The 144,179-nt window shown below is 37.1% G+C and overlaps 9 protein-coding genes across 10 annotated transcripts; 4 read left to right on the top strand and 5 right to left on the bottom strand.

The window, feature by feature from the left end:
• Window positions 1–32,540: 32,540 nt before the first annotated feature.
• On the top strand, window positions 32,541–37,785 carry LOC754197. Its single transcript, XM_001177482.4, has 6 exons — window positions 32,541–33,197; window positions 34,076–34,199; window positions 35,167–35,247; window positions 35,768–36,004; window positions 36,733–36,841; window positions 37,442–37,785. Exons 1-6 carry the CDS (start codon window positions 33,061–33,063, stop codon window positions 37,702–37,704), a joined length of 951 nt encoding a protein of 316 aa, XP_001177482.2. The 5' UTR covers window positions 32,541–33,060; the 3' UTR covers window positions 37,705–37,785.
• Window positions 37,786–39,386: 1,601 nt separating this feature from the next.
• On the bottom strand, window positions 39,387–54,088 carry LOC581218 (DNA repair protein complementing XP-C cells homolog). Of its 2 annotated transcripts, none has more exons than XM_030972013.1 (17): window positions 53,789–54,088; window positions 50,670–53,209; window positions 49,968–50,094; window positions 49,323–49,404; window positions 48,683–48,840; window positions 48,109–48,229; window positions 47,391–47,483; window positions 46,079–47,144; window positions 45,316–45,459; window positions 44,493–44,645; window positions 43,895–43,952; window positions 42,929–43,040; window positions 42,257–42,346; window positions 41,503–41,680; window positions 40,796–40,889; window positions 40,094–40,187; window positions 39,387–39,663 (listed from the first exon to the last, which is right to left on the bottom strand). In XM_030972013.1, exons 2-17 carry the CDS (start codon window positions 53,176–53,178, stop codon window positions 39,403–39,405), a joined length of 5,340 nt encoding a protein of 1,779 aa, XP_030827873.1. In that variant the 5' UTR covers window positions 53,179–53,209; window positions 53,789–54,088; the 3' UTR covers window positions 39,387–39,402. The 2 variants fall into 2 exon arrangements, with proteins under 2 accessions (XP_030827873.1, XP_786323.4); XM_781230.5 differs by lacking the exon at window positions 40,796–40,889 and adding an exon at window positions 40,636–40,729.
• Window positions 54,089–54,153: 65 nt separating this feature from the next.
• LOC581166 (U6 snRNA-associated Sm-like protein LSm3) lies at window positions 54,154–57,557 on the top strand. The gene is made up of 4 exons (XM_781179.5): window positions 54,154–54,255; window positions 55,616–55,729; window positions 56,065–56,160; window positions 56,864–57,557. The coding sequence occupies exons 1-4, from the start codon at window positions 54,235–54,237 to the stop codon at window positions 56,948–56,950; spliced, it is 318 nt and encodes a 105-aa protein (XP_786272.1). The 5' UTR covers window positions 54,154–54,234; the 3' UTR covers window positions 56,951–57,557.
• Window positions 57,558–59,869: 2,312 nt separating this feature from the next.
• LOC581098 (tRNA-dihydrouridine(20a/20b) synthase [NAD(P)+]-like) lies at window positions 59,870–67,776 on the bottom strand. The gene is made up of 9 exons (XM_781117.4): window positions 67,371–67,776; window positions 65,890–65,916; window positions 65,234–65,328; window positions 64,809–64,884; window positions 64,216–64,257; window positions 63,508–63,648; window positions 62,282–62,490; window positions 60,862–60,947; window positions 59,870–60,360 (listed from the first exon to the last, which is right to left on the bottom strand). Exons 1-9 carry the CDS (start codon window positions 67,457–67,459, stop codon window positions 60,070–60,072), a joined length of 1,056 nt encoding a protein of 351 aa, XP_786210.2. The 5' UTR covers window positions 67,460–67,776; the 3' UTR covers window positions 59,870–60,069.
• Window positions 67,777–67,824: 48 nt separating this feature from the next.
• LOC581040 (pre-mRNA-splicing factor 18) lies at window positions 67,825–78,505 on the top strand. Its single transcript, XM_030972205.1, has 10 exons — window positions 67,825–67,920; window positions 69,427–69,501; window positions 70,042–70,149; window positions 70,572–70,685; window positions 71,277–71,492; window positions 72,281–72,421; window positions 74,349–74,420; window positions 75,150–75,267; window positions 75,884–75,921; window positions 76,267–78,505. Exons 1-10 carry the CDS (start codon window positions 67,852–67,854, stop codon window positions 76,354–76,356), a joined length of 1,041 nt encoding a protein of 346 aa, XP_030828065.1. The 5' UTR covers window positions 67,825–67,851; the 3' UTR covers window positions 76,357–78,505.
• Window positions 78,185–89,991, bottom strand: LOC579478 (E3 ubiquitin-protein ligase RAD18). The gene is made up of 13 exons (XM_011675524.2): window positions 89,904–89,991; window positions 88,105–88,186; window positions 87,697–87,829; window positions 86,967–87,228; window positions 86,219–86,558; window positions 85,402–85,501; window positions 84,732–84,840; window positions 83,880–84,026; window positions 83,280–83,340; window positions 82,092–82,820; window positions 81,577–81,707; window positions 80,899–80,966; window positions 78,185–80,500 (listed from the first exon to the last, which is right to left on the bottom strand). The coding sequence occupies exons 1-13, from the start codon at window positions 89,961–89,963 to the stop codon at window positions 80,353–80,355; spliced, it is 2,370 nt and encodes a 789-aa protein (XP_011673826.2). The 5' UTR covers window positions 89,964–89,991; the 3' UTR covers window positions 78,185–80,352.
• A 2,081-nt stretch (window positions 89,992–92,072) lies between these two features.
• LOC100888473 lies at window positions 92,073–96,688 on the bottom strand. The gene is made up of 4 exons (XM_003725794.3): window positions 95,125–96,688; window positions 93,991–94,220; window positions 93,553–93,648; window positions 92,073–93,030 (listed from the first exon to the last, which is right to left on the bottom strand). Exons 1-4 carry the CDS (start codon window positions 95,702–95,704, stop codon window positions 92,635–92,637), a joined length of 1,302 nt encoding a protein of 433 aa, XP_003725842.2. The 5' UTR covers window positions 95,705–96,688; the 3' UTR covers window positions 92,073–92,634.
• Window positions 96,689–102,307: 5,619 nt separating this feature from the next.
• LOC579534 (coatomer subunit gamma-2) lies at window positions 102,308–120,571 on the top strand. The gene is made up of 21 exons (XM_779644.5): window positions 102,308–102,344; window positions 105,479–105,528; window positions 106,039–106,119; window positions 106,630–106,701; window positions 107,230–107,385; window positions 107,757–107,849; window positions 108,458–108,661; window positions 109,267–109,307; window positions 109,912–109,966; window positions 110,907–111,053; window positions 111,510–111,794; window positions 112,541–112,784; window positions 113,289–113,364; window positions 113,732–113,835; window positions 114,349–114,477; window positions 114,825–114,893; window positions 115,439–115,581; window positions 116,091–116,259; window positions 117,024–117,121; window positions 117,974–118,109; window positions 118,995–120,571. The coding sequence occupies exons 1-21, from the start codon at window positions 102,308–102,310 to the stop codon at window positions 119,222–119,224; spliced, it is 2,619 nt and encodes an 872-aa protein (XP_784737.3). The 3' UTR covers window positions 119,225–120,571.
• Window positions 120,572–120,863: 292 nt separating this feature from the next.
• Window positions 120,864–127,804, bottom strand: LOC579594 (glucose-6-phosphate exchanger SLC37A2). Its single transcript, XM_031000049.1, has 11 exons — window positions 127,796–127,804; window positions 127,254–127,334; window positions 126,843–126,911; window positions 126,041–126,166; window positions 125,469–125,528; window positions 125,016–125,091; window positions 124,280–124,349; window positions 123,736–123,826; window positions 123,132–123,226; window positions 122,270–122,505; window positions 120,864–121,748 (listed from the first exon to the last, which is right to left on the bottom strand). Exons 1-11 carry the CDS (start codon window positions 127,802–127,804, stop codon window positions 121,594–121,596), a joined length of 1,068 nt encoding a protein of 355 aa, XP_030855909.1. The 3' UTR covers window positions 120,864–121,593.
• Window positions 127,805–144,179: the final 16,375 nt, after the last annotated feature.

The raw sequence follows: 144,179 nt of genomic DNA, 5'->3' as shown, positions 1-144,179 counted from the left end.
ACAAGCCGATCGCCTGTCTTATTATCAAGATATTTATGATTGAAATTTTGAAAGATTTTGAAAACCGTTTGCCAAACGGTTTTCATAACACTACAGTCTATTGGGGAAAACGAGTATGGTAAAACCGGTCACTCATAGATTTTTACTTTTTTGAGGCACTTCTTAATCATTTTGAAGCGCTGTTTTGTTAGGGCTTCAATGTTCTATATCACATTCACAGACACTGATAACACGTAGGGCCGTGTATCTCAGATTTAACATTGTTAAACGATCCATTTAAAAATGATGCTAGTAAACTTACACCTCTGGTCACTGGTCGTATACATTTTTGATTTGAAACTATACAAACATGAAATAAAGTTAATAAAAGGTCTGCAATGTTGTTCAGATATGATCGGGAATAATCGTGTACGACCTTTGTGTGATATGGGCCTGTGTAATTTCACAACCTACATGATTGTTATCTCGCATTGATTCCTGGATAAGTTGTTATGTTATTCCTGTAATGACATAACCTTGAGCATGAAAGCCTGTAATATGATAACTCATAAATGAGTAATGATGTAATTAAGACGCTTTGTTCTGACTCGTTATGCAGTTTTCGCTCCATAATTACATTCAAGAATATTTAGTTACGACATTGAATCACAATGCGGTGGCCTCTTATCTTGTATACGATCAGATATCACACACAGAATGCAGTTTTATAACGACATAGACATTTCAATACAGCGCCAGTTGAACTTGTAAGTCAGTAAGAGGGTGTAAACATTTTAATTGGTACAGGGACATGTCCCCCCCCCCCCCCTCCACAAATTCAAAGGATTCTGATATAAAAATATAAAATATGTTCTTGGTATTTTCAAAATACCCGTGAATACCTTCAAAATATACACCTCCGCATCAATCAAGAGTGAGATGTCTTATGGACACACAGAGCAGTTAATCCACAAGGGGGGGGGGGGGGGTCAATATTGCTCAACCCTGTCAACATTTTCAGTCCCATCCCTTTCAACTCCTCTACCAAACGGTGAGAGGGTTTCTCTCTTTTGAAAGAAAATTAAGAACTTGTAGAAAGAGTGAAAGACTGGTTGTTCCGAAATCGTGAACAAAATAATTTACCACTAACAATTTTCCTTGTCCGCAGATTAACCCCTCGCCTTTATTAGTCCTGCATGCATGCCATTGCTTGGAGGCATATACCTGGAAGCAAGCATCGTCGTTTCCTTCCTGTCTCATCCACTCTCCGCCTATTTACCTTCTTTCATTTCCATCTTCATTTCCATAATGCTCGGTGACAAACAACCCATTTTATACTCTACAAATTCACCCAACAACATCGTTGACTTATATCTCTCCCTGGCCCGACAACCTAGAATGATGGATGCCCCGGCTCTAAAAGCCATCTCGGCTAGCCGACGTTTGATATTCAAAATCCTCGGCCTCCCGAGTCAAACAATGCAGAAAGGTAACTAGACCTTACGGTATATATGCACCTGCCTTGTATGCAAATTATTCTGTAGACAAAGTCTTTTCTTTCTTAACCATGCCGGCGTTTTAGACTGAAAATTGACTTCTCAAAATAGATTAATTTTCATCCAAGGATTTCACATGAATGATGAACGACGTTTGAGATACACAGTACAAACATAATTACTATATATTTTGTTTGTGTCATTATAAATCATGTACTCATGCAGCTTATTATGAAAGTGATTAGATATTCAGAAGCACGAAAACTTTAGTGTTTTGAAAGTAAATTACTTTATTACGATGAAACAATGTCTTGAAAGTAAATTCCCCTTTATTACGATGAGAAAATGACCCACCCCCCCCCCCTCACCTTCAATTGTGTTGATTTTTCATCCCACCTTTTCAATTCAGACTGTCAAATAAAAGGAACAAAATAATGCCTTTCTCGCTCCATCCTTGTCTCATTATCATAGTGGAAGAGCAAATCTTTGTTTAAGAGAGGATGCTCCTGGCTAGCAAATATACCTGATGCACTGTCTACCCGCCTTTTGCGGAGAAAGTCTTCTCCAAGGTAAACGAACATCGAATGAAATTGAGTTATATAGTGATGAGGTTCTGACAAAACATGACAGTTAGTTTGACCTGTCTAGGGTTTCCAGAGAAGAGCTACTCATTCGAATCACGAAATGAGATGATTATACCAGGAGAATTATCTCCAGGGACCTACCCTGGATTTTTGAAAGGTATTGTCCGTTTAAGGAGGAATATTCACTTTAACATGAAGCCCTTGAACTAATTTCTAAGAGGATCATAGTGATATGCCAGTGAAGTATTGAAGTGTTACAAGAACATGATATACTTATGATGAAAGGATACAAAGATTTTTTGTAAAAGGCCGTTATTACCATTGACGATACATATAGCTTCTATACGGCCTTCTTACGGGCCGCTGACCGCGAAGTACATTTTTTTCTCCAGTTTATTAAATATTAAGTCCTGAAGAGTAGAACTATTCCTTCTAGTGCCCAGCCACATTACGCACAAAGATGCTTTACTGAGTGACTTAAAACTTGGAACGTTAACTTTGTCAAACCCTCTGCAAAATAGAAAACTAAACCCCGAACCTGTTCCTTTTTAAACGACTAATATTCTTTATTATATAGGCCTTATACGCCCATGCCCGTTCCATACCATACACATCTTCGGATTTCAAAATTGCTGTACATTTATATTTTCGAGACAAGGATGTTTTTTTCATGTGAATTAGTGCCTACTTAGTTTTCATATGTGAATGTTCGCATAATAACTGTCACATCGATATCTTCACTGAGATGTAATTACATCTTGATTTTTTTATATACAACTTCCTGAAACGAATGGGGATAACTTAATGTACAGTATACTCATCGAACTTCGAATACAGTTACCACCAAGAGCAGGTTTGAGGGTGAATGGGTATGATTTGGTTTTTGTTGTTGTGGGGATGGCATATATGATATCAGGAATTGCGTCATACTGAAAAATAATGTTTTGAACCAGCTAAAATGCACGGGGCTTGAAAGTTGTAATCTACCAAAACGTGATGATGACGATGATGACGATGATGATTGATGATCTAGTTAAAAGAATCAAGATTAGAGGCGAAAATGCCGAATTGCACATGCAAAGGTTTTACAAAGACATGTCAAAATTCAAAATCGGAATAAAAAACACTAAAAGACAACGTTGGAAACTTGCTCAAATATTGGTAAGAGTAAACAGTAGATTTCACAAAATATAAATTACTTTTAGCCAAGGGTACAAATAAGATTAATTGCAAAAACTGTGGGTCATAATGTGAGGAGTGATCAAAATTGTTATTGGATGTGACTGTCTAAAAAGAGAAAAACACATCTTCACAACAATATCATCTTGAATTTCCTGCTTCTTTGAAATGTTTTGTCTACAGCGCTCAGAGAAAGCTTAACAAACATGGATAATCAAGTCGATACAACCGCTAGAAACGACGCAGTTTGCAGCAACAACAACAAATACAATGACGACAGTTATGACAATGAATTTCTCTGAAGATGTTTACCAGCTTTCATCCGAACTCAACAAAATCAACATTGAATAATGTCTTCTCAATTTCTAATGTCAACAAGGAAAACGATCGTATGTCGAAAAAAATATTATGTGATTGCAGATATTATAGGTAATTTAGGTATCCGGTTGAGACGGAAGTTGTCTGGCTCTTAGTCTTGACACTTGGCAAGATCGTTGTTTTGAATCTTGAGACGTTCTCGTTATTTACAGCCTGGATATATCGAATACAAAGTAACCAATAAGTTGTGATTAATATCTAGTCCACTCTTGTTATTCCCTTGACTAAATTAGAATAGAACTTGGCTAATCGCATGTTTAGGTAATTCTCGATAAAAATAACTTTTATTATGAAAATGAAGTATGAGGAAGTGTATTGGAAGAAAATACGAATGAATATAATAAGATAATGTCAAGAAAACGTTTTACGCACTGCATAATGCCGAATCATTGTTAAGCCCCCTCCCCCCTTTTTTTTTTGGGGGGGGGGGGTGGGGGCGGTAGAGGAGGTGGAATAGTGTGATTAAGGTAGTGTGATATTAAGATCTAGATCGTTCTTGGTAGTGTGAGTCAAGCCTAAGAATGGAAATATAATACCAAGAGTAGATGCGGCAAGTCGGTGTACAGCATTTTTTTAAGGAATTTTTTTTCTCTCGCATGAACGTAATGTTTATAAAAACGATGCCGAAAAACATTTTTTTTTGCCATTTGTTTTCGGGGGGGGGGGGCGGGGCGCTCACTTCTTCATAGATTACGATTTCATGGAGACCTTGCAATTCGGGATTAAAATCTTTCTTGGTAGTGTGAAACAGGCCTGAGAATTGAAACGTAATACCAACATCAGATGCGGCAAGCCAGTGTACCGTGTTATGTATTTTAAGACCGTGTTTTTCGCATGAATGTGGTGCTCATGACTGTATGCTGAAGTGATTATATATGGCGAAAGGTGAAGAGAAGGAGTAGTATATATTACATACACGAAGCTACATGCAGACGAAGAATAAACAAAATGTGTGCATAACCGGGGCAATATGGTGGGATGGCTGCATACATTTCATTTTGCTTAAAATATGAATAGAATCCACAATTTGTCATTATATTCATTACACAAGTATACATTAACAAAAATTATATATCGAAATAGTTTACAAGGTAATCAATGAAAATACATCACTTATATACATAATATACTCAATATACCATTTCTAAATGGAAAGCAAATACAAGTAAATGATTGAAAGCTCCTCAAATATACACATAATCAATATACAATTACCATAGGAGAAGCAAATACACGGTTTGAGAATACCTGCTATCAAATACAACAGAACAATCAGGACATATTAAAGTGAATAGTCAAATTCATAATCATCGTTTAAACTATAACGCGGAAGGGGAGCCCAAGAGACTTCTTACATACATGAACCCACGCACCACATTTGGCGCCTCTTCAACATTGATCGTAATGAACACCCCTCTCCCCCTCCTTATAAATTCGTGCCGTTGGCAGCATATAGGCTGGGTTATACAGACAGTTCCACTATGTTCTGAAGCTACGATTACTTAGTTCAGGTAGGCTCGAACCACTTAAATACACAAACAAACCGTCAATCCGTCAAACAAGCACACACATACACGCACAAAGAAGAAAAAAGAGCAAGTCATTGTGTGAAACCACGATGATCGAGATGTCATTGAGAAAGACAGTTGTGGATTCAAGAGTGGATACTAATACTTATACACTCAGAATGGTGGCACTACCTATCATATTAAATCAGCAGCGACACTGCATTGTACCTGCATTGTTTGTTTTATCCGACAGTGCTCAGAAAAAAATGTGTGTGTTTGTAATTAAATAACCAGTGAACCAAAGCTTTAAGTCCTCTCCGAGGGACTTGGTAATGAGGACATCGACTTGGTTTCGATCCAGGGACCTCCCGGTTATGAGAACACTGCTCTACCACTAAGGTAGCAGGTTTCTCTAAACATGGACCCTAATAATGAATACAGCATGAGCTATGCGTGATGATAACTCTCCAAGTAGTGATAATTTTAAGTCGTATGACAGCCTAATGATAGCCCCTCGATAAAATATCAGTGTATGTACATAAGTAACTGAACATCATAATCAGTGAACAGTAGAAACTGTTATGTTTTTCTGAATGGAATGATTTCCTTCAAGTTCAAGTTCAAGTTTTATTTCCATTTTCAACAAGAAAAATACAAGCTATGTACACAATAAACAAACGTCCTTCCTTTGTTTTTCACTTAACACACCAACACACGGTTAGTTTCAATGGTCCTTCAAAATGTCATATTCAGTCGTCACCCCCCCCCCATGTCTCGCAAGCTATTGAAGTGTTCTTTTCTCATTTGTCATGTCACATGGAGTTCCGTTCAAGTATTATTTTACTTTCATATTTCACGAGTAGCTACTACATCTGTCTCTCCTGTAAAACTCATGTTGTCTTTAATCAATCTCGATCCTTCGTATAGTTAATCATCTTTGATAATAATGGCAGGGACTTCCTATATCAAAAACAAGGAAATGTGCCAACCAACGGAAACTTTGGTTACAATTGCACCAACCCCAACTCTGTTAAACCCTCTTTTCAAATTATTTTAAATGCTACTTTTTTTTTCTTGCCATGGAGTGGCGTATAATTACATTGATAGACATGGAGCGGATTCCTTCCTGAACACCTCCCCCCCCCAAAAAAAAAAAAAATAGACGAAAAAAAAAAGAGGGGGGGGGGGGGTCAACGTAGTGATGAGTAGATCCGCTGTACCAAGTGTTATCTTCTTTCTTGGGGAGGGGGGGGGCTCTGACCTTTAACCTGGGGAGGGGCGTATCCAGTGTCGGTTGGATACGCCATTTATTTGTTAATTTCAAAGCAATACTAACTGTCATATCAAGAAGCTTAAAAGACACTGTCATATATTCCTCGAAAAGTCGAAATGCCTGTGAAACCACTTGTAAATCAATATCAAATATTTTCATTTCCATAACAGATGGGCCTACTCAGAAATTAGACCATTAGTACACTATTAAAACATTAATCCATAACCCTTTTAGCGTTTGCCTAATAGTATCACTAAATGCTTTTAGCCTCAGTTTAACCTCAACCCCCAATCTATAAGTTCTCACTACCGCAAGGGCTCCGTTGATCTCTGTGTTACTCTAGCCAGCTGGTTTCCTCGAGTCGGTATACAGTCATATACTGCCCTAACTGCGGTCGTCAGTTGAATCATATCCACTAGTCAGTCAGTCACAAAGCGAAAGGCAAGGCATAGGGACATACGACACGATACTCCACTCCACTCCACTCCACTCAAGGGAAGCATTTAACTTGGAATATATTAAACACAAGCTGGCTATATTCATGTGGATTCTCCTTCACAATCGCATCGAATTTATAGTTGCATTGTATGCAGTGAGCAGATGATTAAATATATTGATCAGTCATTGGTTGTGTGTTGATTTGGGCAGATCGCAATCCAAATGGGGGACGATGTGGAAAAGGGTAAGAAATTATTTATAATCAGGCACCGTCGTCGAGAAATTGATTATTTTGCGGTTATATTTCATTTATTATCTCCATAAAGATTATTGACTTCTTCTCAGTATGGAACGCTGGAGTGTGTTGAAAGCCATGTAATTTGGAGGTGAATATCTGTATATACATAATTAATATATTAGACTCTGGAAATTCAAAGGATTCTGATATGTTACTTGATTTATAGTCTGAAAGCAATTTATATCTTCTATTTTACAGTGTATTATTGATCTGTTGTTGAAAGTACGCGAAAGGGATTCTATCTGCCCCAAATAATAATTATGTCCACTTCTTGATTGATATATTCTTTGGAATTATATTGATGGATAATAATGTTATATCATTCTAAAGTATACCCTCGATCCAGGGACAAAGAAAAACCAAACGCATATTCGCTCATATGTTAGTGAAAGGACTCGAATGCTGCATAATTTTGTAAAAGAGGGGGGGGGGGGGTAATATGAAGAAAGTATCTGATAGCAACAACAACATAAGTGATACAATTTTTCAATTTTGGATGCCTCTTTACTCCCAAATTTTTTGACAAGCAGAAATAAAGATCATCGCCTCAACAACGACAAAAAGTGGGGGAGGGCACAATCTTTGACTTGTGGACTCATTGTATGTAACTTGCGTTTCAAACGGGGTGCCCCCCCCCCCCAAAAAAAAAAAAACAACAACAAAAAAAAAAACAAACAAACAACAACAACAACAACAAACAAACAAACAAACAAACATGATCCTGTTATACCATGGACCCACCAGTATGCCTGTCAAGATTCTATACATGCACTGAATAGAAGAATCTGTGGACATCGTACCGCATAATGTTATGTGTCAGGGCTGACAAATTTTCCCTGTACCCCATTCTTCGAGCCGTGACTCGTCTCGAAGACATATCTCTCTCTGATTTCATAACCCATTACTAGGCTGTCTGACATTTTCAACTCATTTAACTCCCTGTCTCGCCATGCATTTTGAAGGGGGAGAGAACCGTTATAAGAACATCACGCAGGACATGTCAAAGTTTTAGCATACTCCGAGGGTATGAATGTTGCCACTGGGTAAACCGAAGCCCCGATTCTATTATATACTAGGTTGGAGGGGCTCATGGGGCTGTAGAATAAAGACTTGAAAAGCAGTTCGTCTGGTTTGTCGCAAGCGGTATATGGTATACACACTGTAACTGCGTGATCATGAGACAGTCTTTTGTGACATCTTGATGAATTATTCCTTATTTCTTTGAAATCCTCTTTATATTTGACAGTCGCTGAACGACCCTCTCTCCTTTCACTGCCAACCCTAGTGCAACCGGAACTTGACACTTAACCGCTCATTTCTCACCAGACGAATTTTTACCCGCTAATTCCCCAAAGGAAATTGACAAAATGAATAAAGAGAGAATGAATTCCTTGTACTATTCCGCTTTGTTATATTGAGGTCCTTATTATGGCAATGATTTGTGGGTCACTTATAGTTCAATTCCTGCCATTAGGTTCATTTGCACTGATGAACCGAACGTAAATTTGGCGTAACTAACTGCTATGTAATTTCTGTCGTAATTATGGTAACATCGCGATGTTTTGACCGTAGTGTGAATGTGGCTATTGCATTTTTTTTTTGTACAAGAAATATTTGTTTCAAACTGCCTCTAAATATTTCTTGACATAACAGAACTAAAAGTGGCTTTTATAACCAGAAGCACACTATCCACTCGCTATTTTTCAAGATTGTATTCCTACTTTAATAGTTCATCAATATAATCTCCCTAAAAACGAATAGAATAAATTGTCTATTTTTGTGCTGAAGTACGTGACAAAGTGGGAGATATTTTGAATTCGACTCGATCCATGGTTGTGTGTGTGTTTGTAGTTTCCTTCCCAGACAATACATTCGTACGTGTCAAAAGGTATGTTTTGTATAAATCCAATCAACAGTTTTCGGAGAATATTTTGTCTGGTGTTGATTAGAAGAATGTGCTGCTCTGTGGCACGTTGCTGAGTCATACGCGCATTTCCTGTCATTTTTATGTGAGGCATCTTTCTTTGCAAGCCGTTGAATTATACGTGATGCATGCCTCCAGGGTAAATTTATCATCTGATATAGAAAGCTTCTCATTTTGTTGTGAACGTACCCCATTATTTAGCAAGTACATGTTTTGTTACGCCCCTCCTGCCCTCCTCCCCCCCCCCCCCCCACCGCGTTTTATAAGATTTCTCTGACATGCGAGTTAACTAACAAAGCAAGATACGGTATGCACGCAATTCTGCAAGGTGCTGGATATTTTTCCTCGAAAGTGATAGTCGGTGAGGATATAGTGAGCTAATCGAAGGGAAATAACTACATTACTTGAAAAAATACCGTCTGTAGATGGTGTATCCAGAAATGGCTATCAGGGGTAGACGGGGCGGGACGGGGAGGGAGGGGGGGGGGGGTCGGTATAGCCCCGTGTGATTTTAACCCGTTGCAAGTTGTATTGATTTTTTATCCTTTGGGATTTAAACGGGGGGGGGGTGCACCAGCTTCCCTTATTTTGGATACGCTAATACTTTATTTTCCTGCATTATACATATATGTGTAGATCTGCTAAACGCAAGCAATTCCAATTAAGTAATGGGTTGTTTGAAATTTGTCCTTGTTCATCCAAATGGTTTTACGGATTACACTGAATGTCATGATTTATAACTCACTATACTCTTGGCAGTACTGTCACAGTATACTGATATCAAACTCTTGAACCGTTGCATTACCAGGGACCAGCCAGCCATCGATGGATTAAGATTTCCCCGGTGTCTTTCGAGAACCAGAAGAGAATTACATCCTGAACAATGTTCACTCATCCAACCAATTCCTGACGCTATATGGCCAATATGAGATTAGACTTACAGACATGACCTGTTTCCGGCCTGGTTCAAACCTAGGAAGAGAAATGCTTATTTTAGACCAGATTATGAAACAATGAGTTGTCCATGCATATGAGTCATTTGGTTGTGGTACTGTATAGGTCCATATAAATCCACTTGAGTATATTGAACATAACCTAAACTAATTTCAACAGTGTCAATATGAGATTTTTGTTTTAGGACAGATTATGGAACATCAGATTAGTCATTTTGGTTGTGGTATGAACAAATGGTAGGTCCATGTAATCCCCTGTATATTGAACATATTCTGTCTGAAATTAATAGTGTATTAATTGTGTCGAGTCGTCTTGCTCATGATGATCTACTGGCTATGATCAAGGAAATTTTCGAAAGGGGGGGGGGGGGGGGTCCTTTTTAGTCATTTTTTGCGCCTACGAATTTTGCTCATAATTGCAAAATGGTCAAAGACTTGACCAGCGTTTTTTAAACATTTTGTTAATGGTTCAGTGGGGAGGTGTGTCATTGTTTGATTATACAATATTGCCTGAAATCAGTAACGCCCCTCGACTAGCTTACAATGTGAATGTTCTGGTGATACCCTTGAGTGTACGATACCAGGGACCATAATAAGTTGAATTTTTTTCAAATTGCAAATTCTCGGGGTAGATCTCAAATCTAAAATGGGCTTACCCGCACGGAATAAGAGTTTTCATGCCATTCTTCCAGGTCTTGTATTTTCTTTAATAAACTCTATCAATCATGAATATATGAAGTAGATTTCAGGTGAAATATGTTTACACTTCGAACTGATTGACATCCAATAGTTTAGTAGGCCTACCCCATGTCGGCTTTTAAATACAGTCACGCGCCAAACGAACTCACAATAAAGCGCGTTCTTGCTCCACATATCGATATCTCCGCGGGTATTTGTTGGTGTCAATGTCGTCTGCATCCATTGTTATTTCATCCGATCGAAGACAGATTGAAAAGAGAAAGAAAAAAGTCAGACTTATTTTCAAGAAAAACATGAATAAGGGAAATTTAATGCAATTGAAGGTTAAGTGCAAGATCAATTGTAAGAGCGAAAGGAATATGGCAGATATAGAGTTTCAACCTTCTAGAAATCTAGATTGAATAAGGAGCTAAAATTGATGCTCCTGGAAAATAGCTGCAGCTTATAAAGAAAGTTGTGTGCTTGGATAAATAACCACAAATAGGTGAACAACGATGCTGTGGAATTAAATGTGACATACATCCTTAAACATGTTTGATGCTAGTATAAAACTTCGTCGACATTTTTATGCACTCATCAATCTATGTATTTTGAAGTATGAGAAATGAAAATCAAAATGAAAAAGACAGATGAAAGTAAAATATGCTAGAGAGGGAACCAAGAAGTTACTCCAGAAATATAATGAAATGAAGAAGAACAAAAATTATTCGAGCCAAGGGTATGCTTTTCTAATGATTGATCTGCCGCCTGTGAATAAAAATGCATGCGTATATGCAATAAATAAGTTATTACTGAATTTATTATTGTATCTATCGTTTCGACTGAATGCATAACTGAGTTCCTGGCACTTCTTGAGGGTTATTTATAGCTCCGATTCTTTCATGTTGAAAGGTTATCTTCGTTTATCGTTTCTTCGGATAGGAATAACATTTCTTTGAACGTGACTAAAATGTTTGTCGTTTTAGATTGCATATAATTCGATTCGATTGGCTATGCGCCGTGACATCGCGACATGAAGATGCTATAGACTATCATTTTAAAGTTGTGTTTGAAATGAGCTTTATCTGATATAAGACAGTTTAATGAAAAAGTGTTCTCAGACTCAAGGGCTGGTCGAATATCTATACATTTATCGATACAACCGTATTATGGAGGAGGTGGGATCTAGTGGATAAGTCACAGGACTGTTTAGATCATAAAGTACGGAGTTCAATTACCGCCACGTCGCCAATGTCTTTTTGCAAGACATTTGAAAATTTGACAAAAAATTAAGATTGCCCTAAATATGGTCAGACATTATAACATCATGTCTGGAAATGTGTGCCCATCATTTTTTCAGTGTATGGGACCGGCTCTTCACAGTTGAGATTAATATCTATGCATATCTACAGAATACCCTTTGAATTAAGTGTTTAATTATGTCGTTCAATGACAAAGCCATTAACAGTACTAGTAGTAGGAGGTGATTGATTTTATTTGAGACTTGACAACACGCAGTGGCCGCTAACGAGGACCATGCATCGTGGTCATGCCCACGCTAAAATCCGTGTTCTGCCCGAAATGATTACATATTGATGGTCATGAAGGTATCATTTTTATCGCTCTTGCTGGTGTGATTAGTCATAACGTACGAACTACACGACCAGTGGATGACATATGAACAGTTTAAACAAACATAATCATCATACACAATCCCATATTAAATGCAGGTCAATGATTACTCATATGAAACAATGACATTCTCAGAAACGGTACAATAAACAACTCAAAACAAAAGTAAAACTATACTTGACACCTGGTTAAGGGTAAATAAACGATTGATAATAATGACCTGTCCCCCTCCCTGATTACAACAATTGCAATATATCCAGAATATCATGCGACCGGTTCCTTTTTCTCATCCTCCGATTCACCTCTTATCGTGCTAATCACTTAAGACACATTCCTCAAATTATTTACCTTTATACCATTACGATGGTATATACGAACGACGAACGTGGAATTCCAGTTTTACAATGTTTATCTTTTTGTGTCATCATACTTAGATACTGAAGGTGAAAGAATCAATACTATCTCTGGATTAAAAACTTAAACCGTCTGCTAAGCGCCAGAAAAGCGATAATTCGTAGATTTTCCGTAGAATTTAACGCCCCTTGCGCAAGCGGTTTAATGTCTAACTTGACTTCATGGATAACCCCTACACATTTCAATATTTTAAGTGCTTGAAGAAAACAAGTTTTTATCTTTAATCCCTCATCATATTTACCCAGAATAAGATCCTTACCATTCGTTCATCAGGAGATGAGCTCAAGAGAATATAGAATAAGAGGATGATGACTTTGAAGGACAAATATATACGATGAGTCGATAAGATAGTCTTTAAGGGAGATGGCACAAAAAGATAGGAAGAGGCTAGTCAAAGGTATTTTGTCATTGGCAATACGTTACCAAGAAGTGTGAACTTCTGAGCATAAACTGCATTAAAATGTGTCATTTCAATGTAAAGCTGGTATGATCGAACTATAGCATTGATATTTACTCAATGCAATAATCAAGATCCTCTTGCATGAAAACTAGATTTTAAACTTCAAAGACATCCCTTTTTGTAAGAGGTCCCTGCAGATAAAATACATTCTTGGATGTGGTCGATACCGTATACGGAGCAAGGATACATAATATAGATTGTATAGAGAAAATAAGGCTAAGATAATGTCAAATCTGTTTAGTAATCCCAGATGGTTTCGCGAAGGAGGACCCTCAAGAATATACGCTTCAAGTTGAATTATCAATGATGGATCCTCGATAAATATAGTTGCCGTGTCTGTAGTAAGAAAACCACCGAAGCCTAAATTTTCCTGTGTTTTGTTGCATGTTTTCTTTGTTAAAGGTAAAGACCAGTTATGGTTATGCGATTGCATTGTGAAAGAAACGTTGTGGAATCGATCAGAAAAGGTTGATCATCTAGCATCTAGCATCTGCAAGGTTCTGGAATCATCAAAATGATAAGAAATTTGGCCCATTCTTCGTAAAGTTACAAGCACTATACACAGAAAGATGTATATGGGACTACCCTATATCTCTCACAGACCATGAGAGAAACAAATTTACCAAATATATGAATTAGTAGGCGGTTTCCCGGCAAATTTGTTATTATCATGTATTAGTCAAAAACATATTCTTTCACATGATTGGTAATGAGAGCTTCCATTTCATTTTTTTAAATTGGGGCGTTTCCAATACTGGTCTTTACCTTTAAGTATCTATCTGTCGTTCATGTTATTTGAGATAATTGATTGATCTATCTCCCATTAGCGTAGACACAGGAGGCACAGAGGCATGTGTCGCCCCCCCCCCCCCCGCCAAAGAGTGGTGAAAAGCGAGAGAGAAAAGAAAAGGAGTAAGGGGGAGGGCAAGAAGAGAATACTCCTGGACGGACCACTTCCCACATCCTCCGTCTAATCAGCAGTCTTGTAAATTTGAATTTCATTTTCCAAGTAAGACCGCGGTGCCGCCACAATATTCACGCTAAGTCACTGCTATTGATGACAAAGAAACACCTGAAACGGTGTTGACTTGCTGGTCATTTCGATTCGGGCCATATACAGTGAAACCTGTCTCTAAAGACCACTGAAGGGACCCAAGAAAATGGTCTTTATAAACAGGTGGTCTTTAAGTACAGATTGCTTTATTACATGTTTCGATGAGAAACCATTTCAAGGGGAAAAAACGAATGTGGTCCTTATAGACAGGTGGTCTTTCTATAATATAGAAGAAGAAAAAGAAGGAGAAGGAGAAGGAGAAGGAGAGGAGGAGAAGAAGAAGAAGGAGAAGAAGAAGAAGACGAATAAAACGTAAATCATATCCATACATGTACACGAATTCAAACAGACCCACCATGCAGGTTCATGTAGAATGATGTTGACATAGAGATGATAAGGATCGGAAGATAAGCAAGTCAGCTATGACTCAATATAACTATTTATGTAACTTTGTACGTCATGTAACCTATACATTATTCATAATATTATATTTGAAATGTATATCTTTAACATTATTTATCGTATAAATGAAATGGGATTGAATAATACATTACAATCTGTCTTAATAATGAACTGAACAACATGCTAACAAATGCATATTTAAATTTTCAGGGGGAGGGGGAATAATCAAAGAAAACTTCAACTTCAAATATTTGTTGAGGTAAAATCTGGTAAATGATTACCAGTAATTATGGTCAACGTTGCAATAAACCATATTCAAATATTTGTCTAAATATATGCACTGCTGTAATTTATTGACAAGCGTATTGTTTTATGATCTGTGATGGGGCGAGGAAATGGGTTAGTTTCCGCATAGATATTTAGATATTGTTGATACCAAGTGCAGGCGTATCGGGGGGGGGGCAGAATATGTTTAAAGGGTGCCGAAGTTAACACCACGTGCCCTGGACCCGTCGCAAATTGTAGCGATCTATTGTTTTACCCAGGCTATAAAACGGACCAGGGGGTACATGTACCACCCTATCCTAGATACACCCTTGGTGTAAAGTCCCCGGCCTCGTTTTGCTATTTCAACCTGCTTTCACTGCCGTTTTAGTATTTATCTATCTCTATGATGCAGAACTTTCAAAACAATGCCGCCGCCATCTTTGATTGAGCTAGGATCCTGTCGACTCCTCGCTCTGTTTACTTCCAGGCTCAGGTAGTAGTCCTCACTCAACCTCCATATGCCCTGAGCCTATGTCTGATCTAGAAGCTGTAAACGATGGTAAACGGACGATGGGGGAAATCGATTATTTCCCGTGTAATTTCGAGGGTTAATGGTAGAGAGGGAAAGCGACCGTGAGCACATAAATATCTCTGTTATGTAGGCCTACTTGACGCAAATAAGAGCGATTCCCATTTTAATAGAGGTTAAGTGTGTACGTGATTGGGGAATCGTGTATCGTGTTCCTAAAGGGATTTATGCTAGCATTATATAACAATTTTTTTTTGCCTTTGGGGCGAGAAACTTCTTGATCAGATTTCATCAAAAATGGCATTGACAATAATGGTTGTCGGTGGTAATGTTTGGCATATCTATGGTGGATGGTAAGTAAATGATGATGATGATGAAGGTGGTGAGTATGGTGATACTGATGTAGATGGTGCTGAAGCTCTTCCCAGGGATGACTATGGTGATAATCATGATGATGGTGGCTTTAATTGAGTTGGTTGCCTATTTTGGATGATGTTAATGATGACGATCATACTGACCATAATGATGATGATGATGGTGTTTCATTTACATATCGCTTTTGTAAGGTAAACCGAAGTCATATTGTGATTAGAAAGCAGAAAAACACCACGAACCTGAATGCCAGATTGTGTAAAAAATACATCTCAATGCAGAAGTAAGTATGTGATGCACTCATCTCCATGATTTTACCAGCCAATGGACAAAATGCATGAAAGTCGATGGAAAATTGCGGGAGAAACCTTCGACGTTAATTACCCTCACGTAAATGTTTCGCATCATTAGCGTGAAATGTGCAAGTATTACGTAATCAAGCGATACCAACGCTCTCGTTGTCGCCAAATGATGCAGAAACTAGAAATCTAAAAATTTTCCTCGTCCGATGTTACCCGTTTCCCCAAGGGATTCGAAATGGCAAGGTCTTTTGCTTTTGAAGCGAGAAGCTGTATTGATCAGATTAAATCGTAAACAGCATCGACAGTGAAGGTTGTTTTGTGGCATTGCGTGACATTATCTATGGTAGATTGTAAAGAACCGATGATAACACCGAAGTGTGGCAATGATGGGGGTGGTGGTGATAATAGAGATTATCATGGTAACAATGATGATTGTGATGATAGTGGTGGCTGTATTACTGATGATAATGATGGTTGTGATGATGATGTTGTGATGTTGTTGTTGATGATGCTGTGGTGTTGAAAATGATGATGATGGTGATAATGTAAATGGTGTAGAATGTGCCGAACGTCTCCCCATGGACGATGTTGATGTTTTCATTCACACATCACCGTTTGTAAACCAAAGGTAAATGTGTGTTTAGGAAAGCATACAAAACAGAATCCCATAAAGACTATGTGTATAAACACAATACGAAACTAAGTATGATGCACTCAATCTGTGTACACTGTTATCGCATCCGATTCATCAATTTCACACGGTATAGTTTACTATTTTCCGTGTGAAATTGGTGAATCGTGTTGTTCTATACTCGATGTGTAATATCGCTTGTCAGAAACCTTCATGATTTTCCCAGCCAGTGTCTATTGTGCAATAAATTAAACGGAAAGGTGTATGAGCAAGGAGATGTGACTTTACATCTCCCTGGTATGAGTAACCTTCAACAAAAATTCTTCCCATGTAATGTTTCGCATTATTTATGTAAAATGTGCCACTATTACGTAACCGAGCGTAATCAACGCACACGTTGTCGCCAAATTTGGCAGAAACTAGAAAACCTAAAATTATCCTCGGCCAATCTTCGTTCGTTGATGACAGGGCAAAAAGTCCCGGCTGATGGGATTGGGAATACATCCCCTAGTTTTGAGGGAGGGGTGGCCGAACAAATACCCCCACAGGCAAGGAAAAATTAAAAAATTAAACCAATATTACTGTTTTGAAAATGAATAAAAAATTACATCAGCGACTTTTTATGGAAGTGAAAACAAATTCTGATACTACTAAAATATTTTTTAACAATATTTACATCGTCCTAAAAATGAGCCCCTTTTTCAAAATATCACACCAATCTCCATGAGAGTCGTGTGTGTTTTCGCACGAGAAAATCTCGGTGCCTGATTGCGATCATCCCTCCCCGAAAAAAAAGGATATAGGCCATTGGATATTGCTATCTCCCTAAGTGCAGCCTCGCTTCCAAATATTAGCTGTATCAATTCAATGTCATGAATACCGAACACAAGGCCGATTACAGCGAAAAGAAATACATCTCATCGATCCAGTTCTGTACCCAAAAAGCCTGCCTGCTTTGACCCACTCTATCTGGTCCCAGATTTAATTTAGACATTGGATGCTCGCTTCATCATCTTCGGGAGCTCCGAGTGTGGCGATTCTTTACACGAAGCGCTTCTTGTCTTCGCCAAACCCCCAAGTGAATTCTATATCACAGCACGCGCGCCGATTAGGTGTATCAAGCCTGCCGAAACGATATACATTTGCAATTAAAACTTGCATATTTGTTTACAAGTTAAAGATGTTTCAATTAAGTTTACGGAAATAGGAGGATATCACAAATTGACTGTTATGTAATCAAGAGTATAGAGCGTTTTTCATAGTACAATCATGTACTTGAATGCAACTCCATTATTCGAACGCAATTCATTAAACAGTAGGAAGGGCCATTAGTCCAATTTGCAATTGTTGCTTAAAAATTATATATTTGATATTTGCGTCTATGGAAGTCTGTTTATTGTCTCATTTTCTCCTATGTTCTCCGTCCCTCTTTGTGAACCAATTACTGTTTGCATATACACATGTGGTTTGACTGATTCGATATTCACGTGTTTTTGATTGCCAGGTCTAACTGTTCGAAATTAAGTTTGCTTCGCATATTTGCAAATTGTTCATAGAGAAATTACTCACAAATCAAGTAGGGTTTTGATATACATGTATTTCTTCTTAGCTGTTTCAAACTGGTGGACATCACGAGCAAAATGAGTTAAGCTATAATGATTTTTGGAAGAGTATTATTTTCCGCTGATTCGCTCCAAAAACCATCCATCGGTGAGACTAGTCCAAGCTGAATGTGAGAATCATTACTTGAAAATGAGAGATTCTAGACACTTTGCTGAACCTAGTGACAGGAAACATGTGCAAATAAGATGGAAAATGTCAAAGATCGCTCCATGAATCTATATTCCATGTGTGCATGATGTGGAGTTTTAAACCAAGGCCATCAGAATTCAGAAGACATGAGAGAAGGGCGACGTTATTAGGGTCTACGTTGCCAAAATTATACGTGCGCTCGCTGCAACGAGAAGGACCCCCAAAAATCCATTTCGAAATTTCTCTTTTTAAGTGGTGGATTTATAGTGATTTGAATCCCAACGAAAAAGCATTAAGTGTTTCAAAGGAACATCTCAGAACCAAAGTTCCGATAATTTGTTACTTTGCATAAATCAGATTTATTAGAAAAATATGGACCTGCATACATGCTGAAAGCCATTCGGTTCATATTTGTTACAGGCTCTAACCAAAAAAAAGAAGGTTTGTGATGAAAAATACAGGATTATCATTATTATCCAAGGTTGCTGGCAGAGAGATGTATTCTTCTTAAAAAGTAGATAAAATTCTATTCCTCATGAAGCTTGAATTTGTTCCTGCTTGATATTTAAGTTCTTATTGGTTTTATTTTGGTTTCTTTGGTGCAGGTTGTAAGGTATGCGGTGGCCTACACTGTGGTCCTGGCTTGGTGCTAGGGATAGTAGCATGTATCTATTTCATCATCATCCTACCATCGGGTAAGTAAGACATTCTATACTCCTCTTTCTTCCTTCCTCTTCTCCCTTTTCCTTTTTTCCTACCACCTTTCCCTTATTCTCCCCTATTCCCATAACCCTCCTTCCTTTTCCTTTTTTCCTTCCAATTCTTCATCAGGACGTTTCGACTCCTGCATGGATTATCTAAGTTTGTTTTATTTCTGTTTCCATTCATTTTCAAACTTTTCATATTCATTTTCATTCAATATCAATGTTCCTTCATTTTTTATCATACATCTTTGTCCTGTTTGCTTTTTATATTGTTTCCATGCATATACTTTCCATCTAATTTTCCTTTCCCCTTTGTCCCAGAGTAATTTTAATTCTTCTAGTTTCTTTTTTTCTTCATATACCTATTCTTTCTTCTACTTTTAAGACAAGTATAGGCCTATATTTTGGTTACAATGATCATTTCATTTCAGAAGGAATTGCCCCCCCCCCCTCTATCTCTCTCTCTCTCTCTATCTATCCCTTTATATCTTTTTTTTTATCACCATATATGGTACATTGAATAGCATTTTCTTACTTACTTTAAAATTCTTTTCATCTTGATCTGCCATCATTTTCATTTTCTGTACATCCAAATACCGGTACCTTTTCTGCCTTTGTGTGTCTTTCTTAGCCTTCTCTGTTCACGATGGGAAATGGGAAAGGGGGTGTCGCATGTCTTTGTTGTTAGTGTTATATCACGTATCTACCTGCATAAGGCTGAAATGAATGGTAGGCAAGGGATAGAGTTCGCTCAGATCGTGACTTGAATCAGGAAGAAGCTATAGGCACTTACACACTAAAGATCTTGCCTTACGGGATGAAAAAGAAAGAAAGAAAGGTTCCATGCACCATGTATAGGGCCGGAAAACAGTGTTAAGGATTTCTATATTAATCTTAAGACGTGTCAAACTATTGAATACAACCCCCCCCCCCCTCCCCCGGAAAACAAATATGCCCATATTATTGTAACATCATTTCAAAACATTGATTGAAACCAGATTATATCACATATGAGAATACTGTCAGTTGATATACATGGGAATATTATTATTTCAAAATGTTTTATCGAATACGTCACATACGATATTTCTTAGACGTCATTTAAAACAATGTATATTAAGATGCTTAAGATTTGCTTCATGTATTAAAATGTCACAGAATATAAAACGATCGTTGTATCAAATATTAAAACACTCTTAATTAATTAAGCGCTTTACAGATACCATTACAGTGCAGTTATTCAAATATATATCGTCACATAATGGTTATAGGAATATTTTGATTTCAAAACTTTAAAGACGTATTATATTAATGTTGTTTAATGAATGAAAATGCTTTCCTGCATTTCAAAATGCGGAACTCACATTTCGTACATTATGCACACATCCTGACCTTCATATCCTTCCAGGCATGAGTCTATTAGGTATACGTGAGGCGGAGTATGACAGCCATGCAGGCTGTACGTGACTTAAATACAGGAACGAGGAACCTCATCAGACTATTTTTTTTTCTGGAGGGGGGGGGGGGGGGGGTGGCGATGTAACTGCTAGGCATTGCATAGTCATTGTATGTTAATGGCCATGATATGAATATGATTAAATTACATCTTTGCTATTTTGCCATTAAATTCTATTTCCTCTTCCTTTTTCTTTTAAAGAGAAGACAACCGTGGTTGCCTTAAACCATGATTCGTAAAATGTCAACAGTTTTTATTTTACAGGACTATATTCAAACACGAATATTCGTAATGATCAAACGTTGCAGTATAATTAAACATAATGATATGTATATGGCTTTATAATCAAACAAACCGGGGAGATACTTTCTGATGCAACGGCGCATGATCTAGCTATACATTTGTTGACAAGCAGGTATTAAACTTTCAAAGCGTTGCCATTTTCTACACCTGGATGAATAGGGTCAAATGTATAATGTTTTTGTCTTGGAGCTTGTATTAGCATTGGCAAGTTGCATGGTGGCATATCCAGTTGTGACATTACCTATCCAGAATTCCATCTCAAGACCTGCACCGCATGTCTCTGCACTTGACATTAGCCTATCATGATTGCCTGACACCCTCCCGTAGTCCCATACATCGCGATCGACGTGACACCGTTTATTTCATTTCAATTCATTTACAGTGACCTTTCCGTAGCTCAATGTCCCAGCTATACTTTAAAAAAAAATGTATATAGACATGGTGATTGCATGGAATGAGCGTCTGAATACACGGCGCCATCCACGTTATAGTTCTATATCCACACACGTACGTTCGTGTACGGTTGTATTTTCAGCCCTTCGTCTGTAAGGAACGGTGGAATAAAGCATCTGTTATTACGTAGGCTGCTTTAGAATGATTCTCAAGAGAAATCACCCAAACATGAAGATGAGGAGAGATTGTTATTGTAAGTCGTTCGTTCCTCTTTGGAGATCTTCCCAACATTGAAGAGTAATACCGTTTGAGAGAAGAAGTTCCCTGATCTAATAGCTTATTGCATGGAGAAAGTGATTTTTATTCGAGAACCGAGGCAGACGGGTATTAATGTCAGAAAAATATTGACATTATAAACATGGAATGATATCTCTTTCCTCCGGTCCTCTTCAGTTTGCGTGCATCCTGCATAGAGACGGCGTCATAATTAAGAGTGCCCATTCGGGGTATCATTTACCATTCTCTCTATCAAAACAATATTGAAAATATGAAAAACTAGAATGGGTTTTAAACATAGTAACCCATCCCATTTAGAAAGAGTCGATCGACCGGAGATTAAATGTAATTGATTCGTTCGTACGTCTACGCATAAAAGTGCGAGACATTTTTGTTTGTATATGTATAAATTGAAAAGTGGGTCCATGTGCCTCGGGCATCGCTGCAAATTGACAGAGACATGATAATGGTTAAGACCAGGTATGCTTTAAAGGACCTCGTATAGATATAGAAGCACTTCAGAACGAGGTAGCACATAATGTCAAGCCGATCTCAAACATGAGAGTGATGACGTCATTAATGGGTCTCCTCTAGAATCTCCCTGTTGGGAATATCTAATAAGGGACAAATGACCTCCCGGGGTGGTGAAAAAAGAACCCCCATTACACATACCAAGTAGTCTCCTTGATGGTGCTGACGTCATCGCCATGTTTGCATGCATCCAGAGTTATGTGTATTGCTAAGCAGTTCCTCCTCAATATTTCGCCAAGCCGCGGAAATCTCTCCCCAGATAGATCGGCAGGAGCATATTAATGTGTTGGCTCCATATGAATTCTCATCTACAAAATAGAGGATGGTGGGGGGGGGGTGTATATCAGCACAGTAGCATATTAAAATGTAGGTTCCATGCGAATTCTGATTTACCATGTCTGTACTGAATGGAGGATGGGGTGGGGTGAAGTATGGGAAGAGCAGAGAGAGAGAGAGAGAGAGAGAGAGAGAGTGAGAGACTAGGATAAGGGTAAACCTTCAGTATCTGCTGTAGACATCGGGGAAGTGATATCCAATCGTAAAATAGGGATACACCTTAAAGGAATATGCTATTAAGATGGTAGTAGGAAGTTACAAACGTATTATCATTTATTATGAATGAGATTAAAACTGTGTTTCCAATCTTGATACACACCACCCTAAATTCCTAACTTGCAAATGTATTGTACATTTAACATAAACATTGATCAATAAAAGATGAAGCCGAGTGCTGGTCAGGCAATGAGTGTAAAATGAAATATAATCAATTATTATGAAATAAAAGTTATCAATAGGAGCCTATTTTTTATAAATGTAATGCTTCCTGGGAGAAATCAATCGATCTTAATTACTGGGTGTAAGCCACAAATATTTTCAAACTAAAGGAACCTATTTGTATATCAAATTTGGAATCATCAAAATTACAACAAATCGGTTCCATCATTAAACAAAAATCACAAACCGTTCAAAGCACTTCACCCTATATCGATACATAACATGTGACATGAGAATTCGGTCCAAAATATTTCTAGTCATATTCGAAATATAAGAGTGTTTCACGAGCAATCCTTTCCATGTGACATTTGAGTTTGATATTTTTCCACTTACGAATATTTAAAGAATTGAAGAGATGACAAATTATTTGATGACCTTTACCAGAATCCAATCTCCTCTTCCATCATGTCAATCTATAGTGTTAGATGGTTAAGATTTGGGGTCGAGAGATAAAGATAAACAGTCAAAAATGCAGACATGATTGTCTGCTACACATAGTCATAGAGGAATATTAGGAATAGAGCCATCCCCGCTTTGAACGCTTCATTTTAACTTCATCTTTCTTTCCATCTGACATTATAGTAAAAATAATAATCGACGAATTTCAGTGAAACAATTATTATTTTACAACAACGAAAGGCGATTCATGCAAAATAATTGAATGAAAATAGGCGAGGGGGGGGGGGGGGATGACCCGGAAGCATTATCGTCACATCTGAGATATCACCTGAATACGATTCCAAAGTGTGAGAGTGAATTAGGAATATACTCTTGTGTGAAATCTACATCCGCATATCAGTCAAATTTCTTAATTTTATCATCATATATATCTTAAATAATTTGTGTGAACGTCAAATGAATAATTCGCTTGAACTTCAAAATTAATCTCGCACCACTCATCATCATCATCATGACTATGCATGTTTTCTATTTGGCTCCTTTATAGGTGAATATGCATATTCTGATTTTATAATCCTCTCGAAACCACTCCTAAATAATCAGGATACAATAATTGTATTTCCTTCCCTTATGATAGCAAAAGCATTGGGCTGCAATAGAATACTACGAAGAGTAGAAGAATTAGTGGCGTAAAAGGGCGTGGGGGCGGATCGGGGTTCGTAATCAATCGTGTTGTAACGTCTCTCTCTCTCTCTCTCTCTCTCTCTCTCTCTCTCTCTCTACCTCTCTACCTCTCTCTCTCTCTACCTCTCTACCTCTCCATCTCACTTTCTCTCTCTTTCTCTCTCCCTCTCCCTCTTGCCTTTTGAAATTGCAAGTGGTTTGTCTGTCGGTAATGAAGGGTCAGGTTCCCCTGTGCCCCGAGCCTGTGGCTACCCCCGTGAACTCCCAAAGAGGTATCTCAGGGAGACATCAGCCTGACCATTCTCTGATGTATTCATTAGATGGTGCCTAATCAATCAGATATATCTCATATTGCTTGTATATCACGGGCCAGCTTCTATGAATGCGATATACTGAAACAGAGGCGTAGGATGGGCTCACATATTGGGGGGGGGGGGGGGGGTACCGGCATCATGAAGAAGGGGAACTATTCGGTGAAAAAAAATTAAAAAAATAATAATTATGTTTCAACAAGATCATTATTTAGGAGGAGGGTGTGGATGTAAGTTGAAGTGGGTCTTTTAGTATTCCATTAATTTTTTTTTAGGGGGAACTTGCCCCCAGCACCCAGTATATGTACGGTACTTTCCTGATGGATAAGATGAAGTGACTGGTGTACACTGAGTGTCATTTATACATTATTTACAGGTCTCTTCCTTCCTTACGCAGTAAGCTTCCGTAATCTATATACCCCGACTCTCCGAAGAGAAAGAGAGAGAGAGAGAGAGAGAGAGAGAGAGAGAGAGAGAGAGAAGAGAGAATCAGCTTCTAAACGTTCAACCACTTCTCATAACAAATTGGCGAGAGAAATTTTTAAAGTTCAAAGCAATTTTTACGGCATTGCATTAAAAAAAAAAAGGAAAAATAGATGAAAAGGTGAACGATTGTGGACGCCATTGCAGATCGGCTGTATTGAGTAAGGTGACGTCAAACTCTGATCAGCCGAACTTTGTCTCCTCGATACCAACTAATAAGCGATGAATATTCCATACGGAATGCATCAAAATGTGAAATCCATCTGGTCATGGTGTATGAACACACACTCGGGGCATTTCCCACCGATTCCAAGACATACGGTTGTTAGGGGTTGTATCTACCAAATAGAAAACAAGATGTAGATGATTAACGAAAAGTGTAAAAAATTAATATCCCAATCCTTTAAAATTCAGCAAAATATACTATACATAATGGAGTTTGAAGGGATGTGTGAAACCTTGTGTTGGCAGTAATATATATATTTTTTTGGTAAATAAAATTCTGCTCAGTTGCAGTGAAAATGTGAAAGATCGCGATTGCTGATCTCGAGTTGTCTATCAGATCTACTTTTTGCGTACATGACAGGTTGGCATATTTTCATGATTCCATTATCTCCCTCCTCTATTTCAAGCTTTATCTCCTGTGTCCTTTTCATTTCCCTGTCTTTTTCCATTTCCTTGTTGGTTTACCTGCGCAATGTTATTCTTACTTTGTATGTTACTTTTTACTGAATTCTATTTTAAAATTTTCTATGTATTTTACTTTAATGTATTTTGAAATATTTTGTAAGTTCAATTTGTGTCAGCCTTTGGCTGCTATTTTGAAGATATGATTTTGATAAATAAACCAGTTCAAATCAAATAAGCCCGATATAAACATTTCAATAGCTATCCATCATATTCTTTGAAATTCCAGAAAGCCAACTAATTTATCTCCTTATCTTCATCTTCACAGGTCTATTCTTGGCGATGGTTGGAGGTCCAAAGAGCGTGGTACTCCTCCTGATCGGTTTGGGATGCATCTTCATACCCCTTCTCCTCTTCCTCGTGGTATGCCTTCTCATCAGGTGTAGGAGAAAGTACTCGAATCCGGGAACCAGACACATGCGGATGAACGAATCCTCGGCACCAACCAATGTCTAACGAAAAAGAGACGTTTTTCTTCTCTTTCTTGAAACCATCTGAGTTGTCTGTCCTTCTCTTAAGATGTTGGAGAAAGTACGTGCATCTGGGCACCGGGCGTACTTATGTGAATGAACAAATCATCGGCACCCACCATTTTCGAACCAGAAACGTATCATCTCTGGTCTAACGAAGAGAAGGCGATGTTTTCTTTTTCTCTTTCTTGAAACCGATGGCCTTGTCTGACCGACATACGGTGCTGGAGTGCCGGATATGGATGCGCTTTGCGGCGTGGTGGGCAGGATGCAATCTTCTTCCTCTCCTCCTTCCTGGAGACTTCTTTGAGACTTCTTTGATTCTTCCCAACATACCATCAAGAGCCAACAGAACTGAGTCTTGTAGTCTACTTCCCCAGGTGTCAAGTAAAGTTGAAGAACGGACAACACATTTAAACAGAAGGGGCCATCTCAACTCTATACCAGCGTTAGGGTAGTCAACTTTTTCTCTTGTATAACTTGTAACTATAGAGACGGATCAACGCTGAAGAGTTAAGCAAGGGCATCAATCATCTGACACAAGACTGAGTTCCTTGACGCCTTCAGGGAACTTTGTCTGTAGAAGTATGTTAAGATGAATACCAAAACTATTGTCAAAGGGTAAAGTAGAGGTGACACTATAGTCCGAACAGATGACCCCCAAATTCTTACAGTGTTGGTGTTGATGAAAGTGCCGATGAGATGAGACACAGGGTAAACTTCATCAAATGAATCTTTCTTTTTCAATCCTGAGATGATGATGATTGCCATGGTAACACGGGGTATTTTACATATTTGGTGTTAGGCTGTATATATAGTCCTTTAAAAAGTGTAATCAACGCCAAGTTAAAGTGTATTGTGTAATCTTGATGACGCGCTTTTCATTATTTTATTTTACTTGTCGTGTCTCGTATCACCACTTAAGTGATCATAACACCGTATACTAGGTGGATGTGAGAAAAAGCTTCATTTTTTAAAAATCACACGTGGTAGACTGGCACATCGTGGACAGAAATTTACAAACATTTGTAGTCACATGGGCAGCACCTTTATTATGAGGGGGGGGGGGGGGGAATGGTCAGGTTTTATCTCTGTTTTTTTCTTTTCTTTCTAATGAGACGGATAACATGCACACCATTGGGCGATTTAAAAACTCCAAAGTTCATAAAAAGATACAAAATATGGAAGTAAACCCAATAACAGTTAACTGCAACAAAGCACAATATTGGTCTAACAACAATAGGGAAACAAATATATGTGTGGATTTACGTTTTACCAACATGATGGGAATCTCTTGGTTTAAATTTGAGCAAGGGCACATTCATCGCAGGCACGAGGGGAAAATTACACAGAGCTCGGCATAAAGCAATGAAAAGAGTGCATATCGGAAGTGTATCCATGGTGTACGGCAGATGTTTTCCACAATCGAACATCATCCCGAAATACAAGATGCTGGGAATATCTGTGCTTCGAAAATGGGTCAAACCCTAGAAAATCGAGATCGCATCTCGGATGAAATGCAAATACAGATACACACTCGAAGTTCTCATAATATGGAACAAGCTAGATATTCTGTCTCTTTTATTTGAACATTGCGACCTATTTCTCGACTGAGGTCCTCAAATATCAGCTGGTTTACGGTTGGTCGAAATTGGCGGGAATTCAAGTTACGTACACTTGAGTCGTCTGTCTCTGTTTCCAGACGAGTTCAGCTGAATGCACCTGGTTGGTATAGATAGAGGGTTATATGCCTAGGGATCTGTAAAGAGGAGGGGGCGGCACTCTTAAAAATATACATACATAAATTTTATGTCAATGAGACAATGGCAGGAGTGATATTTAGTTATTCGCATATTCTCTTCTTAAAATGATTAATATATCGTTTAATTTTCTTTTAAGAAGATTAAGTTCTGAACATCCGTTATTGAAGAATGGTATAGACCTATAGTGGTCGAGACAGTGGGCCCGGTTGGGGTGTCTTGTTGAATCTAGTACTCGAACATTGAATAAATGTTTTCAATGTCAGCTCCGAGAGCGTTTATTTTTTCATTGTGATGCATGGAGTCTGACATTAACATTTTACAGTTCTCCATTAAATTCATGGTCTCACGAAATTATGTGATCAAGGAATTTTGAATAATGAGTGTTTCAGCAAGTCAGCAAAGCTCATGTAACTTCATATTTTATAGTGCGAGGGGATTTCCGACCACGCCCTTTTTAGAGAAGAATATGTGAACAATTAAGCAATGCACTTTCCAAGACAGTAACATTCTTCATTCGTCATGTCCATCAGTGTACTTGTCCGTCGTGTTTGTTAGAAGGTATTAATGTTTTAAAAGGAGCCACAGTTTGGAGTACAGACTCACTGACAGAAAGTCAGACAAATAGGGAGGTGGAAGCTGTTTTTTCTGATTCTCGATAAAACAGCGTGCCATTAGAATGATTGCTCCCGTGTAGATCGATAAACATTGAATGGGTATAGAAGTTTGGTTCCTTTTTGTGCACACTCTCTCTTTATGTGTTTCTCCCCCGGTGAATGCATTTCAGACAGAAACAATATATATTATATTAGGGTGATGATTGTAAGGGACGCCAACGTTTACTGTCATTACTTTACCTGCCCCAGACGTTTGTTATTGAAACCGTTTTTTGAGTTGGTGAAGGTTATTCAATCTTCGCTTGTGACCTTTTTAATTCTTGTTCTGCATCCGAGTACCTTCCAAAGTTCCCAGACATTCCTCCTTGTCCTCCCCTCTCTCTCTTTAGAATCAGACTAAATTTCTGCGAGCAGGGGTAGGTAGGTAAGCAGAGAAGACCACAAATTGCCAAGACTCGGCAAACTGAGAGCCACCAGGAAATGAATTGTGGAAACCGAACACTAGGCCAGGAGCGATTGAAAGGTCTTATGTTTGACGATAGTGGTTTAGGGAAGGACGGAGATGCATGATCAAAGCGCACTGTAATAACCACGAGAAAAACTTCATGGAAAAAAATAGGGGTCCATTAACACAAATAAGTACCGTCTGGTGTTCCGAGATGTTCGTCATAAGTGCATTCCACATGGAGTTATGTTACACGTGATGCAACCGCTGTACCAGCAGAGAGCAACTTCCTTGTCGTATAGTATCCGATGTTTTTGTTGCGGTTTCTTTTGAATATGAATGTATGAATTTTCCATACTCCAGACGAATATTGCGGTGCAATCGCAAAGTTGCATCTTGATGCATGGACACAAAGAGAACGTTGAGTTCTGGTAACGGTGACAAATAATTTGTGAGCTTTCCTGAAAATGAATTTAAGGAAATTATCACGATCTATCACAGATTAACAATGTAGCAGGGTCTCGTCTCATAACGCGTTGCGATATGGGTCCCTGTAATACGAGGAAGTATATGTATAAGAGATGTGTGATAGAAATACCAATAGTTTCTTATTGTGTTTGATATTATTTTTTATGTAAACTAGTCAATGTTTAACCTTATACGATTTAAAAGACAACGAAAGTACGAAATATTTAATTGAGTTGTTTAAAAAAGTTGTCTCTGGTGGTTTTTTTCATGCTTGTAAATATACGCGATAATGTGCTTGTGGTATCTTATCAATATAAAGTTGTATCTTTGTGTATATGATAACTTATTTTGTACTATATAATGTTGAAAGAGACGAAACGTGCCTATTTGTTTGAATTTTTGCATATATTTTCTTCCACGCTTAAGTGGAATTAAAAATGAGTTCAAAGTTGAAATGATTTATAGCTGCAATAATATACGAAAGCCAAATAATACTTGCTTAAGCTGAAATGTAAGTGTGTTAGGGAAAGGTTGTGCAATCTAAATACGAACCCACGTCCAGTAAGAAGTAGTTTTTACTCCTGTTTTGTTTTTTAAAAGGGTTTTGGCTGAATACTTCGTCACAAACTTTTTGTATATATGATATTTTTTATCACAGAAATCATTAAAGTATAAAAATCAAATTTCTGGAAATATCCACCATGAAATAGATCTATATCCTTTTGTTTTAAAACGGTTTGGGTCGAATGCTTCGTCATCAAATTGAAGACAAAAAAATGTTATCATTGAAGTGATGTAATGTATAATTTGATAAAATCATCATGGTCTTCTTGATTGTATTAGCTTGTTGATTATTTTCTACTTAATTAAATTTGTTTAAAAAAAGATGTTTCCCTTCCAAACCTTTGCGTCTCCGGCAAATGTAGTTTCCTGCTTTCAACAAAATGACCTTTAGTGAGCGCTAAAGTAGTTCTCCGCTCATCAAAAATTCTGCACCTTTGGTGAGCACGCACCCCACAAAATGATTTTAATGAGCAGAATATTAAGTTAATAAGAACTAAAAGAAAAGACATCAAAACTCCATGACGTCAACTCTTCTAGTCTCCTAGTATATAAAAATGCACAATTTTAAATGCGTTTAGAATGCCGCTATTTTAAGTATGGATAAAGATAGCAGTAAACAATTTTTAGAGCTTTACAATTTCCATATAAAAAAGGTTCCTTTTAGCTTTACCTTTCCAACATGTCTTGTAGAAAAACATTGATGGGAATGGAATGGATTTGCTAACAGATCGTTTGCAATGCAAATCAAATTCAATGCAATTTCATATAATTGTTCATTTTCCACTCGTTCCTAACGTAACGATGTGTATGTATATAACTGCTGTAACTTATTTAAACATTATTATTTTCTTTTATAAATGGGTTGCAATTTCATAGAAATAAATGTGAGTATTATCTCCAGCTAATCATTCAGAAGGAATGTGGTCACTTTTCAGAGATCGGAGGATCAGCTTTGCAATGATATGTATCATTCCATTAAAGCGTTTGAGTCCAACATTCCAAAATATAAACCAAAAAGAGATGAAGGATGATTCTGAATTCAAAACAGGAAGACTCAAACATCTATATACTCAAAACATCATAATGAACTATCAGTCCAGTTATACTGTGTCTGTATAATAACTGAAAGAAAATTAATCAACTCAATAAAAAGCGTAGCCAAAGAAAGAAGAATGTTTATGACACTTTTCCTTTTTAATTGTACTGTTTAAATATCAACCTCGAACGGATCTTTATGATTTATTCATCTCTGTCAGGGAATGAAAAAAAAATCTAAAATATGAATTTATGGTTGTAATATTGATGAGAGAGAGATCTTTGAAACCATGGTGACGTTATAATCGTAAGACTATGCAAATGTATTAGCTTGTAATTGAACAATTAGCAAGGTACAGTTTTTATCGTTAGAGAGTACGGAAAGGTTATCCAGAAAAGCTTTAGTGATGTCAATGAACAGTCATTTTTATAACCCCTTATTTTAATTTTGATAGAAATCTTTTGTGTATAAATTTACCTTTGTGCCATTATGTTCGAAGATCATGTATGATGTTTTTGAAGAAAAAAACCCTACCGTGGGACACGGTGCTTGAATTAATGAACGATTTGAATGTAGAGCAGTATCTTTATGAAATACGCTTTGATAATTAAAATGCGAATTGATTTGTGAAAAAAGTGTTCATCTGTTTATTTTGTATCTGAGTGTTTTGAATGAGATGTGTTAGTTCTGGGACGCAAGAATTCTTCGAGAATATTTGTCTATCTTTTGCATTGTGTTCACTGGTCGATTTACTGGGACACACACGGCCCGTGCCCCTCTCAAAAACCCAATCTTGCACAAAAATTGCTCCATTACTTTGCTTTTGTGCCCCTTTCAAATTATCCACCCAATCGGATGTTTTCCAAAATGTTTGATCTGCCCTGAATTTTTTGGCTCCACCAACGGCCTTCTGAAAATTGATTAAACTTCTGTTTTCAAGCTTCCTGTTTAAAAATGGAAATCAAAGACAACTCTATATGGTGATGACAACAGTCCTCATTGTGCAAGTAATTATTACGACTATGATCGTTAACGACGGCAGTTAATTACTTTGCTTAGTAGGTGAGCAGAACTCAAAAGAATCGATTAAAAGACAAATAAACAATGAGAAATTTGACATAATCCATTTTTAAATACAAACGTAATTAAATAAATAACTATAAGGTCGTGTTTTTTAAAACATTAACTTGTATATTTTGTCTTTATCTTCGTTGGAAGATATCCTTTATCAGTTCCCTTGTCTTCATCTTGTTTTCGCACAGAAAAGAAGGGATAAGGGGAAAAGTATTATGAAGCCACTTCAGTCAGAAGACGTGTAAAAAGCGCACACCAAGTTTCCGAGACGGTAGAAAATGCAGACGGGTTCAAGGATGCATTCTATAAACAATTCCCCCGAGATAGAATTCGACTTCAGGCCTTCCATTTCTCTTGAATATTTGAGGGGCTTTCTTCATCATTAATCTCTACCTTCGTCTACTGACTCAATCACCGTCTTTGACGTTTATCCGACATGGCTTCCTTTTCATCTCTAATATTGAAGCCAGTGTATTACCAAACCCGTAGTCCGTGTGCGGCAAATGGACATTTTGCCAAAAAAGAAAAAAAAATTCTCTAAATAATTCATTCAAACTTAGGTCCAATAGACACATCTACTCTTTAACTCAATGTGAAGATGATGTATTTGTCCTTCAAATTAACTAATAAAAAATATAGAATATTTTCTCGTTCCTGCAGACGTTTTGATGAAAAAGAATAAAAGGAAAATAAACTAAGGGCCCCAGGATCTACCAGGATTAGCATTGTAAGCTATATCCAAATTCGCTGGCTTGAAGAAGGCCTGGCCAAGGTCAAGTCAAACTAGGTCAGCCAGTTCAAACCCAATGGGCGGTTTGCGTCATCAATGGATTTGCGCGTAGCCGTGACGTCACCAATGGGTTTGCGCGTAGCCGTGACGTCATCAATGAATTTCCGCGTAGGATACACCTTTTACGCACACTGAACTGACCTACTTTTTATTGTTGACATGTGTACACCATAAATGTAAACACTGTACTACGGCATGCATGCACTCTCTGCACTGGCAACTCAATCATCACTAAGTAGTAAAAGCATCAACAACCTGTGCAGTTTCCCCAAATCAACGCAAATTATCAGGCTATGTAAGCACATAAAGTTGACAAATCTCATCGTAGAAACATGCTTTCCCAAAAATTGGCTATTGGACTTGGTTCTTTAATAGCACTGAAACTATTTGGACTTAGATCTACCTGGGATTCGGAGAAAGCGACGGTAGATATTAACGTCATCGCAGCTGCCGAAGAGGACGAAATGAGGTAGGGGCCTAGATCTAGACTAGATTGCAAATTGTACTATTATCCTTTTATTTGTAAATGAAATAATGTCGTTGATATAATTACGGTACAGTACAGAGGGAGTAGGGGGGGGGGGGGTTAGAAAGAGAAGGGGAAGGGTGGGGGAGTGAGACGGGGAGAGATTAGAGGGGGGATACAACTTTTAAGTTCTCATATCCTTGTAATGTGTATCTTGAGAAAGAGAGGGGGTGAGATCTGTGTTAATGATTAGTCTAAATGCTAAATAAAGAAGGTGCTGAGAATGCAAATCTTTTTTTCTAACCGATGGCTATAACAATAGTAATGCATGTATATCTGCGACACATGCGCCATGTCTCTAGGGAGAAATAGCTGCATATTTCAAGGACTCGTCGCTTTTTTCTTCTTCAAAGCAGTAGTCACCTAGAATTAGGGCGCACATTTCAAGTGATGCTCGTGTGTGACCTCCACTAAGTGTGATCAATGTGATGGATGTGAGTGGTAATCACCGAGGCAGCAAACGTGGAGATGGGTTGTATCATTCCTAATTATGATGCCAATGGGTGGGAGCCTAGGTCTGAATTTCGTTGACAATATATCTAGTACTCTCAGTTATGAAATGAATTAAGTCAAGGAAAAATGTGAAAATAATCAAAGAAAATTATGAATAACCATGATAACTAAAAAAACTACAATAACACAAATTTGATGAGTTATTTACATCATCTCCCACTGTACATTTGCAGTCAAGAACCCCCCCCCCCCCCCCAAAAAAAAAAAAAAAAAAAAATTGCCCCAGTTTACCTCAGAAGAAAACTTAGATAGTGTAAATACAAACTTTAAAAAAAAAAAAATTATTCTTGTTATACACTTCCTACCAGTACGAACGTCTACCACAATGGGGTGCTGTTTGGTATATGGGTAGCAGGTGTAGCTATCTCTATGGGTCGTCTACTCTCATACGCCATCTTTTCGGGAAAGAAAGGAATTGATGCAGTAACACAGGTGGGGGTACAATGGTATCATTAAATGGGAAAGACATTGTATAATTATCAGACTATCCCGAAAGTAGGCAGGACAATTAGAGAAACAGATGTCTTATAATTTTAAGATAAATTGGACAAGAATATTTTAAAAGGACAAATTTATGAAAAATTTGGGCCTTAGCATGGTATATTTATGGAGAACCTATTATTGGTAATTCAGTTATGATGTAGGACATTTTACATGTAATATGGACTACCTTTCTAATTTGATTACTAAAATTTATTTAGAATATTCAGTTTTTCTCACTTTATCATGGCAGTTGGCAACAGAAATCATGATGGAATCGTGATTTGGAAATTTTGTGTCATACTTCATTGATTTTTCTTTTAGTTTTTCTACTTCCACGTATACGACTCCTTTGATCAAAATGAACCTTCATACAAAGGTTTAATTTGCCCTTTCAAAAATGAAAATCCTTTCTAGTAGGAGTGGATATGGCATAATGTCAGGATATATGAAGAGCAATAAATGATTTGTACCATTACTTCAAATCATGAGATCTTTCATCCCTGATTGGAAGTGAAAGTGAGTTCAAGTAAAGCTAATACATCGTCTGTTATGAGCCAGAAGGGAATAATTCTTACACATAGCTAAAGCTCTTTGGAGTTTAAACAGCCAACATGGGCTTTAACATAAGCTTAAAGGAAAAGCATATAAACATAGACTAGAAGCTAGTAAATATTAGTGAAATGAGAAAGACTTCATTGTAATTTGTTTATGGTTACTAATTTATGATTCCATACATGCCCATGAAAAGGATATGTACTTTATATATAACAACGGTGAAGAATAATGACTAGAACGATAATAGCCTTTACAGCTCTGAACTTATCTCTTAGTTTCCCTGCATGGTCCACATGAATTAACAGACAATTGTTAAATTTAAAATAATCCTAATTTGATGCATTTATAAAAAATTGTTTAGACCCACGCTGATAAAAAAGAGGAGGAGCTTAGCCAAGTATCAGATGCGAAAGAGGTGAAGGAAATCAAGGTTATCAATCAGGTACAGCCACAAATTATGATACATTTTTATGCTGAAAAAAAGATGGATGAATAAATTTTTAAAAATTTCTTCAGATCTCACATGGAAATATTGTAACCAAACTTATGCCTCAATGTAATTTCATGTCTATGACTATTATGTAGCTTTGCTAACACTGGGTAAGAAAAAAACACCCAGATTATATTTTCGAAATGCTCGTATACTATACTGATTAAGTATTTTGTTATGAAGAATCTCTTGCTTCCCTATTTCCACATATAAAATATTGTGTTTACTCTTATTTATTTATTCCATATATCAATCAAAGAGTGAGATTTTCATATTTTACTCATTATAAAAGTATGTCCTATTCAAGAAAAATTATGCACTATTGTAGGAAGGCAAATTACCCACACCTGGATACGTATAAATCTGTTGAAATCTGATTACCATTAATAAATTATATGATCAATGAGCTGACGAAAGTAAATAATACCCTCCACCATATCAGATCATAAATAAATTTTTATTTTGTTGGCAGGAATCATACATAAAACTTTGTGGCGTGCAACAGGATAGTGATGAATCATTCAAACTAGTTGAAGAACATGGAAGCCCACCGATTGAAAAAGAAACAACACCAAAAGTTTCCAAAGAGGGGAAAGGTGAAGGGTCAAAGATTGAACCCATGCATGATGAAAAAGAAGATAAAGAAGTGAGATCCGAAACCAACATCTCAGTTTACAAACTTCCAGCGATTAAGCGCCATCATTTCATGGTAAGTGATGACCGCAGAGGCATTGAGAAATTATGTCACATGAATGATAAATACATAGTGATGGTATTCTGGACAAATATTGATATTCCATTGGCTGATCTTGACAGAACTTACAAAACTGAAAGAAATATTTTATTTGGACTATAAGGTACACAAGTGTAAATCATTTTCAATTTCAATCTCAGAGAAAATGCCAGCTGCTCAGATTAAGGAAACTACTTCATATACTTAAATGAATGGTGGTTTGTCATATTTATTCGACGTTTACCAGTAACGGACTTTGGACTATGAGGCAAGCATAGAATGGGGATGATTTCATGCATAGATTAGGTGATCTCTGGTTGTATGAATACATGTAACAGAGAGCAGATGTTAAACAGAATTATCATAAATTAAAAAAAATAAAAGAAGGAAGAAAAGAATAAAGAGATAGACTTGGACAGAAAAAACAAGTTGAAAAGAAATTGCATGCACTTTATTGCCCATTACCAGTTTCATCATACCAATATTGTATCCACATGAATATCCCAATCTAATCAAACCAAAATGGAAAAGAGGGAAAATAAGGGAGAGAGAGAGAGAGAGAGAATGGGGAGGGGGAGGGAGAGAGAGAGGATAGGGAGGGAGAGAGAGAGAGAGAGAGAGAGAGGATAGGGAGGGGCAAGAGAGAGAGAGAGTAGAGAACATAGTTTGCTAATTCTATCATTTAACATTTTCATTGTGCACAGGTTTTTCAAGATGGAATGAAGACTTTGAGACAGTCCGTCACTGGAAAATTCAGTCTTGAGAAGATCAATCTGGATGGCGTCAGGAACTTCATCTTTATTGTGGCCAAAGGTGAGTAAGAGTTCATGAGACAAACATTAATAACCACACAGAAGTGAGTGCATGGTAACCAAGCAGCATAAGGAGAGTTGAACAGTCGACTAATTATGCCTTCTATTGAATAAAAATCATCCGAAGATATAGCAAGTCTAGAATGAAGCTTATAGGGATGGACAGTCCTTATCAACAGTTAAAGCCAGCAGTAGTACATATTCAAGACAATGACCGACTCAAGGTCTGCAGTAAGTAATTGCATCCTGACAAAATGATCAGTCGTCTAGAACATTCCATTCTCATGGAACAGTAAACTCGACAATCGCTTGTCAGTTGAGTCAGTTCACCACGATTCTAGAACATGTAATGACTACTAGTGTGCATGGTGCATATGGGAAAGTACAACAAAATTTGTCATTTGGTGTTCCCAATGTTACCAAGTATTATGGTATCATGTTAAGGAGAACACTAAATTGACACAAAAGGTGTCATTTTCCTGGATATGTTGTCTGATTCAGAGTCCAAGAGGGCTTGCACATTCATACAATCATCAGATATATAACGAGAATATAAAAACATGGTTAAACTTTCATGTTATATTCCTTTCTCCCTAATCAGGCACCTTATCTCAGCTGAGTGAGCTGGAGTCAAAGGTCAAAGCCGACTTCCGCTGGCTGACCCTTGTAAGGGATCCCTCAGCCGAGCTGACCGGAGCCGCGCTGACTGGAGCCTCGCCCACCAAGGAGCCAAAATGGGTCCCAAGCGTCAATGTAGATACATTGCATACCAGCCCCACCAAGCCCATCACCAGCCCTAGGTCCCCATCTCTTAGATCTGGTATTCCTCGTAAGACACCAAGCCAGAGCAGGCATCAAAAGTAGACAACATAAAAGGCACACTAATGATTCAAAAGCATACATCTGAAGAATGAGATGGAATTATGAAAGAATTTTCTGCAATATCAAAAAGCAAAATTAAATCATTTTATGTTTAAAGATTGGCCAGCAAACTATAGAATCATCGATACAGTAACATCTTTTTCAAGAAAATAGAGGAATTAAATTTTGTTTGTAACTTCAATTGGAATTATCACATCTACATAGGCCACATCTGGAGAGCAGTAATGAAAATATATGGTTAAAGAAGAAAATGAAGGCATCAATTTTTACAGTTAAAGGTGTTCATAATGATGAATGATGAATGCCATCCTAATCAACAGCAAAATAAAGGCTATCACATATAGAAACTTTCTAAATGAATGTAAAAACATGACACAATTGTGCAATATCTTTAGAGAAGACATAGACTTATCAGTATAGAGAGAACATGAGACCTAAATTATGATTGAAAATCTTTATTTTGAGTACCGGTACATGACAAATAAATTCAGTTTTCATGATTACAAAACAAACATCTACGCAGTACATTTCATTATTTGAAATCAGAAGTCTGACTTGCAAAGTGTTGAAAAGTTGTGTAAAGTATTACTAAGTCGGTGTCATGAAAATACATGTACTTGGATCAACAGCATAGCACCCTACAAATAATACAATGTACTATAATAATATGTTCTGAATATACTGACTAAATGATTTTTAGGAATATATATATTTATATGTATTTTATTTGGCACATTGGTTGTATAAAAATAATACTGGTATTTACAAGCATATATTAGAAACAACAAAATGGCCATGAGAATTACCCAGACCAATTTCAGGTATCCGTTCAAGTACAAAATTTTCTTTAAAAAAAAAAGCATAAGGAAAGAATCAGGTAGTACCACATATCAATCAGTCTTCCTATTCAATACATTTGTATTTCTATTCAATACATTTGGATCATGTAACACATGATTTTGTCCTATGTTAGCTAGATGTGTTAAGATATATCCTATTTACAAGCACGTATATACATATTTCAAAAAAATATATAGAACTATAGTGATAGTCTATTCTGTCAATCATCTAAGAACATTGTATAAAATACATGATCTATAGTACTCAACAGCTGAGGTATTAAACAATGATCTAGAATGAGAAATATTAAATGAGTTACATATCTTCATCCAAAGTACTGAGAAAAAGTTTGAAAATTTTACTAGCATACCGGTATGTGTTCATTTCATAAGAGCATACTTGCATAAAAGATGTGATCCATACAAAATTACAGGTAAAATAAGTAGTTTCTTCTTTTTAATACTAAAGCTATACAAAAGACAGCTCCCAGGTAGTTGCTCTTTCCATTACTACTGATTTTAATTTGTCTTTGCTTCTTCTATTGGTCAGTGATGTAATGCCACATAACTTTATTATAAATGACAAAATTAGTCCTTGGACTACAATCTTGAATATGATATTCACAAACCTGAATGAAATTGATCATAATGAATACTTTCACATGATACTGAAAATGTGTATTTGATCTCTAAACACTGTAAAAATAATCATTAGCCGAGATTATGTGTCTCCATACTATACAGAGTAAGAATACAATTTCAAGGTAATCTTTGAAAAGAACCATCTAGAATACACAACTGAGGATGTGGATACAAGTTTACAACTAGTGGAAATGGAAAATCATCGCTTTTTCTTCTTCTTACTTTTCTTCTCAAACGGCAGAAGATTCCCTTCATCTCCTGTGAATGCAGTCATCTTGTTCTCAGGCCATGAAGCCTTGACTGGACTGGAATCTTTTCTTCCATCTTTCTCTGATTGTTGAGATGTACCTGGTGCATCAAAGTTGGGATTATTCTCCCCATACCTATGTTTAAGTCTTTCCTTTATAAGAAGGCTTTTGATGAAGAGTTTCCAGTGGTTCATGGCTCTGGCTTCTCGTTTCTGAACAAAGATTACAAATATGGAGAAAACTTGTTCATGTTCACATAAAAACACAACTATTAAGACAGTTACTGATATTTGAAGAAAAAAAATGGAAAAAGAAAAACAGAAAAAAGGAAAAAAAACACACAAAAAACAAACAATGATAAAAGATTGAAATAGAAGACATATATAAAGTTATTAACATACAGAAATCAAGTTGGAATTTGGTTTTGTGTGAGGTGTGAACAAAAAAATGTTACCCTCTCTTTTCTTCTTATTCATTAACCGTTAACCCATAGAATACCAGGTATAATTCTTTTCAAAGCAATAGCTGTACATAAATAGATAACTATTGCATGATTGGTCCCCTCAATGACATAACAAGTACCATCATATTAACAATGGTGTCTCAAGAGATTGCAGAATGATAACTTCTCTCTAGTCTTACTTCTTTTTCCTTCTTCTCATGCTCTGCCTTATCCTCCTCCCAAGCTGCTACCAAGACATCTACATGCTCGTCACAGACAACAAATCCATCCATTCTACATCACCAAGGAAACAAGATGCAAAAATAATTAAATTACATCAATAAAAATAAAAATCCCAATCAAGACAGGTATTCAAAGTCAATTAACCAATTGACTATTGAATTTCTCATTCCCACAGAGTGTAATACAGAAGTCTCCCAGTTCCCATAGGAGATTGGTGTAACACGTCAAACTCTTGCTATGCTGGTGTCATATACATGTATGTGTATTGGATAGATTAGGTTTTGTTTTATCCTACATTGCTACACAAAGCACTGAACATGCTGCTCTATGGCTAACAAACGATCAAGAATGAATAAAACATTAGAAATATCTTCTTTTTTAAAAACTTGCAGATTTTCTGTGCATATTTTCTGTGTTTCTTTTTTCCAGCCAGTATAAGAGTCACTTCTTGAGTTGTTTTACTAAGATGTTTAGGTTTAGGAAAGTATCTAAGACTTACACAGGATGGATGTAGCCTGAATGGAAGTCCCATCCCATCATGGCCGGAGCGCAATCTATATCAAGCTTACGAGCAATCCTGTTCAATCCAGGAACTAACATCATTGATCAAAAACAAGATAAAGAAGAGAAAAAACGATGTAAATTTTATTTTGACTTACACAGGGTGGTTAAATCCCGAGTGAAAATCCCAGCCTGTCATAGCTGGGGCACAATCAATGTTCAGCTTACGAGCAACTCTGTTCAGACCAGGAACTAAGGGAGAACAGACATTTGATGTGGGATATAAAATGATACAACTGACTTTACTTACAAAAATATGCTTGATTATGGGCTTTTCTTCTACAAAAACGATGTGGTGCAAATGTCAAAATGGGATAGAGCGGACTATAAATAGGTATCAAAAGACGAAACGATACCGGTAATGATGAGAGAGTGGAGAATGTGCATGCAATGTGTGCGGATAAGCCTGAATCCGATGACCGGGTTAATAGTCTGTAAAGGGCTTAGGCACATCGTTGTATCGATGTATTGGGCGCTATATAAAAGCGGAATATTATTATTATTATTAATATTAATTAAGCTCACTTCATAAGGCTTTCACAGCGGGATGTTTTTTCCAACTTGCCACACACCAAATCCCAAGCTCACTTGCTAAATAAAACGATACCACCCCCCTCCTACCACATCTCTTACAAGCTCCTGTTCTAGATCATCTAATACCCCCAAGTCACACCTATGAGATGGACACAGACCAAAAATAGACTGCAATAAAATCACATTACCAGGTACCCCAAATAGCAAAGATTCTGTCCCTTGTTGGTCAATTTAGAGTCGTGTTGACAGAGTATAATCCAGCATTACTTACGCTTGAGATGAACAGTACCAGCAGGCAGCATGGTAGGTTTGAACAGCTCCACGTTTCCATACTCATTACGAGGCACCTTGCCATCTACTGCTGGAGGCGGGATGTAATCTTCAACTTGCCAGGCCCCATATATCCCCAGGATAGCCTCTTCCGTCTTGATCATACCTTGTCCTTTTTTCTGTGGGAGACATTACAAAATATATGATCTCCGTCACCTGCTAAAACTCGATTGCAATATAGAACCAACGATGTTCTAAGGTAACTTATATGCAACAAATTAAAGTTCATGACAATGATGGGCAGATTTAAGTGGAGCACTGCTAGGCAAGCTTCCCCTCCATTATTCCTTAAAAAAACAAAGTCAATGTTTGTCGCTGCTTGCCTGAGATTTTTAGAAGTGTGCCCCCTCCCCCCTCCCCCCCCCCCCCCCCCTCACCCTTTAGGTAATCCTGGATTTGCCACTGATTACAACAGCATCAAAAACTAAATCCCTTGCTAAGACAAACTATAACCTATTTAAAATGCATCATCTCAAAACACTATTAGTATGTTAATTTCTGAAAAATACAGCTCATCTTCATTATCCTTCTATGACAAACACAATTATGACAGATTAATCCAACATGTTAAATCATAAACAGAAAAGTAATACACAAATAAAAAAAGAATATATCATCAGTGAACTGAAGGTATACTTGTTATCACACGGCATTAATCAAAGTTTTTATCGTAATAATTTGAACAGTTTCCTTACCCATTTTGGTCTTGGCTTGACCATCTTATAAGGTTTCTCACCGATGCGGATGGCTTTTCCTTCTTTCATCCATGTCTCTTTTGTGTGCAACTGTAAGTGTAGGAGAAATATGCAGATATTGGAAAATAATTCTATGAACTGTGACAATGGTTCATGCTATGCTTACATCCAGTCAAATCATACATGCATGATTATAGTATGATTGGGAAAATATTAAGTAATGAGCTGACAGAAGAACAATGGTCTAGCAATCAGAATTAACATACTTTGGATAAAAACAATGCAAGACCCTACAGAACTAATACTAGCCAGTTCTCCTTCTTAGTCTTAACCAGTGTTCTCTGCAAGGCCAGAGATATCCTTTCATTAAGCATCATCACATTTTGTTCAAAATGAGAATGAGAATATGTCATTTGGATAATAAATGTCTAAATCTTGATTTGATTTTGGAACAATTAAAAGTAAAATGTTAGCCTCCATTATGATAAGGTTCTCAGGATGACATGTTTACAAAGCTCCAACAGATGGTTTCAATACAGACCAATCCCATGATCACGTCCAAAGGATCATCCTAAATGCTTAAGGTACTTATAATTTGGACAAATAAAAGTATTGACAGAACAGGATTTGCTTATATTCAAACTGAAATATAAGAACACAATCAATACTCACTTGATGTACACACTCCCTGGAATACACAGGTTCTCCTTTGCAATATCCCATGATGGCGGCAGACTCTGGATACAAAGCTTCAAATTTCAGTAAATGTCTCTTCAAGGCATATCTACGCAAAACATGAAGTTGAATAGCATAGTTACATTATAATTCCTCACATTACACAATTAAGAGTACATAAATAGTATACAAATAATGAATGGTTATGAGTTCAATAGTGCGAATATTTTCATGAGTTGAATAGAATTAATGTTAATCTTTCAACGAATGAAAATATTCGCACCATTGAACGAATGAAAAACATTCATTATTTGTTTTATACAACATCGAAGAAGATCTAATAGAACGTTAATCAACAAATTATGCTTTACTCCTTATATTAAAGATAAATTCAAGTTGGATTCAAGCCTTCTCGATTACATTCAGATTGCCTTCGCGTCAGATAAACGCAGGGATACGCGCGCGCACGGCAGAGAGGTACACAGTCTGCATATAACCAAAAATGCACGGCGCATATAACCAAAAATGCACGACCGTGCAATATACCATCTATTGAATATCATGTGACCAACAATCCTCCAATCAAATGACAGGGATCCACGTAGGTGTTGTATAATGTAAAGTAATATCTCTTCGATACACGTATAAGATTGATGTTCTTGCTCAAAATTTGAAACTCTCCACATATGAGAGGGTGACCAAATTAAGGAATATAGTAGGTAACGGATGACTATGCATCACATCATAATGAAATCTCCCTAAACTAATCATTATAAATGATATCTAAGGAGGAATAAGCCCCACAAAACATTTAATTGGTTGGTAGGATATCTTACATCTATACTGCATAGATACATTGATTTTATCACAATGTCTAAAATGTTTTACAAGCTTAAAAAATTGCTAATTGGCAATTAAATTGCGCACTGAGATGTGCATATATCTCTAATATCAATGACTTACAGTGGGTGGTTCTTGTATTCTCCTACAGATGTAGGTAGCGGCTTGTTTGTTAGGTTACCTGAGAAGAAAAAAAAAGGTTATGAGCAAATTCTTTGTGATCAGAATGAATGTGTACCATGAAACCTCCATAATCATACAGACTTCTCATGGGAGATAAGGAAAGTGGTCTTTATAGCAGGTGACTAGGTGGTCTTTATGTGCAGGTTTCTTCAATACAAAACAAAACTGTAATCACCAACTCTGATCAAGGGAAACAAAGATTGTGGTCTTAATAAACAGGCGGTATTTCTATACAGGTGGTTTCTAATGCAGGTTTTGACTATAGATGTGCGACTCAACATGAAGTTTACTAGAAAGAATGATAATTTTTGTGATTTCTTTTGTATATAATTGTTGTATTCGTTTACTTGTTGAGTTCAAAAGTTGTTCACAGCCTTGTTGAAAAGCAGCTTCTAGCGTCTAGCAGGCATTTTTTACCTTGATTAAATAAATAAAATACCAAAAAAAATGCAAAATACACCTAACGATCTATCTGATAAAGAAAAGAAGAAAAATCAATTCAAACAAGAAATGGACATTCATCAAAGGTTTAACATACTCTGAACATCCGAGTCCTCTTTCATGTCTCTATCCTTATAGCTCTGATATGGCTTCAGGGTTTCTTCCCACCATTCATCAACAGGTCTTATCTTGTGAGTCTCTGTCATCCACTTGGACGCATACCTTCTGGTCACGTCTTTCACACAACCATCTAGAAATAGAAAAGACAGACAAATCAGGCTTTCATAAACAAATTGTTTCTTTAAAAGCCATAATACATGTACATCTGAAAGAATGGACTGCATTACTTGACCACTGATGGACATACTGATGGAATGAGGGCAATGTTTAATCACATGAAGGGCCTGACCTGGCTTGGCATTTGAAACTGGCACTAATGTTGTTGGAATCATATCAGGGGTACCTTAACCCATTGCTTACGGGAACCGGGTGGCTCCTGTATTAAGCCTATGGGAGTGAGAGACTTCAGGAGTCAACTGATTAAGATAGAATTGATTTTCAGATACACTGTCATTAACGTCGAGCACAGGGGAGGTACATTAAAGAGAACCATTACAACAATATGGTTCATATCGCAAGATTGTTTTTAACCAAAATTCTACTAGATGAAGAGATGCATGAACTTGAAGGAACAACTGATATTGATCCCTTTCCATTTAGCACATCTCGACTATAAAGCTACCTACTCTATTCTGAGCGCTAAATTATCAAGATTTAATTTCATTTCTTTTCTTCATAATATTCCAATGCTATCTGGATGATAAGTGCAAAATACATGGAATGGATATGTATATAACTGAACAGCAGAACAAAGTGATTTTATGATACTCTACAGCATTGGGGATCTGGTATCTACTTACCGTTTTCCACACCGATAACATATGTGATGGGTTGGGTTGCTTTCTTCTCACACATCTCAGGTTTGTTAATCAGCGTTCTCACACAGTCCACACACATCCAACGCTTTTCAGAAGATAGATACACCTCAAGCCAGCAATCAGAGCCTATGTGAATGATATAAAGTATCCCCAAATTTTAGGATAAGAAATCAGATTTATATGTGTTCATTGATCAATCTTCAATCAGAAAACTAGATTATCATTCAATTCAATTTTTACCAACAATGACAATATGTAAACATTTGTAAGATACATAATGTGCAAAAAGTCATAATTGATTTTCAAAAAGTAGAGTTTGCCTAGATGTAGCTTTTCTCCAAAATCTACAGGTAATGCATTCTAGTTCAACACACTTCAATCTGATCCAATCCAAAAGGTACTTGATATACATGTAGTGCATTTTCCTTGCAGTTACAAGCTATTAGCTACACGCTTCTTACACCAACTCATACATTTCAGTGTGAAGATATTAATCATGTCTATCAAGTTCACATTTAAAAGGAACTCTTAACATTGCAAAGGAAAATGCAATTCTGGACATATCACATCAAGTTTGTTTCAATGTTAAAATTTTAATCAATACTGGGTTTTTTGTTAATACCAAGCAGGTATTTTGTGGTTTTCAATTTGGGAGAGTGGGTAAGAAAGAGTTAAATCAACATTATTTCATCTAACTCAAAATTCTCAAATACATCTATTTATTATCAAGTCATGTAATACATACCTGGATCTAAGATGTCTACCAACATAACACATTCATCAGAATCAGATGACAAGACCTTCCTCGAGGCTTTCTTCTTGATTCCACCCTTCTTAGGTTCAGTCTTCCTTGGTTGCTTGGTGACACTCATCACTTGAACATCGAAGTCACTGTCAGATAAAACTTCCTCGATGCTGGACACTGATGATGCCATCTTTGCTCTCTTCTTGGAGGATCCCTTTGTAGACGGTGCCCTTGACTTCCTCTTGGATGCAGATTTCCTCAGTTCCTCCTCATAGTCACTGTGATCATCATCGCCTGATTCATCCTGCTGGTCATACTTTGGGTTCATCTTTGAAGCCATTGTCCTTCTGGTGTTGTTCTTTACCCTAAGGGTTCTCTTCGGAGTATGTCCTCCACTGGATGGTAATCGCTGTTTCTCTCCTCCTTCCTTACCAGTGCTCCTGCTCATATCTAATCTCATCTTGCTCCCAGATATTTTCTTTGGTGCCATCTTCTGCTCCTTTATGGCTTGCCCACTGGGTGCTTTACCCTTTCCTTGCACAGCTTTAGAAGAAGTAGTCTTTGGGTTTGATGAAGTGGCCTGTGTCTTTGGTGCACTAGCTGATGATTTGCCTGATGAAGCTTTGCTGTTACGTCGCTGACCAGACTTTAAAGGACTCATCTTTGTGTCTGAGGATGTCGTCTTTGCAGTAGCACTAGATGATGAACTGTTGGATAAAGATTTGCTGGGCGGGTGAGCTGCTTTTGAGGAAGACATTTTCATATTTGATGAAGTAGATTGTGTCTTAGGAGCACTTGCTGATAACTTGCTTGAAGAAGGTTTGGTAGGCTGCTGTCTGGATTTTGGAAGATTTGTCTTCATGCTTGCATTTGTGGAATGCTTCTTTAGAGCACTCGCTGATGACTTGTTTGAAGAAGATTTGCTGGGTGATTGATGAGGTTTTGAAGGAGATGAGATGTCACCAGAAGAACTGGACTGTTTTGAAGGCACTTTCTCTCGTTCCTTCATTAAACTCTGACTCGGTGGTTTCTTGATTGGAGCTTTCTCATTCGCTTTCTTGAATTTCTGCACACAAAAAGAAGAAGGAAACTTGAGCCTTGAGGTACAACTTTACAAAACTCTGGCCCAAGTTTTAAACAATTTTTCACACTGCACTTTAATAGTTCATTTTTTTTTATAGAATATTGTGAATACAATTTTGATTAAAAATGGTCTTATGACTTTATATCATTCCAACTATGGTATTCAAACTTTCAAAATTCTGTTTTCATGCAATAGATTTTAGTTTCTTCTTTTGGAATGAGTTTTTACCTTGGTAAGCTTCTTGGCTTTAAAGGTCAACGGCTGGAGAGAGAAAATGAGACGTACATCTACTCCTAGGCACCTCAGAATAATTGCAAACATCTGTAGGGAGAAAAGAAAGGGTGTTCTGATGAGGCCATATTTACACTAAGCTCATATATTCAGCAAACTTATATTTGATATTACTGTCAATGTCAGTATGATGAAATAAACATGGGGGAACAATAACATAAAGAAAACTGAAAGAGAGTCAAATCAGAGCACAAAAATTCTGGAATATGGAGATTAAAGCTTGTTATGATCTTAAATTAAAATTGAAATTCTCCTCATCAAGGCTCCAACCTAACCTTTGAAAATCATAGGCAGTGAATGCCTTTTGACTTGGGAGACAGCTGGGTATATTAGTACAACACCTTCCCAAATTTAAAAGCCAACTGGATTTTGTTTTCAATCTATGAGGCACTTAAGCTCCCCTGCAACATTAGACAATGCATACCTTTGCCACAATCAGGTAGAATTTATTTTGCAAATATCTCCAAATTATTAGAAATTTGGTCATGAATGGATTGTACAAGGTGCAGGTTGTGACAGACAATGTGGGAATTGGTTCTCTTGATTATCAATTTAAAGTCTGAGGAAACTGAAAAATAATTTCATGTAATGGAACGCTATGATATTCCCTTGCACCTACAACAGAAGACACTGGTTACAATTTTCTGCATCTTACATGAACTAGTTGCCTCTCTGAAGCTGCTTGTCTCTTTGCAAACATGGATGGTAGAATCCAATCAAGCGATGTCATCAAATCCTCCTTCAGATCAGATCTGATCTTAAAACAATTCTTGAACCTTAGAACAAAACATGATGCACCATATACAGGTAATTACTCAATCATTACACTGATTCAAAAGATATCCTCTGGCAATTCATTTTGATGAGCAATAGGTGGATCACGTGTTAAATGTTTTGCCATGATTCTGGATGGTACCGGTATTTTGAAATATTTGGATGCCCCTGTGGATGTATTATAAGCACTAAAAAAAATTAGCCCCTAAAACACTTCTGCTTTCGAGAAAAATTGAATATCAAAATTTACCAGTGCTCCAGGTAAATTCTGATAATTTTTAAATAGCGCCTGCCATACAATGGTAGCTGCGACCATAAAAATCTATGTTTTCAATATGTTCATTTGAACCAAATTCATGACCCCATACCAAAACTTTGTAATACCTTTAAATAAAAATAAAAACCCAGCAATGGAAATATGGAATTGTAGTAAAAAAGTAATACTGTCAACTTACCAGCTAAGGACTTTGCTAAGATAGTTTATATTGAGTTGTTTCGGTTTCTTTGATAGAATCTCGACTGGAACGGTGGAGAGAGCCACGCACTGAAGCTCCATCTTATTGCAAATCTTGTTGCTATGGAAACTACTAGCAAGAAGCAGAACCAGATGAGCCTGTATTAAAATAAAGTTGGATGGAAGAAAATTCTTACCTATTTATACTGTTCGTTAGCATTTTCTTTTTCATACCATACTTTCCATACTTTCCATACAGCAATAATGCAATTCCTGAGAGTAAACGATGAAAATCTGAATAATGTGTCATTTACTGAATGTTTAGAATACATAATTGATTTGAATGTAATTTATCATCATTTTATATTTCAAATCAAATTGTCAATAGACTGTATATTATGCTAAGTTTGCACTCAAAGCTGTCAAGAATTGTATGTGACTATTGCAAATTTTAAAAATGTTTACGTCTGTTTTTAGATTCATCTTATCCAGCACAATTAAATTAAACAAAATATATTTTTACAATCTTGAATACCCTTTTGCTTTACCTTATGCAATCATCTTTCATCTTTCAGTTATCATTTGCTGTAATATTAAGAAGGTTTTTTTAAAATCTATGTTATTATTATTGCTTTGTATACCTTGTGTAGCTCTAGTTGTCTCTCCTTGTTATATTTGTTGACTTGCCACTGGAAATAATTTGCCCAGTTATATTCTTTCTTCCTGGATATGAGGAGGTATTCAAAAGAAAACACACACTCTTAGTTCACACTGTACACCTATACTATTAAAAGCTAATATAATTATGTAATAGCTTAAGAATAATAATACAGAAGTGTCTCTTTCAATTTTTGCAGTGTTAATATGCTACGTGCACAAGTAAATTTCTTTCCGTGATATATATTGTCACACAATCAACTTTCACTTTCAAAGAGGTTTCACTAGCTTTAAAAGGAGCTTATAATGTACTTTCTTCATGGTAAATAGATTAAATGTTCTCATGCCATTAAATTGATCTACTATTCACACCAATCAATTAAGAACAGAATAAATGTATCTTAGCAAATGCGATTGCTCACACACAACTATTGAATATTTGTTTACATTTTATGACAGTCTCTTGAAGAAGAAAAAAAATGAAAACCACTTCATGTTGATGAAAGCTCTTCATCTTAATATGTGAGGGTAATTAACATAACATAAACAATACATATTTGACAATGACGTGAATACTTGAAATAAGTTGTTGATTTTGTTGTTACTTCCTTGTTATAATGCACTCTTACTTTTTCTTTCCTGCTCTGGATGTTCCTGGTAGATCAATATCAATCTCTAGGGACATTGTCTCAGCCTTGGCTTCCTTCTCGGGACTCGGCTCCAGCATGGGTTCTCCTAATTCATTCATCGGTGTGTCTGAGAGGAAATAAAGAGACAAATCACTATGAATTAATTAGCATTACAACAAAGACTCGTCTGTTCAGAGCCAGAAGGAGATCGATTCTTGTATATATGTGTTTTATGCCTTTCTGTCTCCAAACATACAATGTGTTGAGTACATGATTTAAATCCCACCACTGCCACTAGAAATGCGACGTGAGATGGTGAGACCATCTCTCAGTTGTATTGCCATCAAAACAACTCAGACTAAACTTGTTCTTAACTGATTAATTTGTTTTTCATTGCCTATTATGTAGCAAATATATGCATTTAGTAAATAACATTGAAAACTGAGAAGTATTGCAAGTGAATGCAAGAGATTTATTGAAGTTTCTGCAAAGATCTTGTTAGTTCTGTACTGGATGAATACCATGTTTATATAGTGTACAAATATGATATGATTATTTAGATTTATAAAAAAACCTTGTTATAACAATTTTTTATAACAGTATTCATCATAACAAGGTGCTACATTATTTCTCACTTTAGATAGCCTGATCACCTCCATGTAAATCTTTATCAATTTCTAAAATCATCATGGATTATCTCACCTTCTACTTCCTCCCAGTCTGAGTGGCTATCATCAGATGACATATCTGCATCTTCCTCTTCCACCTTAATCTCCATCTTCTTGACCTTCTTCTTGGTCTCCTTCTTTCCCTTGGTTGTTCCTCTTCCTGCTTTCTTGACCGCATCATCTGAGGAACTCTTCATCCTGTTTGAAAGTTTCCTTTTCTCCGCTGGGCTGTTGATGCTTTCTTTTACATCAGTTTGGTCTCCTCTTCCAGCTTTCTTGACAGTACTGGCTGAGGAGTTTTTCACCCCAGTGGAAAGTTTCCCTTTCTTTACTGGGCTGTTGATGCTATCTTTTACATAAGCTTGATCTACTCTTCCAGCTTTCTTGACAGTACTGGCCGAGGGGTTTTTCACCCCAGTGGAAAGTTTCCCTTTCTTTACTGGGCTGTTGATGCTATCTTTTACATCAACTTGATCTCCTCTTCCAACTTTCTTGACAGTACTGGCCGAGGAGTTTTTCACCACAGTGGAAAGTTTCCTCTTCTTTTCGAGACTTTTGACACCATCTCCCACATCAGGTTGATCTACTATTCCTCCTCCTCTTCTTCTTTCTGGTTTCACTACAGGTGTATTTGATGTAGTAGACTGGCTTTTAGTTCTTCCTCTTTTCATTGAAGTAGCAGGAAAAGTGTTAGAATCATCTTCTCTCTTGGTTTGTTTCTCATTCTTCTTGTCCTCAATTTTTGCAGCTTGTTTACCTGTGGTTGGTCTCTTAGGATCATAATCTTTCTTGGTTTGTTCCTCGTTCTTCTTTTCCTCAATTTTGGCAGCTTGTTTACCTGTGGTTGGTCTCTTCCTGATCTGTTTCTTGGCTTTCATTGGAGGACTTTCCTCAAATTCACTTTCATGATCTCCCTTCTTTTTAATTTCATACGAGAGAGTAGATCTGACAGTAGATCTTGCATCATTTATATTCAGTTTCTCCTTAAGGGTAAGGTTTTTCCGATCAGGGCTTCTACACTCATCCCCATCACTGTTTGCAAAATACTGTGAAGTAGCAGGTAAAGCATGAGGATCATCATCTCTCTTGGTTTGTTTCTCATTCTTCTTTTCCTTGATCTTTGCAGCTTGTTTACCTTTGGTTGGTCTCTTCCCGATCTGTTTCTTGGCTTTCTTTGGAGGACTTTCCTCAAATTCACTTTTATCATCTTCCTTCTTTTCAATTTCATCAAAGAGAGTAGATTTAACAGTAGATCTTGCATCATTTACATTCAGCTTCTCCTTAAGGGTAAGATTTTTACGATCAGGGCTTTTACACTCATCCGCATCACTGTTTGCAAAATACTGTGAAGTAGCTGGTGAAGCATTAGGATCATTATATTTCTTGGTTTGTTTCTCATTCTTCTTTTCCTCAATTTTGGCAGCTCGTTTACCTGTGGCCGGCCTCTTCCTGATCTGTTTCTTGGCTTTCTTTGGAGGACTTTCCTCATATTCACTTTCATCATCTTCCTTCTTTTTAATTTCATCAGAGAGAGTAGATTTGACAGTAGATATTGCATCATTTACATTCAGCTTCTCCTTAAGGGTAAGGTTTTTCCGATCAGGACTTCTACACTCCTCCGCATCACTGTTTGCAAAATACTGTGACGCAACCACTGGTTTTGCATCAGTTTGTTCTTCATGGGTCCTTAAATCTCCAAGATCACTTTCTTGATCAACATCATCAAACAAGGACTGAATGCATCTTCCATCCTTCCTTGGTTGAGAACCTTCAAGATCTGGGACATCTTCTAAGTCATCAAACATCGACTTCAGTGCTGAATGAGATGGCACTACAGGAGAGGATCCACTCAGTTCCTTTTTCATCTCCCTCACCTTTGATTTATCAGCTGCAGCATTTACGCTTTTAGATTTATCAGGGATTGGCTTTGACGAAGAACCTTTCACCTTGCTCGAACTTCCAATGTCTTCATCTTCTGAAGAAGAATCACTTTCACTTAATGAAAGAAACTGCTCTTGTGAAGCCTGGGATACATACCGTTCCTCATATTTCATCTCCACCTGTTTCACCTGAGCTTTCAAATCTTCTTTAGGTAGTTTGCTTTTACCTTGAGATTTAAGTTTTTCACTAGAGAGAGGTTTGTGCCTTGTTTTCTTCTCTATTCGTACTGTTGCTTCAAAGTCATCTTCATCTTCTTCATCATCATATTCTAAATCAAGGCAAACATTATCATCATCATCATCATCATCATCATCATCATCATCACCGCTGCCTTCTGTCCCTTTGATATCTTCCTGCATGGTTGCCATTTTCTTTACAGCCTGTAATTTGGCGCTCCTGCCTCTTCGCCTTCCATTTTGAATGACTTCAGCAGGTGCTAACTCTTCATCCTGGACCGAAGACTTCAGACCTTCCTTGACCTTTGACCTGGCCTTTACATCTTGCTTAGCCGGTTCCTTCTTCTTGTCTTGAGGCTCTGTGTTGGTTTTTCCTTTGCCTCCTTTCGATGCCTTCACAGGACCAGACACCTTACGTTTTGCCATGATGCTCTTGATGCAACAGCTAACGTCATATCTGTAAAATCCAAAGATGGAGACAAGATGAAGATGGTTTCAGATTATTAGTTTGCAATCCAGGCCAGGTTCATTATTGTCATGATCGATGGATAATGATAAATCGAGTAATAACAATGAAAATGAAAAGTATAAAAATGACTATTATTTGACAACAGTATTCTAGTGCCTCATGAAACATATCTAAATTACAAATTCAAAAACAAGTTAATACTACTATAGACACACCATGCATGTACCGGTAGATGGTTTAGCATGCACTTTAGAGGCCCAAAAAGGCAAAAGATTTAATAATCAATGTCATTGATTGACAATGATTCATTGAATTGCACTTTGAAATCAATGACAAATGACGACAAATATTATACAAACCACAATATTTCTTATGCAAAAAGAGGAAGAGAAAAGAAAATTAAAACCCAGGCCATACACACATTCACATACATACGTTAAATAAAAAATTAAAGTAAATCATATTGGCTTATTGCACAAAATAAACAACTCAACACAAGTACATGCAGAACAGACATGAAAAGTGATAGACTCCTAGATCTAGATCTATAGCGGTTTTAAAAATTACCAGGCTGCCGTGCAATAGAAAGTTGTTTTGTTGCTTGTAGTATATTCCTTGCTAACTATTGTCCCTGAATCCTCTCCAATTTTGTTCTCTGCTCTCTGCTTCATTTGAAATTCCCACTGCTTTAATCAGAGAAACTGGAACTTCGCCATCCCTGGATCATCTCAGCTCTGCTCTTTATAAACAAGGAATGACATGTGTAGATGTTGCATAATTCATTTTACTAGTCTTATTCAATTACAAAAAATGAAATGCAATCGCGTATCCATGTAAAAAGGGTAAACATAATCATATCAATTGAAATTTACCTTAAATTAAACACAATCAATCAAATATAAACATTTTAGAAGCATAATCAGAATATGACATATTTTTTGTTTTTTACAGCCGTGACGAAATTATAACATATTGGCTTGATCATAAACTATTTTCTAAGGTCAGCAGCAACTATGGCGGAAGAATCAGAAGCCGTAAGTTGAAGAATTATCATTGTTGGCATATAGTCTATATTGAGTGAACGATTGTGCTTGTGACGAGGTGTTTGCGTGAATTCAAGGCCATGTACGAATGCCAAATTTTAAATATTGGTTTGCTAAGATATGAAGTATAAAACAAAGTGAAAATGATAGAATATTTCGAGCTGGGAGTCGATTTCTACACAAATGAATGAGTGTGTTTTGCACAGCAATACTCGGTCACGCGTTTCTGGGCCCTTGTGAATTGTGAGGCTTAGCGCTCGCCGGGCCGAGTGGCCTAGGGAGAGCGCTCTGCCTGTGTGGCTTCTGGGACCAAATCGGAGCTGAGCTGAGCTGAGCTGAGCTGAGCTGAGCCGAGGAGAAGTTATGGCGCTAGTGTAGCAAGGTATCCAAAATATAGCCTACTAAAACAGACCTCAAATTTTAGACCCCAAATTTTGTGTTTATCATTATCTCTAGGGTTAGGGTTAGGGTTAGGGTTAGGGTTAGGGTTAGGGTAATGATGACCACAAAATTTGGGGTCTGAAATTTTGGATACCTTGCTACACTAGCGCCGAAGTGGCAACGACAGTTGAGCGCGAGTGTGGCAAGCGAGCAGGATTTATCACTGGAGGTCAAACCAAAAATTAAAATCCTCCTTCTCCGTCTTCCCTTTTTATTGTAGATCTATTTCTTCTTTTTTCCCTTTTTCTTGTAGACTAGACTTTCTAGATCTAGATAATAGATTCTAGTCTAGGCCTACTTTTTTTGTTCTTCCTCTTATTTATTTTTGTATTGTCTTTTTATTTCTCTTTTCCCATTGTATGTGAGATTAGAATAGATCAGGGTCTGAATTTATAGACAGACATACCCCCACCTCCCCCCCCCCCCCAAAAAAAAGGAAGAAGAAATAATTGAATGAAATGATATTAATTTATTTCATTCTCTTCCCGCATTGGATGTGGGATTAGATCAGGGTCTGAATAAATGACAGACTAACCTGCCCCCCCCCCCCAAAAAAAAAGAGAGAGAAATGATTTTAAAAAATGATATTAATCTCTTTCATTCTCTTTGTCCTTGTTTATTGACTCCTAACTTTTGCCATGTTGAATCAGTAAATGCTGATAGCATGATTTTTTTTTTTTTTTAAAGAATGGTGTTGACCTGACCATCATTTTATCTCCCCAGTTGCAGGAAATGAACCCATTTATTATTTTTGTTTTGTTATTTCATCTTGCCAACAATGGAACTTAATCCAATATTAGTTACAATGTTAGTTTTTCTGTTTAAACTATAAATTTGGATCAATCAAGCATATTTTGCTCATGTTAAACTTAATTGTATTTAACTTCCTATTAAATATTTTGTCTTTCAGCCCAGCCAACCAGCCAATACCGTGGAAGAACCACTAGATCTCATCAGACTTAGTCTGGATGAAAGGATCTATGTCAAGATGAGGAATGATAGGGAACTCAAAGGCAGACTTCATGTGAGAACATTTTCTTTGTTTTCCATTTTTAGCTCTTCATTCTTTGATTTCATTTTTGTAATCTTGTACCACTGATTCTCATGTATGGGCATACAATCATGTTAAAAATCATAATTTTCCATATTATGTAAATTTAATGTGAAATTGTGAATTTCTCAAATTTGGTTTGTTGTCAGTCCATCAGCTCATTAGCAATTTGTGGTGAATAGTTGAATAAATTTAGAATGTTAACTCAAATGTTAACTATTAACGATGCCCCATTTTATTATTCGCTTTAAAAAGTAAGTTTCCTCGAAATTGTACAGTAATTTCTTGTTTGTCTTTTCTGCAATCAGGCTTATGATCAGCATCTCAACATGATTCTTGGTGATGTTGAAGAAACTGTGACAGCCGTGGAGATAGATGAAGAAACTTATGAAGAAATATACAAGGTAAAGATAAAGGCATTTTTCAGTTGCTTGATATGTTATCCTTTGTTATTCATTGTCATTAAAATGAAAAGAGTCTTCAAAACCAGATTTCCATAAAAATACATCCGTGATTATCTTCAGGACCATCATAAAGTCAATTCTCTCAAATTTTAATTTCAGAGTTCAACTTCTGTTCAACTATGTCTTTTCTTTAAAATTCCATTCAAGTTGTTTTTAGTTTAGATACCCTTATGTTGTGAGAGCAGTTCTGATGAACATGTCTATTTGTAGCAAATGAAAATAATTAAATGAATTTTATATACTAATTAAAAAAATTATGACATTGTGTGCGTGTCTTTGATAAAATATCACCATGTTTTATGACCCTATTATGTGAAGAAGTTTTCTTTTAATCATGTAGATTTTGAAATGGAAAAGAATGACAAGTCACTTTGCCTTAAAGCCACACTGTCCTACTTGTAGCTACTTGCTCCCTCTATATAGAAAAAAAATGCCTAATCGGTGACCATTGGTCCCCCATGATCCTCTTTTTCTTATGTTAATTGAGAGCTGAGTTGATGAGATAACCACCTGTCCAGTGACCTCGCAGGGCAGTATAATCCCTCCCATACACTAGTACATATAAGCTTTAAGTAACCATGTTTACAGATGTCATTTAAATGTTGCATTCCTACTATTTTTCTCTGTTATTTTTTGATTTCAGAGTACTAAACGGTCAATTCAGATGTTGTTTGTCCGAGGTGACGGGGTGATTCTTGTCTCCCCTCCATTGAGATCGGGGACATTATAGCATTCAGAACATCAATGGCTAGACAGCGTTCACCATTCTGTATAAAAACTTAGGATGTATAAACTGTATTTCTTATGTTCTAAACATCAATCATGTAACAATAGAGAGTTTTGTTGCCTCAGCTGCAAGAAGATAGGAAGACACTCACACAACGGATACATTAATTCAGTCTGTTTAGTCACAATTTTATTTATTTATTTTTAATATATTTTTTTTATTGTACATTGTTTTGAGATGGAGCACAAATTGTGTAAGGTTTAATCAGGGATGCCAGTTTTCAGGCAATAACCTCAATTCAGGCCCTGGTGAGTTACTTTCAGACCATAGTTTAGGTTTTTTTGTGTACTACAAAATAGCTCATTCTAGGTGATTTTCAGGCCCTCTGATCAATTCTAAATGGCATCCCTGTCTAATATGTACAAGGACTTCCTGAAGGGACATTGTTTATGATATAGTGAGATCAAGAGCATCACAGTTTGTATTGTCAATCAATGAGAAAAAGCATGACTCAGTAGTTGAATCAGTTTATATTTTGTGTTTCTTGTTTGAACTGTGTTATTTTTATCTCTTGATGACAACTATTAAAAGTAGTCCTCTGTATTCAAAATACAATTATACACATACCACTAATTTTTTCCTTCAACTAAATTTTGTAATGTATATGTTGACATCAAGTTTTCAATTGGGCATATGGTTTTTGGAGAGATGGAAGAAAAAGAAGACGTAGAATCAGCTTTGTGTGGATTACCAAAGATTACAAAAAGGAAGTACCGGTACTGACTTTAGAAATGATGAAGGTTAATACAGGGTATAACTGCTTAAATGTAATTTGGTTATGTATAAGGGGTCAAGACCGATTTAAAAAATACCCACAGTTACATGTTATTTCATTACTTCAATCAGGGACATAGCATGTCCCTGCTTCAATAAACTCCATGTACTTTGTTTCTTGGTATATTATTAAAGCGTATGTAAGGTACTTTTATTAGATCATTTCTTATTAGATACCGGTAGTTCAATAACAATTAACACATAGATATGAATACCTAATGTGATATCATTCTAAAAATTTGTTTTAAAGTAATTTTTTAAAACATTGGTGTACAATTGGTGTTATCAAGTTTTATGTTTTATTCCTGTAACATTAATTTGTATATTACAGAACAACCTACCAAGTAGGCTTGTAAGCATATCTTTTTTTCCACAAAATCTTTCCTTTGTAAATAATGTTTTAAAATAAAATCATGTTAAACTGATGAAGGTGTTACCTGTTTGTTTACTTTTAGAATATTGTATTTATATCGGGGGCCCAATAATAAAGACCTCCCCCTCTCAATTGTTTTCCCTAATTGTTAATGGTCACTTGCATATAAGCATGTAAAGTGTAGAGCCCTGCCTCAATGTAGGTCAATATACCCATTAATTTTTTTCCCTTTTCATTGATCTTAGAAAAAAAGCCTTGCTCACATATGATGTGGTATACCGTTTTAAAATTCGCTAATTTAAAAGAAGGTGACGTATTTAAACCTAAGGGCACTACATATTTATGTATCTTTAAGCACACATCTACATGGGGACAAACATACTTGAGGCCTTTGTTGCAAGACATTTTGCAATATTTCCCTACTACACCGAGGTGTTTATTATTTGTGTGTGTGTAATATAAGGCACCTTACTTTGTCTTGTATTAACAAGGTCTGAAAAAATGTCCAGATTACTTGTGACTGGTCATATTGTTACCTCGTTGCTTCAAGGATTGGGGAGGGGGTGGCCTGTTGAGAATGTAAACGACGTAAATGACCATTATTAACAGCGGCAGTCTTCTTGCAGGAGTTGTCAATTATCTAAATGAATGGCAGGTGGGGATGAAAAAGTAGCTGTCCATGACAAAGGTCCTGCAAGTACTTACATATCTTTGTGTTTTAAGAAACAAGAAATGTGAAGTGCGGTCCAAACAAGTACACTTTTTAAAAATTTGCAGTTTTCAATGGCATGTGGGTAACAAACTTAAAAGATTGTGCTGCTGGAGTGATTCTTATGAATGACAAAATAAGAGTACCGGTATTTGTAAAGTGAACTGATCCTCCCTCCCTCCCTCTCTCTTTCTTTTCTTATACACCTCTAGTTCTCTGCATGAGAAGTGTATGATAATGGTGACTTTGAGGAACAATCCCATGAAAAAATAGGATGGTGCACGACTGAATATCAAGACAGTAAAAAATTCCTCTCTGAGCTCACGTCTTGTATCAAATTGTCTAAGAAGAGTAAGTTATAGAGATTCTGTTTTCCTATACCGGTACTTGCACTGCTGCGCAATTTTAACAAAAGTTACAAACAAAAAAGAGAGATGTGGAAGAGGGAGAGGGAGAAAGAGAGAGAGAGAGAATAATACAGAGGGAGGAAAGAGGGATCTAGCATAAAGATTTATATTCACACAGTGAGGGGGAAAACGGAAGAAAGGAAACTCATTGTATTTCAGTGTTCTATTTATGGCAACTAAAGATTTGAAAGCATAAAAAATATAGTTTTTATTCACATTTGGGATTTGAAATTATTGTAAATGACAAAACAATTCAATTCTTCCTTGCTTAGTCTAGCATTACTCCCCTCAATCCCCTTCCACTCTCTCTCTCCCTGTCTCTTTCTCTCTCTCTCTCTCTCTCTCTATATATATATATATATCTCGACCTCTCACCCACCCCTTTTTCTCATTTTATTCTTCTGATTAAATATCTTGATGTTTTCCTCACTATCATTTCTCTTTATAAGTTCTCATAAATGAGAATTTTCAAAAACTGTATCCTCTCTCGTCTATTACTATGATCTTTTGTTTATCTCTTAACAGAGGGAACATTGATAATGTGTCTTATATTAAATGACACTACCGGTACATACAAACACATATTCTACACAGATAGATTTCCTTCACAGACTTTATTATGGGATGGAAAATATATATGTTTTATTAAAAATAATGGTGAACAAGGTGTAATACTGACCAGCTGCATTGTTCACTACTATGTGTTTTCTTCACTTAGCGACACAAGGCTATTACAGAACATGCCAATCTCTCACAACTTTTATTTGAAGTGTGTGGTCTATAAAATATACCCAAAGGGTCAACTATCCTCTGTACATTCATCAATGAACTTTTCAAAATGATCTTTCCCTAAAATTCTGCTCTGGCCATGAGAATGACATCCAAGGTCCTCTTTATTCCTGGTGTAAAAGTTTTTGTTTGGGTTCCAACCAATGCCAAAGTTAGTTTCTAGGTAATCCAGTACGGCTGTTGTGCTGGTTAGGGAGTTGAAGTTCACCTTCTCGGATCCAGGCAAGTACTGATCCAACATTTGCATAAGATGATGATGGAAATAGGTCAAGTTGGTTCCTAGACTTAGACCTATGTCCACCTGCAAAGAAAGAAACCATATTTTTACTGTCAGTTCTACTGATTTACAATTCATGATACAAATTAAAAGTGATGAAAAATAGCTTTGATAATGAACACCCTAAACTTGGCACTATGTCCACCTGCAAAAGCAAGGAAGGAAATATTTTGTTCCTCAGCCAATGCTACTTTTGACAGTCGCATTTCATAAAATAATCATGAGAGATTCACATATCTGATAGTGTTTCTGTTGATTTACATAAGGAATAAGCATAATTGGTGTCAATTGACACTGATATCACCACATCAGATCTTATGCATTCAACCAGAACAAACCAGAACAAAATGCAATTTAAAGTGATGCTGTGACAAGGCAATATAACCCTACAATGCAAATCCAGTACTTACACTTACAATTATTAAAACAAATAAAGCTCAAAGAAGTTGAACGTTCCTTCATTTCACGCAAATTATCTTGTAATTGACACACATGAGAAAACAAAGAAAAGTTTAATAGCCTCACCCAATCCTGAATGCATTGAAAAGGTGTATCATCATATCCTGCATACATAGCTGGGTTACGCAATATGCCTCTGGCTGACATAACACCTGCACAAAACATGAAAAAGCCATTTTAAACGTAAAGACCAGTATTGGAAACTCCCCAATTTCAAAAAATGAAATGGAAGCATTTATTACCAATATATGATGATAAACAATTTGCCGGGAAACCGCCTACTAATTGATATATTTGGTAAATTAGTTTATCTATTGGTGAGTGAGAGATAAACGCACGTGTCGAGCACGTGTGCGTAGTCCCATATACATCTTTCTATGTCCAGTGCTTGTAACTTTACAAAGACTGGGCCAAATTTCTTATCATTTTGATGATTCCAGAACCTTGCAGTAACACACCAATACTTATATGCTAGATGATCAACCTTTACTGATCAATTCCACAACGTTTCTTGCACAATGTAATCGCATGACCATAACTGGTCTTTATCTTTAAGTACCTTCAGAACAATGTTTTCAGAGTATGTTATTTTACACTAGAATGATATATCTGATATTGATGACAGAAAAATAGAGAACTGTTAACTATTTGCCATGACAAAAGCAAATCATTGAGCCACTAAAGGCTGCCAATAACTTGAGATTCTCTCAAGTTGACTACCGGTAAGCATTCCTCAGTGATATTTCATCCCATGACTTTCAACCGATAAAATAAAAATAAGTACCGGTTAGGTTCTAAAAAAGAACCTTTTCCATTGATGAGCAAACAAAGTTACTGGACAGGAAAGTACTCACTTGAGTAATCAACTTACAAACAACATTGATCTAATGAATTATTCCTCCTGAAAATGAAAAAAAAATTGATTTGGTGTCTAGGCAGATAAGTTTTATGACTTACTTTCTCAACTGAAAACTGGATGAGAGTAGTTTATGTTGTGTCCTGTAAAAATATTTCTTTTGAATACCCGGTAGAAGCAAATGGACTTTATGTCTAGACAGACATTTCTTAAAGGGATCCGGTAACTTTGTCTCAGATTCTGAAACAAAATTCTCAGTGGATTTAGCTCATGTTGCAATGATAGTTACAAACCGTCAGGAAGCCCATGACTTTTACAAGCCTATCGCCTGTCTGATTATCAAGATATTTATGATTGAAATTACAAATTTTGAAAACCGTTTGCCAAACGATTTTCATAACACTACAGTCTATTGGGGAAGTAACTGGTCACTCAAACATTTTTACTTTTTTGAGGCACTTCTTGATCATTTTGAAGCGCAATTTTTTTAGGGCTTCAATATTACACCATATCACAGACACTAAGAACATGTAGGGCCGTGTATCTCGGATTTAACATTGTTAAACGATCCCTTTAACTAGGCAAGCGTTGAAGACAATTTTTCTTATATCATCCCGATGTAAGTCTTACCATCCACACCAGTTTGCTCCACAATTCTCCTAACATCCTCCATCAATTTGACGTCTCCGTTAGCAACCACCGGAACACCTACCCCCTCCTTGATGATGCGGATGGCATCATGGTCGGCTGGTTCTCCACGCTGCTCTTTGGTGCGACCGTGGACTGTTATCCAGGACACGCCCGCATGCTCTGCTCTTCTGCAAAGCTCTACAGTCTCCCTGTTTAATAGTAAAATGGACAGTTCTATGACTCATGCTTAGGGAACAATTCTTTCATGCTCAGTTTCTAATACTAACCTAATTTCAACCTTGGACCAAATACTACACATAATCCTAACCCTAGATATAACCTGAATCACAATTGCAACCCGAACTGTATATCTCTGATGAAATATAGCCTGTAGCAAATGCTGCCAGACTTGATAGTTTGATTGATCAGCCACATAGACAATTATTTAGTTCATACATACAAGTGTTGACTGATAACATAAACTTAGAAATCTTATAAACAAGATGAAAAGGATCCTACTAAGATAGCAAGACTCTACATACCTAAATAATTCCCAACATCCAATCATAACTCCTCTCTTTATCAGAAAGAAAAATGAACAATCCCCTATCTTTTTTTTCCCAAGAAGTTTGCATAATCCCAACTATTCTGGTATGTATTCCAGTGATATTTAGTAGTGGACAAGATATCAAAACCTAGTGTAGCTATGTCTTGATATCATCATTGGCATCGTTTCCCCAAATCATTTTAAGTACAAGTACGCTAACATCCAACTGAAAATCAATGGGAGGTCGGTGAACTAGTACTTATAGTGGTTTAGTGAAACGATGAGATGGTTTACAAGAATAGTAATCTTTCAGCAACCATATCCCATGGTTCTTTCCCGAAATTCTGTTTACAAGGAAAAGCTAATTTTCAGCTGTCACCAAGCTTATGAACAAGAATTGTTTACCCACAGTCCAAACAGAGTGAAGTGTGGCTTTCTGGCATCCACCTTATGATTTGTGAAGACCAAAATCAATTTTGCACATTGAAAATAAGCACTGACAAAGTTGTTACACTGAATTGCAGTACTCCTGTTGGGAAGAATTTGATCTTGGCATTTTCCCTAGACATCCCTAATACTTGTTATTAGCACTAAGGCTGTTAAGCAATGGCAATAATCCTGGATATCACATCCAACGGTCTACCCGTTATTCAACACAGACAACTCATATACCACTCACCTGATATCTTTATGGAGCCTTATCTTGATGGATGTTGTAAAGTCTGAACGGTCTACCCTGTTCCATGTCTGTTGGACCATGTCTTTGATCAGGTCTGGATGCTTGATGAGACAGGCACCATATCCTTCTGCCACGGCCCATCTGCAAAATGCAATTCAGTTATGATGAGAACAAAACTAGAATCATAATGCAGCTTTTAATCATTTGATTCTTAAAGGTAATTTACTTGAATAGACAAATACCCATGAAAGATAGTACATTTGTACGTTGATTTCTTACTACTGCCTGTCAAATGAATAAGTATGTTACCTCTAAATTTGCGGCAAACTAAAATCCTTGACTGCAATATTGAATCAAGTGTTTATGTTCTTAATAACACAGTGTACATGTGACAAAAGTTGACAACGGCAGTCCACCATTTGTTCCATTAGTTGACCAACGTAAACAAAGAGTTAATCCTTTAATGAAATCTTGTGACGTTGATAGGATCATAATAATCACTTTGCATAACCTAACAAATATGGCATCACAGCTGTGAAAATTGTTGCAACTCATCGTTCAGTATTACAACTGTATAAATGAGATACATATATTTAGAAATAAAAACCAAGAGTAAGCAAAAAGAACAATTTACAATGAATTCCCATGTCAAGTAACAACAAAAAAGGTAGATTTTCCAAAAATTGTAAGTACTGGTAGTCTCCTTACCGCTGAGGGCATCCACAATTAAGATCCACACCATCAGTGTATCTGAAAAATACAAGGACATATCCAATATGCTAAGATAATTTGATCTTCAGAGTAATTGTGAAAGGTATTCCGACTCAAAGAAAATGTATTTGACTTGGCTCATATTCCGTTCTTTTAAAATCATATCAATCAATCTCTATCTTTATCTGTCTCATCCTATCCTTTTCATGATGCTCTGTCCATCAGAATATTTCATTTTGTTGTCATAAAGTCTGTACAAATGGGAATGGGTTAACATTTTCTAGTAGTGGTCCGTCTTATGTTTCAATTACATACTCACAGGACTGCCATTTTTATAATGTACAAATTATTCCTCTCTCGCCTTCTAAATTAACTTTAGAACTACATGTACAATATATCTAGCCAATCTTTGCTAAATGGTGGTTTTTTCATTCTTGATTTATTCCCCTGTCTATTCATAAAATATATTTGCTTATGATTCAAACATATAGAAACAAAATAAATTTAATGTGGGCTTAGTTCTAAGGTATTATCAATTCAGTTGATTTCTTCTCAACCAACCTAAAATAACTTGACAAGATGATACTTACCGTGCAACTAATTCAGCAGCATCAGCAAGGTCCTTGGCATTACTTGCAGCAAATTGTACAATCAAGGGTCTGTCTCCTAAAAGAGAAAATAAGACAAGATGCTTATGAGAGCTCTTCTTTTATTCTATGGGCAATTAGCAACATACAGATACAATATTCTTATGACCTTTACTAAATATTGCAACCTCAATATTCTCAATTCTCAAACATGATTTACATACCATTAGAGGAACAGAATTCTACCAATCTTCTGAAATAATTTCCTCAAAATTGTTAATGGGAAACATAAGGAAATCTTTTAGATCCATTTCAAGAAATTTATATCCCTTCCTTCTTTAAAAAAAATATTAAGTGAAATATAACCCAAAAAGTAATGCGATGGAAAAATTAAAAAATTGAATTATAAGATTTCAACAATACTGTACCTTCATTTGAAGTGAATTCACTGTCTCTTGCTTTCGCAGATTTGAGAAATGAGTCACAGACAATCATTGGTGTGAACGTCAGATCACAATCGTAACTATAAAGAAAATATTTCAAAGAATAACATCCCTATCATATGTACAAAGATACATGTACATGCTAACATGACACTCCTTTCTATTTACATAAATTTTGACAACTGACAGTGACATGTCAGAATCAAGTGAACTTGTAAAAGATCCATAAATTAGTCATACAGAACAGAAACAAGAAAGATGTTTGGAGAATCACTCAATATTATTGCATAAGGGCCTTCCTATCTATTCACCATTAAAAAAAGATCAATATCCATACAAGAGTTCAAATTTCCATAAAGCAAGGCTCGACACTATTAAACAGGAGCCCAGGACACATGGGTGCCCAAAATCTAAATCAGGCTGATTGTAAAAAGATCAATCCAGATCCCTTCCACAAAAAGTTAGTAAAGACTTGTGAGAGTTGGAAAAAGAACAAAATAACAAAGAACCAAATTTACAAGATAAAGGCATAGACATATTTTTTTTCTAAAGTGTGTTGGTAATATGAATTAAACAATTTAAAGGTCTTTTCTCCTATTTACACAAGTGTGGAAGAAAGAGTGAATACAAGCTTAGCTTACCTTCGAACGAGGGTCCTGAATGCCAGCCTACATGAGAGCACATTGCAGAGTTAAAAATTGAAATAGAAAAATGTGATTAACATTTATGAGAAACATTTCCAAGTGCATTTGCAATGCAATCAATGTACCAGTACAAAAACCAGTGGCGGATCCAGAGAGGGGGGGGGGGGGGGTCCCGGGACCCTTCCCCTGGGGAAAAAATGGGTAAAAACATGTGAAATTAACCTTTATTTGTTTTAAAAAATGAAGATGACGGGCCCCCTCTCCTGGTGCTCAAGGGGGGGGGGGGGGGGGGGCAATTTTTCGAATTTTCTGAGGCAAAAAAATACAATCGATGTACCAGTACAAAGACCAATGGCGGATGGAAGAGGGGGAGAGGGGGGACCCCTTCCCTGGAAAAAAACATGTAAAAACAGGTTAATTCAACCTTTATTTGTAAGAAAAAAGAAGACAGGGCCCCCTCCCCTGGTGCTCAAGGGGGGGGGGGGTGTGATTTTCAAATTTAAATTTTCTGAGGCAAAACAAAAATGAGTGCTCACTGTCATACACAAAATAATCTTTTTTATTTGTCACAGAGGAGGTCAAGAGGTCACAAAATGAAACTAGACAAACAGTAGGCCTACTCTCAGCTTGATATGAGGAAGCTTTTTTTTTTAGCAACAGAGTTGTGGATTTGTGGAATAGTCTTCCTGAATAGGTTATCTCCACAACTCTTCGAAATGACAAGGATAATGTATAACTGAAGAAGACATCTACATGTACAAGTATGATAAATGGACAAGCGTAATTATATATACAGCACCACTGGATTAAAGTACAGTAAAGTAAAAAAAAAAAACTTTAAAAAAACTACGTCTACATCTACATAAGATGCGAAGCAAAATTATCAAGAGTCAAGTATAGAATTTCAATCAATTCCTGAATTTCAAAATCATGATACCCTCTCTTTAAATATGCTTTCTTTTTTTAAAAAATCTATTTTTAGTATTTTTGACTTTACCCAAGATGAACTTGATACAAATGTTTGTAGACTAAGTATATTTTACACTATCACTTTAAATTTAATAATGTCTATTTACATCTAAACATCTGGTATGGGAATTCTTTGATGTGAAACTGTCAATCTTCCCTATACACACAGAGGCGTCAGTGGAGCCAGGCATATAGTCTCAGCAGAACGACCATTGATCAGACTCGGACGTCAGACTGAACCTTTCCGTCTTGTTACGTTTATAATATAAAGAACATATGAATAAATAAAAAATGAGGGGATATAAAACCGACTACAGGTAAGAAGATTATCAATTTTAAGAATGTCAAACAAAAAATGGGAGTTCCGATTGTTCAAATAATTTCTTTATTCTCTTTCTACACTTGGGTCCATTTTCAATTTGCAATAAAAGCCAACAATTGAACAATCACCCTGCAATTACTCATGAACTTTATTTCTTAATATATCCTTCAGTAGACTCTATACTTACTTAGAATACCTAACCATGGGAGCACACATCTTCACAGGTTCCTTGGACTGGAAGAGCTGCAGTGGGGAAACATGTGTCGCCTTTTCCATAATGAAGTTGGGAGGATCGTTCCTCGCAATCGCGGGCAGTGCAGCTGCAGCAGTGCAGTGTTGACTCTTGTAAAATTGCAATACACAGATCTAAGTGTATGGGACTGATCTTCCAAAATTTAACTTCGATGTTAGAACAAAAATCATGGAAATGACTTTGATCCTGTCGCTTAGATTTTATTTTACCGTTACTTTGTCCATTTCATAAGATATTGCACTTGAAAATAGCACGAACGTAAAAGCATATGTCTGATTTTGCCATTCTGGCAGGCGGCATGTTCTCTGGGAAGACAAGTCGATCGTCGAGTCGCGCGACGGTACGCGTTCAACGTATGCACGGTGTAAATACAAGTTTCTACGTCATATGCTGCTCATCGAGGAACAACAGCATCATGGATTTTCTGAAAGCCGAAATTGCAAGGAAGAAAAAGCAACTGGAAAAGACAAACCTTGTCGGCGGGGTAAGTGAAAGTTTGAACTTAGACTTAAAATGAAAATTAACTGAATGAAAGATTTCCTTTTGACTCATATTTGTCTTGTTTTCATGATTACTGTGCGAGAGTGTGCATTTTGTTGGAGAGGATATTCCCAGCTATTTACTTTTGTGTTGGGCAATATGATTGTATATGTGTCTCTACAAAAGTACAAGGCATGCTACATATTTAGTTCGGCGCTAGTTCAGAACCCAGATGGGTCACTCCCAACATGACTAGCTATGCACCCGCTTCCAGAAAAAGCGTTGAAAGTGTGTCTTTTTCAGCTATAAGGCGTCGTTGACGTTTTCCTTTAAAAGGGGTGTTTTTCAAGCACTCTCAGTGTCACTGATCGCACACAAAAGAAAGGGTACCTTTCCATATTCACAGCCTATCACAGGTTCGGCGTCGTCTATATTTTTGCTCTAAAGGAGTTGTTTTTCAAGCAGCTGATTACAAAAAAAACATAAAAAGGGTACTTCTTCAGGATCACACGTTTTGATGTTTTCTTAAAAAAGGTGCGATACGCCATTTTTATTTGGGTCCATTTCAGAGGTTGATGGACACAGGTGGGTAGCACTTTTATATGAGAGTGACCCCCTGGGGTTCAGAATCATATCCAGACTTTGACCCGTAACTTTGGCGTGAAGATACCCTAATAAAAACATACCAAAAATGAAGTAAATATTCATCAAATGTTCAAATAATGGTCATGATTTAAAAGTTTTTCTTACCGGTACTTGTTTTGTGTCAATTTTTTTTTTTTTTTTTTTTTTTTTTGGGGGGGGGGGGGATCTTTTTTCGGAAAACACCTTGATATTAGGATACAATTTCTCACAGGTTTCACAGCAAACCGATGTACAATACAAGTGCATAAAGATGGTGGGTCGTGAGCAGGCGGACACCTGCGTGACGTTTTTAGTTGAAAATGTGTTATTAGTCTATTGATATTTTATACGTAATTTTTTAGCTCGAGAATACGAAGACCAAATCAATTTGCATTTATCTACTCATTATCACGACCACTGAATTAAATGACATTTAGCTGCTGAAAACAAATTATACTAAAAATTGCAACAGCTTCATGCTTTTGAAAGAAAAAGGGGGTTTTGTACACAAAGGATTAGGATGTTTGTATTGTTCTTTAAATTTTACTGTGCATTTTACAACATCCTACAAGCATATAGATCTGCAAAATTTAATCTATTGTATTGGACATTAATGTTTGATATTCAGGTTTCACTTGTAGTTGTAATGTTAAAAAATACCTGTAAGTAATATATTTTGCAATTTGGTAACAATGGTTTTTGTAGGACATGTTTACAAACTCAAGAACTTTCAGTTTTGAACAGTATAACTTGAGAGTGAATCCTTCATTTTATTTTCATTACCCATGTTTACCAATGCAACAGAAGAACGAACAGAATATGACTTGTGTTACCTATTGTGCCCTATGAAATCTATTGTGCATTGTTCTTTTTTGTTATTATCCAGGAGAGTGGGAAAAAGACATTCAAGAGAGCTGACTTCAAAGCAAAGCAGGAGGAAGAATATTGGAAGAAACACAAAGTGAGTGATAAAAAGTGAACATAAATTATTGTCATGTTATAGGGCGATATAAAATAAAACTATGTTTAATGTCCCTGCCCGCTTCCTTTTTTGAGGCCGTCTGTTTTTTGTTTTGTTTTTTTTAACAAAATTTTTTTTAATAAAAATGGCTGCCATCTTGAAAAACATCCTGGCCGGATGTCTTGGAAAAAGTGTATGAAAAAGAAAAAAAGGGCCTCCTCCTTCCTCATTTTCAAAAAAGCAGGACTCTTTATTGTGTTGGCCTAGTATGGATTTGATCGGGGGAGGGGTTAATTTTCCAGGGGGTTATTTTCTGATAGGGTTTAAACGTTTTACAGTTACCAGGCACACGTAGACACAGAGTATGAAAACAAGGTTATTATATAACCCTGATTATAGCTTTCAGTGGTGTGCACAATCCAATTTAGTTTTTTTTTTACTGTTTCCCTTTTGTGTTCATATTTACTAGTTGATTTGCTCAGTGGCAAAGACGATGTGGAAGTGTTTCTAATTGTATCTCATATTCTTGTTCATGCTTAGGTTGCGGATGATGATGAAGAAAGTAGCAAAAAGAAGGCTAGAAAAGAAAGGCTTCCCAGTGACTCCCTCTCAGATGATCCTAATCTTGTAACACTCTCAAGACAAGAGGTAAGGAAGGAACGGATATCTCATTTAGGGCAGTCATTCATCAAGGCCTAAATGTGCTCTTTTTCAAAATAAAAAGCTGTAGCTATAAATATGTATCAAAAACAAGATATGTTAGTAACTTCTTTATAATGAAAGATTGTGTGGAAAACGATGATTTTACAGTTTTTATCCTGTTGCCAATAAAAAGGTACAGATTTTAACACCTTTTTCTTTGTAAAAAAAACCTAGAATAAAGCAGCATATAGTAGCACATTTATCTCACTGCTGTGTAAGGATAAGGAGAGAAGTCAAGGAATTAAGAAGGGTGGAAGAAATACAGGTAGCCTAGGCATTATTCGATAAATGATTAACTTTTGTGCATTAAGTGTTGATGACTCCATGTATTAGGAATGATTAATGTTTCACCCAATCTATGTTTGTAGGTGATAAGACGATTGCGAGAAAGGTCAGAGCCTATAAGGTTGTTTGGAGAGACAGACACAGAAGCTTTCTTCAGACAGAGGAAAATAGAGATGCTTGCCCCAGAAATCAACAAGGTAAGATAGGGCAATTGCATTTAGATGGAGCTTATTTGGGTTGTGCATGTTGTTTTCAAATCCAGCATTGTCTTCTTATTCTTTGAATACCTTCTAATTTGTAATATTTCAAGGCCTTCTCTCTCTCTCTCTCTCTCTCTTTTCTCTTCATCAATCATCCCATTTTTTTTTCTCTATTTATCTCTCCACTCTATCACATTCTGTCTCAGCCCCCTTTGTTTTAGCTCCCCCTCTCCAACCTCTCTCCCTCTTGCTGTTCAATGTCTTCTTACAGAGATCTTTCAATGCACATTTTCTGCCATCACATTGAAGTATGTCTCATGCACTTACTACATGTATGTGATGTCCAGATGATGCATGTATCAGTGATGTACAGATGTATTTAAATTGTTGCACTGTCAGAAATAATGATAATAATAATAATGGTTAATCTACAATGCTCTGCTATTTAAAAAATCTGATCAAAGTGCACAATATAAAGCAAACACAGCTGAAGATGATAAACGTGAGCACCAGTAGGCATGAAGCATACAATCTGTACAGAAAAGAAACTAACTGTCTGATATTTCAAATTTCTTCAATTCTCTTCAGGGTCTTCGGAATGACTTCAAGGAAGCTATGGACAAAGTTGACCAGCAGTACTTGGATGAACTGGTCAAGGCTCAGGGAGAGGACGTCCCGACCAGTGCTTATGACATGAAGTATGAAGACGATGGAAACACGATAGACTCCATCGTAGAGATGGCTAAAGGTATCGGCAAGGGTGACGAGGTGGTGGATAATAAAGTTGTCCTCGTCTACATCAAGGTATGCTTATTGATCAATAATAATAATAATAATAATAGCTCACATTTATAATGCGCCTAATACTTTGTTTCTAGGCGCAGCATATATTATTACCCTGGTCATCGGATTCAAGCTTACCCGCAACACAATGTATGCACATTTTCCACTCCCTGGGGAGCATTCCAGCCAGTCGCCATTTTACAAGCGCCACTTGCTAATCCAGACACATTAACTTTCGCATCCTACCGGGTACCCATTTAACAACTGGGTGGAGAGTGGCAAATGTAGATCAATGTCTTGCCATAAATGTCCACTCCACCCTATAAATATTGGATCCTGTCATTCCGATAGGCTCAATTATTCACCCACACTTTAGGCTCATTCGTCATTTGGGAAAATATGGTTATGCAAAATGAATATACACTGTAGGGTGTAAAACAAATTTCCAAATGTCAATATGTATTGAGACATTGTATTCATTCACAACTTACATCAGTTGCAAAAGTTGTATGTGCAAATGTATGAACTGGATGAAAAACCCTATACATAATTATACAGTGTAACATGGTAAAAGTATGACTACCAGTAGTTTTGTTAAAAAGTTATTAATATCGTCCTGTTAAGAATTATAATTGTCCATACAAACTATGGATATATCAGTAATGCTGATGTGATTTAATTATTAATAAAGTCAACTTGGCTGCCAAGGTCAATACAAAACATTTCAGTTAATTTTTGTTGTTGTTGATATGAACATCTTAGCATGCATTGTTTGATCGCATGAAATTTTCTGCCCTATGATTATCCAGTTTTTGCTGAAAGGCTGGGCTCAGGATCTGAATCGTAGACCAGAAGATCTCAAGAGAAGCATGAAAGGAAGATTACAAAGTGCAACCTACAGTCAAACAGAAGGATACCTCAAACCACTTTTCTCTAAATTGAAGAAAAAGGTAAGAGATCTTATTTTCATGTATCTGCCATTTAACGTTACATTGTCGACTGACTCCACTGTTGAGATTGTATATACATGAAATGCTCCTTTTGAAACTTGTATGGTTTGTAAGATATCAAATGATGAAGATGGCTGGATTGTGTTTAATATTGTTACAGTGTTGTTATAAATTATACAGGTACATGCGTCTTCATATATTATTCATACCCTTACCAAGTTTAGTAATTTTTTTAATATGTGTAAAATTGATTTGTCGTAAATTTCTTATCTTGAGAATGTGACGTATAGAAGCTTACTTCTGAAAATAGTTAACAAAGGCCCTACAATTACCAGTCCACCTTTCATTCTTTAGTTATGAAAAACACAAATAACATCAAATTTGCAAGGGGTATGAATATTTCAGTTGTTATGCCTCCGCCACCGAAGGTAGTGCCGGAGGCATCATGTTTTCGGGTTGTCCGTCTGTACGTCCGTCCCGTTTGACCGTTATCACAAGATTTAAACTTAAGACTCGGGAATAGTATTTATCACCATAGGAAGACGATCTGATTAGATTTTGGAGTACGTAGGTCAAAGGTCACAGGTCACAGAGGTCAACTTATGAAATTCCTTGTATTGAGTTTGTTAGCGCGATATCTCAAGAACCATTTGAGATTTAAACTTCAAACTTAAGGATAGTATGTATCACCATAGGAAGACGATCTGAGTAGATTTTGGAGCACGTATGTCAAAGGTCAAGGGTCACAGAGGTCAACTTATGAAATTCCATACATTGAGATTGTTATCATGATATCTCAAGAACCACTGGAGATTTAAACTTCAAACTTAGTGATAGTGTGTATCACTATAGGAAAACAATCTGATTACATTTTGGAGCACGTAGGTCAAAGGTCAAGGGTCATAGAGGTCAACTTATGAAATTCCATACATTGAGATTGTTATCATGACATCTCAAGAACCACTGGAGATGTAAAAACTTCAAACTTAAGGATAGTATGTATCACCATAGGAAGACGAACTGATTAGATTTTGGAGCACGTAGGTCAAAGGTCAAGGGTCACAGAGGTCAACTTATGAAATTCCATACATTGAGATTGTTATCATAATATCTCAAGAACCACTGGAGATTTAAACTTCAAACTTAATGATAGTGTGTATCACCATAGGAAGACAATCTGATTAGATTTTGGAGCACGTAGGTCAAAGGTCAAGGGTCACAGAGGTCAACTTATGAAGTTCCATACATTGAGATCGTTATCGCGATATCTCAAGAACCACTGGAGAATTTTCACTTCAAACTTAATGATAGTATGTATCACCATATCATAATATCTCAAGAACCACTGGAGATTTGAACTTCAAACTTAATGATAGTGTGTATCACCATAGGAAGACAATCTGATTAGATTTTGGAGCACGTAGGTCAAAGGTCAAGGGTCACAGAGGTCAACTTATGAAATTCCATACATTGAGATTGTTATCATGATATCTCAAGAACCACTGGAGATTTAAACTCCAAACTTGTTTCAATTGCTCTATGGCGGAGGCATCATTTTCGACTGCGCGCAGTCAAAATTCCATCTAGTTTAATGTATGTATCCACTTTATTCAAAGTGATCGTCATTACAACATAAACAGAGAAGTACATGTTCAAACCCAACATCCATGGCACAGTGTAGTATAACATCAAATTGTATTACCGGTATCCAAAGAAACATGTATTGTGTTTTAATGAAATAAAGTTAGTATGAAACCTGAATAATTATGGATAATATGGTTAAGTTTGTAAAGGGAATTTTAATTCGAAGTCTTACCAGTAACTCATGTTTCTCACTCTGTCCTTCTTCAAATTTCATTCTTTGAAGTATTTTTTATTTTTAATGTTACATTCTTTACTGTCTTTTTAATTTTGTTTATTAATTTAGTCCCTTTCTCCAGATATTTTGGACAGTCTAATAACGATCATCAAGTTCTTGTTGGAGAGAGAATATGTGAAAGTAAGTCAACCGTAAATATTGTTAAAGATATAATACAACATGCAACAGAATCTTAGCTCCAATTTATTTCACTGAACAGTCATTTGTAACTGCAATGATCAGTATCTACAGATGTTCATAAAAAATGTTGATTTACGTACATCTGTTGTGTTTAGGATTGTTCAGTTGCAGTGTACTTTATAGACAGATTAATATGCAGGGGAAACTGTGACTTATTGTAATGAACTGAACTGACACCCCTCTCGCGTACCTGCCGTGTTTGTTCTCACTTCTCTACCATGAATTAGGAAATTAGGAATAATACATGTATTTGTTTTCATCCTCCTTCATCTTTTTCTTCTTCTTTTTCTCCTTCTTCTTCTTCTTTTTCTCCTTCTTCTTCTTTTTCTCCTTCTTCTTGTATTTGAGGAAGGAGGGGTTTCTTTCCCCACGATTTGGCACCTCCAAAATGTTTACAATTACAAAACGGAATAGTATGTAACTAGGTATAGTACTTTTGTTTAGGTATTCACTGATCATACAGATTTCAAAGCTGTACAAAGCTCAATCAAGAAACTGATAAGAATAGCATATCCATTCAGGCTCTGGAATCCAGCATGCATTATTCCTTAAGTTTGTTTCATACAGGTGGAAATAAGAAAATGAAAAAATGTCGACATTACAATAACAGCCAAAGTTTGAAACTGGGACCATGCTTATATTTATTTTCTCACTTTTGTTTCCATACAGGCCAATGATTCCTATCTTCAGATGGCCATTGGGAATGCTCCCTGGCCCATTGGTGTTACTATGGTTGGTATTCACGTCCGTACGGGACGAGAGAAGATCTTCTCCAAGAATGTTGCTCGTATCCTTTTCTTATGATATTATACCTGAAGGTAGTGTCCTGGGGAGTGTTACACAAAGACTAAGATCAACTTTAAGTTGGACTTGAACTATGGCAGGCTGTTCATGCCACTAGTTCCTCTAACCATTCCTGGCATTGGTTTCTCAAGAGACGTACAAATCGTGGTCGCAAATCTACAGAATTTACATTTTTGATAGTTCATTATTGAAGGAAAAAGTATTATATAAAGATCGTAATTGAGAGACCTATGGTGAGAGCAACCTGTGACATGAATGGCCTACCATAGTTAAGTCCATCTTAAAGTCGATCTTAGTCTTTGTGAAACACTCCCCTGATTTGTTAGTTTCTTGTTCTTCAAGTGCAGGTCTCTAAAAGTTACAAATCCATAAACTATAAATTTATTCACAATACGTATTGCTTTGTAGATATTGACATATAAATATAGTGTATAAAAAAAGTCTGAATCCATTGAAGACCTTTAAATCCATTTGAACATGAAAGTGAAGATAGAAAGATATTCGTTTTAAATGGATGATATTGACGATTTAACTTTTACTATTATACTTGTTGTGACATCATGTTTGTGTTTCATTCCTTAATTATCACGTTCCAATAGACGTACTGAATGACGAGACACAGCGAAAGTATATCCAGGTGTGTATGCATTTTGTTTGTTCCTAGATACAGTAATACATTGAATTCATCTTGAAAACTTTCCTCATTTGACATTTAAAAGGGTGATTCTTAATTTGTATCTAGTTTGTCTATGATACAGGCTTCTGTATGAGGAAAAATATTGAGGAAGATTTATATTTTCTAATTGTAGAAAGCTGTCTAATAAATTACAAAGGAATACAACTATTAAATAGTCTTTAATCTGGCAATTAGAACCAGCATTTTGTTATCAGCTTCTAATAGTGACTATATTAAGTTAATGAATAGATTTTGATGATGAATAATTTAACCTTTTCCTCCTTGTTTTGTTTCATATAAAATCAGGCATTGAAGAGACTGATGACCCTTTGTCAGAGGCACTATCCTACAGATCCCTCAAAGAGTGTAGAGTATCAAGGAGTTCATTTATTCTGAGAGGAAGCTGGACAAATTAACCAACTGACTATTCATGTATGTGGATTATTAAAGAGTCCACTTAAAAGATGGGGATCCAAGATGAAGCACTCGCCATTCGTGGTCTTACATTATTGTAGAAGACATGTTCTGCCAAGTGTTCAGTCAAAAACCCTTGTCAGTTTTAACATGTGACAGAAGGTCTGGAATGTGAGACTATCTAGAGAAGTGCTGTACAGTCAGACTGATGAAGCTTAAGGCTTTTGATATGGAATCCTGTTTAAGCATCTGTGTCTGCATATTAAGTGCAGCTCCGTAGACACTCACTGTGAATATGGATGGACTTCTTTGAGCACACTTTGAACTCGGGGATCACCAAATGGAAGTGAAGGAGTAATGAAAGCAGACTTGCAACCACATGCAGACATCCATGGAAACATGGCTCAATCCACAAGTGTGAAGGATGTGTATATAATAGAGATGAACGGCATATTCCTCTTCATTAGGGATTACTGTGAAGCAGTGAAGTAGAACTCTGTTGTGAAACTCTAAAAATAATTGAGAGCTACATCATGATTGAAAGTGTTCTAAGTAATCTTGTGGGAATAAAATTGAAAATATTTCCTTTTCCTTTAATACCATTCAATAGTTTCTATCAAAGGGGGTTTGGTTGTGATAAACAAGCTGTTGTTCCCTTAGAACGTATTTACTTGAAGACACTAGAGTATAAGTATCTTATTCTTGAAGAATTGACAAGCAATCCCTGTTGTTTTTGGAGTTAATGTAGTCTTGTCTTAGCTATTTATGTTATGTGCTGTACATCCTCATGATAAATAATTAGTCTGAATTTGCCACACATAATCAGGATCATCATACTACATTCACAGAAATTGTTGCTGTATTGCACATCCTTTCTTCCAGAATTACATGAAAGTGGATTTTGTAACACTTTATTATCAACTTGTGAGATTGTGGGAATCAACAGTGTTCTGCTGGAACTTCTGCGTTACCAAGATTTCAAAGAAATACTGCTTGATGTCTTTTTGAATAGTAAACAATAAATAAATAATGTGCACATACATGTATGATAGAGACCTCAAGATTTAATTTCCTTCCAGCTCACATTCAGTTTATAATGCTGTAATATATCTGTGCATAAGTTATCCGCATGCTGTTTGAACTACAGTCCTCATGATGGCTGTCCAAAAGTGTTGTTTTGATCAGTAAATAGTTTGACTATAAATAATACTCCGAAGGTGTTATGAATTGATCCATTGATACTTGCATTGCAAAGCCAACCTCAGAATTTAAAGGGCTATCCAACCCTTGTAATAACTTCATTGAAAAGGAAATATAAGAGAAACAGATGGGCCAAAGTTTGAAGTAAATCAGGCCAATTATAAGGGAGTTTTGAATGTGAGAAATATAAGGTCACTAAATCCATGCAAATCTCAAATTGGCAATTGGTCAGTGGATTGCAACATAGTCGAGGGACAACTCTGCCTTTTGTCATGTACAAAAATATCACTAATTTCTCCTTTTCACCCGAGTGCCTTCTCCCTTGGGGCACTAATCAAACTATGTTATGGATAGCACATTTTTACAGGTCCTTTAAAAAGAAAAGACCCCCTTTTCTAAATCATACATTTTGATATACATGTATTGACATTTTTATCATTTTGCGAGTTGAAATATATGGGAAAGTGGTACAGCACTTCATCACAGTAACATGCCAATTTGAAGTGCCCATACATTTCTCTGTTAAAAGTTCAATTTTGGCTCTGATGGGGTTTGCACATGTAATGGTTTTCATGAGAAGCAAATGAAGACATTACAAAATTCCAGGGTATTTTTGTTTAAGTGATACTTTTATTGTGAATATAACATAAATGAAAGATTTGTTCATGATACAGAACAGCTTATATGTTCATTATAAAAACATTATTGCTAAAGACCAGTTGCTAACTAGGTAATCACTACATCGATTACATGTACTTTAGTTTAATGTGTAGTAGAGCCTAGAATGTTAATATTTTATTTTGAAGTCTTTTTCAAGGTTTCTGTAAAGCTTCATCTGTATCAAAGCATGAACTATTTGTCAGCAAAAATATTAATGTACACTTTAATAACTATACAGACAAAGTGATATTAAACTATTTTATGATGAAAATTCCTTGCTTGTACATGTATGTCTTTACCGTCTTTACAAGTGCATTTACTTTCTTACACTTAAAAAAAAAAAATTGTTGGAAACATTACAGTATCGTTTAAAAAAAATTTGAAGAAATATACTTTACATTTTACAACATGAAATCCTGGTCCACAGTCAGAACTTACTTGTTGCGGCCAAAAATATTACATTTGAAATGTTTTTCAAGGTACATGTGCACTCATTTACATTGCATGCTGCCTCACCAAAATATAAGACATCAAAAATAAGTTGAATGTTTGTGCAAATGAACACTTGTGTAATTACTTTAAATGTGTTTACACAGCTATTGTGTAAATCAAAGCAGAATACTTGAAGAATTCATGTTCATTGTACCTTTCATTTTAAGATACACAATCATAGTAGTAATCATAGTAGTCCTAAGTATAGCTTTGTGTCACATGGGCTGACGTGCAATACATGAAGTTGTCAATTTGCATATTTACTCTACATTTTACCCTTCAAATGTGTTCATGGTATATACAGTGACTGCTACATTACAACAATGTGTCATTTAAAATCAGATACAAAGAATTACGAAAATTTGAAATAAAACTGACAAATAATGAGAAAGTTTTGAATGTTTGAATGGTGAGATCACAACTGGTTTCCCGTTTAGTGTGTACAAAATATCACTGATTTCTGTTTTTATCCCAAGTGCTTTCATTCTTGGGGCACTACAAAACATAAATTATTGTGAGTATAATTATTACAGATCCTCTAGATAGAAAAGAGCATCCCATGTCACACATATTGAAAGATGACATTTTAGTTGTCAGCCACTACCTCACAGAGACAATACTGATTCAGCCAATTTGAAGAGCCCATACATATAGTGATTACAACTTGCAAAAATTCATGACTTTCTTATTTTTGTCAGATATCGTTCAAATTTTCACCGGTCTACTTCTTTAATTTTTCTGCCTTCTTTTTGAGTTGTTTGCTATATAAAGGTTGAATTTCCCTTTAAACCTACATTTAGATCTCAAGAAAGATCCTTAAAAAGTAGTAAGTACTTAGTAATGAAATATAAAGTTTACTGTGAACCATTAGTTTTGTTGTGTCAGAGACTTATTACATAAGACACTACACTCTACAGCATTGAACTTCACTTTCAATCATTTTTTAAATGGTAAAGCACCAAATAATGATGTAATTATAATGCCTCTTGGTACGATAATAATGTAATAGAAAAGCAATCGCACTTAATAAACATGAAATGAGATGTGACATAAAGACTTAAAACTTAGAAAGAACAAACATAATTTGGTGGATTGTCATAGGTGAGTATTATCATAGGTAATGATTTAGAATATACAGTGTACATGCATTGTAAAACAAAAGTTTGAAGAAAAGAAAAGAAAATGAAATAATTATTTCTATATAATCTCAAACGTTTACATAAATTCACCCCAAGTTCACATACAATGCATGATGAATCGTGATGAATCGTGATGAATCATCAACAAGTGAAAAATACTAGTATTGGCATAAATAACATTCCTTTTCTTGTGAAGGAACTTCGTCTTTAATCCTTGAATCATGAGTCTGTCTTTGAATGATGGATCGGTCCACCAGGAATGGCATGAGGCATTGTAACCAGGAGATTCCTTGTTTTATGCGCTAGTGCCCATTTGGTACGGAGAGGACTTAAAGCCTTTGGTCAGTTCGTCCCCAAGTTTGCTTTAACTACTTACAAGCATACACATGCTTTCTTTTTAAACACAAACAAACAAACCATAACTCATGCACTAGGTGAAAATGATAAGCTGACATGTGATATCACAAGCAGATTAGAAAAAAAGAAATTAGTCAGCTGATGTTTTTCCCCTCTTGCGTGACCTGGTCAACCTTGTCTCCTTCCCCGCTTCTATCCCATCATCCTCTGGGTTGACCTCTGGTTTGCGCTTCCTGCGACCTATACGCTTGCTCCTCTTGCCTTTTTCTGCTTCGGGGCTGAAAAAAGATCAAATTCAGAACTGACGAGTCGATCTATCAAAAGAAACTAAAAGAGCTCAAATTTGCTTCAGAGTATTACATTTTATACAGCAACTTTGCCACAATCGATGTTCACTTATGGTTAAGAATTTTACATAGGCATGTCTGAACGCATGCATTAAAAGACCCGAAATTTCCCGATTTATGAATGTAGTGTTTCAGGGTTGTCTGGACAGGCAAATGTTGGGAGCATGTTTGAATATTATTAATTTCACAAACAATTTCTACATTTTTTAATTGTATTTTTACTTATTTCTTTCTTTATCATTATCACAATATATATATTTTTCATTTATTTATTTTTATCATTATTATTACTAACATTGTATTTTTTTAAGGGGGGGGGGGATTCTTACCTCTCTGGTATACAGTTAACATCCCCAGGTGATGGCACATCACCATGACTTCCAGTTTCACTAAATGACTGCAGGTAAATATCAAACAAGACAAGGGTGATGAAATGAGGATTTAATGAAAATCTTTGAGCAACAGTGATTAGAAATCTTATCACTTTTTTGCATGGAATCATTGTCTTATTGTTTTCATTGACATATTTATCAGGCTTCCAAAGAGGGAAGCTCACATACCAGGCGTGATAGTAAGCCCTAAAAATAAAAACTACCCTCCGGACAACTACCCCCCGGACAACTACACACTACACCCCAGACAACCCACTCCTACGTTAACCACGTTCTAGAACAACTACCTCCGAGACAACTATCCTAGGGGGGAGTCGTCGGGGGGGGGGGGGGGGGGGGGGGGGTAGTTGTCCCAGGGGGTAGTTGTCCTAGCGGTAGTTGTCTGGGGGGGGGGGGGAGGGAGGGGGTACCTAGTCGTCCTAGAGGATGGTTGTCCTAGGGGTTAGTTGACTGGGGGTGGTTATCCGGGGGATGGATGTCCAGGTCCGGATACGAGATATAATATAAACTCTTATGGTAGTAAAAAAAAAAAAAGAACAAGCCTGATGATGTGCGGCTCTAGCCCCGATGAAAACATTTATAATTCCGACGAGATAAAGGAAAGAATGAATTTACCTCTAAAGTGACCAGGCTGCTCCCTTCTGAGATGGTATCAAAATCATTGAGGAGTAAGGTGTTTGGAAGAGGCGGTACAGAACTGGGTGGAACTACTTTCTCCTGGTCCTCTAACGTTGTTGTGTCAATACCTAATATGGACAATACAGAGGAAATTGATATTAACAGATGCACCCTGAACATCAAAGTCAAAGTATCAGATTCAAACTCAAAGGAGAAAATTTATAATAATGAGTTTGCTTTTAAAAGAGAATACTAGAAATATGTACTGATCTCTAATATATTTACTAATTTTTGATCAAAAACAGTGCAATTGATGCTAAAGATGCAAACAGGTTATAATATGCAGAAGTGCTGTTTTGAAAGAAGGCCTTGAGAAAGTAAAATGAACGACTTGTGCCAAATTTGAAAAAACAAAAAACAAAAGAGCACACTTCATATTGCCGAAGCTCTGTAAAGAGGATAAGTCATTACCTTGCAGCAATTGCAAAATCAAATATGAAAAGTAGTCTTACCATCGCCATCTGCCTTCTTGGTAGATGAACCAGACTGAGCTTTTCTGCTGCTGCTGCTACTGCTTCCGATCGAGCACTGACCAAAGACTGGGCTGACCTCATCCTCCATCATATCCATCAATTCCTCAGAGTTCTCTGCCATTTTGGTTGCCATGACAATACCCTCCTCCATTTGACACTCCTCCCTACCCTCATCTAATATTTTCTTAACAGAAGCTTCATCCTCCTGAGACAAGACCCGACTGTCCGCACTACCGGTGCCTTTGGTGGAGTCTTCAAAGTACTTGCTTTTCTTCAATTTGAGACGGCTACCTTTGCCACCATCTTGTTTCCTAGCAACATCGTAAACTTCTGTTGGCATGTCATTGTCCAGTGGGAGAGCATCACAGCTATTTGCGTTTTCAGGTTGAGCACTTGGTCCTCCATGATTCTGCACTGACTTTACATCTTCTGTGACAGCACTCAATTGTTTCTTTGGGTCTGGAGGACTTCTAGTTACACCATCACACACAGTATCCTTTCCAGAAGTTTCGTCTCCATTGATGAGCGTAACTGATCCTGGCATCGCATCATCCTTTGGCACTGGAGGTATGTTGTTTAATACTGAAGGAAGAGTGGGACCTGAGTGTTCTTTATCGACCTCTTCTACTTTCCCTGCCTTCTTGGAGTTACAAGCACGTTCTCTCATGTTCTTTATGAGATCACTGAATTGTGAACCATGAGATTTCACTGCAGGAAGAGAAAAGTGGAAATATTTTCAGGTAAAGAATTCTTTTTTTCCCCATACCTTTCAAATATCCCATTTGCTGGATCACAATAAATATGATTTTATAAAATTAGTGACTTTTAACAATCAATCAGTAAGAATATTTTGCTTGGAAGTTAACAGTTAAGTTCCCAATATGTATCTATTAAAAAAAAATATATGACCAATTAAAAAAATCAACAGGTACATTTAAGGTTTTACTTTTAAGTCTTTTAACATATTCTTAATTTTGGCATAAAAATTGGTCACTTCAAAATCATAAACAAGAAAACATGTCTTTGCTTTACTATGATAGAGCCCTAGAATAAAAGATATACTCCAAGAAGTACAATTATTATTCACATTTATCAACTTGTAACACCTACCGGTATCCCCCAAAACATTGTTTCTTTGATTTCTTTCGATCATCCTTATATACTTACAATATTCTTCTTGTGCTTTTGCTATCTCATCTTCTGGGAGTGATCTCTTTACTTTTAATCTCTAAAAGGAAGAAATAAAAAGTAGAAATTTTTATTTCAAAAATTGTATTTCAATAATGTTCGGATCATAATTGATTGTAATGCTTAATATAGCTCAAACAATCTCATTCATAGTTATTCAGATGTTAAATGCAACACACCAGTAAAGTTTAATTAAAACTGAAACAATAGTCCTACATATATCAGGATACAAGTACAGTCAACCTCATACAAGTCAAACCTGTTGGGACCATGAAATTTGTGACTTATGCGTATTTCAACTTACCTGTAAGTCCAGCTACGCAGAAGTCTGATTCTCTCTGTTCTTTTTCCATTTAATATATCAATATGTTCAGACTAAATAATTGTCCCTAAATGAGCATTATCATCAATATAAACTGAAGCAAAATCTTCCTGAAAATTCGCCATAGACACATATTTTTCTACAGGAAATACATAGAGAAAGTCTGAACTTTTCTTAAGATTCAATTTAGGCAAATTCAACTTAACTACGGGAGGTTATTGTACCGACAATAAAAATATATTTATAGAATTGCTTACCTGTTCAACATGGACAGGATTAGGTTGACCCTTGAGTTTATCAGTCTTGTTGAAATCTTTCACAATGGATTCTACCGACATTGGATTAATAGAATCACACTGCGCATTGTACACCAGGGTGAACTCAAGTAAACGCTTATTCAGAATCTGTTGGTTGGAAAGAATTGACAAATATCAACATTAACCAAAACATAAAATAAACAAAAAATAAAAATACTATCAAACAGTTTTAGTGACAGCCTGTGCAGAAAGGCCATCCCTATAGAAAGACCACCTGTCTACAGACCACTGCTTTCCACTGAACAGTATAGTTCATTGAAATTTGTACTAAAAGTAACAAGTACTTTAAAGACCCCTGTTTACAAAGACATTTCCTTTTTCCTTGAGCAGTCTTTATACACTTGTTTTAACTGTAGTAGCTTTTCGTGACCAAGCACAACAAAGGTCAATATAAAATTAATGGGTTAAGAGACAAGATGGCCCCTCTGATCGCTTATCTGACACATGTTCCATACTCCTAGCAGGAATTGCTCTATTTTAACCCTATACCCCACAGTGTACCTAACCTTAACCCCAATTCCAACCCAAGCCCTAACCCTGGGCTCGACACTAACAGACACCTAGGACTCTTGGGTACCCAAAATCTCGGTCCAAACACCTAACATTTCAAATTTTGTAGATAGGGCTTGTGCAAACAGACTACAAACATTTTAAATCCGGACCCCATTCCAAAAAACTTAGTTTGGAGCCCTGCCTATCCCTATATCTTTGATGAAATAAGGCCCAATAAAACGATATCTGATCAATCTCTGGGTCATTACTTTATTTCCATAGCAACCAAATGTCTCTTACCTGTCTGTTTCCCTGAGGACTCAGTCCATGTTCTCTGAGCTTCTTCCTCATCTCCTTATCCGACAGCAAACTAGAGACGATCTTAGGGAGAGGCTTCCGTTTTGGAATTCTGCTCACAGAAGTTAAATCCAAGAGATTTCATAAAAGAACATCGTGCATGATTTAATAAGAAATACTAGGGAATACAAGTTGTAAATAGGTTAGTTTCTCTATGTGAAGAAAAAAAATGAGCGTATCATTCAAAACAGATGTTCAAAATATACGATACACAAGGGATTCACTAAAAAAAAGATTGAGATAGTTAGAAATTTGATACAACTAGCTCTATGCTAGGGCTGAACCCAAACAAACATATCACACCATAATATGGAGAGGTAAAGAGGTTGCTCAGTGGTATTGTTAACCAGGACAGAGGTCCACATTTTGAATGAAAGTCAAAAGCTTCAAAGACTTTTGGTATGGCATTTATACTCGTTGCCAAGTCCCTCAGATGGGACTAAAAGTAATCGGTCCCTGTGATCAAGAACCTACAAGCACTTGTTTTTTTAAACATGTTTTTTACTTCCTTAGATGTAGATTGGGTTCATATTGGGGTGTAGTCAGAGTTAGGTATAGGATTCTAGTCTATGAAATATAAAATTGGCAGACTAATATGAGCTTTATTTCTTACCTTCTTTTGGCTTCTTTCTCTTCAATCTTAGTAAGACATGAGTCAAGGTGAACATTGATGTGCTTGGTTGAAATAGGAACTCCACATACAGGGCAATCAACTGGTTGAATTCAATGTGAAGAAAAGAAGAAAAACAAGTGATTGCAAAGGCATGGCTCCACATAATATCTATGTGAAGGGGGTCCAAACTGAACTTTCCAGAATCTGTATGCCTAGGCTTATGTTAAAATCTTGACATTTTGGGTGTTTTGACTAAATTTCAGGCACCCTTGTGACTCGGGCCAGGTGCCTGTAAATGTTGAGCCCTGGTAAAGAAATACAGAATGTCTAACGCTGGTGCCAAGACAGATTTTTTTCCCCCCTAAAAAATAAATGCAGAAAATTCAAACAAAGTTTCAAGAGATTTATAAACAAAACAACTCAGGAATCAAGAACTAAAGGAAGATTTGACCTTTGGAGAAATCATCTTTGTTCAGTTACAAAGTATGAAATTTGATCAAAGTTTCTTATCATCGACTATTCATTGTGATAATATATGCATTAAAAACAGGGATTACAGTTCTCATTTCTTTTTTATGTTTATCTCTAACTTTATACAACATATTTGGGCTTTCAAATCATTGTCATCTCAACATGAACCAATACTTTAATCAGTAATCTTACTGTGCATCACTGAAGCATATTTGTACAGGTCAGGTCAAAATCTATTACCTTTCTCCTTCAAAATGATTAACAAATAAATTACAAATTAGGCATGCAGAAATAACAATGTACCGGTAAATGATACATGTATTTTCTCAAATTCATGGTATCATACCTTTTTCGCTTCGAGTGAGGGGTGTAAGGTTCTTCTCGCCGGGCAGTCCTCCATCAGCTTGTCCGCGACTTGTGGAAGGCTTGGATGGTGTTACTACGGGGGCAAAAACGTCTTCGTCACTGTGATCACCATCAGCTGGTATCTGGTACGTGGGATCAATGTTCTCTTCGTTGGATTTGTTGAGAGACGAGGACAAGGCTCCTTTGGATGCATCAGGCTCCATCAACGGATCTTCTTCACTTGATGAAGCGGTTCTCGTTGGAGATGCTGCAGATGATGATGCAAGCTCTGATGCATGGGAGGCAATTTTGTCTCTGGTGTTCTGGTAGTTTGATCGCCTCTGTGGATGAAAAATAAAAGCTAAACATTCAAAAACTTCTCGCTTAAACATTATACATTCCAAATTTCCTTCCACTGACCAAAATTATTATTACTCTGTAATTCTGCTGGATATTACTCAACCATTCAGCTGATTCAACATACATAGAATATATAATACATCATCTTTATGGGATGAAGGGGTTAAGTTGTTGGCAAAGGGCACAAGCATGTTTCAATTTTCCTGAAATGACGTTTAATCATCTTCACAGTGAAACATCTGAGCTGTGTCTTTCTCATGGAAACTTGCAGAATTTAATAAATGTTTCTTCCACGGGTATATATTTGACATGTGGTTTATCACTGATGTTTATACTTACGCAGTTAGCAACATTAACAACAAGTCACAATAACAACAACAACAAATCACCTGTGCTTTGCTCCTGGGTGTTTCTGCACTTGCCAATCCCTTGGATTCCACTGTAAAGTCTCCATCACTATCATGGTTCGTTTCCTTGAAGAAAGGGCTGGTCTTCTTGGTTTTCTTTCCTCCATACTGTTCTCTAGGGGGACTCAGTATGGTCTCCTTGGTAGTTTTCTTCTTTCCTCCAGCTGGTTCACTTGAAGGACTTTGTAAAATAACCTTGTCAGACTTCTTGGCCTCCTCTTTGCAAAGTTTGAGAATTAGAGGTCTGCAAAAGTGGAAATGGACATTTTTCCTCATTATAAATGTAAACATACAGTACAAATAGAAGGCAAAGCTGCAAATGATTACTCGCTAAAGCATATTAAAGTCAGAAATTCGATAGTATTCCATAACAGAACTATACTGTTTGATTATGACTGCATGACCTTGAATAGTTGAACTTCTACTTTACTTTCATGATACACTAGTCTATTGAGTTCACTATTCTTCTGTGTTATTTAGTTATGCATGGCTAAACAAAAACAAAAACAAGTACAAACTCGCATATTTAAATATCTTAAACGGGGCTAATACATGCAGACCACCAAAATGCAATCAAGAAAATAATCAGGGTGAAGTCTTGCTGTTATAATAATAATAATAATAATAGGCATTTCTATAGCACCGTCTATCTATCCGAGGCGCATTTATTATTACCCTGGCTTTAGCCTAGTTATCCTTTTTTTCTTCCTACCTGACAGCCTTGAAATTGGAGACAAGCTCATCCAGAGCTCTGTTATTACATAGCTGTGATACTTCCGCAGGTGTATTGCAAGTAGGACACTGGTTTTTGTAGTTCATGTGGCGGCGGATGCATATGGAACAATCTGATTGAAAGATTACAATAATGAACCTATAACTTTGTATTGAATAAAAGAATGTACTGTTGCCAAAATTTGCATTCATTCAGTTTACTTTTCAAATTACACAAATTTGAATGGAAATTGTAAAGCACAATAGAGATACATCTATCATAAATAAGCAAGAATTACCTTTGACAGTCATAACCATCAATAGATGATTAATCTTCAATCTTTCACAAGACTATAAAAAGTAAAGAACTATAAATAAATCAGACATCTCTACAAAGATGAATACTTACAATTATGAGAGCACTTTGGAAGGATCATAGCTATGTCAAAGAACTCATAGCAGATGCCACATCTCAGGAGAGTGTCTATGGTCTGAAAAAGAAAAGGAAGAAAAGTAATTAAGTCGAGATTATGAAAACTTCCAAGGGTAATGTTTGATGTACCGATACATGGTTTAATATTTATCAGTTTATTCATCAAATATAACATTGTGGCAGCTAGGTCGGTCAACTCATTTAAGAATCGACTTGATAGTCACTGGTCAAAGAATCCAAGCCTTCTGTATGAGCCGGTCTAGGTTTTGTCTGTTGTCTCATGTTAGCACACAACCTCCTTCCTCCACAAATAGCAGTAACCATGGAAGAATCCTGGATCGATGAACAGGCTTAGACCTACAACATCGTGTATTAAAGTAAAGTAAAGTTAAGTATAACAAGAATGCAAGCCTCCTGTATGAGCCGGTCTAGGTGTTGTCTGTTGTCTCATGTTAGCACACAACCTCCTCCCTCCACAAATAGCAGTAACCATGCAAGAGTTTGTCATGAATGATTGTTCAATGGACCAATGAGCGACATGTAAATGTATTTTTATGATTTCATCATGAGTGATGACTGGTGTGTTCGATGAACCGATGGACAATGGAACATCACAAAATTGTCAATGTGAGATGCTTGCAGGATACTTTACAGGAGAGAAAATGGCACACACACACACAAAATACACAAGCACGTTCTTATTATTTTATTGAGAAAAATCTTACTGTTGTATATTTACTTCTAACAATCGTACTGGTTGGCAGCTCTGCCGAGGCATATAGGTCTAGATCCGACCACTCACAGAACCAGAAGGAGTGTGCATGTACATGGGCCAGTGTCAGTGACTGCCACAATAAATTGCCAGAATTAAACTTACTGCAGCAGAAATACTCAGGAAAAATAAAGGAAAATCTGAAAATATTTGCTTATTTTTAAAACTTGTGATGATCCAATTCCAAACTACATTCAATAGAATCAATAATCTTGATCATCCATCTCGTATACTTTTTCAGGATTTTTTTCTTCTTGTGACTAAAAATAGAGTCTCATATCTAAAATAATAGTGAAACAATCAGTAAACGATAGATAATTTTCTCTCCTGTTCTTTCATAAATTAAGTTTTAAAATTGTTAAGAGGTCGATGCGGTGTGGCGCAATCGGATCTGCTGACTCTCATCACTTTTGTCACGCATGTGGGTTTGAGTTCCTGATGAGCAGACAAAAATGGTTGTCATTACATTGTGTGTATAAGCGCGCCCCTCTCCTCTGTTCTCAATGCAGGGTCGAGTTCAGGAGAGTCACACTGCACTGTATGCACGTTCATATGCTTCTCGCAAAGAGTAGGGTGTAAACTTGTCAAGTGTGCCTGTATACACAACTGATAATCTTCCTATACAGATATTTTTAGATAGGCCGCATAACCCTTTGAAGATTAACAGAAGAATAAGAGGAAGAAAACAATGAATATTTGTCATTGAGATGTGTAAACTGTCACTTGACTTTGTAAAAATAATAAAAGTAAATCACCATCAACAAAATGAAAACATTAGTCAAGACTCAAGTCATTATTTCTATCGTGGTTAAGAGGTACAAAATAGAAATAGTTTACACTTTTCAACAGCTCTATCTAGACCTAATAGTTAAATCTGTAGACTATTTAGAAAACTGTCAATTTTTTTAATTAAAAAAAATGGTGAGAAATCCTTTGACAAATCGACTCCAAATCAACTCAATTTACAAGTAGACATTCATTTTGGAATAAATTGCTTTCTTACATTCAACTCCGGCATGCTTGATGGCCAGTCTGATGGATCAGTAATGGTAAAGAATTCCATTAATACAAAATTTCTTTCGAAGAAAGGTTCAGGTCTTCTGTATCCAACACAGTTTTCAGTATAACGGGACTACACAAACGCCCCTCGCTCAGACATCATGTGCAAAGTCAGCTGTTCGTGGCGGGAAGACGCGGTTGAACTCCGCGCGTAAAGTCGTTGCTCAAGAGCGACAGTTTCGATTGCACGTAAACTTTTTACATGCATTCATTATCTTGTTTTTCTTGGCCAGACCAAAGAGACTGACCATGCAGGGATAGGTGGTGAGCAGACGCAGTTCTGCCTTCTATATGGGGAGCGGAGGGTGAGGCTTAGGGGTGGGGCATTTGGGGGTTTTGCACTCATTGTCCTTGCGTAAAATCATTAATAATCAAATGTTCCTTTATGGGTTCATGTTGGTGGGGGCTTCTGAAACCAGCATCAATGAAAAAAGAACTATTAATGTACAGCAGTACATAAATGACAATTGACTTTTTCAAAAAGAAAGAAAAAATTGAGATACATGTTGTAATTTTAAAAAATGATTCATGGTCATTGGGAGCTAGAGAGGGCAGAACACGGGGGGGGGGGGGGCACGTGCCCCACCACCTGACGGGACTAGAAAAAAAAGCTGGAAAACCTGCTGAAAGTTAAATTGCCTATATCACCATCAACAAAATATGTATTTTCAATTATCTATCCGTTCTGCTTAATAAATGTGTTAATCGACTATTTGTCCGGGGCTGTCGTGTTATCAGGCAATCTGCTTACAATGAAAGACAGTCCATCTTCCGCAAATTTTGTTATAATATGTTTTATAATGTTTGAGGAAATTTAGTATTTATGACAGTTTATCATTTCATTTTTGAAAATAACAATTTTGATAAACATACATCATAATTATTTGATTATTTATGATTCATACTTATTGTACATTATCAAGCGCAGGGGGGGGGGGGGTTGGGGGTTGAACCCCTCCTTTGGTATATTTATGTGTGTATTTTATAGGAAAAAACCCCTAAACCCCCCCCCCCCTTTTTTTTTCTTCTTTTTTTTAATTATAAAAGATAAAAAAAATCATGGGTGAAAAATCTTGATCCACGGCTATATAATAGCCTATATAGGCCTATGTATTCTCGTGAAGATGGTGAGTCATATTATTATATATACAGAGGAATACTTGCCTGTACATGACAAAAGTCTATTTATGATTTGGAATCATCATCAGGAAATAGATATAATTACGCATTTAATGAGCTTCCTGTATCCGCTCATGAACCTGATTTAAAAATAGCGTGTATACAGAAAATCAACTAATAGGAGGATCAAAGAAATTAATATAAATATATTTTTTCCAACATAGTGGTAGAAAAGGAATCACGATTCATAATTTTCTAATAAGGTATACGTACACGTCTTCTCTCAATACAGTCAAACCTGTCTATAGCGACCGCCCAAGGGAAACATAAAAAGTGGTCTTAGTAGACAGGTTGTCTTTGTAGACAGGTTCCTTTAGTACATGTTTCAATGAGAAACCGTTTTCAAGGGAAACAACAATGTGGTCTTTGTAGACAGGTGGTCACTAAAGCAGGTTCGACTGTATTATGAGCAAAATAATATTACCAACACATCTTAGCCCCTCGGCCCCATGCCCATCCTACCCCCCCCCCCCCCTCCCAGGCCATGTTCTCTCTCTCTCTCTCTCTCTCTCATAATGATTTTCCCTAATCTCTTTATTATGGTTTCCCGGTTTCCCCTCGATCTATCCACTCCCCTCCCCCTCTATCTCATTCTCTCTCTCTATCTCTCTCTCTCTCTCTCTCTCTCTCTCTCCCTTCCTCTTTGTCTCTCTTTTTGTATGTCTGTCTCTTATACGGCCTAGAGTGAAAGACGCTGTATATTTTCAAATATTATTATATATTTTTATTTATATATATCTTTCTCAATCATAGAACGCATTTTCTTTCGAGAAAACATCTGAATTGAATCGAGGTCATAGTTTTGATAACTTTATAAGAAAAACATGAAATATCATACAAATATAAAATATAATTAATGTAAAGCGCTTAGAGACAGTATTTCATTTTAAGCGCTATATAAATCCAGATTATTATTGCTGTTATTATTGTTATATTTTTTTTTATAAAACCACGCATGGTTTCAAGACATAACAGCAAAATACAATCATGACAAACGAAGTGTTTTATAGCAACTTTGTTTTGTGCAAAATAATATCACCAAATAAGAACTATACATGTACTTCTAGGGATCAATAATAATGCCTTAAAATGAACTTGAAAGAGTCGAATAAAGCACATGAAAGGCTACATCATTTATTACATCTCAGATAAGTATATCCATTCAGTAACATCACAATCTGAGGATATCATTCTATGCGAAAGGGTAAAACGGAATTAAAACCCAATTTGAATTTCAAGTGGATCTGACAAGATTATAAACTAATGTATCAGGCAAGACTGAATGAAGCATTATCATAAACGAATATAGTATAGATATAATGTTCTATATTTGCACGTTGTGTAATAGTGTCAGTACTGACTATAGGTTCACAAAATATTATGACTCAATATATAATAGTATAGTACTGTATAATTCTGAATAAAAAAAGTATACAGCATGATAAATACTGTTATGAAAATGAGTACGATAATATATTTTTTGAACTTTTATTTTATTAATATTGATCTTTCTCTGCCTGCTTCTCAGCCGCCTTTTTGGCCTCTTGGCTACCGAAGTAATTATAAAATACGACAGCCGGTACCATGATGACGAGACCAACGAGAACGAACGCCGTGGCCAGGTTGAAAACGGGTTCCCAATGAAATGATGGATCGGCCTTGAAGAGCGTCCAGAATATGGCGCCGAGCGGAGTAACGAGAGCCTGAACGATGACGGCATATACCGCGCCTTCGGCGAAGCGGACGAGGAGGAAGATGAAGAGGTTTGCGAGACAGTAGCCGATGATGAAGAGGATAGCATAGAGAACGGCATCGGAGCACGCGGGATCCTGGCCGTACATGCAGTTGAAGCCGTACTTGAGGTTCTCCCAGAATTCCGATGGATTGCTGGCCTGAAAATGGAGAACCTTTCCGATTAGAGTGAACTTGCTTATACATTTTTAATCATCATCAAAACTTTTCCACCCCTTTAAAAATTCAAAACTTTGCAATGATTATAGTAATCGTTTTTTTAATGGCGATTATTATGTGCCCAGCCCTTTAGGCTGATAAACAGGCACGTAGCCGGAGCTTGATGTTTTTTTTTTCTTTTTTTTTTTCTTTCTTTTTTTTTGGGGGGGGGGGGGGGGGTGGGGCACATACATGTAATCGATCGAGATAAAAAAAATGGGTCTAAAAAAATTCATCCGATCTTGAAAATTTGGGGGTGCACGTGCCCCCCCCCCCTGTGGCTATGTGCCTGCTAATAAACACTGTTGTCGATGTCTCTCTCTCTCTCTCTCTCTCTTTCTCTCTTTCTCCCCCTCCTCTATACGAAAAGTCAAATTTTGAAATTCAATGTGACATGTCAATCAAGCCCTAAACATGAAAGTAACAACAAGAATATAAGTGTGATATTTCTAAAAACAACATACCCCTCCAAAGCCAGGAATGAAATCTGTCCAGAAGAGAAGGCAAATTATTATGGTGCTGTAGAGTTGAACCCAAGCCTGAAAAACTAAAGATTCTGTCTGTATGCAAAAAAGAGGGATACAAAATGATCAACGTAAAAAAGATATAGTGACAGAGGCATATCCAGGGATGAAGGTGGCGGGTGTCCCCGGCATATTTTGATTACGAAATTAGATAATGTTGTGTTTTTCCATGGGGAGGGGGGGGGGGGCATATTTTGTACATTGCATTGTGTCCAGCCCCATCTACTTGATTTAATTCCTTTATAGCCAAGTTATACGAAATACACGTCAGATTATTCTCTAAATGAACATAATATTATAATTATGCTACAGGTGTTGACCGAAAATGGTGCGTAATAGTGGAAACAAAAAGGCGTTCAAATCATGAGGTATCCATACCTGATCTCGTTTGAGTTCCCTCTCGATCAGAGTGTTGAGGATACCCAATGGGAGGAACCCAAGGGTGAAAACGAAAGGCCAAACGACCTGAGCGAACCCCTTGGAGTGTCTTCCACCACTACTGTCACCACCTCCACCAGGTAGGTCGATGCTCCAAATGACAGGTTCGAGGGAGATGAAGAGACCGATTAGGACGATGCCCGTGCACACCAAACGAGCTCGACTTACACCTGAAATGCATTTATTTATTTATTTATTTATTTCAGATGCAGGGTGACTCATTATCACCAATAATGGTGGTCTTCCATGAGGCCCTGTTAAAATTAATGAGGTACATTATAGTTTAACAAATATATATACGATAATAATATTAATAACGGGGATATTGAACTAATTTTTTTGTTTGGCCCTCGAAAATTGGAAAAATCGCACCCCCCCCCCCCCCCCCCTTGAGCGCCAGGAGGCCATCTCCAAAAAAGGTAAAAATTAATGTGTTTTTAACTGTATTTTTCCCTGGATCCGCCACTGTTCATGGCAACTAGATTACCGAATACATAATTTCATTTACTGTATACTGATGACTAAATAACATTTTTTGCCATAATAAAAATTGCAATGTTTTAGTAGCTCGCTCGCAATAATTATATGGGATCCAGGTAGTTAGAGCAAGGGGCCCTCTCGGCCCTCAGGCTAATTAAAATGTGCCCATATCCCTATGTGTACCAGGGAAGGAAAAAAAATCATCTTTGGTGAATTTTGGTTTGGGGTGACGAGAAACCAGGGATGCCCTGGAGAAACCTTTTAACTCCGAAAAGAGTGCCGTGACTAAATAAAGGTTGCCGTCGAAATCGACTAAAGACTGTATTGGTGCCTCCCCCACCCCAGATGACTGAGCTCACGCTACGCCTGCACTGACCCCGGGCAACCTCCAACCTTGATTAATTAGCCACTTTAGCCACAAAACGTTATACGAACGATGACCCTGGGTATTGCACGTAGGTACTTTTTGTCAGCTTTTATTATAGTGTCTGGAAAATACCGATCGAAAGCGTCTGCTTTTATCAAAAATTATTTCGTCACGATTGCTGTTGTCGCAATGATAATGTTATGAAATGATTTTGTTGTTTTTGTCACCTTTTCGTAGAATGATGTATCTGCAGATTACAGTAAACGGGATAACAGAAGTGCCAAGGATGGCCTGTAGCTGAGGGCTAGTCCTGTCAGGGTCGCTGGCATACACCACCAGGACACCATTGAGTGAATTCATTCCGCCAACAAGCGCCATGACGCGATGACTGGTCGTCGATTTGAGGCTCATTGCGGGATCGATGAGCTTGTTGATGAGCACGAGACAAAGGAAAAAGAAGGGGAACCAGAGTGCTGTAAAGAAAAGCACCGGATATTCGTCTGTCGAGCTCTCCGTTACCATCGACCCCGAAAAGAGCGGGAGGGTCGTCGCCATCATCAAGCTGCTCAACACGGTCATGATCGTGAGGAAGACGTTGAAGAACACCAGCCGTAATCGAAATGAACATCGACCACGTAAGCTGAACTCGTAGTACTCCGCGGGATCTCTGGTGGCGGGGGCATCTTCGGAAGGTGGTGTTTGGATGTTGATGCCGTTGATGATGGGCTCATTGGAGGGTGGCCTCTCTTCGAAGGGGACGCTGACGTCGGTGCAGTTAGCTAACAATGGCGCACTGTCGTGATCCATGATTGCAGTACAGATCTCCTAATCCACAATTATCAGTTTGGCAAAGTCATGTGGATCTGGTCTATGAAAAGATAATTATGTATACCAGAACAACAAGACAGTATTGATGACAAAATACAGCACCATGAAAGAGAGTTAATGTGAAAATGATTTTGCTTCTATTCTTGCCGACGTAAAAACTCAGGAATGAAATGCGGAAATTGTTGGAATCGAAAACAAAGAATCTAGAATCAGAATACAATACAACGGAAACGATGATTATAATTAATACAGGCCTAATTTTGATTAATATTATTGTGAGCTATATATATATATATACGTGTATAACTCTTAAATACTTAATATCATTTTCAGTTGGAATATAATAGCCTCACATTTTATAGTCATGTCCGTTTGTTTTGTGTTTTGATTTTGTTTTGTGTTTTAATTACAGTTTTATACCTTTCTATTTTTAAATCATTCATTTGATTTCTGCATGGTTAATAAATCAAACTTTGATATTGATGTATGATTTTCATGACATTTAATATTGTAATGAGACTGCAATAGTTTCAGAACATACTTCATATAGCATAAAGGAATAATGTGGACTGATGATTGATGTGACTTTGTATTGAATATATGAAAGTGAAAGTACTACAGACAAACAACGGCCATCACGTACTATATACTGGATGTAATTATACGACATTTAATGATTCTAAAAATAAACGATATTAAGCACTGAATAACGATGGAAAATTGAGAGGTTTGATGTAACTTCCTCATTCAAAGAACAATTTGGAAGTTATAATTGAATATAGTCCTTTGATATTTATTCTGTAAATTTAATAGAACGTAAAGTGCTAAATCTTCTGACCATGAAGATTTTACGCTTTATAATGCTATATAGGCCTACTGAGAAGCATTGAAAAAGAAATCACCATTATGTAAATAATAGATTTCTGTCAAAAGTACGATATGTTTGATAATATCCAGGAATTTCTTCCCCCCGGGGGGGGGGGGGGGGGGAGGCACACAGGGGGGCACACGGGGGGTAAGAGCACTTTATCTTTTTTTGGTCCCAAAAATATCGCAACGACTCAGCCAGTCCGGCTGAATAAGCGGGGGGGGGGGGGGGGGGGGGGGGGTGGTAAAAGCACATTTTGTTTTTGTTTTTTGCTCCCGAATATTTTAAAATCAGTGGGGGGGGGGGGGAGTGCGCACTAATTATTATTATTGGGGGGGGGGCAGGGGGGGGGGCACGTCCCTGTTTGCAAGTACATTTTTGGCGAATTTGGGGCTGATTTCAACACGTTTTTTGGGGCCGGGGGGGGGGGGAGGGCACGTGCCCCCTGTGCCACTCCCTGGATCCGTCCCTGCAAAGTTTCAATATATTATACTTTAGAGTGTTATATAATTGACTTACCCTTGAGCATACCCTATAGGGCCTATACGATGAGAACTTATCTATTTACAAGAGGCGAACATAATTATCCATGTACAGTACGTCCTAGAAAAAAAACGAAACCGGGAATTATCGACGACTTATCATAACTTAACCACAATTATAATTAATAAATGATACATATTTTTAAAGCTTAGATCCTCTTCTTTCATTTAATGCAACTCATATGATGCCTATTTCACGAGTGATAAAAGCCAATTTAAAGAGAGGATACCAAAGGTCATTTGGCGGGCGGTATCTGAATTTCAAAGAGAAAATCACATTTCTAGAAAGTTCATTTTCTGCCCTTTCATAATGACACCCCAATCAGGAAAAATGAGCCATAAAAAAAAATTATGTTTGTTTAAAGTAATGCTTAGATTTCCATAATTTGATTAAACGAATTCGTTTTCACTGGCTGCCTGCCGTAGCAACAAACAGAGTTGACAAAAGACTTAACTCCGTTTCGTTGACGATCAGCCATACACAAAGAAGACGATAGACTTTTGATGCATGGCTGATCGTCAACGAAACGAAAGATTGTTTTCAACTTTGTTTGTTGCTACGGCAGGCAGCCTGTAAAAACGAGGTGTCATAATTATGAAAGGGCAGAAAATGAACTTTCTAGAAATGTGATATTCTCTTTGAAATTCATATACCGCCCTCCAAATGACTTTTTGGCACCCTCTCTTCACATTGTTTTTAATCACTCATGCGTGAAATATGCATCATATGAGTTGCATTTAATGCAAGATGAGGGTCTAAGCTTTATAAATATGTGTCATTTATTTATTATAATAATTGTGATTAAGTTATGATAAGCATCGATAATTCTCGGTTTCGTTTTTTCTTGGACGCATTGTATTACAGTGCACTATCAAAACTCACATGACAATTTATTGTTCACATCCTCTTCACGTGTGGGTACACTGGTACAGACAATTATATCGCCAGTCTTGTTCAAATAAGATTTCAAACATTGCTATTGTAATGCTAATTCTATTTTTTTTTGTGGGAGTTGGAGAATAATGGCTCTATGTTAGTTTCGATGGGCTTTTTATCTCGCATAATTATATGCGCACTATATGTCATGCTTTAGTAGCTCACCTCTGTTGTGTGCAAAATCACTTGGTGTATATAGAAAAAGCCGAGTTCTGTAAATTAATGGTATAGAGTTACAATTCTTTAACATGCACATTCTCCTATACATGTAGTCACGAAAAGATGTTAACCCCTTACGGAACCACTCTAAATTAGGGTATTTGTAGCGATGCTGTATGTGCCTTGGTATTTAAATGAATAGGTAAACTACGAGAAAAGTTTCGACAAAAACTATGACACAGTATTGATTCGACCCAGCGATATGATAGGTCTCTATAATTACTAAACACATGCAGCGAGTTGGATAATTGCTCCGACAGAACCATGCACTACATGAGTTTCATTCGTTCTTGCGTCGATCATCCCTCTGAATCTTTTATTCACAAAGAACACTGCATACAATATTTTGCCCAATTACAGGGTAGTTTATGAACACGACCAACTTTCTATTTTGGTAATTTTATGCCCATTTCCGTTCAATATTTCTTCTCCTCAATGCATGGGTAAAATACTTGGATGCGAGTCGCCGAATAACTTTGCAATTTTCTTGTCTCATGTCCTAATAACTTAGTATGTACACATCAACAACATAATATAGATACTCACAGTTATATATGAATAGATCTGATGCTGCTTGGAGTACATTCATGATCTTTCTATGTGCAGCCGACTTGTCCCACTTGCTTGCAGATCAACTCCTTTCCAACACAACTTTTCGAAGTAGTCATCCTATTTCATTGCGGTGCACTAATTAGTGATCACGAGGAATCAAGGTTTATTATACATCGTTAAAGTGTTCGACTTTAGTTTCGTTAGCTTACGTTCACAATGCCAGACATTCAAGGCAATAATTGTGGTCAAGGTTCCTTCGAATGGCCCTTGACTGTAAACAAACTGGTACTTTAGACCTACCTCACTTCGAATCAGGTGACTACCATGTTGATTGGCACGAAAAGGCCATAATTAAGTGGGCGTGACTCGTATAATAAGCAATTCGATATGCCGTACGATGTGACCAAGCATAAAGTCATCGAATGGTGGTTATTTTTACCTGACTGCTAAGAAAGCATAAATGCTTGTAAGAAAGCAACCAGACGGCCGACGGCTTTAGGTCCTCTCCGAGGGACCTGGTGATGAGGATTAATGCCTTACCAATGCATCGCCTTAGTTTCGAACCCGGGTCACCGGATTACGAGACCACTGCTCTACCGACTGAGCTATCGCGCCTCCTCACTGAGGAGCCATTATGGGGACACCCACGATGCCGAGGGGTACATGAGGAAAGGATGTCATTATCATGATTTTCTAAAACAGTCCCTGAACATTAAGAACAAAACATTTTGTAAACTTAATAATAATTATAATTTTTTTTTGAAAGAAATTTAAGTATTATGATTATTGTTCCAGGCTGGAGTGATAATAGACCTACCACTGCCTGCATGACAGTTCCATTTTTGATCAATCATGAATATCATTATAAATGAGTTGTGATCTTTTTGCAATGCGACACCCGAGACAATGGATCTTTTTTTTTTTTTACATGTCCTAAGATTGCAGCCTTTGGAATGCGCTACGCAGAAGAGTGACGATTTTAATCCCGATCATTTTCTTACAGGCAAACTCATTGGCCCGAATTCACAAAGGAGGTTTGTCGACAAAATCTCCTTTTGTTTCGACAAACCTCCTTTTGTTTTTTACAAGGTTTGTAAAAACGCGTCGAAACGCGTCGTATGACGCACATAAACCTAGGTTTGTCGACAAACCTCCTTTGTGAATTCGGGGCATTATATTTGGTATTACTCAGGGTGGCGCCAAGTAATTTTGTTAGGGGGGCGAATGGGGGCGCGACGCATGGGGTGTCTGAGGAATGTGCCCCCCTCAGAAGATGATTTTTCTTTTAAAAATTGATGCTTAAATGGCTCGCTTTAATGCATACTTTTTGCCAAATTAAAAAGAAAAACAGTCTCAAGTTCAACTAACAAGGAACAAGGACGCAGGGGGTGTCTGAGGGGAGTTAAATTGATGCATAAATGGCTTGATTTGGTGCATACTTTTTGCCAAATAAAAAAGGAAACAGTCTTAAGTTCAACTTACAAGAACAAGAACGCAGAGGGGGGGGGGGGGGGGGGGTGTCACCATATTTTTCAGAAGGGTTTTTACAGATGAATTTGTCGTTTCCTTTGAACAATCAGCCATAAGGTTTAAGAGATACAAGGGATTAATTTGATTTTTTGTTAGTTGGTGAAAGGTTTTTCATCATAAACCAATGTTTGGACTTCCGTTAATGTGAATGTAATAATGACGCGTCTATTAATAAAATCTGATGGCCTGATTTGGCTTGCTTTTTCTCCCTTTTTAAAATTTTTCTTAATCTTTATTCCCCCCTCCCCCCCCCCCGCCCTCCCATACGTCATAATTTACATTTTGATAGTTCTCTTTCTCCTGGCCTTCCTCCTCCTCGTCCCCTTCCGTTTCTTTTCTTTTCCTTTTCCTTCTCCTTTTCATCTTTCTCCTTCCCTTCCTCTTCCCCCTTTTCAAAATGATAGCGGGGTGCGACCACCTGCCCCCCTGTGGCGCCGCCCCTGGAATTACTAAACCAAAAAGTCAAGCCACCTCAGCTTTTAATTTTCTTACTTTACTTGGTAAACATTTCATTTTACGTTGTAAATATCAAGAGAGTATGCCTAGTTTGAAACAATTTAATAATTATATTTCGTCTTATAGATCCACTGAAGAAGATATTGCAAAAAAAGAAAAACAAATTTGAGAAGCATATGGCAAAGTGGCAAAACATCACAAAGTATTTCCGCCTTGCGTAATGATAAACGTTATTTTGTGTGCATTTACGTTTCAAGGGATAGATTTGTTTGTTTTTGTTACATTTTTTGTTTTGTTCATGTTGTGGTGTATTTGATGTACTATCTTCGATCATGTAATAGAAAAGGTCAGATTATATCATGCGTTATTCCCTGGCGGTGCAGCCCGGGGCCGATTACGGACTGGCGGGGGAGGGAGGGGCTACATATGTTCTTAGTCCGACCTCTCTCCATAGAGCACAGTGCCTCCCACTTTTCAGGTACCCCTAAGTGCCCCCCCCTTTTTTTTTTACATAGGACAAGTGCCCTTTTTACTTTGTAAGAACTGCCTCTTCCCCTTCTAATAAGTTCCCCTTTTACTTTTGATAAGTGCACCCCTTGTTTTAACATAAGATCCCCTTCACTTTCTCATAAATGTCTCTTTTCGCCCCTTTCCCTTCATGCCCCCTTCACCGTATCAGAACAATTACCCCCTGGGCTATCATCCCCCCGGAAAATTACCCCCGAGGACAATTACCCCCACGCCTTGACAAAAACCCTAGAACAATTACCCCCCCCCGTCCCAGAAATCCCCCCCCCCCCCCCCTGTTCGTTAAAGGGAAAGTCCAGCCTTATAATAAGTTCGGGGGGGGGGGGGGTGTATTGTCCTCGGGTGGGGAGGGGGGGGGGGGGGCTGATTGTCCTTGGGGTAATTTTCCGGGAGGGGGTAATTGTCCTTGGAGGGCAATTGTCCTCGGGGGGGGGGGGACGGGGGGGGGGTAATTTTCCGGGGGTGAGTGCCCAGGGGGTAATTGATAATTGACCCTATTCAAATCTGACAGTTACACGTTTTACTTGATTGAGAAGTGCCCTAGCTTTTTCCTTTGTAAAAATAAATATTGCTTCCCCTTCTGAATATGTACTCCTTTTCTTGATGAAGCGCCCCTTTTATGTGGTACTTGCCCCCGTTTCCTTTCTAAAAAGTGCCCCTTTTCCTTCTCGATCATGCTTTTCACCCAAATAATTGTCACGTAATATAGACCAATACAACATCGAGGCCGGATGATTTGTGGTGGTGAGTGTGTGTGTGTGTGTCATTGGGTTTTTACAGACGTGTATCAAAGACGATGATGATGTGCGCGCGAGCTAGCTAGCTAGCTGAATATGCGCAATGAACTGCGCAGTGATACGATATGTGACGTGGACTATCTACGTGTTCAAGAAAACTACACCTAGAATCTACAGAATATTTTTACAATATTTTGATCATCCCAGCTCACCATGATGCTTCGACGTGATAAAAAGGATGAAGAAGATGGTGAGCATACAAATTAGAACATTAAATATGTATATTATATTAAAACTATGAATTCGTTGACGGTTTAACGTGTGGAACCGAGTTTGGTAAATAATTGCGTATCCCCATCTAATGTAATCGGTGTTACTATTACTAATTTATTGTGCGAGTTCGTATTTTTTCACCAATGATGTGTTGTGTGATTTTGAATGGTGATATAAGTTAGAATCTCAGAAAGTCTGTGATGAAGGATTGTTTGAACTCTTCTAATGGTTAGAGACAATTTGGTTTGATGAACAGTAGGGGCGCTGGTCCGAGAATAAGGATCGTCCTCGATCCTCGTAAGCGAGGATCGTCTTTGTATTGTCTACATCTAAGGTGGTACTGGACAGGACCAATTGGTATATACGTCCAGATTTCCGTGGCATCGCAAACTGTCAACAAACATCACAACTGATGCAAAGTTCAAAAAACAAAATAATAAGGTGCTCATAAAATGAGTGGGTTGTAGACATCATCTAATTTATAGATGAAGTAGAGCCACATTGATGCTCTATCCCGCCTGTGTACAGCTGGGCTGAGTGGTCATTCTGCATGTAGCTCCAAACTTGTAAACGCAAACATATGCATCTGAAAAATAAGGATCAACATTTTTGCAGACGTTTCATGAATCTGATCCGCACATTGGCGATGCGAAAAACGGATTCTGCAATGGTTTTCTTGATGCATTTCACATTGACTTTGTACAGAGACTTTCACGTTATATAAGTGATAGATTTAAATCCTCGGGAAGACGGACAACCCTAGGGACACTGATTTTCCGCGATCACGGAAAACGGACGGAATTCACGGAATTGACCATTTGAAACGGAAAATCGCGGAAAACCCCTTTTACCTCAAGACTTTTCATTTTTCAAGAAGAAAATCGTAAAACTTACACTATTTTTGTGACTCGTTATGCAGTGAAAAAATATAGGACCTCAAATCATGGTTAATAATTCCAAATATTTAGCGATATTCGTCAGATTCTTAGGAGACCGGGCGCTGCCATTTTGTTTCGCTGGACCAATAGAGATCGTGACACAAAACACGGTACAAATAGCAGCGAAACGATCCTATTATGCCAGCTAGGCGCCTAGTATTACGTAGACGTAATACTACATGTAGGCACACACACGCCAGCAGCGGGCGCTACGTCCGGCGAGATTGTACACACGCTGTTGTACAGTTCGAAAAAGGGGCTGGCATGTGCGCCTAAAATCGATCGATCGCGGACATGGCAGCTAAGACTGAAATGTTTTCGTCGACGTCGGTACTCATCGTTTCCGTCAGGAATATGTCGTGTTCTGACACATTCCGCTGACTTTAGTCTGCTTGTCTAAGTTAGAATTTGAAGTTGGTAAATCTAAACATTTGATAATTTTTCGTCGGTCTAGCCTAGACTCTAGGGCCCGTAGGGGTCTATATTTTCACTAGTATTTTGCATCAAGTTTATCCAGTCCCGTCCGTATGTTTTTGAGTGGTTATCAGTGGCTTGTCAAAGGTGGCGGCTTTAATAGAACATTTGTACCCTACAAGTTCATGTTTTAATGAAAATCTTATGTAAACGGAATTTTAGTTTTTGCATGTGTACAAAGTCTATGGCAAAACGGAATTTCCGTTTTTCAGCCCATCTGAAACGGAATTCCAGATTTTCTGAAACGGAAAAGGCAATTTTTTGAAACGGAAAATCAGTGTCCCTACAACCCATAAAAGTAAACGGTGAACTGGGGTTATTTTCTTACGTGGAATCCGTTTCTCGCATCGTCCAGGGCGCAGTTCGGGAACCCGAAACCCGCAGAGCTCCGATGAAAAAATATGTCTGCGAAAATGCGGACAATCCTTATTTTTTGGATGCAATTTGTCCGCCTTTACGAGGATATCCTCGTTTATGCGGACGATCCTCATTCTCATTCTGGCACCCCTACTGATGAATGTAAATAGAATTAAATTAAAAGGGGAAGTGTACCCTGCCTGATAATGTGATATTAAATTAGGTTTAATACAAGCATAAAAATGAGAGAAACGGGTCAGTGAAAGTTTGAGCAAAAACCGATTAAAAATGATAAGAAGTTATGAATATGGGAAGGAGCGGTCAATCAAACACAGATTGGCAACTCTGTGGTGTCACAAATCTTGTAAGTATCCGTCCCTGTCCTAAAAAAGCTTCACAAATTTGTAATTTTCCTTAACTTCTTAAAAAAATTGTTAATCATACATTTTCCATAAATATAATTATTGCAAATCTAGTCCATTCTGTCATCAATAACTACAAAATTTGAAAGTTTATGTCATTTTCTGTACAGAGCAAATTGGAGAGGAAGATATGTGATGGCATAGTGCAGTGTTCCCAATTTGTGTTTCACTGATGACAACTTTAACAAAATTCATAACTTTCCTGTTTACAATTGGATATTGCTCAAACTTTCACTATTTCATTTTCTGCTTTTATTACACCAATATTATATCAGGGTGAACTTGCCTTTAAAAAAGGCAATAAAACTGCATTGACATCGTCTGACATAAATTAACAAATTTAACAAATTTACATGAATCAGAATCATAAAATATATGTTTGACATACCGTAATTTATAGAGTTTCTAGAAAAGTAGATTCAGAAATGTCTATCTTGCTTTTGTGTAAGAGAATAAAAATGTTATTTAGGTGTGATGATCAGACAAGTGCAAATTGTCAACTATGATTTCAATTTCTAATGATAGGGGCTCTCCATTAATAGTGTTAACAGACTCTAGGCCAAGTGAAACTAATTTCCTAGTTTCTCCTCGTCTGCATTTAAAAAAAGTTTGGTTGAGGTTCCATTTTATTCGATATTTCAAATATTTGGACCATTTGGACATTTTTATATAAAATCAGATTAATTCAATTTTATTTGTATATGTACTAAAAACAAGGCAAAATTACAATATATTAATAAATTAAAACCTCCCCCCAAAGTAAAGAAATAAAAACAAGATGTGGGTCTACAAAAAGCAATGAGGACAGAATGAGAAACTAGAAGATATTAATTTTATTTGGCCTTTGTCATTTTTTCTTAGTTCCGAGATCTAATTTCATCATGTTTTTTTCTTCTTTTTTTTTCTTCTTTTCTTAACAGGAGGTGGCAATCCATACCAAAATCTGGACAGGAGCGTGGTCCTCCAGGAGGTAATTATGACATTTTTGCAGAATGCATTTGCAGAAAACATCAGATATGAAAGCTAATCTTGAGCACAAAAACTTACTTGGTATCATTTTGATAAAAAACTACATTTCCCATTTGCACATAGTGACCTGTGTTAAGCACATGGTGTCAGGTCTACTCACCGGATTTCTTTATCTTTCTATGCTCATTACTCAGCCACAATAAATTTTCTACCAAAATTGTTTGGCACATTTCATTTATTTGTAATCTTGAATGTTCAACATTCAGTGTAAGTTTCGTTGGATTCTGTGAGAATTTATTTTCAATATGTACCAGAACTCAAGTTTATCTTTAAGCACACCTACACAAAAAGTAAATAAATAAATTAAAAAAAATAATGAGAAATAAATATATTTACATAGATTGTATATGAACATAGGTATTAGGTACTCTAACATATTTTCATTTGTTTATCACTCTATTTAGTATTCAGTAGCTAATGTGTTTTATGCTGTTTATTTTATTTCTTTTAGGCTCGCGTGTTCAATGCTACTCCTATAAATCCCAGGAAATGCTGTCATATTTTGACAAAGATCATGTACATCATAAACCAGGTAAGACTAAGTAAGGTGTTGAATTGTAATCAGTGTGAACAACTAATTAATTATTTCTTTAATTTGATAAAGTCATCAAATTTTAATTTTCTACTGTAAAAGGAGGTATACCAAAGATATGTATTTTGGGGTAATATTCCACAATTTTATTAGTATGAAAATTTTGCAGAATAAGTATTATGTTTATATTCAATCCAATGATGTTCCATTGTGAATTTTCAAAAATATATTGTGTATATTAGACAAAATGTAGCTATAAGTCTGTTTGCAGTGTTACACATTATATCAGAACTTGAATAATGCAAATTTAGTGAGTGAATTCTTTTAATTGATATTTGGTTTCAGTAAAAAGTGAATGAACCTCATATTTAAAATATTTTAGTGAAACTACTAGGCAATATAATTTCTTGTGATGAGTTAATTGCTGTAGGTTAAAACTGTATACTACTATCACTGTTATTTTATTAAAAAAGCAAACTTGACATTACAACCTTGTCTTAAATGCTACAGGGCGAGTCTATTGGGACTACTGAAGCTACAGAGACTTTCTTTGCCATGACAAAGCTCTTTCAGTCAAATGATGTAAGTATACATTTTGATTTTCAAACACACGATGTTCAATTGAATGTGTTTCAATCTAGCAAAATCCATGATATATTTCTGGTATGTCCAGTGTATTTGTTCATTTCATGTCTCCTATGTGAAGGATTGTTTTACCAGAATAGTGCTTCGGGTGTAAATTTTATGTCCATTTGAATTCTTTAAATCTAGAAATGTTCATGTTCAAGTTGTTGGACGGGTTCATCATATTTGTTCCTTTTATGTACCCTCTGTGAAGGAATGTATCACCAGAATAGTAATTCTGAATTGGCAAAGGAGGTTTTATGTTAATATACTTTCAGCAGGATGATCCTGAAATATTCTTCTTTCTTAAGGCCTCTTTTCTGTACATTCCTACAAGTGAGTAAACTAAACTACATAGTGCTGTCTTCAATACTCTTTTATTTTTTTAAGGGCATTTCCCCCCATAATCAGACATTTTTAAACTCCTTTAGACAATATTATAGGTTAGAATAGTAATGTTTACAACAATCCATTCAATTTCTCCAGGTCATGCTCCGTCGTATGGTATACTTGATGATTAAAGAGATGGCAAACCTTGCTGAGGATGTGATCATCGTGACGAGTAGTTTGACCAAGGATATGACAGGCAAGGAAGATCTCTACAGGGCTGCTGCTATACGTTCCCTCTGCAAGATTACAGATGTAAGTCCTGGGCAAAATGGTGTTTTATCCTCTCAATTATTGTAGTACTTGTCGCATTGCCATAATGAATTGGTTTATTGTCTGTTCAGGGAATCTATTTAAACACTAAAGAAAAAACAAGTTCATGTAAGTTTTGTGACGTTTTTAATGAAATTAATTTCACTTTGAATAGTACTCAGGTTATTGAAAGTAGTAGTTTTACCACAAGCGCAGTTGTTTATTTGAGAATAATTTTTTACTATTGCATTTTATTCTTTTTAAAGAGCTCAAATTAGTATATCTGCCAATGTAATGAATCTGAATTGTATACATATGTATTTGCTTTCCTGCTCTAACCCCTAGTTTATCTTCATTTTCTCTTTATGATACAGAGTTCAATGTTGCAAGGTATAGAGCGTTACATGAAGCAGGCCATTGTGGATAAGGTTTCTGGTGTATCTTCTGCAGCTCTCTGCTCTTCCTTGGTTAGTGTTCCCGAAGAAAAGATTTTTAAAAGATTTTTTAAAGTATATCAATAGCTGTTTAATATCACAAACGTCTATTTCAGAAGTAATATCAACCCAAATGATTATTTTAAGGACAACTTGGCAAGTCCAATTTAGTGTCCCATATTTGTCAAGTAGAATAGAAAGTACCATAAAGTTGTAGTAAATCTGAGGATTGCATTAACTTGATAGTCCTGCTAAAGGATGGATGAACTTCTCAAATAATTGGGGAAACTGTTACATTTCTGATGTCAATTATGTCCATGATATGCTGTCACATACATGCATGAGACTTTGACAGTTTGACTTGCCATTAAGTATAATATGTTTTATCGATTGATGGATGTAATTCTGAAGTACATATACAAAAACGAAATTTAAGGAGAAGAAGAATTTGTTTTGATTACATAAAAATCATTCACTGCTACAAAATAAGAATCCAATGCTTCTAAGCACATTCAAAATATCTAATGTATGGCATATATATATATATATATTACTACAGAGAAGTATTGTTTTGTTGAGTTCATTCGTTTACAATAGACAGTAACAGAATCTTTACTTTTGTTCTTTGTTTTTATTTTTAGCACTTGCTGAAGCAGAGCCCCGAGGTGGTCAAGAGATGGGTGAACGAGGTCCAGGAAGCTGCGTCCAATGACAACGTCATGGTCCAGTACCATGCCCTGGGCTTACTCTACCACATCCGCAAGCAGGATCGACTGGCTGCATCCAAGATGGTCAGCAAGTACACCAGGGGTGGACTCAAGTCCCCCTATGCCACCTGTTTGCTGGTATGTACATTCACATTTCCATTTTCTATTAACCTGCTGACTATTGAATTATCACATCCCCCCCCCCCCTCAAAGATTTAGTACGGGAGCCGTCCAGTTTCTATAGGCAATAGCTTTAGAATGAAAGGTAAAATATGACATCATAGGATCTTAGGTACATGATAAAGATAAAGAGGAAAAAGGAGAAGGGGGTTGAAAATAAGACATTGCATGGTCCTCAGCATTGTATTACATCACGTGGGTCCCGTCTTACAAAGAGTTGATATCAATCGCAACTTATTTGCGATTGACATCGATCTCTTATGTACACTGTTGCAATTGATATAAATCACAAATAAGTTGCGATTAATATGGACTCTTTATAAGATGGGCCCTGATGTGTAGCAATCCACAGTAATCCTCAGCTGGCTCTCATACATTTGCAGATTGCCTTATTAACCCACTGAAGAGGATTTTATTTTCATTTAACTCTATTAATCTCAGGCTGAGAATTCAACAGGTAATAATGTAAAAACTGTTCAAGAATCAGTTGTGTAATAAAAGCAAAGCTTACATTAGAGGACTTTATGTGGAAGTAATATTTTAAAAATTTCATTCCTTCATAGATTCGCATTGCTGCCAAGCTGATTGCAGATGAGGATGCTGGGTGAGTAGTTCAGATGTATGGTTAATGGTGCCAATGTCATGTCATTCAGTAGAAAATTGAAATGAATGATACCCATGTCATTGAGTAAAAAAATGAAATGAATGTTATTGAGTGTTGTGTTCTATCCATGTACAGTCTGCATGTCGGTTTAGAAAAAGACGTTTGCAAATACACATCATCCGATTTTGTAGACCCCCCCCCCCCCCCCCCCCCCCCCCCCCCCCACCCCACCCCCCCCCCCCCCCCCCCCCCCCCCCCCCCCCCCCCACCCCCCCCCCCCCCCCCCCCCACCCCCCCCCCCCCCATCCCCAATATCATATGAATTAGAGAAAAGTGGAGACAAAAATTGCCAAGCAAAATGGTTATGAAGGAAACGTGATATTTTTTGTTCCTGTCCTAATTGTCTTTTATATGTGCCATGTTTTTCATGTGGAAAGAATTGTGTACGATTATGTTCTATTTGAAACAATTAGATTACATGTTGTGTTTCCTGTGTAGAAGGTAGATTGGCACATGTGTTTCCAATTTCATGAAATGTTTTATCCTCTTCAAACGTTGACTCATGTTTATATCATATTTCTCTATCATCTACTTGTTTTTGCAGTCATGACAGCCCCTTGTTTGATTTCATTGAGAATTGCTTGAGACACAAGAGTGAGGTGAGTGCACTCTGTATTCATTATGTGATGTAAACTACAAAACCAATCACTTGCAGATTAAGAGGCCTTTATTAAAGGTAAAGACCAGTATTGGAAACGCCCCAATTTCAAAAAATGAAATGGAAGCTCTCATTACCAATCATGTGAACAAATATGTTTTGACTAATACATGATGATAAAAAATTTGCCGGGAAACCGCCTACTAATTCATATATTTGGTAAATTTGTTTCTCTCATGGTCTGTGAGAGATATAGGGTAGTCCCATATACATCTTTCTGTGTATAGTGCTTGTAACTTTACGAAGAATGGGTCAAATTTCTTATCATTTTGATGATTCCAGAACCTTGCAGATGCTAGATGCTAGATGATCAACCTTTTCTGATTGATTCCACAACGTTTTTTTCACAATGCAATCGCATGACCATAACTGGCCTTTACCTTTAAAGAAGACAAAGGGAATATGTAATACTATATATGTCATGATAAATGTGAGAGCACATGTGGTTTAGTGGATCATAGGCTAGTAGTTCATGTGCTTGACATGAAACATTATGTTCCCATCTTGATATCTGGCATCCTGGATCTTGTATCTCGGTGAGACCTCCGTATAAAAAAATGTAAGGTTGGTTAGGTGTAGGTTATCTTTTCAGCTCGAATGGCATCCCAACTAAAGTCAATATAATAGCAAGTATGTGCATGATTGCAGATGGCTTCAATGGTATTTAATGTTTTTAAATTCCTTTTTTGTAAATGGTTTTATTCTGATTATTCAAAGACACAGATACAAATATATGTGCAAAATAAATATATAAATAAAATATAAAACTAAACCTTAAACATTATTTGATACTGTTCTCCAAATCGTGAGTACCAACCTTTCATTAATGCATGTATTACATTGCAGTCCCTATCATTTGTTTCTGTGTATTGTTCTTATAGATGGTGATCTACGAAGCTGCCAGTGCCATTGTCAACATGAAGAACACTACATCCCGTGAGCTGAACCCAGCTGTGTCTGTTCTTCAGCTGTTCCTGAGTTCTCCCAAACCAACGCTTCGCTTTGCTGCCACCAAGACCCTTAACAAGGTGAGAGGCAGGCAGAGCTAGATGGCTAAGAATATTACTTTGTCGTACCTTAGTAGAGTGAATTTCTATAGGAGCTGCCCTTGATGAATTCATATTCATTAGAAGAAGAGAACAAGTATGCAATATTTCTTTAAGATGTTGCAAGGCTGTATACTTTAATGTGGTTTGTATAAGTGTTGACAGTCACTGTACTTAGTAAAACTTCAAGCATTGTATTGGCAAGTAAAGTTTTACATACAATTTGAGTGTAATTGTTTTGTTTTAAAAATCTACTTATAATTTTTTTTTAATGCTGAATGGTGAGGTGCATTTATGAACAGGTATTCTATTCCCTAGACGTAGGTGATGCAGCTGGGAAAACAGCATTTCTGCATTCAATATTTGATCTATACACATGCAACATCCAAGCATTCCTAAAGCATAGTGGAATTCACCTGCTCTCTGTTCTCCTGTCAGGTTGCGATGACACACCCCGCCGCCGTCACCGCCTGCAACCTGGACCTGGAGAACCTCATCACTGACGTGAACCGCAGCATTGCCACCCTGGCCATCACCACCTTGCTGAAGACTGGCAGTGAGAGCAGTGTGGACAGGCTGATGAAGCAGATCGGTACCTTCATGAGTGAGATCTCTGACGAGTTTAAGGTGGTGGTGGTGTCGGCCGTCAGGTCGCTCTGCTCCAAGTTCCCTCGCAAGCACTCCGTCATGATGAGCTTCCTCTCCAACATGCTCCGAGATGAGGTGAGTAATAGAAATAATATATGGCTACTGGTGGTGTATGATGTCAACTTCCGTAAATTGTTTGAAGGCATCGTTAACAATGTTAAATCTGAGATGCACGGCCCTACTTGTTATCAGTGTCTGTGATATGGTGTAATATTGAAGCCCTAAAAAATTGCACTTCAACATGATCGAGAAATGCCTCAAAAAAGTAAAAAAAAATTGAGTTACCGGTTTCACCATACCGTACTCGTTTTCCCCAATAGACTGTAGTGTTATGAAAACCGTTAGGAAAACGCAAAATTTGGTTTCAAGTTCCAATCATAAATATCTTGATAGTCAGACAGTAAATTGGCTTGTAAAAGTCATGGGGTCCTGATTTACCTAAAGGTCTATAATTATCATTGCAGCATGAGCTAAATCCAGGATTTTGTTTCAGAATCTTAGACAAAGTAACCAGATCCCTTTAAATGATGATGATGATATGATTATGCTATATATCGTGTAATCCTGAATCCTTTGGATATGAATGTATCAGGAATTAATTCCTGGGATGACAGCTCAAGTCAAAATATTGCTGTACAGTTTAGTAAGATTTTACATTTAAATTATATAGACAATTATCAAACTTTAAGATGTAAACCCATTGCTTACTGTAACCTTGTGGTCCCTGTGTAAAGCCTATGGAAATTAGGTAATTCAGTAGTCAGTAGGTTAAGAAACATGTTTGCATTCATTCTCTCCATTTCTGTCCATCCATTCCTCAGGGTGGATTTGAGTACAAGCGAGCCATCGTTGACAGTCTGATCGCCATCATAGAGGAGAACCCGGAGAGCAAGGAGACGGGACTGTCCCACCTGTGTGAGTTCATCGAGGACTGTGAACACACCTCTTTAGCTACACGTATCCTGCATCTGATTGGGCGTGAGGGCCCACGCTCGCCCAACCCTGCTAAGTATATCCGATTCATCTACAACAGGGTCATCCTGGAGAATGCTGCCATCAGGGCTGGTAAGATCTTCCCTCCTAATAACATTTCATACCAATAGAGATAGAAGGGCTATGACTGTTGTACTTTGACACAAACTTAATGTCTTCACTGAATTTTCTCTGTCCTTTTCAAATTTTGTGCACCATTGCTTCTTTGCAGTTCCTTCTCATATGTCATTGAAATCTGTAGAAGAATCATTAAGAAGCTCAAATTCTGCCCCCCCCCTCCCCTCCATTATTATTTGAATGACTGAATAAATATGAGACATTTGGGTGACAATGTCACAGTTTATTTTGACAAAAGTAGTCACTTGATGTATTTTGACATGAAAGTCCACCGCATTTAACAGTAAACGTTTCAAAAAGGTCAATGTGTGATTGACTTTGGGCAAAAAAATACAAGTAAAATGTAATGAGATACAATTTATGTATTGGATGTTAACAGTCCATTAGTTTTAAAAATACTGTGTGACTCAACGTAGATAACATAATAGCAACAATTTTTCACTAATTGTCCATTTGCAGCTGCTGTGAGTTCCCTGGCCAAGTTTGGAGCCCACTGTGAGGAGTTGCTACCCAGTATTGTGGTCCTGCTTGAAAGGTAAGTCTCTCAAGGCTTGTCCAATATTTTTCTGACATTATTATACCCATTTAAAGCAACAAGTCCCTTGCTAATCCCTTGTTTTTTTTTTAATGATGATCCTTAATAAACATAGGTATACTTTTTAACTGATTTGCCTTGCTCCTTTGTTAGGTTCAGGTATAAGATATCTTCTATGGAACTAAACTGTTTTCAAGAAGGATGTAGTCATTCTTGGGTCAAAGACATTGTCCAATACTCAAATCATTGGGAGAATTTCCCACATCACATTGTTCTAAAGTTATCAAATAAATGATGTTACTGGATTTCTACAACTTTCAATACGGTCTGTATCGACCTTCGTATTCCTTTTTTTTTTTTTTATCAGATCTCTGCTGGACTCAGATGACGAGGTTCGTGACAGAGCCACGTTCTACCTGAGTGTCTTGAAACACAGCCAGAAAGCTCTCAACTCTGCCTACATCCTGAATGGTAAGTAACACTAGCTTGTTCTAATCTACACCTCTCTTTCACTCTCACCCATTCCTCCTCATTTTTCTGGTAAATAAATGTGTCGCTGTGATTTGTGTAATGAAAAATGGCCTCCACCTTGTTCAGATGCAGTGATGTCTATATTTAGTCACTGAATCGAAGGAAGTTCATTTTCAAAATGATTACTTTGTTATTGCTGAATGAAATTACCCCACTGATCTTGGATTCAACACATATTTTGAAACCTATCTGCATTTAAGTTATATCATGTTAGATAAGAAATATTAAATCTTGTGTCCTCTCATTTATTGGCAGCTGTGTCGATTAAGAATCTATCTCAATGTTAACCTTATATTAGAGCTATTAAAGAAACGTCACCATAAGTACCTATTGAAATGTATTGGTGTCTTATTTGTATGTCATCCCCAAATGTGCTTTTAGTACTAATTGATATTCACTCTGATTGAATCAATGATTTGATTTAAGATGTTTCCACTTCCCATTTTCTTCCAGGTCTGAGCGTTTCCATCGCTGGACTGGAGAGGGCTCTTCACCACTACACCCTATCTCCGTCTGAGACTCCATTTGACATGAAGACTGTGCCCATCGAGACACAGCCATTGACAGAGCAGAAACCAGTCTGTGAGTTCTATTTACATGTTGTCATGATCTTGGGGTCCATTTAACATTTTAAAACATCAAGATTTTAAAGGTTTATTCTATACCACCAGTGAATTCTTACCATAAGCTTAAATTAGTATCATTGCACAAAGATTACTTTATATCCTCTATTGAAAATGGAATTCTCTGATGCAAAGAACACACTGTGTAACCCTATGCTGATGAACAAACGTGTAGCATGATTTATAGGAAGTGTGGGTCACAGCCGACTTTAGTAATGACATGGTTTTTAGATGTTGCTGTGGTGTATCAATGTAAAACATTTTCCTTTTTAATGATTTGATTGTTTGTTTTCCTCCCATCATTAGCTGACATTGCTCCTCTTATGGCGACAAAACCAGAGAAACTGGCTCCTCCTACTCAAGATATTTATGCTGGTAAGTTTACAATTAATGTTTTCAACCCAATCATAGAATTCATCTAAGGAACATGAGGTTGTATGGGGAATAGTATCAATGTATAAATACCTTTCGAACATTATGTAATGTTCTAATTGTCAGAACTTTCATTCATGCTTTGTTTTTGTTATTCGTCATGTGATGATATTGAAGCTTTTTAAGTCCCTTTTCAGTGGTAAAACCTAAGCTGAAGCATTGTAGTATACATCGTATAAAAAAGTGAGAGATATTTCTGTTTGCATTTTGAGGTTTATGACAGCAAAAGGTTACTCTTACACAAATTTAGCTTCAATTGTTATGCCTCCTCTACAAAGTAGCCGGATCCATTATGTTTTTGGGTTGTCCGTACATCCCGTTCCTGTTCTTGTGATCGCGTTATCTCAACAATGGATTGATGAAATTCCACCAAATTTGGGTCATGTATGTATCTTGCAGAGCCAATGAACCGATCATATTTGTGGGTCACAAGGTCAAAGGTCACAGGGCTCATTATTTTTGTTCGATTCTGATACCCTCATTTTTAGATCAACTGAGAGCTATTCCCGAAATTGCTGACTTGGGGGCGCTGTTCAAGTCGTCAGTGAAGCCGTCTGAGCTCACAGAGTCAGAGACGGAGTACATGGTCAGGTGCATCAAACATACATTCCCAGAGCACATTGTTTTCCAGGTAATGTCTGTTTAATGTTTATCTACATTTTATGCTAGGGAGTGCTTATCTACATCTGGATTGCACTAGATGCTAAATTTGATTTTCTCTTTCACACTACCAAAAAGCAATTTTTTTCTCTTGAAATGCAATGGCATGCAGTAAACACAACTTAGCCTGTAGTCCCCCCCCCCCTCCTCCCACTCTACATCAAGTTTATGTGAAGTAGCTTATAATGCTAGTTTGTGCCCTTGTAATTATTATCATCACCGGTTTTTACAAAAGACTGGAGACAGATCTCAAACTGCTTGATTACACATTCCAACTAAGATAGTTACTGAGGTGAACAGTGTCCTAGAACCTATGAAAATCTTCCCACTCTAACTGTTCCCTAAATATTTTCAAACCATTTCACAGCAGGGGTAAAGCTCTTTGGAAACGCATAGGGGTGTTATATCATAATGTGATGTGCATTAAACAAGAACAGAATGTTATTAAATTATTACAATGAAATTTCCTTCAATATTCAGTTTGACTGCACCAACACGCTTAACGACCAGCAGCTGGAGAATGTAACAGTACAGATGGAGTCGGCTGAAGGCTTTGAAGTCCAGCATTACATTCCCGCTCCTGTCCTCAAGTATAACCAGCCAGGCATAACATACACCGTGGTACAGATGCCAGAAGACACTTCTGATGGTAAGTTGTCATGATGTGCGTGTGTGGTTGTTATTTTACCAGACTGCTAAGCAAGCATAAATGCTTGTTACTAAGGAACCAGAAGACCTACTGCTTTAGGTCCTCTCCGAGGGACCTGGTGATGAGGATTAATGCCTTTCCAAAGGGCACTAGCGCATCGACTTGATTTTGAACACGGGTCGCCGGAATGAAAGACCACTGCTCTACCAACTGAGCTATCGCGCCTTCTTCATGTCTTCCAGTTTACCCTTCTCTTCAAGTGAAGCCTTAGTGGACAGACACGGCCTCCAGACTTTATTTCACAAAAGATTATTAGTTAGGCCTTGTGTTGTGATTGGGCTTTTAGGTTAGATTTAAGGTTTAGGAGTTAGAATTTAGGAATTTGGTTGGTATTATAAATTAAACATGAAGCAAATTGGCATTGGGGCCCGTGTTGTGCGATTGAGGCATTAAAGTAACAGAATGCATGGTATGGAAAAATTACCATGATAACCAGCCCTTTAGAAAGATATGGAAGGGCTTGCTGTAATTTCTTTGGTTTGAGATGTTATGAGGTGAAGTATCGGATATGTGATTCCACATGTATTTTGTTGATTTTACGGTATCAAAATCAGGTTTTAAAAGAATAAATTTTATGAAGTCATTTGTCAATTTCACTATGAGAAAACTGAAAATGTATTTCAAAGAGGTGAAATACATCTTGTAATGTTCAGCTGTGAATTATGAGTATTTATACATTTATACATTTTTTTTTATTCCCATAGTATCCAGTGCATTTAGCAACACACTGAAGTTCACCGTGAAGGACTGTGATCCAAATACAGGAGAGCCTGATGACGATGGATATGAAGATGAATATGTGGTTGAGTATTACAAACATTCAAATCTCTAACATCTGTACAAATGTAGAAACCGAGTGATTTTACTTGGATAAGCATGTGCAAGCTCGTAAAAGGGCGACTAGCTGGAATGCTCTCTCAGGGTGTGCACTGTAGTGTGCAGAATAGTAATTTAATCCAGTGACCCTGATTATAATAATACTGTAAGCTCTTTGTTTGGTTGTAACTGGTAAAGAGCTTTAAAAAGACAGTTATAATTATTAACCATATTATCATTTATTGACCCCAATTCTATTTTGAAACTTAATACTATTTACTATTTGCTATTATTTAATTATAATTAAATAATTACATCATTGTAGAGGTAAATACCATTAAAATGGAGTCCTCTGGATCAATTTCTACTAGGATGTTATACAATAATATGGCGATAAAATACCTTTGCTCTTTTTAAAGAGAAAAGTGCTGTGTAAAGGAATATGCTATTTTGCAATCCGTTTGAAGAACCCATGGAGCTTTGAACTTTGAGCGTGGCTTATGCTACTCTATTTTAATAGTACTTTCCACATGTAATTTGCCAAAATTGAACGAGGCATGTTTACCGGTAACCAATTAACAGGAGTACCTGGTGAAGTGGAGAAATTTGCATGAACTGAATGAGAGGTGTTTGTTCTAATCATATCCCAACTAAAAAGAGTACCCCTTAATCTGTTATCCTATTATGCTGAGACTACTGCAATTCAAGTAAACAGACACAAATTTAAACACAGCCAGTGGATTCAGTGCAAGAAAAAACGGTTTCCTTTTGAATTTTGGTTATAATACGGTATATATAAATAATGCACTATACATACAATGCTTGATTCTGTTTTCAGTTGGAGGATATAGAGATAGCCCTTTCAGATCACATGCAGCGAGTACTAAAACCCAACTTCATGGCCTCGTGGGAAGAAGTAGGAGACGAGAATGAGACAGAGGAGACCTATGGCCTGGCATCCAAGAGTCTTGAAGGTAAAACCTGCTTTAGTGACCACCTGTATAGAAATACCAAATGTCTCTTAAGACCATTGAAACCAGTGCTGAATTAACCTATTGAAAGAACACCTGCCCGTATAGACCACTTTTCGCTTGCTCGTTAGCATTCTTTATACACAGGTTTCAATGTAACATCGAGAGAGAAAAAAAGGCCACTGTGGGTAGAATATGGCAGGTTGACTTCGCCAGTTTAATTTGTATTGCGACAAGTATATCTAGTTGTATTTTATACTTAGACTGATAATTGGGTGATATGGTATCTGATAAAATGGCATGGAAATAGTGCCTATTAACATAAACAATATTTAAAGAAAACTATTTTCAGTCTTATCAACAAATTGTAAATATATTTTGTGTAAGTAGAAATTGTACTTAAAGGTAAAGACCAGTAGCGGTAAAATTCCGATCAAGGGTATTGGGTGCAAAATGTCCATTCAATATTGTTTAAATATTGCCTTTAGAGGTCTAGATGGCTATACTTTAATATAAATTCGCAAAAAAAACAGAAATATATGCCCAAATGTTCAATGTGCATTCGCGATATCTATCATGGCCGGATTGATATGATAATTTACCAAATATATCAATTAGTAGGCGCTTTCCGGCAAAATTTGTATCATCACCTATTCGTCAAAACATATTCTTTCACATGATTGGTAATAAGAGCTTCCATTTCATTTTTTGAGAGGAGGGCATTTCCAAAACTGGTCTATACCTTTAATATTTACAGTGTCATGAACAAAATGTAAACATAGTTATCATAAATGGCGGTTATTTCTCATATTTTGCTGAAAATACGCTATTATATTGGTCCCATCCAAATTAACGGCCTTTTATTTCCAAACCTATCTCCATCCACAGAGGCCATAAAGGACATTGTGTCCTTCCTGGGCATGCAGCCTTGTGAGCGATCAGACAAGGTGAGTGAAGGCAAGAGCTCTCATACCCTCTACCTTGCTGGTGTGTTCCGCGGCGGCCATGACACCCTCGTCCGGGCACGCCTTGCCCTCCAGGATACCATCACCATGCACATCACGGTGAGGAGCAGTGACTCGGGGGTCAGTGAACTCATCGCATCATCAGTAGGTTAATATTTATTTCGTCGTGGTCGAGAAGTTTGCGTTGTGGGTAGAATAGAATCTTATGATTTTAAGTCAACGATGATATTCATACAAGAGATATATGTAAAATGGTAATATAGTGTACTTGAAATTCAATACTGATTTGGCCTTGGCCAATATTTTTTGTGTACGACATGGACACAAAGGTTTTTTTAAAGTTTTTTTTTTATCATTAACACCTTCCTACTTACAGTACATGTTTGCATTTTCATTGCTGGCTCATTCTAGCGTGTAGCTTAATTTGTGACCTTACAATTACTGAAAATATTCTAAAAAACTCACAAAATTAATGGCCAACACAGTTCCCATTTGATTGTAAAATGCTTGTTGTGTGATCACAGTCGCTCTGCAGAAACAAGATGCTGTTCTTCTGTTGCAACATAGATCGAGGACTTGTTAGGAACTCTCTTAAGTGTAAAGTTCTTTCACCAAACTTCCTTACTCTTTATAAATTCTGTTTGTGAATTATATGAAAGTTCAGATGGTATTAATGGCTTAGATATGACCCTATGGATCTGTGGCCCCAGCAGAAACTTGGGAATTATGTTGTTTGTTGTTTTGTTATTGAGTCAATTCTTGGTCAACATACAAATATATATTGACATTTCAAATAGCAAGCAGATATTCATTATTGGTTTTCTATTTCTGTGATATATACTCTATATTTATGTTGAATATAAAGGTGATATAAGATAAAAACAATTATCTTATTGCAAACAGTGCATGTACATGAGTGCATGACATGTCTGTTTATCCCTTTATTTCATTTCGAAAAGAATGACATAAAAATCTGCAGTTTAAATGTGACAGATTAGAAACTTCAACCAAAGGTTTAGACAAATTATTTATAGTGTTTCTTTAACTCAATTCCTAAGAAAAGCAAAATTCAAGGTCCTTTATTTATTTTAGTCTGTGAAAGTTTCAAGATTTTCTGAGACTAGGTGAATTAAATTTAACATGTTTAAATGTTCATTTCCAAAGCCCCTCCCCCTAATGATAAACTTGCCCTTTTCTCTCACTCTCTTCTGTCTTCATCTTCATTCTTTGTTGATCTTTCCCCATCAGAAATTATTCACATTGGACTTTGGCACAACAATACAGCTTCTTGTTATTGTATTGTTAAGCTACCAATTTACAATATAAATGATCAAGCCTGTCTTATGTATAAACAAAAGTATTATATGATTGGATAGGTGTAATGAATTACTATTGTTGTTGCTTTATGTAAGCACACAAATTGTGTACTATCACAAATCTTGTTAGTAATACGGAATACACATGTAATCATGCTTCATTAAAGTATAGTCTAAAAGAAAATCCAGTTGTGTGGGATGAGCTTGTTGTCTTGTGTGTGTCTAGAAATCTCTTTATATTGTGAGTGTCAGGCGTTTTTACATAAGAAGGCATGTCCTATTATAATGAAGCCCATGGGACTAAGCAAAGCAATTCAAACATATTGTAAAGCAATTTTGTTTTTAATATATTGTCAAATATGGGCAATTTCATTATAACAGGATTTGCTTGTATCTTATTCCGTATCTTATCACGACCATGTACCTCCTCTATTCTTGATATCAAAACAAATAATTGTTTATTGCAGCTATAGATCTGATTGCAATATGCTATACTCCAATATACTGGAATATTTATTTATTCATAATATAACTGTACATGACATACATTAAAAACTAAAAATCAAGGAATGTATTGTTAGAGAAGCATCATGTATGGGTTCATAAAACACATAACATAAATAGAGACAAAGTACATATATCATGTAGCAAAATACTACTTGGCATGATTGAGTGATTTATCAATATATTTTACCAAAAAATCCACTCTGGCAAGTAATATGGGCCAGCACATTCAATAACAGACAGAAATTGATAAAGGATGTCATCTTCAATGCGTACACAAAAAAACATCTTCAAAGTATTGATAGTATCAGTCATTCAGGTCGCTAGCCATTTTAAGATATAAAGGCACTTGGATTGCAGTGTAAACTATATATATTTGGGACAGCATTAAAATGAATAATGCAAAAGTAATGAACACAAAAGAAAATCTTGAATTAAGTCCATTGACAGCCAGAATGGCATTACCTCTTTGTGTAAACAAACAAATATGACTTAACATCCTTCTGCCTCTCAGCAATTAAAATGAGGTGTATAATGTATGGAAAGGACTGAGCTGGGCTTTGCAAGTTCAACAGGATGAAAAGTTAACTGGGAATTAAAGCATACAAAAGGTATAATCATAAACACATGCAATATTTCAGTATCAATGGACATAATGAACCCTGTGGCAGTGAGTCATAAAGACGGCATTAGGTTGACGTGTCATCTCCTTGACTGGATCATGTGACCTCGGTAAGTTGCCATGGCACCCAGAAGTGAGACAGCAATCATGAGATAAATCATGCTTTGCCAACCAAACAGCTCAGCCACTAAACCAATGATAGGTCCCTCTATGATGGTGCCCATTGTTCCTATACCTAGGATAAAACGATTGGAAAGGGAAGAGAACATATAAATTTAATATAAATACATGGATTGGGATTTTACAAACATTTCATATTGCTTGATAAAATATGGTCTTCATTTTTTATACGCATCTGAAGACCGTTTCAAAAAGGAACAGAAAAGGTACAGGACTCTGTTTTAGAAGGAGCCAAATGAAGATAACAGAATAGATTTCTCATCGAACATGAGAGATTACGGTACATAAAATTTACCAAATGTATATAAAAACAATTTTTAATTCAATTATAATCCAAAATTTGAGGCATTCTTTGAAGGATTAATGATGCAGTTCTATTAGTAGTCGACAAAGCAATACGAAATGATATACATACATATGAAATATGCATTGTACATCAGAAGAGAAGAAACTTTCGACAGGGAAACAAAAAGTAACATTTTAGAATAATCTTGAATCACTGTATTTCACCTGAACTGAAGAAGTGATAAAAGAGAGATACTGTCTAGACATGCATGAGCAGATAATCTTTCTTACCATTGACAAAACCAGCCACTGATGCTTGGATATCCATGCCCCCTTGCTCCCCCAGTGCAGAGGGGATGGACCCTGTGAGGATTGGGTCCACCCCACAGTTGAAGGCCCCTGCAAGCAACATGAAGGATTGGTTGAGGAACACCCCATGGCCGGTGGTGGCGTAGAATCCAATGAAACTCAATGCGCTGAGGAGGATACCAAGGCTGGTCCCTTTGAAGGCCTTGTCATGTAGGAATCTGGTGAATGATTATTAGAATGAAATTTAAAAAAGGGGCTTGGTACAATTAAGACTTGCAACTATGTGATGTGGGTAGCAGAATGATTACTGTATTGTTTCAGTAGTTTGTAGCAAAATCCAGATTTTGTTTTTTTAATCAAGCTAATTATATAAAGAAGAGCATGACTTCAATTTACATGTAAGAGTTGTTTTTCTCTCTATCCACAGGCATTATGAAACTACTATTTATGTCAGGTCTGCATTATGCATTTGAGTTTCATTCTTACAGAACTGTCTCATTATTTGTTGCAAGTGAACTAACATATTAACTAAAGAAATAACAAATAACAAATTTATCATTCACTTGATACATTCATGATCTGGATAAACTACATAATCTATAAATGCAGTGGAAGGTTGTTAGAACAATATTAAAACAAATGCTCATTATATACAAGGTGACTTAGCAATACTTGTGTGAATGGTACCGGTATGATTCCCCTTTTTTCGTCCCTGATCTAACAATGTTTCAATACATCAAGATCATTTCCAAGGTCCGAAATGATTTTCTATCATGTGGTTCCACAGTACCAGTATATATGATTCATATGGACCATCTCTTTTCATGTTTCTTCTTCTTCTCACCTTGTAATTAGGTATCCCATTGATGCGCTCCCTATAACTCCTCCAATTTCAAATATGGTCGAATGCAATCCAGCCTCTGTTTGACTGTAATGAAGCTGCATAGAAAAATACATAAATCATTCATTATTACTCTTATATCCATTTCATAACAGTTTGAAACCCTTCCCCCCCCCCCTCTACCTCTCAATATATTATTGTTTTGTGTATGTGTGGGGGATGGGTGTGGGGCTTTATTTACGTCAGATATAAGTCATATCTCATGAAAAACATTTTCAAAATACAAATATGTATCTCATCCAAAAATATAATACAATAACAGAGATTTTGGATGAGTGATACAGAGTGGAATCCACAAAAGAAATGGGACAGCTACCATACTATATGTTTGAAAACACTGCTAGAGCTGTTTTGTTTTCTTATGTTGTCAATCTAATAATTCTTTTAAACCAATATTTTTTTCATGGTATTTATAAACTATTTGTGAGCAGGGATGTAGTACTCTGCAACATTATATGAACCCTGTTCTTTTCCATTCAAAAAATTAAAAAATTCTTGATAATTTCATGTAAAACTTTAAAACTTAAAAAAAAAACGTATTACACACCTCTTGATGAAGATACAATGGCAGCCACATGAACATACAATATCTGACAATCTTGATACAAAATGTTGCTATGGCTGCTTCTTTCACCATTCTGTAATAGGGAGAGAGAGAGAGACAACGATATACCATGTACATGTAGACTGAATTATGACCATAAAATAGATTACCACTAAGAGCAGCAATCTAAGATTTTCAAATGAGCTATTTCATACTGACTTTAGCTAAAATATTTGATAATCATTACCGGTAGTTATTTGTTAGGAGTTTGTAATAAATCGGTGATCAGACCTTTGCTCTGGTGGCATTATTTCCAGCTTTGTTTAATCAAAGATAAAAGATTTGAGACTAGGGTTGCAAATGGGCTTTAGGTTCAGGTTTAAGGTTTGGATTAAGGTTATGTTTTAGATCCAGGATTAAAGTTAGGAATTGGATTTGTGCAAGAAATTGACTGTAGAGCGATTTCCATCAGAGCATAGGTGTTGCATATCTAATAAACTTCACAATCATCTTTACAAGAGAATGGGGGAAGGAATGAAATACTTACGGTAATGCCCAGAGTTTTATCCATGGTAGTGTATTAGATGATGGCTTGGGATGAGGACCTGGTAGTGCTTCTGTGAGAGAAGTTAAGCAAAAACAGTGTAGATTACAGTCAAACCTGTCCATTAAGGTCACCCAAGGGAAACAGAAAAGTGGCCACTGTAGACAGGTGGACTTTCTAAAAAGGTTCTACAACACACATTTTTTTCTCGAGGGAGACAAAATGCATGGCCACTGCAGACAGGTGGCCATTATATAGAGAATTTGCTGCAAAGACTGGATTGACTGTAGTTAGTCATGCAAATGTGGCATAAACAATTTTCATGAACAGATGTTTTCCTGTTATGCAAATAACACAAAGTGTGTGCTACTTAAATTTCAAATACAATAATAGAGTGGTAGTATTGGAGGTTTGCTAATACATGTAATAATATTTCAGGTTAAACTCTTATGGAACACACTCATTGCAGTACTTCATCAAATACAGAATACAGATGATGCGGCATCACCCTGACAAAACTGCATGAAGTGGTGCACTTCTCACCCATAATATGGCCCAGTCAAAGTAAGGATTGTTAAATACAAGAAAACCACTGGTTTAAACCTGTGATCCAAAACAAATGAATAGAAAGGAAACTTGGTTTTAAATCAACTATTTTGTTTTTCTTTCTCAAAAAGTCATGATTTAATCTCTGATATTTGCATTGATTAGTAACATAATAATAATGTGATCCCCTTACCTTGTGCTATTTCGGTGAGGGGAATCCCCATTGGAGGCTCTATGAGCATCACGACTACTAGGATACCTACAAAACCCTGTAATATAGTTATAGAGATATGGAGAAAGAGCAAGGGAGAGGGAAAAAGAGGGGGAGAGGGAAAAAGAGGGGGAGAGGGAAAAAGAGGGGGAGAGGGAATGAGGGACGAAAGAGAGAGAGGGAAAGGGGCAGGGAGGGTGCAAAGGAGAGAGAGAAAGACAGACAAAGTGGAAAGAGACGGAAACAAAAATTGGGAGTAAATCAACATCTATGAAATGAATTCTCATTGACCCACAAAGGATTTGACATTTGAGGATCTATTCATATTCAACAACATTTTTAGATATAAAGTGATTACACTGAACCAGTATTTGCTTATTCAATGCATTATCTCAGCTTGCTGTAACAGACTATAAAGGAATACGTCTTGCTTACCACAAATATAGATGGAACGAAGAAAGCCATTTGCCAGTTGTATGTTGCCCTTAGGTACACCTGTGTTTGGAAACAAAAATTGAACCAATGTTTTTCATTTATCATAATTTAGGTGTAGAAAGCTTTATCAGCTCTAAACTTTTATATTGGGGTATTAATCTGTAGTATTCACTAAATTACTTTATATTATTTCAGTTTAATATTTTGTGAGGGTGATATTTTCTGAATTTCATGTTATTTTTATTCATTTTTTAAAAATGTATTTATTTATTCATTTTATTTATTTATTTTTTTAATTTTTTTTATTTTGTTATTTTTTTTAATTTATTTATTTATTTATTTATTTTTATTTATAATTATTATTATTTTTTTATTATTATTATTATTATTTTTTTTTTTTTGGGGGGGGGCACTAGCTAACAAGAAGTGAAAAAATGCCAATGCATATATATATATATATAGGCTTCTTTACAACATGTTTTTCTTTTTGTATATATATATATATATATACAAACAAAAACATGTTGTAAAGAAGCCTATCAAGGACTGGAGGAGAATAAGGAGAAACTTACAGCTACTGCAGTTCCAAAGATTCCACCTGCAAAGGTACATGTTCCCCAGATCCCAAAGAGACTATTCCTCTGCTGGGTGCTGAAGCACTGACCTAAGATCTTAGTACAGCTAGGCCAGGCCTGGGACTGAATCAGAAACAAACATGAGAATCACTGTGCAGGGTATGCTATAATTTTGCTATGATATAAGTGATACTTAGCATTTAAAGGACAAGATTTAACCTGAAAACATAATCAACAATAAGTGAATTACAATCACTATTTTCATTTAAAAATCCATAATTGAATAATCCCACAGGGCAGTCTTTTCTCCGAAAGATCCCAGACTATAAACTTAAGTCATGACATCAGTGTCCCTAATGGTTAGCTCTTGATAGAAATAAAAGCTGCAATCCCATAGTATTTTAAAAGGAAGAAGCCTGCTTCATAACTCAGGAATCATCAACAGGTGCATTCAATAATAGAACAAAAGAACATAACCTGGATTAGAATAACTATGACACCTTAAAGATTTCATGTACTTCTTATTAAAACCCCACTGCGCTACTTGTAGCTACTTGCTCCCTCTCCCTCTATATAGAAAACAATGCCTAAGCAGTGCCCGTTGTTCCCCCATGATCCTCTTTGTATTATGTTAGAGCTGAGTTGATGAGATGACCACATGTCAGTGACCACACTGGGTGGTCTAATCCCTCCTGGCCAAACTAGTGCAGATGGGCTTTAAGAGAATATACTATAATTACTACCGGTAAATACAAGGGAAGAAAATATCAGGATATACTTGTTGTCTATATTATTTTACCTGTGCTGCACCATTGAGCAACAGATGAAGACAAAGAATGTAAAGGTTTGGCCAGTAACCAAAGCTGACCTGTCATAAAATCAATAAAGAAATATATTTTGTTAATAATTATATATTCATGTTCAATAATTGTTATATCACGTAACATCAAGCTGCAACTTATATCTATTTTGCTTAATACCACAATCTAAAAAAATTTATCTTATAAATTACATCATTTAAAAAAATCAATATATTATGTGGTAACATTTCTCTGCACCAATAGAGGGTAGAGTAGTTTCTTCTAAATTGTGATATGTTAGTTATTTCTTGAAAACATTTTCAACATATATGATCACTGGAAGAGAAGTTTTCAGCAACCCTTTTTGGAATTATGAAAATATATAATTTAAATACAAATCAACTTCTTACCATTGAAAGTGCTGATAATATGAGGCAGAAGCCTAACGTTTTTCTGGCACCCACTCTGTCTCCAAGAGATCCTAAAACAATCTATCAAACAGAAAGATAAAAAAGTATGCCTATGCTCCAAATAAACAATATCATTTTGATGCAAATATGATAACACATTCTAGGTTTGAAATACCTGAGTTCCAGCTGTACTTTAATATCCAAGTAAGGTCTTCGGATGAAGAACACGTTAAAAATCACATACATGTAAATAGTTCTCTCGATACATATATATATATATAAATATATGTAAAAAAGATAAATACTGCCATGCAATACCATCCTTCAGTATTATTCATGAATGACTTTTCTAATGATGTACACCGGTAATCATGAAAATGACAGCCTCAAACTTATCACTTGGTTTTACATCTGCCTGTTCATATTTGTATCTTGTACTAATTTGTCATATTGATCAGATCTTGGTCACACAACAGGGTACTTTGCCAGACAATATTGTTAAACTAGATGGAATTTTGACTGCGCGCAATCGAAAATTATGCCTCCGCCATAGAGCAATTTAAACAAGTTTGGAGTTTAAATCTCCAGTGGTTCTTGAGATATCATGATAACAATCTCAATGTATGGAATTTCATAAGTTGACCTCTGTGACCCTTGACCTTTGACCTATGTGCTCCAAAATCTAATCAGATTGTCTTTCTATGGTGATACACACTATCATTAAGTTTGAAGTTTAAATCTCCAGTGGTTCTTGAGATATTATGATATGGTGATACATACTATCATTAAGTTTGAAGCGAAAATTCTCCAGTGGTTCTTGAGATATCGCGATAACGATCTCAATGTATGGAATTTCATAAGTTGACCTCTGTGACCCTTGACCTTTGACCTACGTGCTCCAAAATCTAATCAGATTGTCTTCCTATGGTGATACACACTATCATTAAGTTTGAAGTTTAAATCTCCAGTGGTTCTTGAGATATTATGATAACAATCTCAATGTATGGAATTTCATAAGTTGACCTCTGTGACCTGTGACCTTTGACCTACGTACTCGAAAATCTAATCAGATCGTCTTCCTATGGTGATAAATACTATTCCCGAGTCTAAAGTTTAAATCTTAAATGGTTCTTGAGATATTGTGATAACGGTCAAACGGGACGGACGTACGGACGTACGGACGGACAACCCGAAAACATGATGCCTCCGGCACCACCTTCGGTGGCGGAGGCATAAAAATAATATTTTCCTCCAAAATGCTGAACCACCCCGGCCCTAACCATTTCGGACCGAAAGTTGTGATAACTCAAATTTTTCAATATTTGCCACTACGCCCCTTTCAAAGGGATGTGGGGGTCAGTATCCATCTAATGGCATGTATGTACATTCATTATGGGGAAACTAGCCAATTAAAAAAATATAATATTTTCCTCCAAAATGCTGAACCACACCGGCCCTTACCATTTCGGCCCGAAAGGTGTGATAATTCAAATTTTTACAATATTTACGACTATGCCCAATTCAAAGGGATATGGGGGTCAGGATCCATTTAATGGCATGTATGTACATTCATTGTGGGGAAACTAGCCTATTCAAAAAATATAATATTTTCCTCCAAAATGCTGAACCACCCCGGCCCTTACCATTTCGGCCCGAAAGTTGTGATAATTCAAATTTTTACAATATTTGCCCCTACCCCCCTGTCAAAGGGATATTGGGGTCAGCATTCATCTTATAGCATATACACGTACATTGATTATGGGGAAACTAGCCAATTAAAAAAAAAAATATTTTCCTCCAAAATGCTGAACCCCGGCCCTTACAATTTCGGCCCGAAAGTTGTGATAATTCAAATTTTTACAATATTTGCCACTACGCCCATTTCAAAGGGATGTGGGGGTCAGGATTCCATCTAATGGCATGTATGTACATTCATTGTGGGGAAACTAGCCTAATAAATTTTTGAAATATTTTCCTCCAAAATGCTGAACCACCCCGGCCCTTACAACTTCAGCCCGAAAAGTTGTGATAATTCAAATTTTTACAATATTTCCCCTACCCCCCTGTCAAAGGGATATAGGGTTCAGGATCCATCTAATGGCATGTATGTACATTCATTATGGGGAAACTAGCCAATTAAAAAAAATATATATTTTCCTCCAAAATGCTGAACCACCCCGGCCCTTACAATTTCGGCCCGAAAGTTGTGATAACTCAAATTTTTCAATATTTGCCCCTACGCCCCTTTCAAAGGGATATGGGGGTCAGGATCCATCTAATGGCATGTATGTACATTCATTGTGGGGAAACTAGCCTAATAAAAAAATTTAATATTTTCTTCCAAAATGCTGAACCACCCCGGCCCTTTCAATTTCGGCCCGAAAGTTGTGATAATTCAAATTTTTCAATATTTGCCCCTACACCCCTTTCAAAGGGATATGGGGGTCAGGATCCATCTAATGGCATGTATGTACATTCATTGTGGGGAAACTAGCCTAATAAAAAAATTTAATATTTTCCTCCAAAATGCTGAACCACCCCGGCCCTTACCATTTCGGCCCGAAAGGTGTGATAGTTCAAATTTTTACAATATTTACCACCTTGCCCCATTCAAAGGGATATGGGGGTCAGGATCCATTTAATGGCAAGTATGTACATTCATTGTGGGGAAACTAGCCTATTCAAAAAATATAATTTTTTCCTCCAAAATGCTGAACCACCCCGGCCCTTACAATTTCGGCCCGAAAGTTGTGATAATTCAAATTTTTACAATATTTGCCACTACGCCCCTTTCAAAGGGATATGGGGGTCAGGATCCATTTAATGGCATGTATGTACATTTATTGTGGGGAAACTAGCCTATTCAAAAAATATAATTTTTTCCTCCAAAATGCTGAACCACCCCGGCCCTTACAATTTCGGCCCGAAAGTTGTGATAATTCAAATTTTTACAATATTTGCCACTACGCCCATTTCAAAGGGATGTGGGGGTCAGGATCCATCTAATGGCATGTATGTACATTCATTGTGGGGAAACTAGCCTACTAAATTTTTGAAATATTTTCCTCCAAAATGCTGAACCACCCCGGCCCTTACAACTTCAGCCCGAAAAGTTGTGATAATTCAAATTTTTCAATATTTGCCCCTACACCCCTTTCAAAGGGATATGGGGGTCAGGATCCATCTAATGGCATGTATGTACATTCATTGTGGGGAAACTAGCCTAATAAAAAATTTTAATATTTTCCTCCAAAATGCTGAACCACCCCGGCCCTTACCATTTCGGCCCGAAAGGTGTGATAATTCAAATTTTTACAATATTTACCACCTTGCCCCTTTCAAAGGGATATGGGGGTCAGGATCCATTTAATGGCATGTATATACATTTATTGTGGGGAAACTAGCCTATTCAAAAAATATAATTTTTTCCTCCAAAATGCTGAACCACCCCGGCCCTTACAATTTCGGCCCGAAAGTTGTGATAATTCAAATTTTTACAATATTTGCCACTACGCCCATTTCAAAGGGATGTGGGGGTCAGGATCCATCTAATGGCATGTATGTACATTCATTGTGGGGAAACTAGCCTACTAAATTTTTGAAATATTTTCCTCCAAAATGCTGAACCACCCCGGCCCTTACAACTTCAGCCCGAAAAGTTGTGATAATTCAAATTTTTACAATATTTGCCCCTACCCCCCTGTCAAAGGGATATAGGGTTCAGGATCCATCTAATGGCATGTATGTACATTCATTATGGGGAAACTAGCCAGTTAAAAAAAATATATATTTTCCTCCAAAATGCTGAACCACCCCGGCCCTTACAATTTCGGCCCGAAAGTTGTGATAACTCAAATTTTTCAATATTTGCCCCTACGCCCCTTTCAAAGGGATATGGGGGTCAGGATCCATCTAATGGCATGTATGTACATTCATTGTGGGGAAACTAGCCTAATAAAAAAATTTAATATTTTCCTCCAAAATGCTGAACCACCCCGGCCCTTACCATTTCGGCCCGAAAGGTGTGATAGTTCAAATTTTTACAATATTTACCACCTTGCCCCATTCAAAGGGATATGGGGGTCAGGATCCATTTAATGGCAAGTATGTACATTCATTGTGGGGAAACTAGCCTATTCAAAAAATATAATTTTTTCCTCCAAAATGCTGAACCACCCCGGCCCTTACAATTTCGGCCCGAAAGTTGTGATAATTCAAATTTTTACAATATTTGCCACTACGCCCCTTTCAAAGGGATATTGGGGTCAGGATTCATCTTATAGCATGTATGTACATTCATTATGGGGAAACTAGCCAGTTAAAAAAAAAAAATATTTTCCTCAAAAATGCTGAACCACCCCGGCCCTTACCATTTCGGCACGAAAGTTGTGATAATTCAAATTTTTCAATATTTGCCCCTACACCCCTTTCAAAGGGATATGGGGGTCAGGATCCATCTAATGGCATGTATGTACATTCATTGTGGGGAAACTAGCCTAATAAAAAAATTTAATATTTTCCTCCAAAATGCTGAACCACCCCGGCCCTTACCATTTCGGCCCGAAAGGTGTGATAATTCAAATTTTTACAATATTTACCACCTTGCCCCTTTCAAAGGGATATGGGGGTCAGGATCCATTTAATGGCATGTATGTACATTTATTGTGGGGAAACTAGCCTATTCAAAAAATATAATTTTTTCCTCCAAAATGCTGAACCACCCCGGCCCTTACAATTTCGGCCCGAAAGTTGTGATAATTCAAATTTTTACAATATTTGCCACTACGCCCATTTCAAAGGGATGTGGGGGTCAGGATCCATCTAATGGCATTTATGTACATTCATTGTGGGGAAACTAGCCTAATAAATTTTTGAAATATTTTCCTCCAAAATGCTGAACCATCCCGGCCCTTACAACTTCGGCCCGAAAAGTTGTGATAATTCAAATTTTTACAATATTTGCCCCTACCCCCCTGTCAAAGGGATATAGGGTTCAGGATCCATCTAATGGCATGTATGTACATTCATTACGGGGAAACTAGCCAATTAAAAAAAATATATATTTTCCTCCAAAATGCTGAACCACCCCGGTCCTTACCATTTCGGCCCGAAAGTTGTGATAACTCAAATTTTTCAATATTTGCCCCTACGCCCCTTTCAAAGGGATATGTGGGTCAGGATCCATCTAATGGCATGTATGTACATTCATTGTGGGGAAACTAGCCTAATAAAAAAAATTAATATTTTCCTCCAAAATGCTGAACCACCCCGGCCCTTACCATTTCTGCCCGAAAGGTGTGATAATTCAAATTTTTACAATATTTACCACCTTGCCCCATTCAAAGGGATATGGGGGTCAGGATCCATTTAATGGCAAGTATGTACATTCATTGTGGGGAAACTAGCCTATTCAAAAAAATATAATTTTTTCCTCCAAAATGCTGAACCACCCCGGCCCTTACAATTTCGGCCCGAAAGTTGTGATAATTCAAATGTTTACAATATTTGCCCCTACCCCCCTGTCAAAGGGATATTGGGGTCAGGATTCATCTTATAGCATATACACGTACATTCATTATGGGGAAACTAGCCAATTAAAAAAAAAAATATTTTCCTCAAAAATGCTGAACCACCCCGGCCCTTACAATTTCGGCCCGAAAGTTGTGATAATTCAAATTTTTACAATATTTGCCACTACGCCCATTTCAAAGGGATGTGGGGGTCAGGATCCATCTAATGGCATTTATGTACATTCATTGTGGGGAAACTAGCCTAATAAATTTTTGAAATATTTTCCTCCAAAATGCTGAACCACCCCGGCCCTTACAACTTCGGCCCGAAAAGTTGTGATAATTCAAATTTTTACAATATTTGCCCCTACCCCCCTGTCAAAGGGATATAGGGTTCAGGATCCATCTAATGGCATGTATGTACATTCATTACGGGGAAACTAGCCAATTAAAAAAAAAAAATATTTTCCTCCAAAATGCTGAACCACCCCGGTCCTTACCATTTCGGCCCGAAAGTTGTGATAACTCAAATTTTTCAATATTTGCCCCTACGCCCCTTTCAAAGGGATATGTGGGTCAGGATCCATCTAATGGCATGTATGTACATTCATTGTGGGGAAACTAGCCTATTCAAAAAATATAATTTTTTCCTCCAAAATGCTGAACCACCCCGGCCCTTACAATTTCGGCCCGAAAGTTGTGATAATTCAAATGTTTACAATATTTGCCCCTACCCCCCTGTCAAAGGGATATGGGGGTCAGGATCCATCTAATGGCATTTGTGTACATTCATTGTGGGGAAACTAGCCTAATAAATTTTTGAAATATTTTCCTCCAAAATGCTGAACCACCCCGGCCCTTACAACTTCGGCCCGAAAAGTTGTGATAATTCAAATTTTTACAATATTTGCCCCTACCCCCCTGTCAAAGGGATATGGGGGTCAGGATCCATCTAATGGCATGTATGTACATTCATTGTGGGGAAACTAGCCAATTAAAAAAATTTAATATTTTCCTCCAAAATGCTGAACCACCCCGGCCCTTACCATTTCGGCCCGAAAGGTGTGATAATTCAAATTTTTACAATATTTACCACCTTGCCCCATTCAAAGGGATATGGGGGTCAGGATTCATTTAATGGCAAGTATGTACATTCATTGTGGGGAAACTAGCCTATTGAAAAAATATAATTTTTTCCTCCAAAATGCTGAACCACCCCGGCCCTTACAATTTCGGCCCGAAAGTTGTGATAATTCAAATTTTTACAATATTTGCCACTACGCCCCTTTCAAAGGGATATTGGGGTCAGAATTCATCTCATAGCATGTATGTACATTCATTATGGGGAAACTAGCCAATAAATTTTTGAAATATTTTCCTCCAAAATGCTGAACCACCCCGGCCCTTACAACTTCGGCCCGAAAAGTTGTGATAATTCAAATTTTTACAATATTTGCCCCTACCCCCCTGTCAAAGGGATATAGGGTTCAGGATCCATCTAATGGCATGTATGTACATTCATTATGGGTAAACTAGCCAATTAAAAAAAATATATATTTTCCTCCAAAATGCTGAACCACCCCGGCCCTTACCATTTCGGCCCGAAAGTTGTGATAACTCAAATTTTTCAATATTTGCCCCTACGCCCCTTTCAAAGGGATATGGGGGTCAGGATCCATCTAATGGCATGTATGTACATTCATTGTGGGGAAACTAGCCTAATAAAAAAAATCAATATTTTCTTCCAAAATGCTGAACCACCCCGGCCCTTACAATTTCGGCCCGAAAGTTGTGATAATTCAAATTTTTCAATATTTGCCCCTACACCCCTTTCAAAGGGATATGGGGGTCAGGATCCATCTAATGGCATGTATGTACATTCATTATGGGGAAACTAGCCAATTAAAAAAAATATATATTTTCCTCCAAAATGCTGAACCACCCCGGCCCTTACCATTTCGGCCCGAAAGTTGTGATAACTCAAATTTTTCAATATTTGCCACTACGCCCCTTTCAAAGGGATATGGGGGTCAGGATCCATCTAATGGCATGTATGTACATTCATTATGGGGAAACTAGCCAATTAAAAAAAAAAAATATTTTCCTCCAAAATGCTGAACCACCCCGGCCCTTACCATTTCGGCCCGAAAGTTGTGATAACTCAAATTTTTCAATATTTGCCCCTACCCCCCTGTCAAAGGGATATAGGGTTCAGGATCCATCTAATGGCATGTATGTACATTCATTATGGGGAAACTAGTGAATTAAAAAAAAATATATATTTCCTCCAAAATGCTGAACCACCCCGGCCCTTACAATTTCGGCCCGAAAGCTGTGATAACTCAAATTTTTCAATATTTGCCCCTACGCCCCTTTCAAAGGGATATGGGGGTCAGGATCCATCTAATGGCATGTATGTACATTCATTGTGGGAAACTAGCCTAATAAAAAATTTAATATTTTCTTCCAAAATGCTGAACCACCCCGGCCCTTACAATTTCGGCCCGAAAGTTGTGATAATTCAAATTTTTCAATATTTGCCCATACACCCCTTTCAAAGGGATGTGGGGGTCAGGATCCATCTAATGATATGTATGTACATTCATTGTGGGGAAACTAGCCTAATAAATTTTTGAAATATTTTCCTCCAAAATGCTGAACCACCCCGGCCCTTACAACTTCGGCCCGAAAAGTTGTGATAATTCAAATTTTTACAATATTTGCCCCTACCCCCCTGTCATAGGGATATAGGGTTCAGGATCCATCTAATGGCATGTATGTACATTCATTATGGGGAAACTAGCCAATTAAAAAAAATATATTTTTTCCTCCAAAATGCTGAACCACCCCGGCCCTTACAATTTCGGCCCGAAAGTTGTGATAATTCAAATGTTTACAATATTTGCCCCTACCCCCCTGTCAAAGGGATATTGGGGTCAGGATTCATCTAATAGCATATACACGTACATTCATTATGGGGAAACTAGCCAATTAAAAAAAAAAAATATTTTCCTCCAAAATGCTGAACCACCCCGGCCCTTACAACTTCGGCCCGAAAAGTTGTGATAATTCAAATTTTTACAATATTTGCCCCTACCCCCCTGTCAAAGGGATATAGGGTTCAGGATCCATCTAATGGCATGTATGTACATTCATTATGGGGAAACTAGCCAATTAAAAAAAATATATATTTTCCTCCAAAATGCTGAACCACCCCGGCCCTTACAATTTCGGCCCGAAAGTTGTGATAACTCAAATTTTTCAATATTTGCCCCTACGCCCCTTTCAAAGGGATATGGAGGTCAGGATCCATCTAATGGCATGTATGTACATTCATTGTGGGGAAACTAGCCTAATAAATTTTTGAAATATTTTCCTCCAAAATGCTGAACCACCCCGGCCCTTACAACTTCGGCCCGAAAAGTTGTGATAATTCAAATTTTTACAATATTTGCCCCTACCCCCCTGTCAAAGGGATATAGGGTTCAGGATCCATCTAATGGCATGTATGTACATTCATTACGGGGAAACTAGCCAATTAAAAAAAAAATATATTTTCCTCCAAAATGCTGAACCACCCCGGTCCTTACCATTTCGGCCCGAAAGTTGTGATAACTCAAATTTTTCAATATTTGCCCCTACGCCCCTTTCAAAGGGATATGTGGGTCAGGATCCATCTAATGGCATGTATGTACATTCATTGTGGGGAAACTAGCCTATTCAAAAAATATAATTTTTTCCTCCAAAATGCTGAACCACCCCGGCCCTTACAATTTCGGCCCGAAAGTTGTGATAATTCAAATGTTTACAATATTTGCCCCTACCCCCCTGTCAAAGGGATATGGGGGTCAGGATCCATCTAATGGCATTTGTGTACATTCATTGTGGGGAAACTAGCCTAATAAATTTTTGAAATATTTTCCTCCAAAATGCTGAACCACCCCGGCCCTTACAACTTCGGCCCGAAAAGTTGTGATAATTCAAATTTTTACAATATTTGCCCCTACCCCCCTGTCAAAGGGATATGGGGGTCAGGATCCATCTAATGGCATGTATGTACATTCATTGTGGGGAAACTAGCCAATTAAAAAAATTAATATTTTCCTCCAAAATGCTGAACCACCCCGGCCCTTACCATTTCGGCCCGAAAGGTGTGATAATTCAAATTTTTACAATATTTACCACCTTGCCCCTTCAAAGGGATATGGGGGTCAGGATTCATTTAATGGCAAGTATGTACATTCATTGTGGGGAAACTAGCCTATTGAAAAAATATAATTTTTTCCTCCAAAATGCTGAACCACCCCGGCCCTTACAATTTCGGCCCGAAAGTTGTGATAATTCAAATTTTTACAATATTTGCCACTACGCCCCTTTCAAAGGGATATTGGGGTCAGAATTCATCTCATAGCATGTATGTACATTCATTATGGGGAAACTAGCCAATTAAAAAAAAAAAATATTTTCCTCCAAAATGCTGAACCACCCCGGCCCTTACAATTTCGGCCCGAAAGTTGTGATAACTCAAATTTTTCAATATTTGCCACTACGCCCCTTTCAAAGGGATATGGGGGTCAGGATCCATCTAATGGCATGTATGTACATTCATTGTGGGGAAACTAGCCTAATAAATTTTTGAAATATTTTCCTCCAAAATGCTGAACCACCCCGGCCCTTACAACTTCGGCCCGAAAAGTTGTGATAATTCAAATTTTTACAATATTTGCCCCTACCCCCCTGTCAAAGGGATATAGGGTTCAGGATCCATCTAATGGCATGTATGTACATTCATTATGGGGAAACTAGCCAATTAAAAAAAATATATATTTTCCTCCAAAATGCTGAACCACCCCGGCCCTTACCATTTCGGCCCGAAAGTTGTGATAACTCAAATTTTTCAATATTTGCCCCTACGCCCCTTTCAAAGGGATATGGGGGTCAGGATCCATCTAATGGCATGTATGTACATTCATTGTGGGGAAACTAGCCTAATAAAAAAAAATCAATATTTTCTTCCAAAATGCTGAACCACCCCGGCCCTTACAATTTCGGCCCGAAAGTTGTGATAATTCAAATTTTTCAATATTTGCCCCTACACCCCTTTCAAAGGGATATGGGGGTCAGGATCCATCTAATGGCATGTATGTACATTCATTATGGGGAAACTAGCCAATTAAAAAAATATATATTTTCCTCCAAAATGCTGAACCACCCCGGCCCTTACCATTTCGGCCCGAAAGTTGTGATAACTCAAATTTTTCAATATTTGCCACTACGCCCCTTTCAAAGGGATATGGGGGTCAGGATCCATCTAATGGCATGTATGTACATTCATTATGGGGAAACTAGCCAATTAAAAAAAAAAATATTCCTCCAAAATGCTGAACCACCCCGGCCCTTACCATTTCGGCCCGAAAGTTGTGATAATTCAAATTTTTCAATATTTGCCCCTACCCCCCTGTCAAAGGGATATAGGGTTCAGGATCCATCTAATGGCATGTATGTACATTCATTATGGGGAAACTAGTGAATTAAAAAAAAAATATATTTTCCTCCAAAATGCTGAACCACCCCGGCCCTTACAATTTCGGCCCGAAAGTTGTGATAACTCAAATTTTTCAATATTTGCCCCTACGCCCCTTTCAAAGGGATATGGGGGTCAGGATCCATCTAATGGCATGTATGTACATTCATTGTGGGGAAACTAGCCTAATAAAAAATTTAATATTTTCTTCCAAAATGCTGAACCACCCCGGCCCTTACAATTTCGGCCCGAAAGTTGTGATAATTCAAATTTTTCAATATTTGCCCATACACCCCTTTCAAAGGGATGTGGGGGTCAGGATCCATCTAATGATATGTATGTACATTCATTGTGGGGAAACTAGCCTAATAAATTTTTGAAATATTTTCCTCCAAAATGCTGAACCACCCCGGCCCTTACAACTTCGGCCCGAAAGTTGTGATAATTCAAATTTTTACAATATTTGCCCCTACCCCCCTGTCAAGGGATATAGGGTTCAGGATCCATCTAATGGCATGTATGTACATTCATTATGGGGAAACTAGCCAATTAAAAAAAATATATTTTTTCCTCCAAAATGCTGAACCACCCCGGCCCTTACAATTTCGGCCCGAAAGTTGTGATAATTCAAATGTTTACAATATTTGCCCCTACCCCCCTGTCAAAGGGATATTGGGGTCAGGATTCATCTAATAGCATATATGTACATTCATTATGGGAAAACTAGCCAATTAAAAAAAAAAAATATTTTCCTCCAAAATGCTGAACCACCCCGGCCCTTACAACTTCGGCCCGAAAGTTGTGATAATTCAAATTTTTACAATATTTGCCCCTACCCCCTGTCAAAGGGATATAGGGTTCAGGATCCATCTAATGGCATGTATGTACATTCATTATGGGGAAACTAGCCAATTAAAAAAAATATATATTTTCCTCCAAAATGCTGAACCACCCCGGCCCTTACAATTTCGGCCCGAAAGTTGTGATAACTCAAATTTTTCAATATTTGCCCCTACGCCCCTTTCAAAGGGATATGGAGGTCAGGATCCATCTAATGGCATGTATGTACATTCATTGTGGGGAAACTAGCCTAATAAAAATTTAAATATTTTCCTCCAAAATGCTGAACCACCCCGGCCCTTACAACTTCGGCCCGAAAGTTGTGATAATTCAAATTTTTACAATATTTGCCCCTACCCCCCTGTCAAAGGGATATGGGGGTCAGGATCCATCTAATGGCATGTATGTACATTCATTGTGGGGAAACTAGCCAATTAAAAAAATTTAATATTTTCCTCCAAAATGCTGAACCACCCCGGCCCTTACCATTTCGGCCCGAAAGTTGTGATAATTCAAATTTTTACAATATTTGCCACCTTGCCCCATTCAAAGGGATATGGGGGTCAGGATCCATCTAATGGCATGTATGTACATTCATTGTGGGGAAACTAGCCTATTAAAAAAATATAATTTTTTCCTCCAAAATGCTGAACCACCCCGGCCCTTACAATTTCGGCCCGAAAGTTGTGATAATTCAAATTTTTACAATATTTGCCACTACGCCCCTTTCAAAGGGATATTGGGGTCAGGATCCATCTAATAGCATGTATGTACATTCATTATGGGGAAACTAGCCAATTAAAAAAAAAAATATTTTCCTCCAAAATGCTGAACCACCCCGGCCCTTACAATTTCGGCCCGAAAGTTGTGATAATTCAAATTTTTACAATATTTGCCACTACGCCCCTTTCAAAGGGATATGGGGGTCAGGATCCATCTAATGGCATGTATGTACATTCATTGTGGGGAAACTAGCCTAATAAATTTGAAATATTTTCCTCCAAAATGCTGAACCACCCCGGCCCTTACAATTTCGGCCCGAAAAGTTGTGATAATTCAAATTTTTACAATATTTGCCCCTACCCCCATGTCAAAGGGATATAGGGTTCAGGATCCATCTAATGGCATGTATGTACATTCATTGTGGGGAAACTAGCCTAATAAAAAATTTTAATATTTTCTTCCAAAATGCTGAACCACCCCGGCCCTTACAATTTCGGCCCGAAAGTTGTGATAATTCAAATTTTTCAATATTTGCCCATACACCCCTTTCAAAGGGATATGGGGGTCAGGATCCATCTAATGGCATGTATGTACATTCATTGTGGGGAAACTAGCCTAATAAATTTTTGAAATATTTTCCTCCAAAATGCTGAACCACCCCGGCCCTTACAACTTCGGCCCGAAAAGTTGTGATAATTCAAATTTTTACAATATTTGCCCCTACCCCCCTGTCAAAGGGATATAGGGTTCAGGATCCATCTAATGGCATGTATGTACATTCATTATGGGGAAACTAGCCAATTAAAAAAATATATTTTTTCCTCCAAAATGCTGAACCACCCCGGCCCTTACAATTTCGGCCCGAAAGTTGTGATAATTCAAATTTTTACAATATTTGCCCCTACCCCCTTGTCAAAGGGATATTGGGGTCAGGATCCATCTAATGGCATATATGTACATTCATTATGGGAAAACTAGCCAATTAAAAAAAAAAAATATTTTCCTCCAAAATGCTGAACCACCCCGGCCCTTACAACTTTCGGCCCGAAAGTTGTGATAATTCAAATTTTTACAATATTTGCCCCTACCCCCCTGTCAAAGGGATATAGGGTTCAGGATCCATCTAATGGCATGTATGTACATTCATTATGGGGAAACTAGCCAATTAAAAAAAATATATATTTTCCTCCAAAATGCTGAACCACCCCGGCCCTTACAATTTCGGCCCGAAAGTTGTGATAACTCAAATTTTTCAATATTTGCCCCTACGCCCCTTTCAAAGGGATATGGAGGTCAGGATCCATCTAATGGCATGTATGTACATTCATTGTGGGGAAACTAGCCTAATAAATTTTTAAATATTTTCCTCCAAAATGCTGAACCACCCCGGCCCTTACAACTTCGGCCCGAAAAGTTGTGATAATTCAAATTTTTACAATATTTGCCCCTACCCCCCTGTCAAAGGGATATGGGGGTCAGGATCCATCTAATGGCATGTATGTACATTCATTGTGGGGAAACTAGCCAATTAAAAAATTTAATATTTTCCTCCAAAATGCTGAACCACCCCGGCCCTTACCATTTCGGCCCGAAAGTTGTGATAATTCAAATTTTTACAATATTTGCCACCTTGCCCCATTCAAAGGGATATGGGGGTCAGGATTCATCTAATGGCATGTATGTACATTCATTGTGGGGAAACTAGCCTATTGAAAAAATATAATTTTTTCCTCCAAAATGCTGAACCACCCCGGCCCTTACAATTTCGGCCCGAAAGTTGTGATAATTCAAATTTTTACAATATTTGCCACTACGCCCCTTTCAAAGGGATATTGGGGTCAGGATCCATCTATAGCATGTATGTACATTCATTATGGGGAAACTAGCCAATTAAAAAAAAAAAATATTTTCCTCCAAAATGCTGAACCACCCCGGCCCTTACAATTTCGGCCCGAAAGTTGTGATAATTCAAATTTTACAATATTTGCCACTACGCCCCTTTCAAAGGGATATGGGGTCAGGATCCATCTAATGGCATGTATGTACATTCATTGTGGGGAAACTAGCCTAATAAATTTTGAAATAGTTTCCTCCAAAATGCTGAACCACCCCGGCCCTTACAACTTCGGCCCGAAAGTTGTGATAATTCAAATTTTTACAATATTTGCCCCTACCCCCATGTCAAAGGGATATAGGGTTCAGGATCCATCTAATGGCATGTATGTACATTCATTATGGGGAAACTAGCCAATTAAAAAAAATATATATTTTCCTCCAAAATGCTGAACCACCCCGGCCCTTACAATTTCGGCCCGAAAGTTGTGATAATTCAAATTTTTCAATATTTGCCCCTACGCCCCTTTCAAAGGGATATGGAGGTCAGGATCCATCTAATGGCATGTATGTACATTCATTGTGGGGAAACTAGCCTAATAAAAAAAATTAATATTTTCTTCCAAAATGCTGAACCACCCCGGCCCTTACAATTTCGGCCCGAAAGTTGTGATAATTCAAATTTTTCAATATTTGCCCCTACACCCCTTTCAAAGGGATATGGGGGTCAGGATCCATCTAATGGCATGTATGTACATTCATTGTGGGGAAACTAGCCAATTAAAAAAATTTAATATTTTCTTCCAAAATGCTGAACCACCCCGGCCCTTACAATTTCGGCCCGAAAGTTGTGATAATTCAAATTTTTCAATATTTGCCCCTACGCCCCTTTCAAAGGGATATGGGGTCAGGATCCATCTAATCGGATGTATGTACATTCATTATGGGGAAACTAGCCAATTAAAAAAATATAATATTTTCCTCCAAAATGCTGAACCACGCCGGCCCTTACCATTTCGGCCCGAAAGTTGTGATAACTCAAATTTTTCAATATTTGCCACTACGCCCCTTTCAAAGGGATATGGGGGTCAGGATCCATCTAATGGCATGTATGTACATTCATTGTGGGGAAACTAGCCTAATAAAATTTTAAATATTTTCCTCCAAAATGCTGAACCACCCCGGCCCTTACAACTTCGGCCCGAAAAGTTGTGATAATTCAAATTTTTACAATATTTGCCCCTACCCCCTGTCAAAGGGATATAGGGTTCAGGATCCATCTAATGGCATGTATGTACATTCATTATGGGGAAACTAGCCAATTAAAAAAAATATATATTTTCCTCCAAAATGCTGAACCACCCCGGCCCTTACCATTTCGGCCCGAAAGTTGTGATAACTCAAATTTTTCAATATTTGCCCCTACGCCCCTTTCAAAGGGATATGGGGGTCAGGATCCATCTAATGGCATGTATGTACATTCATTGTGGGGAAACTAGCCTAATAAAAAAAATTAATATTTTGTTCCAAAATGCTGAACCACCCCGGCCCTTACAATTTCGGCCCGAAAGTTGTGATAATTCAAATTTTTCAATATTTGCCCCTACACCCCTTTCAAAGGGATATGGGGGTCAGGATCCATCTAATGGCATGTATGTACATTCATTATGGGGAAACTAGCCAATTAAAAAAAATATATATTTTCCTCCAAAATGCTGAACCACCCCGGCCCTTACCATTTCGGCCCGAAAGTTGTGATAACTCAAATTTTTCAATATTTGCCACTACGCCCCTTTCAAAGGGATATGGGGGTCAGGATCCATCTAATGGCATGTATGTACATTCATTATGGGAAAACTAGCCAATTAAAAAAAAAAATATTTTCCTCCAAAATGCTGAACCACCCCGGCCCTTACCATTTCGGCCCGAAAGTTGTGATAACTCAAATTTTTCAATATTTGCCCCTACCCCCCTGTCAAAGGGATATAGGGTTCAGGATCCATCTAATGGCATGTATGTACATTCATTATGGGGAAACTAGTGAATTAAAAAAAATATATATTTTCCTCCAAAATGCTGAACCACCCCGGCCCTTACAATTTCGGCCCGAAAGTTGTGATAACTCAAATTTTTCAAAATTTGCCCCTACGCCCCTTTCAAAGGGATATGGGGGTCAGGATCCATCTAATGGCATGTATGTACATTCATTGTGGGGAAACTAGCCTAATAAAAATTTTTAATATTTTCTTCCAAAATGCTGAACCACCCCGGCCCTTACAATTTCGGCCCGAAAGTTGTGATAATTCAAATTTTTCAATATTTGCCCATACACCCCTTTCAAAGGGATGTGGGGGTCAGGATCCATCTAATGGCATGTATGTACATTCATTGTGGGGAAACTAGCCTAATAAATTTTTGAAATATTTTCCTCCAAAATGCTGAACCACCCCGGCCCTTACAACTTCGGCCCGAAAAGTTGTGATAATTCAAATTTTT

The sequence above is a fragment of the Strongylocentrotus purpuratus genome, unplaced genomic scaffold, assembly GCF_000002235.5.
Source record: "Strongylocentrotus purpuratus isolate Spur 01 unplaced genomic scaffold, Spur_5.0 spur5_scaffold_6, whole genome shotgun sequence".
NCBI lineage: Eukaryota > Metazoa > Echinodermata > Echinoidea > Camarodonta > Strongylocentrotidae > Strongylocentrotus > Strongylocentrotus purpuratus.
This window is presented reverse-complemented; position numbering and strand designations above follow the sequence as displayed.

What these genes read in the sequence shown, in the direction of transcription:
- LOC754197 (XM_001177482.4), top strand. Translation starts at nt 33,061, where the DNA reads ATGCTTTCCCAAAAATTGGCTATTGGACTTGGTTCTTTAATAGCACTG. An exon ending in GAATTGATGCAGTAACACAG is followed by an intron (nt 34,200 to 35,166) that starts GTGGGGGTACAA and finishes AAAATTGTTTAG; the next exon opens with ACCCACGCTGATAAAAAAGA. An exon ending in TTAAGCGCCATCATTTCATG is followed by an intron (nt 36,005 to 36,732) that starts GTAAGTGATGAC and finishes CATTGTGCACAG; the next exon opens with GTTTTTCAAGATGGAATGAA.
- LOC581218 (XM_030972013.1), bottom strand. Translation starts at nt 53,178, where the DNA reads ATGGCAAAACGTAAGGTGTCTGGTCCTGTGAAGGCATCGAAAGGAGGC. An exon ending in AAGCCAAGAAGCTTACCAAG is followed by an intron (nt 47,145 to 47,390) that starts GTAAAAACTCAT and finishes TTTTGTGTGCAG; the next exon opens with AAATTCAAGAAAGCGAATGA. An exon ending in TGGTACTGTTCATCTCAAGC is followed by an intron (nt 40,890 to 41,502) that starts GTAAGTAATGCT and finishes GTTCTCCCTTAG; the next exon opens with TTCCTGGTCTGAACAGAGTT.
- LOC581166 (XM_781179.5), top strand. Translation starts at nt 54,235, where the DNA reads ATGGCGGAAGAATCAGAAGCC. An exon ending in AACTCAAAGGCAGACTTCAT is followed by an intron (nt 55,730 to 56,064) that starts GTGAGAACATTT and finishes TTCTGCAATCAG; the next exon opens with GCTTATGATCAGCATCTCAA. An exon ending in CTTATGAAGAAATATACAAG is followed by an intron (nt 56,161 to 56,863) that starts GTAAAGATAAAG and finishes TTTTGATTTCAG; the next exon opens with AGTACTAAACGGTCAATTCA.
- LOC581098 (XM_781117.4), bottom strand. Translation starts at nt 67,459, where the DNA reads ATGGAAAAGGCGACACATGTTTCCCCACTGCAGCTCTTCCAGTCCAAG. An exon ending in TTCAGGACCCTCGTTCGAAG is followed by an intron (nt 65,329 to 65,889) that starts GTAAGCTAAGCT and finishes TTTTCTTTATAG; the next exon opens with TTACGATTGTGATCTGACGT. An exon ending in TTCAATGCATTCAGGATTGG is followed by an intron (nt 60,361 to 60,861) that starts GTGAGGCTATTA and finishes CTTTCTTTGCAG; the next exon opens with GTGGACATAGGTCTAAGTCT.
- LOC581040 (XM_030972205.1), top strand. Translation starts at nt 67,852, where the DNA reads ATGGATTTTCTGAAAGCCGAAATTGCAAGGAAGAAAAAGCAACTGGAA. An exon ending in TAACACTCTCAAGACAAGAG is followed by an intron (nt 70,150 to 70,571) that starts GTAAGGAAGGAA and finishes CTATGTTTGTAG; the next exon opens with GTGATAAGACGATTGCGAGA. An exon ending in TTGTCCTCGTCTACATCAAG is followed by an intron (nt 71,493 to 72,280) that starts GTATGCTTATTG and finishes ATGATTATCCAG; the next exon opens with TTTTTGCTGAAAGGCTGGGC.
- LOC579478 (XM_011675524.2), bottom strand. Translation starts at nt 89,963, where the DNA reads ATGGAATTCTTTACCATTACTGATCCATCAGACTGGCCATCAAGCATG. An exon ending in TCCAAAGTGCTCTCATAATT is followed by an intron (nt 87,830 to 88,104) that starts GTAAGTATTCAT and finishes TCTTTCAATCAG; the next exon opens with ATTGTTCCATATGCATCCGC. An exon ending in GTCCTCAGGGAAACAGACAG is followed by an intron (nt 84,027 to 84,731) that starts GTAAGAGACATT and finishes TCCAACCAACAG; the next exon opens with ATTCTGAATAAGCGTTTACT.
- LOC100888473 (XM_003725794.3), bottom strand. Translation starts at nt 95,704, where the DNA reads ATGGATCACGACAGTGCGCCATTGTTAGCTAACTGCACCGACGTCAGC. An exon ending in ATACATCATTCTACGAAAAG is followed by an intron (nt 94,221 to 95,124) that starts GTGACAAAAACA and finishes AATGCATTTCAG; the next exon opens with GTGTAAGTCGAGCTCGTTTG. An exon ending in TCATTCCTGGCTTTGGAGGG is followed by an intron (nt 93,031 to 93,552) that starts GTATGTTGTTTT and finishes CTCCATTTTCAG; the next exon opens with GCCAGCAATCCATCGGAATT.
- LOC579534 (XM_779644.5), top strand. Translation starts at nt 102,308, where the DNA reads ATGATGCTTCGACGTGATAAAAAGGATGAAGAAGATG. An exon ending in CCAACATGCTCCGAGATGAG is followed by an intron (nt 111,795 to 112,540) that starts GTGAGTAATAGA and finishes TCCATTCCTCAG; the next exon opens with GGTGGATTTGAGTACAAGCG. An exon ending in CTCTGCCTACATCCTGAATG is followed by an intron (nt 113,836 to 114,348) that starts GTAAGTAACACT and finishes ATTTTCTTCCAG; the next exon opens with GTCTGAGCGTTTCCATCGCT.
- LOC579594 (XM_031000049.1), bottom strand. An exon ending in ATAAAACTCTGGGCATTACC is followed by an intron (nt 123,827 to 124,279) that starts GTAAGTATTTCA and finishes TCCCTATTACAG; the next exon opens with AATGGTGAAAGAAGCAGCCA. An exon ending in CATTGTATCTTCATCAAGAG is followed by an intron (nt 123,227 to 123,735) that starts GTGTGTAATACG and finishes TTTTCTATGCAG; the next exon opens with CTTCATTACAGTCAAACAGA.